Source organism: Nilaparvata lugens, chromosome 3 (assembly GCF_014356525.2).
Source record: "Nilaparvata lugens isolate BPH chromosome 3, ASM1435652v1, whole genome shotgun sequence".
In the NCBI taxonomy this organism is placed as follows: Eukaryota; Metazoa; Arthropoda; class Insecta; order Hemiptera; family Delphacidae; genus Nilaparvata; species Nilaparvata lugens.
Genome location: NC_052506.1, coordinates 14,565,677 through 14,709,855, shown reverse-complemented (window position 1 = coordinate 14,709,855; position 144,179 = coordinate 14,565,677). Strand labels below are relative to the sequence as shown.

General features: G+C 34.0%; 5 protein-coding genes across 12 annotated transcripts; 2 read left to right on the top strand and 3 right to left on the bottom strand.

The window, feature by feature from the left end:
- Nucleotides 1-16,745: 16,745 nt before the first annotated feature.
- LOC111054637 lies at nt 16,746-26,992 on the bottom strand. Of its 2 annotated transcripts, none has more exons than XM_039423012.1 (3): nt 26,733-26,938; nt 24,216-24,486; nt 16,746-17,070 (listed from the first exon to the last, which is right to left on the bottom strand). In XM_039423012.1, the coding sequence occupies exons 1-3, from the start codon at nt 26,850-26,852 to the stop codon at nt 16,799-16,801; spliced, it is 663 nt and encodes a 220-aa protein (XP_039278946.1). In that variant the 5' UTR covers nt 26,853-26,938; the 3' UTR covers nt 16,746-16,798. The 2 variants fall into 2 exon arrangements, with proteins under 2 accessions (XP_039278946.1, XP_022197389.2); XM_022341697.2 differs by lacking the exon at nt 16,746-17,070 and adding an exon at nt 20,627-21,373 and having other exon boundaries at nt 26,733-26,992.
- Nucleotides 26,993-33,753: 6,761 nt separating this feature from the next.
- On the bottom strand, nt 33,754-58,969 carry LOC111054626 (F-box/WD repeat-containing protein 5). 3 transcript variants are annotated; one of them, XM_022341680.2, is made up of 11 exons: nt 58,727-58,963; nt 57,949-58,148; nt 54,472-54,629; nt 52,912-53,089; nt 51,258-51,687; nt 48,640-48,861; nt 47,241-47,386; nt 46,151-46,294; nt 42,533-42,776; nt 38,657-38,869; nt 33,754-36,473 (listed from the first exon to the last, which is right to left on the bottom strand). In XM_022341680.2, exons 1-11 carry the CDS (start codon nt 58,735-58,737, stop codon nt 36,197-36,199), a joined length of 2,223 nt encoding a protein of 740 aa, XP_022197372.2. In that variant the 5' UTR covers nt 58,738-58,963; the 3' UTR covers nt 33,754-36,196. The 3 variants fall into 3 exon arrangements, with proteins under 3 accessions (XP_022197372.2, XP_022197373.2, XP_022197374.2); XM_022341681.2 differs by lacking the exon at nt 48,640-48,861 and having other exon boundaries at nt 58,727-58,969; XM_022341682.2 differs by lacking the exon at nt 48,640-48,861 and having other exon boundaries at nt 51,315-51,687.
- A 232-nt stretch (nt 58,970-59,201) lies between these two features.
- On the top strand, nt 59,202-86,752 carry LOC111054636 (puff-specific protein Bx42). The gene is made up of 12 exons (XM_039423005.1): nt 59,202-59,459; nt 61,163-61,304; nt 62,383-62,550; nt 63,736-63,918; nt 67,321-67,445; nt 69,164-69,233; nt 69,784-69,849; nt 75,560-75,676; nt 79,605-79,746; nt 80,898-81,000; nt 84,372-84,650; nt 85,605-86,752. The coding sequence occupies exons 1-12, from the start codon at nt 59,446-59,448 to the stop codon at nt 85,813-85,815; spliced, it is 1,620 nt and encodes a 539-aa protein (XP_039278939.1). The 5' UTR covers nt 59,202-59,445; the 3' UTR covers nt 85,816-86,752.
- Nucleotides 86,753-87,886: 1,134 nt separating this feature from the next.
- LOC111054634 (ubiquitin carboxyl-terminal hydrolase CYLD-like) lies at nt 87,887-113,912 on the bottom strand. The gene is made up of 14 exons (XM_039423003.1): nt 112,984-113,912; nt 111,028-111,238; nt 109,890-110,047; nt 109,068-109,173; nt 108,035-108,367; nt 105,307-105,512; nt 101,368-101,524; nt 99,761-99,920; nt 98,106-98,302; nt 94,526-94,713; nt 93,816-93,924; nt 92,858-92,973; nt 91,646-91,868; nt 87,887-90,862 (listed from the first exon to the last, which is right to left on the bottom strand). The coding sequence occupies exons 1-14, from the start codon at nt 113,458-113,460 to the stop codon at nt 90,678-90,680; spliced, it is 2,826 nt and encodes a 941-aa protein (XP_039278937.1). The 5' UTR covers nt 113,461-113,912; the 3' UTR covers nt 87,887-90,677.
- LOC111054635 lies at nt 106,567-126,133 on the top strand. 5 transcript variants are annotated; one of them, XM_039423010.1, is made up of 5 exons: nt 107,538-107,597; nt 118,431-118,544; nt 120,698-120,778; nt 122,211-122,297; nt 125,766-126,133. In XM_039423010.1, the coding sequence occupies exons 3-5, from the start codon at nt 120,704-120,706 to the stop codon at nt 126,003-126,005; spliced, it is 402 nt and encodes a 133-aa protein (XP_039278944.1). In that variant the 5' UTR covers nt 107,538-107,597; nt 118,431-118,544; nt 120,698-120,703; the 3' UTR covers nt 126,006-126,133. The 5 variants fall into 5 exon arrangements, with proteins under 5 accessions (XP_039278941.1, XP_039278944.1, XP_039278943.1 ...); XM_039423007.1 differs by lacking the exon at nt 118,431-118,544 and having other exon boundaries at nt 106,567-107,597; XM_039423009.1 differs by lacking the exon at nt 107,538-107,597 and having other exon boundaries at nt 118,156-118,544.
- Nucleotides 126,134-144,179: the final 18,046 nt, after the last annotated feature.

Here is a 144,179-nt window from a genome sequence, read left to right as displayed (position 1 = left end):
TTCTTCTTCTTTCTATCAAAATGGTCTATGGATTTTGAACTGACTCTTATACCGTTTTCATTTTTCTCTTTTTTATTATTGTATTTTTTCCACTGACTAAAATTCGAAAGAAAAAATTTTTTTTCTCTTTCCTTCACTTGATATTTGAAAGTATTATTATTATTGTAAAATTAGTTTGTTTTCATAGTCTTATAATCTTTGTTGTACAGTGTTTTAGTTTTACTTAGAATTGTATTGGAGGGTTAAGTGTAAGAGAGGGCCGGCTGCGCCCTAACTTCGCCCTCCCAGGTTTTTTTTTTTTTTTTAATAAAGGCAGCAAATCAATCAATCAATCAATCATTCCTCTCTCATTTTTTCTCTCCTGCTAAACGAGTGGAGGAGGAGGACAAAGGAGGAGAATGGAGGACAGTTTCTGTCCTCGGAGGGGAGGAGGAGGAGGAGAACAGAGTACAAAGGAGGAGAAAGGAGGACAAAGGAGGACAAAGGAGGAAGGAGAAGGACACAGCAAATCAAAGGTTAGTTAATTATTTGATTGGTGTGTGCTCATAAGAGAGGGAGGTGGAGTGGGGGTCGCTGAAATTGCATCGCCGAAAGCATAGCAAGGTGATTTCTTACCTATATGAAGATTTTCAAAGAATAATTTTAAACTTGAAACAAGAGCTTGTATTATTGAGGTCGCCCTCAGACCTCAATTGTGTCGAGTCTGCAACCGGTACAGAGGTTAGTGTAAAAATTACTAAGCTCCAATGGCGGATGCCCTACATTACTTTAGAAGATCATGTGCGATTGAAATTTTTGAGACTGCTCGATGCCGACACTCCACTGAAATTAAGTTTCCGCCATTGGGAAATTTGTGAATTACCAAATTTGCAAAATTCACTTGTTCATTCTTGGTCAGTACGCACGACATCGAATTTTGATACTCCAAAATATATTATAATTGCATTTCAAACTGATCGAAAGAATAAAATTAAAAAATCAATATCTAATTTTGACAGCTGTAATATTTACAATGTTAAAGTATATTTGAATAGTGAGTATTATCCATACGAAAATCTGCTAGGTAAGAAGGAAGTTTTATACCGGATGTTCCTGGATTTCGCACCCTCGTATTATAATCATTCAATCAATAGCGAACTCGGAACAGAAATCGATTTTAAAACGTTTTGTGAATCAACACCGCTGATTGTTGTAGATTGTTCACACCAACCAAGTCATTTGAAATCATCGACAGATGTTCGTATTGAAATGGAATTTAATAGTGCAGTACCTGCAAATACTTCCGCGTATTGCGTTTTAATTAGCGATCGTGTGATGGAGTACATGCCTCTCACGAGCATGGTGAAAGAAGTTCAGTAATTTGTTGATAGAGTGCATCACTGCATGCAATATTATATATAAGGTGTGTACTGCGCCAAATGTAAGCCATTATCAGTTTTACCTTTGAACAGGAATCATGTCCTATTCTTTGTGTTCTGATATTTTGGACAAGCCACAAACTCGCTCTATTGGTATCCAGTGTGATCTTGATTCTGATATTTTGGACAAAGCTCAAACTCAGTCGTCGGTACTTTACGATATTGAATCAACAAGTTTCTATTATGAACCAAGGAGAAGCAGTACACCAATCCAGAAGTCGGGAGAGGAGGGGGAAGAGGAGGTGGAGGAGCAGAAACGTGAGGAGGAACAGATACGTGAAGAGGAACAGAAAGGAGTGGACGACAAGCGGACGTCTACGAAAATTGCTACGGTTGATCTTCACTGGTTTAAACAAACTTGTAATCGAATTATTGTAAAGGAACTTGCTATTGTCGATGAGAGCAATAATTATGTTGTATTTCATTTCAAATCACCATTTCCAAAGATGGAATTGAGCGCAAAATTGTTTAACGACGTAACATGGCTGGAACGTAACTATCATAAAATAAAATGGAGCGATGGAGATTTGGAATGGAATGAGACAATTATCCGTGAATACCTCGCAGGTTATGAAAAAATTTTTACAAAAGGAACTGAAAAAGCAAAGTTTTTGAGAAGATTGCATTCTAACGTACAATGCATACCGGAGGACTTTCTCAAGCCCGATTTCAGCTTTTTCACCACTTCGTGGTGTTATGATGCGTGTAAGATACATAAGTATAGACCCGATGGAAGGTGTGCTTTGTACAGTGCACAACATTATAATTCTTTGCTGTTTAAAAATATGTATCAAACAAATAATTTCTTGTGCGAGAATACTCGTATGAAAAGTATGAAATTGGCGCCTATGTATACAAATGCGCAGAAAAGAAACTTTGCACGATATGGATTCTTCTACAACGGAAAGGAATTACAGTTTGTTTATTGCTTGCATGCACTGAGATTGCATAAAGCTCGCACGTGTTGTCTGTCTACAATTATTAATGAAGAAAGACCGTTTAATTATTCTATAATAGTGCCAGCCTACACATAGTGTTCTCCATTCGCTTGACAACGATGGATCCTGCAAAGTGGTTAGCTGCTGACCACCAGTTGGAAGTGAGGTTAAAAAACTGCATAGACTGGTATGACGAATGCGAAATTGCAATTCAGAAATCATCTAGTGAAAATTATAGTTTGGCGAAACAATTGAAAGACATTTTTCTAAGCACAGTTAATTTGAACAATATAAGAGACTATTTGTGCTATTACCGTCCATACAATTTGTCTATAGATAAATTGATTAAAATTGAAGATGAAGTTATGATGTATTGTTGTAGTGAAATGTTGTAAACAAATATATAGATATTTCCTCGAACATTTTGGTTTAGTATCAGTGTAGACTTGATTGAGTGAGGACGCGAGATACGCCCCCCTCAGACACAACTGTTACAGCTAAGTGCACATTCCTACCTTATCAAGAGATACGCCCCCTCAGACACAACTGTTATAGCTAAGTGCACATTCCTACCTTATCAATTATAGTTCATAGCAATCAAGGTCATGCAGTGTTTTAGCTTTGCAAAATTCAAAAAATTAACTCGCCTCTTGATGTCAATTCATTCAATGAATTTGATTCTATTGCAAAAAATATTAAATTTTCAACAGGATTCCAAGGCGATGATGTTGATCTAGCGTTAACAAAAACAGAAAATGTACATTTTCCAATTTTATCTGAGATTTTCGAATTATTGGACATACTAGATACAGGTCATCTACATTATTGTAGTGCAAATGATTTCTCAACTATTGTTACAAATTCCGATGAACTTTGGAAATGCTTGTATGACATTGCAGATAAAAAATGTAAAAGATCAACTTAGATCATTGACCTCTCTCTGTTAAGACATCAATAGAGCTGATACCCCAAGTGATATAGGTCTGAGGATATCTATAGCCATTTTTGGAATGCTTGTTCATACTAAATTTACTATAGATATTCTCGGAGAAACACTTAAAAAATAACGCCTGCGGTTTGTACAGCACATAGAAAATTTCAATATAAATTTGTGAAATTTTTCTTAACTGTCGGGTGGAAAGCAAACCAATTGTATTAATTTGCAATCACTTTATAATTTTACAGTATAAAGATGTAACAGATTCACTCAGTAGAAATATGGATTCACTTTAATTTGACAGTAGAGAATTTTTCCCTCAAAGGGACATTATTTTTTCCCTCATCTAGCATTCACTTTAATTTGACAGTATAGCATTAGATGTAGAAATATGGATTCACTTTAATCTGTCAGTATAAAGATGTAACAGATTCACTTTAATTTGACAGTAGAGAATTTTTCCCTCAAAGGGAAATTATACAGATTCACTCAGTATAAAGATGTAGAAATATGGATTCACTTTAATTTGACAGTATAGCATTAGATGTAGAAATATGGATTCACTTTAATTTGACAGTATAGCATTAGATGGATTCACTTTAATTTGACAGTAGAGAATTTTTCCCTCATTTAGCATTCACTTTAATCTGTCAGTATAGCATTAGATGGATTCACTTTAATCTGTCAGTATAGAGAGAGGGAATTTTTCCTCCAAAAAGGGAAATTTTTTTTCCCTCACTGAGAGAGAGAGAGATATATCTCTCTCTTTTCAACCCCCTCATCCTCACTGGGAGAGGGGAGATAAGATAAAGTGAGGGAGAGGGAGAGGGAGAGGGAGAAGGAGAGGGAGAGGGAGAGGGAGAGGGAGAAGGAGAAGGAGAAGGAGAGGGAGAAGGAGAAGGAGAGGGAGAGGGAGAGGGGGAGGGAGAGGGGGAGGGGGAATTTGCGCAAACTCAGGGGGGTGGGGGAGGGGGGGGGGGGGTAATTGCGCAAAAAAACCGGTCCAAACCCACAATTCATAGCTACTCATCTGCCTATTATTATTTTATTGATCTCAAAATATTTGATTCAATGTTTGTATGTGGCCACCTGCCTATAATTATTTTATTGATCCCAAAATATTTGACACAATTGTTTTGGTATGTGGCCATCTGCCTATTATTATCTTATTATTATTAAAATCTTATCTTGTTGATTCATTTAGTCTTTTATTGGCGTACTTACCCCAATTCAAGCTATCAGTATTTTTATGCACAGAATTCAAAGATTTATTTGTAGGTATTTATACCAACTATCATCCACAGTCCACTGCCCTGCCCTTGGATTCTGTCAGATATGTTAAGAAGTATTGCCAAAATATAAAATAAATGTGAGATTATTCAAAAAAGCAATATATCCATAACAATATTATAGTATTGTGAACTACTAAAAAACCTCTCCTCTCAAAGTTGATGAGTTTTTTATCTCCTCTCTTTGTCTGAAATGAAGGGTAAAGCTACACGAGTGAAGTAACTGAAGTGTCCTTCCATTCGAGTTGCGTATCAATTTCGTGGATGAAAGTGAAAGAGAACGTTGCCATGTTGGACGCTGGGGACGACAATATCTAATTGCAGTTAACTAAGAATTTGCATGTAGCGTTAGTTTTTACTGGGAAGAAAATTAATTAAGGTAAGCTAGAGAGACGCAGCTGAAAAGGAGAGGCTGGGAAGACGACGCCGAGCGAACAGCTATCGCGTTATATGAGAGAGAGAGAGGAGATGTGAGGTATGGTCGGGGGTGTGGTGGGGAATTAACTCGGCACGGGCTGGCTGAGAATACAATATGTTGTTTAATGTGCTGAATGAAAATATGCAAACGACATTAATTTGGGAGCGTGGAAAATGTTTTAGTATGCACATAAGGACTCGCCCGAGTCTGCTTTAATAAGAGGTAATTGCATTAAGCAGAACGCTATGCAACTCACGTCATAGTTACAGTTACCCGAATAGAGGCTCACTGTTCTTCTACCCTCTCCCTCTACCCACCAGCATCCTTCCAACCCTAAGCAATTCTACTCAACAACACCTTCTCATCTACCCTCTCACAACACCCGTTGCCTGAACTCCACTGTTTTAACGGCCCATGAGTCGTTTTTACAAGGCAAACCTTTTTTCAGCGTGACTCTACTACAATCTTTAGTACATTATGTTAACTTTCGCTGTGGAAGTGATTAGGCCTACGCTTCAAATTATCGGCAATTGATTAGTTCAGACTTTTCAGATCCAATCCTTGCCTTTCAGTCTTCATACACTGGCAAGCTTCAAGCGTATGATGTATGTTGGTGTAATCCATATTTCCACATAACTTAAAGCTTATTATCCATATGCATTGTCTATTTATCGAGTGTTTTCTTCTGATGAGTGCCCTTATATGGATGAGAATAATTTCTATCATTTCTATATTTCCTATCAAATAGCAACCTACATCGCAAGGACGAGAGGCACCACATGACAAGACAGTATCTCAAGATAAGACAAGATAACATATATTCTATTGATCTATTCTACTGAATCCACATTCTAGTGGTGATATTGTTCTTCGGTATCAGGATCGTTATCTTGAATATCTGTTTATCCATTCATATCCTACATCTCTTGCAATCTTCTCAACTCTCTATCAATCTCCTTATAACAATAAAAGTTCACAGACTCCATTTCAGCTCCAATGTCATGTACTAGGAAAATTGGAATTCATAAACTAACTACAGTAGTATTATATTTGAAGAAAAAATCGTTTTTACATTTCAAATCCAATTTGTAAATCGTCAGATTATCCCAGAAATCTCACTCGTACTCTAGCCAATACTATATGTTCATTCAGGAAAGGGAGATGCTTGAAAATTCAAATACCTTAGCCAAAAATAATTAGCCTCTTAGTTTCACTGATATTATCACGGCCCTTCTTAGCAAAGAAAGCCATGATCTCTGAAATAGCTAATCTATCAATCTATTATATAGCTAATCATGTTATTTATATTTTATATCAATAAGTTTGGGAACAGAATAGTTTTGGGCTATGCTTGTTGTTTTTTCCTGATCATATTCATATGATTTGTGATTGTATCAACAAATGAATGAATGAATCTATGAGGAAAAGGTACATTGTTCAACTTCTATCATGACCACATCAATAAACAAAAAAAAGTAGTAAGGTGTGGGAGGACATGTAAAGAATGAAAGAAAAACTTGTCATTTGAATAGAGTCAAAGCTTGTTTGAAATATCGCAGTGGACATGAGGAGAATGAGTAGAGTAGGTGGTGGGTGGAATGGGTAGACACGACCAGCCTACAGGCATCTGCCTTGCTGTGACCCGCTTGCGTCATGTAAATTTCATTAGTAGCGCCCAGGGGCAGTTTCATCCCTATTCTGCAATTTCCGGAATCTAAGCCGTTCAAATCACAATATACGAGCCGAGCAGCCAGTTGCTGCTGCATCATCAATGCCAACCACTCCCACCCCTTCTCACCAACCTCCCGTCACCTCAGAAACTCACGGCTCCGACGCAAGTCAAATTCAATTACAATCGCAGCAGCACGATTAAAAAGGTAAACCCATCTATCGTTCGTTACAGGATAGAACAGCCTGTCTGTCGAAAATCCTATTCTATTGATAAGAATTTAGCCTTATATGCATGACAGTACAGAGGTAATTCGAAGTAGAGATGAATAATAGGCCTTCTGTCATGATAGTAGCCATATCAAAGTCTGTTGGAAATCAGCATTTCGTACATTTACATTTCGTACAATGATATTTCAGTATCATTGATTGAAGTGTTAATAATTATTGATCATTTTTTACCTGGTTTGTTCCCTGTTGTTATCATAATATTTATTTTATCTGCGAACGCATTTATTATTTTTGAAGGTACCTAGGTGAAGAAATAAGTGACTGTTTACCGAATCATTGTACTGTACTTGAGAAAGGTATCTTGTTGAAATTTTTTTAGAAATATATGATATGAAATAATAAGAGAGGGTAGCATGTATCAAATATTTTTGTAAGAAATATATTTGTAGAACAGTTGAAGAAGTATAGTATTTATGAGAGAACTCAGTTATCTTTCTCCTTGATCATTCAAGTGAATTTCATTATTGTTTTCCTATTACGTATAATAGGATTATGTCACTCATAATATTGTGCGTGAGTCGTAGAATTTTCTAATATCTGGGCATCCATTATTGCTAGTGGAGATAATAAAAGAGTATAGATAGATCATATATACCAGTTTATTGATTCCTATTCACAGAATCCTGAAAAATCATACAATGTTCGATTATTTTATACATATTATACAATATGTTCTAGTACATGCAATCTAGTACAGACAGAAATAGGAAACTGAAAATCAGGTCCGAAGCGATTGCAGTAGCTGAATGATTGGGTTTGATGTCATGTTTGATTCAGAGCCGCGTGTGCCACATTAGAGCAGATTTCGGACCGCAATTAGATTCAATCAGCAGCAGTCAGACTCCATCCAAGGCTGCAGCTGATGCCTTCGAAAGTCGAAGCCGTCTTTTTACAAGTCTCCACGCATGCTGTAGCCGACGATCTTTGCAGAATCGAGAAATCTCTCTGAATCCCACGGGCTGAGACTAGTTGATGAGCGCCTACCCGCCTACCCGTCTTTACTAACACGGCAGTCGGCTTTCCACGCACCATTTTCCCATTTTCTGACCATAGCCAGCTGAATTGCGTCCAATCTGTCGGTTGTCAATTACAGCCCACAGTCAAGTTAGGGTACCCTCCAGGAAGCAGGCGAACGTCTTCGGCAACTCAGCCTTGTCCGAGTTCACTAATTCGATAAAGATAGCTGTTGAAATAGTTGAAAGCACCCCGATAAACGTGAGATGCCAGCTGAGTGAGACGCTGCTTACAATAATATATTTTTACCGCACTGCCGTGATTCCAATACTAGTGCCTGATCGCATGATAATTGAATGACACGTGAAATAGAAGTGTCAATAACTATGAATAATGTACTATTTATTGTTCAAATTTATTATATCACGACTTTGTATTATAAAATATAATTTATTGCATTGGAAAAACAGATAACTAAGTAAAACTATACAACATTAGACTAAGATCTCCTCATCTTCATTCAAGCAAGTCAATCCAGGGATTAAGTGTTTATAATCATCATCTCACTAATGAACTGAACCAGGAAAAAACTATAGCAGCATTATTATTATGCCTCTATTTGAAATTCATCAAAGACTTATATTAGCCCTCAACCCTGACTGAGCCCTCACCTGATTTAAGATTACAGATTAGATCCTCAACAAATTGCTATAGAAAGGCTTCTGAGTAAATTCTATTTCATCAAAGGTCACCAGTCAACTTATTCAGATTAAATCGGACAATAAATTCAGTCGTGATTTCAGGTAGTCACTTCAGGATTATTTCAGCTAATACATTGTGGCATTAATCTCATGATTGTTGGCTATACTTCTCATATAATTCTTGATCAAGGATTCAATGTTGTTCTTAATTTAACAAAGCAAAAAAGTTCTGATTATTTATCCTTCCGGCAGTCGTGCTGTTGTAAAAAGTACAACAATGTCAGTTTTTTGCTGCACAAAACTTTTGAATGGGGTGGTGTCAGTGAATGAGTCACCTATGCATTCCAAAACTTTCTCCCCATCACTCCACTGAGTTGCAGTATCAACCGAGCAAAGGTCCAGTCTTTAGGTGCAATTTAGTCGCGACAGTGCATAAGTAGTGCATATGATAGGGAAAGAGACTGCCAACGAACCAATAACACAGAATTGTTGGCTTTGCTTGGTGTACCTTATTGGGCTACGAAAATGTTCATCGGCGTAAAATAATCCAATGAGATGGAAATATTAATCATACAATTAATTAATTCGTTTTGACAGTAAATAGAGTACATAACACATAAAAAATAGGATGTTGTAAAAATTACAACACGCGACTGCTCGTGTGACTGAGTAGGGCGTGACTTCCGGAAGGTTGAACTGTCAATCTAGGATTGAAGGTGAACATGTTTTATTCAAATTTCAAAACAAATGGGAATTACTGCACTTATTCAAATGCTAATGAATTAATAATTATTATCAAACGAAAATCTAAAAAATATTACAGCATTTAATTTGGATTTCCGTTTAATAATGACTATTTTCAAAACAAACTTACAAGTCTTCAAAAGTAAAAATTCAATTACATCAGAGCAAACTTCATACCAGCAAGTCTTTAATAATGGAAATGGTACATTCTAGAATTATTGTGCTTTTTATCTACAGTATTGTGCTTTCGCATCGCACTATTGATTCAAACTTTGATCCAATATCTAAAACACATAATTTTTAGCGGCGACGATGTTTCGACATGTTGTTGGTCATCTTCAGACTGAGGAAACTGACTCTTGTTTCAAAGATAGAAGATGGAGATAGAAGATAGATGGAGTTAGAAGATGGAGATGACCAACAACAAGTCAAAACGTTGTCAATGGCAGTGACTCACTTCTACAGAGTAAGTTTTTCCATTTAAAAAGTGTTTTTAATTCATGTTTTCAATATTTATTTTCCTATACTTTGTTGAGAAACGGTAGTTTTTAAATTTTTTTTCTAGACAGATCTCGTCAATTGATTCAGTAAATGTCGATTTGATTCATGAAAATGAATGGTTCTAATCAAAACAGTCTTTGGGGCCGCTTAATAGACTCAGACTGATGGCAAATATTACTGATTTTTGTTGATTGGAAGCTGTATTAGACTTTATCAATTTATAAAAAAGCTTATTGGAAATTTCTTCTTCTTTCCAAACATATCCTTGGAATTAGACTTTGAATAATAGTTTTCTAGTGTTATTAAAGTTTTTCAAAAATATCTAAAAATCTATACGGTAGGCCTATATCTGGAAAACCCAGGTCGATATAAAAAAATCACTAGACATTTCTTGTTACAAATTTCATCTAGAATCTATAATCTTCGGCTGTCAAAACTTTTAAGAATACTTTTTCAGAAAAGATTACTCATTCAAGGAACTTTGGGACCAAATAGGAAAAAGAGGTATTTTCGGACCAAGTCTAGGGTCTTTGCCTGCGTGGTGATTAGCAAACAATAGCCGGCCCTTTCGACAGGTTCACACGCTTCTGTCACTGAATGAAAACCATTCATTTTTAGAAATAGTTCTGTGTACAAAGCAGAGAAACAATCTATGTTTATTACAGACATCTTTTGAAGGCCAACAAGTTATCTTTCTCCCAACATTTAATTAGATCTAAGTTTCTTGATCTAATGAAAACTAGGAATTCATATTTCCCTGATTAAGTGGCTGAAATAATAATTTTAACTTTAAAATCTGAATAAAAAAATACGGTATAATATAAAGTATATTGCATAGATATTTATACAGGGTGATTCGTAATTATGGTAAAATAATTTAATACGTGATAGTAGAGGTAAAAATAAGAAAAAAAGTTCTTATAAACATATATCCATAAACGCTTCATTAGCGAGCTATACAGAGTGAAAGATTTCGCCAGGAATTCAGTTCCTCTGGTGAAATACACCGATGCTGAATTGTTTGGGGACTAGTTTTTGAAAAACTTATGCTGGATTCATATGGAAAAATATCTGAAAAACTGAATAAAACTAGTCTGGAAGCTGTAGTGTGAGTAGTTTTTGAGAAAAAAGTTGAAATATGCAAAAAATTCAAGTGGAAAAACATAGACTTCTACGTTTGAAGCCCAATAACTTTCTTTAATGACCAGTAAACAAATAATTTTTCGCAATAAAAATTGTAGAGAATTTAATTATGAAAAGAATGATGTAAGCTGTATAAACTAAATTTGAATCAAAGTTGGATAAAATGTATTCTTATGTAGTACATTACACCACAAAAATTTGCTGTTTTATGAGGAGAGAACTAATAACTCATAAGTTGTAGCTGATTGCAAATAAAATATTCGGTTTTTATGAAAAGTTTTTTTTATATGAAAGTAGCATATCTAAATGACATTAAACTTATACCAAAAGACTAGTAGATTATGCCATTAAGCCTGGGAGGAAGCTCGAACAGAAGTAGATGATCCCCTATGATTCCTGCCCAAATGTTTACTGAAAACTGATGTTGTGGAAGATTGGGATTGATGGCATGAGGATTCTCAGCTGCCCAAATATGTTAGTTGTAGACGTTAACTATAGCTGTTCATGTAAAGTGTGCCTCGTCGGTAAATAAAACGGTTGTTAAAAAGTTTGGGTAAACAAGTTTTACTAAAAACCATCCGCAAATACCAGCACGGGGAATACAGTCTCGTGGCAATAGAGTATGAACTTTCTGGAGGTGGTATGGATGTAATTGTTGCTCTTTTAGTATCCTCCAAATAATAGATTGATTGACATTAAACTGCACTGACAATTTTCTTGTGTTCTTCTCGGGATGTTCATAAATTTCATTAAGAACTTGTTCTTCTAACTCAACAGTCTTAGTAGATCGGGGTCTGCCTGCATAAATGTGCTCTTTGGATATCAAAGAATCTGTCTCAGACAGACGTTAGTACGGGTAAAGTGAGACTTCTGAAGAAAAGCTGCCCCAAAGCTGGAGAAAAGCTGGCTCAAATCTGCCCCAAAGCTGGAGAAAAGCTGGCTCAAATCTGCCCCAAAGCTGATTCTTGGTTCCAACCTTGCCCAATTCAATGTAATCTGAACTAACTTAACCTAGCCATACCCCTAATCTCACAATAAATCTCAAATGAAGATCCTCATTCCCACTTTTTTGGAAAAAAAACTAGATCCAGCTTTTTTCTATTAGTTGAATAACTAAGAAACCGTTAATTTTACAAAAAAAAATTACAAGAATAACTTTTTCCAGTAAATCTAATAACGAATCCATTGACACCCCATTTGTCAAGATTGAACAAAAAATAAGGATCTCATGGGAAAACTAGATCCAGTTTTTTTCAATTTCTTTAATAACTAAGAAACCGTTAATTTTACAAAAAAAATTACAAGAATAACTTTTTCCAGTAAATCTAATAACGAATCCATCGACACCCCATTTGTCAAGATTGAACAAAAAAATAAGGATCTTATGGGAAAAGTAGATCCAGTTTCTTTAATAACTAAGAAACCAAAGATAACTTCTTCCATTGACACCCCATTTGTCAAGATTGAACAGAAAATAAGGATCTCATGGAGAAAGTAGATCCAATTTCTTGAATAACCAAGAATAATTTTTTTCAGTAAATCCATTTGTCAAGGGATCCTAACTCAACTTTTTCTGAAACTGAGCAACAAGCACACAATAATATTTTTATGTTGAGACCCTTTCTTAAGCCAACCTCAGCACTAAACCCCCCCCCCCCCTGTGGGGGGGGCGGCTTGACCCTCTGTCTTTAACCAGCTAAGTTTGAACTACTTGAAAACTCACCTCAGGTTGTATTAAACATCTATTATAAAAATAGATCATGAGTGTTGATAAATTTGTATGATAAAGATAATAATAGTGATATTAATGTTGATATCAAAAATTTGATTCAGAATTTTTTCCATTTTTTACAATGCATACCATTAGCTATACCAAACATCAATCTCAATAATGAAAAAGAGTGGAAGTATATGACTGATCCAAACTTAATCCAACAATTCTCACTTTCTTCTGGAATCTCTTTTAAAGAATGGTATGAAAAAAATGTATTAAATATAGGTCAAAAATCTTAGGTTTAGGTGAGTACACCCAGAAAGAAATTGTAGATGTAGGTGAGTACACCCAGAAAAAAATGTGGGTTTGGTTACCCAGACCAAGAACATTATTCAACTTTAATGAAAAATCTAAGCTCATATAGATGGCACAAATTTGACACTATATCATCACAGTCAGTATTGTGCTTTGAAAGAAGCTGATAAATCAAATAATAATATAAAATGCTTTAAAATTAAATTTGAAGAAAATGGTTGGAGATCTATGGCAAGATCTAATGGTTGGTTCTATGGGAAGACAAGAACAATTCTACAAATTAATGATAAATCAATGGGATGATACTGAAGGTAAAATATTGATACATTTGTAGAGTGTGGGAGATTAATACTTTTGATTTGAATATTGTCTAGTTTTCGTTATTTTATAGAAGATTTTTTCAAATTTATAATACTCTTTTTACTGTTCCACTCAGTGGTGTATATTCAAACGCATTATCATAGAGGATTAAACAGTAGGCACTGGTTTTTTCTGAGAAATTATTTGTTGTTTCCAATGTCAACTTTATGTCTATTGCACCAGATTTCAATAGTTCATTTTGCTTACTACAGTCTATAACAACCAATGGTGCATATTCATCAAATGTTTTATACTCAATTGATGTACTGCTGTTATAAGGATAGTATTCATTTTGGAATTCAGAGAACATGTGATACAATAAATGTTTATTACCAACAATATTTTCATAGGGGAATGATTGAGCATTTAAATAGAGATTAACATTGTTCAGATTACAGAAATCGAAATGTGACCTGTTAGCAGTTATAACATTTTTCCTATTCTTTTGAAATCCAAGAATAATGAATCTAGGTTTCAATATGTTCGAAGTTGTCTTAACTGTCCATTGAAGATTGGTAGTTTCAGGTAATTGTGGAAATTCATGCAATTCCCATGACCTGAATGGAATGGTAATTGGTATATCACTATGTGTTAAACTCAGCAGATCAAGACGAACAGTGTCAGAAGCATGTATGTAGGGTACTTTCCATTGTAGTTTTGTAATATCAATTTTCACCGATTTTGCTGTCTCTGATTCAATACAATTTAAGTCTGATGATGATCTTAATAGAACAATTTCCTGGCGAACATTTAATAGAACTTCTCTATAGTCTTCCATTACACCTAACCACATATCCAAAGGAATGCAAAAGCAGAATTTATCTAAACTTTTCCATCCAGTCAACTTCCATCCTGCATTCTCCATAATTTTTTCATTGAGTTTTGATTGACGTAGTTTTTCATGGTTGTTGTCAATCCTACATTACATGTGTGATCAACTTCAACCCCTCCCAATTCATATCTGATTTCATCAAATAGGTATGCAACTCCATTATTGATAAGTGAAAAGTCCTTGGTTTCAACATCATTCTTATCTTTCACTTTGATTTCGCCTTCAATTATGAGAAAACTTCTACTTGGAAGTGTATAAATATCTTCTTGTTTTAAACTAATTCGAATTTCATCATTGTAATTGAATGTCTGTTGAATATATGGTGTGTGAGTGATATACTCATATTTGGTAATACTCTCATCAAGATGTACACTCTGATCAACAAGTAATATATCCGACTTGACTTCTTTCTTATACATTTTTATTATATATTTTTTCTTCTCAATACAACCTGAGGTGAGTTTTCAAGTAGTTCAGGTTAAAGACAGAGGGACAAGAGGGTTTAGTGCTGAGGTTGGCTTAAGAAAGGGTCTCAACATAAAAATATTATTGTGTGCTTGTTGCTCAGTTTCAGAAAAAGTTGAGTTAGGATCCCTTGACAAATGGATTTACTGAAAAAAATTATTCTTGGTTATTCAAGAAATTGGATCTACTTTCTCCATGAGATCCTTATTTTCTGTTCAATCTTGACAAATGGGGTGTCAATGGAAGAAGTTATCTTTGGTTTCTTAGTTATTAAAGAAACTGGATCTACTTTTCCCATAAGATCCTTATTTTTTTGTTCAATCTTGACAAATGGGGTGTCGATGGATTCGTTATTAGATTTACTGGAAAAAGTTATTCTTGTAATTTTTTTTGTAAAATTAACGGTTTCTTAGTTATTAAAGAAATTGAAAAAAACTGGATCTAGTTTTCCCATGAGATCCTTATTTTTTGTTCAATCTTGACAAATGGGGTGTCAATGGATTCGTTATTAGATTTACTGGAAAAAGTTATTCTTGTAATTTTTTTTGTAAAATTAACGGTTTCTTAGTTATTCAACTAATAAAAAAAAGCTGGATCTAGTTTTTTTCCAAAAAAGTGGGAATGAGGATCTTCATTTGAGATTTATTGTGAGATTAGGGGTATGGCTAGGTTAAGTTAGTTCAGATTACATTGAATTGGGCAAGGTTGGAACCAAGAATCAGCTTTGGGGCAGATTTGAGCCAGCTTTTCTCCAGCTTTGGGGCAGCTTTTCTTCAGAAGTCTCACTTTACCCCTACTGACGTTGATGAATAGTGGCAAAAAACCTTGAACTTGGACATATTCGGTTAGGAAAGTTCTCTTGATACAAACGTCTTGCTTCAGTACTATTACAGTAGTGTCCCATTCCATACATTATGAATAATGTCTAAAATTACCTGCCATTTTTTAAAAAGTTAACACTTAACACAAAAGCAAAGTGAAATGGTTATGAATAGCTGGTTAATAGGTTAAACAAGAAACACAGCGCGGCTACAGTAGGCCTAACATACAGTTTGTTTTTTTGTTCAACAGTGAGCTAAAATATTTCTGAAAATAATTTTCAGCTGATAATTTCTTTTAAATATTTTTTTATATAAAAGAAAATAAATCAGCTGTTTTGGAACAGCTGTTCTTAAAATCAATGTTCTATTTGCAATCAGCTACAACCTATGAGTTATTAGTTCTCTCCTCATAAAACAGCAAATATTTTGTAGTGTAATGTACTACATAAGAATACATTTTATCCAACTTTTATTCAAATTTAGTTTACACAGCTTACATCATTTTTTCAGAATTAAATTATCTACAATTTTCATTGCGAAAAATTATTTGTTTACTGGTCATTAAAGAAAGTTATTGGGCATCAAACGTAGAAGTCTGTGTTTTTCTACTTAGATTTTTTGCATATTTCAACTTTTTTCTTAAAAACTACTCACACTACAGATTCCAGACTAGTTTTATTCAATTTTTCAGATATTTTTCCATATGAATCCAGCATAAGTTTTTCAAAAACTAGTCCCCAAACAATTCAGCATCGGTGTATTTCACCAGAGGAACTGAATTATGGGCGAAATCTTTCACCCTGTATAGCTCGCTAATGAAGCGTCTATGGATATATGTTTATAGGAACTTTTTTTCTTATTTTTACCTCTACTATCACGTATTAAATTATTTTACCATAATTATGAATCATTCTGTATATTATAGTTAAATAGGCTTGCAACTGACTTGCTAATTCTGTGTTCAATGCCTTTGTGTTGGAGAACAATGTCCAATCCGTGGTGTACCAATCGACCGAATCCCAAACAACCGAAACGCTATATTTTCCCAAACAGCCGAAAACATGCCACCGTCCAATCACATGTTGGAGACTCCTGCCAAGACCCATCCTCTCTTATGTTGGAACCCTTTAGTCCCAGAAAGTATTGGTCCCAAAGCTCCTAGTACCGTACCGTACCTAATATAAGTCATCAGTCTGGGTCGTATTATATAGTAAGGGGTGAGTGATAATAAAAGCGAGTTGTAAGAGAAAGATTGTTTATTGACAGAAAGTGGCGGGAAGAACGTAGAGTTAGACAGCGTGTGAAGGCGCATAGGCGCCGTATGCGAGACTGTGTGCGTCGTGTACGTCGTCGGCAATGTGTACGCGTCGGTGAGACTCCTCGTGGTGTGTGAAGTGCTTGAGGGCGGCGAGGCCTGCTAGGACAAGGGCCAGCTTGGCCAGCAGCAAGGCCTTGCCTGCGATCAGCGCTATGCCCTTCAGGGTGAGCGGAATCAGCACTGCCAGAGCGGTCGCCATTGCCACTACGTACAGTGCGTGCTCTTTCTTCTTCTTGCCTCGACCTGAAACAGACATTGATATAACATCGCGCCTCTAATGTCATGGAAAAATCATATCATAAATTTATATTCTATATTATTTTCTTTAATATTTGAAATTGATTAATACTGATGCAGAACTGTTAAATAATGATTTATCTCTTAAGTTTGATTTAATTTTATTGCCATTTTTTGTAAATGTTACCGTAGGCAACAGCCTTGTAACAATTATCAATAAATATATCTTATCTTATCTAATGTCATGGATGAATCATATTATATCATAAACCCCTCTAATGTCATGGATGAATCATATATATTATATCATAAATCCCTCCAATGACATGGTTGAATCATATCATATCACAAATCCCTCTGATGACACGTATACATCTTCTATCATGAATTATTATCAAATGTCATGGGGATAATGAGAGATCATAGGTTCTCAAAGATATTCACTTTCCTGTTTAGGGCTACTAATATGTATAAAAATCAATGTACCTCGTCAACATCTATTTCCCTTTTCACACAGCATAATCTGAGCTTCCAAGTCATTTTCACACTTTTAAATGACTTGAAAGTTCAAAGCAAGTTGTGTGAAAATAAAAATTAATGTTGAAAGGGTACTTTGATTTTTTGTTTCTCAAAAGTATCCTCTATTGGCCACATTCATCATTTGGTTATCACCAAAAAGATTAATGAAATAATTATAAACTGTATTTTATATAGCAGATTGTGGAAAAGTATTAAACACTCGAGAAAATGGCATAATGGCATCACATGTACGGAAAAGTAATATATACCTATTATGGTTATTGATATTTGAACAACTTCTATTAAACGTTCGATTGCCTTTTAGACTTATGATAGTCAATCAAATATTTGATTGATGTGACTGACCAATAACACCATGAAAAATCGTTGATCAAAGATTAGTCCATATATATTTTTGACCCATATATAGTTTCAATTATTATTATCTGACACCAATGAATTGTTTGAAGCATTTTTGACTTCTGTTTCTAGCAATTAAATGACTTTGGAATTCTTCAAAAACGGGGAATTCCCTTTATAAGTAATAGGTAGTATTAAAATATCGACGTTTATAATTCGTACAGATACAGTGTTTATCAGTATCTGCAGAATAATATGTACTTATTTGACTTATAAGTAGTAATCGCTAATAGAAGGTGAAAAATATATATGTATATAATTTTGCTGAATAATTCAATACAAGAATGTAAAAATTAAAAAAAATTTTAGTAGCAATAGAATTCATAAAATATAAGTATATACTTTACCTTTATTATGCTCCAATCCCAAGCTCATTATTCTACTCTATCATTCTTTTATTTCAGCTCATTATCTCGATTTTATAAAATGATAATATTTTCTTGCAAATTTTTACTTATAAATACCATAGAACTACTTCAAAATTGTTTCCTTCATAAGCTGAGTATGCTCAATGATTCATAACTTCTTATAACATATTATTCAATATAGCCTAAATATCTGGGGAAATTATTAGGTATTGGTTTTTCCACTTCTTATGATTCTCATTATCAATTCATTCACTTGGAAGTCAGAATGTATTAAGTGATAGAACGGTAGCCATATAAAATCGTAACCAGAGATCGAACTCTACTCTGTTTAAAATATTATTCAGTATAAAATGGATTAACTTGACATATTGAATTATTGAGGTGAATTTTCAATTTTTTCATATAGTACCGTACTCTTAATGGGCTTCAACAATCGGAATGGATATAGTTGTGGAATCAATTTAAAGTTGAGACAAATTGAATAAACTTAAAGAAATCTCGTACACATTTTGAATTAGAATTCAATAAGCTAGAAAGCTCTAGCTTGTTAGTTATTTTTTTGTTGGTATGTAACTTGCAAAAGTAATTTCAATTAATTCAGAGAGTATTGAGCAATAGAGAATCAAATACCAAAAAATAATTACATTTATTGCCTGAAGAACTCTTCAGATGGAGTATATAAAACGTACACCATAGTGGATTAACTACACTCTAGTTTGAAGATTCATCTCTACACACTATAGAGATTCTCTTTACTTGTCCAACTCTCAAGAAATCTGAACATAGGATATTCTATGAATAAAGGTCTCCTTCATTCATGAAATTTGAAAAAAGAATGATGATATCAATGTACATACGAACAACAATATATTTCCTATATTCTCACTTTTCAGTAATTTATAGAATTTTCACCTATTTTAAGGTTGTGCAAAGGCTAAAAATAAACTTTCTACTCGTGATATTTTTCAAAGTTTTACGATTTGTATATCATCAAGCTATCAAAATGAAAAAGTTTTCTTAGGAAATTTTTTTCCGATCATTACTTTTTGAGATATGAGCGCCCGAAGTTTGAATTTTTGGGACAGAACATTTCAAATTTGGTAAGATATAAATCCATGAGATTCAGATGATGGATTCTTCATGGTATTGTTGATATAGTAAAACAAATTTTTTTTCAAAATATCAACTTTTGAAAAAGTTATTCAATTTACCAAAAATAACTTAACTAAAAGTTATTTTTAATAAATTGAATAACTATCTTAAAAATTGATATTTTCAGAAAATTTTCAATTTAATAGTTCAACAATACTATGAAGAATCTATCCACTAAATCTCATGCCGAATTTGAAATGTTCTGTCCCAAAAATTTAAACTTCAGGCGCTCATATCTCAAAAAGTCATGATCAGAAAAAATTGTTTCCCTGGGAAATCTTTTTCATTTTGATAGCTTGATGATATGCAAATCGAAAAAACTTTGAAAAGCGTAGGCCTACTCTTTCTTCAGTAACAGCTACAACATTCCATTATCGATTACAATCACGTCTATTTTTTCAGTACCTTTCAAATTTAATGAACGTTAGATAGCAATTTTGATCATTTTCATGGGACATTTCTATCCATTCTTTCTTCAGATTATAATCGCATATGAATTTTAAAGTTGATATGCCTCCAGATCAGCCTTGTCAGCCTACTGTGTATCCCTTACAACCCAAGACAATATACTGTAGTGAGATTAACGTTATAAGTCAGGACCTGAATACTGTTTGCAATGGTTTGCTATCCTTGTTTGTCTTCAGACAAAGCAGATAGCTCTATCCTTTCCCAACTCCTCACCGTTGCCTAATAGTTTTCATGTTATGAAAAATTATTGTAATATTTAATCTCACAGGTCATATTGCAAATTATATGCAGAATATTCAATCTCTATGATGAGAATTATCTATGAAAACATAAAAAGATGAAATATATATTTTTGATTGAATAATGTATTTGAGATATAATTGATCATAATATTAACTGATCTTTGTTTATGTACATGACCATATTATTGAGGATAAATAGTAACTTATTAACAAGACTCAATACAAAGTGATTGTACAGTAATCTTTACCAAATTTGGTAATCAATACCAAATAATGTACAGTGATCTGTTACATCAGACAATTACTGGGATGACTTAAGTCACAGCTATCATCTACTAGAGAAGTTGGTGAAAAAACGTGGCAATAATGCCGTTCTATCATTTTATTAACAATTTCAATCATTTTTATTAATGGAGACGACACGGAGAAACCCATTTTGCCTTGAACAGTAATCTTGAACATAATTAAATTTTAGAAAGAAGGAAGAGAATGAGAGAAATACTATTTTTGGGGTACCCCCACGTATACAGTTCACTGACTTCATAACGTGAATCACACTATAGAAGTATCAGGGATGTTTCACAGAGACAAGTAGTGTTTTTAGACGATATTAGTGTCAAAGATATTAGTGACGATATTGGAGACAAAGTTTCATAGGAACAAGTACTTCTATAAATGCCTTTCTCACAGGAACAAGTTCCCACAGAGATAAGCAGTTTTCATAGAGACAAGTATCCACGAAAGGCTACGAAAAAAATGAATTGAAGAAACTATATTGTTCTTGAAATTATTTTGAAGGCAATTTTATTGAATAAATAATAACAGATGGACTAGACACAGAGAATCAGCGGGCATAAGCACTGTAGGCGGAGTTGTGCGCTTGGGCCTCGTCAGCCGCCAGGTAGACCCGCCTGAGGTGGGTGCCGTCCGACAGGACCGCCGTGTCGTGATGGTGCTGCGACTGGTGATAGAAGTGTCGCATTGCGGCCAGACCGGCCAGCATAAGGGCCGTCTTGGCCACCAGCAGCGCTTTGCCTGCGAGCAGAGCTAGGCCTTTCAGCATGAGTGGAACAAGGATGGAGAGTGCGGTCACCACTGCCACCACGTATAGCGCGTACTCTTTCTTCTTCTTGCCTCGTCCTGGTGGAATCCAAAGGGCGCACTCAGTTACTCGTCATCATCTACAAGGCTACTGTCAACCATCGGTGCGCTCCACAGGGCCACTGCATTCCGTGTACCGTACTCATGCTTAGCTACTTTTCAAACAGGTGAAGCAACAACGAAGCTACATTACTATTTCTAGACAATGTGTGGATAGGAGAGTTGTCCAAGACTCCACTACTCATGCTTATCTACTTTTCAAACAGGTGAAGCAACAACGAAGCAGATAACCATTTCCAGACAATGTGTCAACAGGAGAGTTGTCCAAGACTCCACATTCTCTCCAATCAACTTCTACTCATGCTTATCTACTTTTTAAACAGAAGAAGTATCAACAACGAAGCTACATAACCATTTCCAGACAATGTGTGGATAGGAGAGTTGTCCAAGACTCCACATTCTCTCCAATCAACTTCTACTCATGCTTATCTACTTTTTAAACAGAAGAAGTATCAACAACGAAGCTACATAACCATTTCCAGACAATGTATGGATAGGAGAGTTGTCCAAGACTCCACATTCTCTCCAATCAACTTCTACTCATGCTTCAGTCAATGTGTGAACAAGGTTTGTCCGAGACTCCATATTTTCTCCAACTCATGCTCCTTCCTTTTCCGGAAAATGATCTCCTTTGCCTCTCACAAACAGGCTACTACAATTTACAGTCAATGTCTACGGTGAGGCAATACATAATAGTTAAACGTTTCCACTTCCAAGGAGGCTACTATACCATCTACAGTCAATATCTACGGTGAGGCATTATAAAGTTGAAGATGGTTATCCAATTACATTTTGTATTATATATAATATCCACATAGGTACCCCAACAACAAAACTACAGAGATTTTAGTGTAGTAAGGTGAAATAAAAACTATGTTTTATTTATTTGATGTTAGAATATGTATCGTGAATTTACTTATGGTGAATCCATGATATAGTGGCATCACCACTGAATATGATGCCTTAGTGCATTGAAACTTGAGTTTGGCTCAAATAAATCATGTTGTTACAGATGGAATTAAATAGAGAATGCATTTATTCAAATGCTAATTAATATATAATTATTATTAACGAAAATCCTAAATAAATGCTGCAAATTTGCAGCATTTATTTAGGATTTTCGTTAAATAATAATTATATATTATGTTGTACTGACAATATCGTTTTTATTTCACCTTAATATGGAGAAATTCCACAATACTTCTGTTCATATTGTGTAAATTTTAGTGTAGTGTGATTATAGTAAGTGTTATGAAGCGCCAAGGTTTTCTTATATTAGTATTATTGCATCCGGAAACTACTGTGTTAGCTAATGTTCAGTTACCTTAAATGTTATGAATGATTAGTTATTTTTCTATAAGTTACAAGTAGAGCTATTTTTACTAAAAGTGTTAACCCATCACAATGAATTACTACAATGAAAAACAGCTTTTACAAAACAGCTTTAGAATGCAATAAAAAAATCTACTAATTAAGCAATAAATTCTACACTAAACAAAATTCATTATAGAAAATTACAAATCTACTGACAAATCAATTGATTCTATTAACTCAAAATAAACTACAAAATTTTCGAATACAAAAAGACAAATCTACAGATGAAGCAATAAATTCTACAGTGAGATACAAAATGTAATACAAATCTTTACAGATTAATGCAATAACTATAAAGCAAGCGTCAAGCTAAATAATATTTTACATATACGGTATGTGTATAGCCTGATCAGAGTTCTGATAAAGGCTCATGTGAGAAAATACTAGAACAAGCTACAATACACTAAACTACTGTGACTATACAATAATAATATTATATTCATAAAACTAAAAAAAGTTTCAACAGTGAAGCAATCCATATAGGCTAATGTTTAACATGAACTGTTTCATCAATCAATATTCTAAAATAATTTATGGAAATTTCACAAAATAAAATGTTTTTTTTTTTTTTTTTAAATAGTCGGGAATTTAACAATATAAAAGGATTTTTTTAAAGTCGTTGAAGAATTTTGCGATTTTTTAAAAATTCCATTGTTATCAAATGCATTCTTGTACAGAGTTGTCGTATTAATTGACTATAATTCGAAGGATTTGTAAGAAATTGTATATGCATTGTAAGAATAATTTGAGCAGATGACTACGGTACTCCAGCTCTGGGAAATTTCAGATTATCCTTCATCTTTAAAATTGCAAAGCAGGTGAACTTCCATGTCATACACAAATGTTCAGACTGAAATCTATTTTCTGAATGACCAATTAATTAATAACTATTATTCAAAAAAGAAAGCAAGAGACTGATTGCAAGCTGGAGATAATAATCTCAGTTCATATTATGATGCCATTTTTTAATAATGATCCTGACGAGTCACTATAGAAGAGAAATATGCCATTATTCATCCATTATTTGAGAACTATTCCAAAAGCTATATGGAATTTATATTATTCGAATAAGCTCATTACAAATATTTGAATTGGAACATTTTTGAATATTTGGAATTACAAAGTTATCTATTATGAGAAATATGAAATTGAATAATATGATATTAGAATAAATGATAATGTATGGATTAATTTAAAAACTATTTTCCAAATGACTTATTGACGAATTACTGAATTATTGGAATACCAATATTCTATACCAATGTTCTATTGGTGACAATAATGGTCATTGTATTCAATAAAGGTATCATATTTGAACTTGAGTAATTTATCTCCAGCTTGTAACTAATAAACTAATTGTTTTATATTTTCGTATTAAATATCCTAATTAATAACTACAAGGTGTAAAGTTTTTAAAAGGTGGAGATTGGTAATGAGATTGACAAACCTTCTTCGGCTAAACTGATGGAGAGACTGCGTGTGTTGAAGAATCGGTCGAGTTTGCTCCAAATCTGCTGCTCTATGCTGGCGGTGCCGTGCCGCGCGGTCGCCGCTTCCGCTTCCGCGTCAGTGTAGTTGGCATCGTTGGTCCTGGCCAGTGTGAATCCCTCCGCCAGCGGAATCTGCTCTCTAGTCAGCGCGCGGTCCAGGAAGTCCAGCATCTTCTTCTGCAAACAGTAGCCTGGCGATGTCCGCGCCATGCAGTTGTCAAACACCATCTGCACAAAAATGAATATCATAAGATTATCACATTCAGAAATTCTACTCATGAGTTTTAACAAGAGTGATAGAGAAGTATTGATACTAAAATAAAATGATTATTCGAATAATTCGACTTGTAATCGATCTATATGACTCTTTTGCTGTTTATTTTTATTTACCGGTACTTATACAAAGTACGGTAGATACCATAATATTTCAAACAACATTAATCATTTTTTTTTTCTCCAGGGCTACTCTCAAATATAAATAAAAATTAGAAATCCAAGTACCCTTTTAAAATTGTTCAATTATGACATGTCTCGGCTATATAATGACATTATCAAGTGATTGGAAAATGAATAAAAATTATTAATTTGTATTTAAATTATATAATTAACACGACATAAATATGTCGTGATTGAACAATTTTAAAAAGGTACTAGATTTCTAATTTTTATTTATAACCATTTCATTTTTCATTCGTGATAATTACATTGATTCAAAAGATTGGAAAGTGAATTGAAGGGAAAATATCAGTTTTCAACGGAATGAAAATAGAAAATTGAATTCCTTCCATGTTCATATAGAACATAAGCATGTATTTGTTTTATAGATAACTTATTCCGTAATAATGAATGCTGGGAGTAATAGTTTTCACCTGAATGAAAATAGAAAATTCCATGTTTATATAATGTAGAACAAAAGTGTTTGTTTGATAGATAACCTATTCCGTAATAATGAATGACTGGGAGTAAATGTATTATCCTTATCCTCTAAATTATTTTTGGTTTTAACAATGATAATAGTCTATGAATCGACAAAAATAATTATTTCATTTCTTTTCATCATTGTAACCGATTGGCTCCTGGATGAAGTGATCATTTTAGAAAATAAAATTCCTCGTTAAAGAGTAGCCTATACTTTCTTGGTCAAAAACTAGAAGTGATTACTTTACTACAACATGTCTGAGTATTAGAATTGAAATGCTGGAGTATTGTTAAAGCTTATTAGAATGTTAGTGGAGTAGCAGATAATTGTAACAGAAAAGTAATCATTTATAAATATTCCTCAGATCATTCTGCATTTCTTATCAATTTAGAAATTAGACAAAAATTGTGTGTGAGCCACAGATGAGTTTCAAAATAGGCAAAAAAGTTTTAAAGATTGTGAGCATTGAAACAGAAAATTCTATTAGACAAATAATTCTGGAAGACTAAGAAGAGCTGAGTGTTGAATTTTTGTTAGAGGGCTATTATGTGTTATCTTAATTTGGAAGAGAAATAGTGCAAGGAGTATCCTTAGTTTTTCTTTCACATTCAGTGTTTTTTGAAAAAATAAAAATAATGAATGAATTTACAATTATTTGTTATTAAATAAAATTAATTCTGGAGAAAAACATTAATGTTTCCCACATTATAGAAATGAAAAAATCCCCTTGGATTCTCACCGCTAAATATGGAGGATATGGATCAATTTTTGCTTTACTCAAGTTCAGAAACTGTTTGATTTTGATTAGAGCGGGAAATATAGCCGATTATACGACTCAAGTATAGAGTACCTAGTACCGTAATGCCTTTACTATTTTGACCCAAAAAATTTTAATGGGACAGTAGAAGGTTAATTTCAGGACGACAAAATTATTTGAAGCAATAACTGATACTTATAAGAAAAAGATTAGATGTGAAAATGAGGAGACTGAGCAGAAAACGTGAATAAAGTCATTCAAAATGAAAGACTACTACCGGTATGTGAAAACAAAATTAATGAATCAAATCAATGAATCGACCATGATAATTTCTTGCTGTATTGTCAGACCTTGTTAGATAAAATTCAAGATTCAATTTTTTCCTTTCGACTACCTATGATTGCAATTTTAAGAAGAGAATTAATTGTACGATTGAGCTTTTATACTGGGTTTAAACTAGATTACAATGAAACAATTGAAATGGTTGAATTTGAAAGTAAATATTGTTTTCAAATGAATGTCAGGCTCACTATAGGAATGTATTATTGGAAAAATACAATTAAAATTATTGAATTTGGAAGTGAATATTGTTTTTAAACGAATATCAGGCTCATTAATTATGGAAATATATCATGATTTGAAAAATACTTATGCAGCTCAAGTTGTATGGAAACTCTGTTCCACAAAAAACAAAACACTTTTTTTGTATGAAAAAAATTAGACCAACACACTTATTGGATAAAACACACTCATTAGCACAATTTGAAGAACACAGAATAATCCAATAGTTTGAAGCACCTTGATCTCACGAGGCACGAAGGAGTCCTGGCTGGCGGAGGATGAGGAGTCGGTAGTCGCCCAAACAGCGGCAGGAAAGAGGACGAAGGACACAAGGAAGCACGGCTGGAGGATCGTCATCTCGGCGGAGCAAGTGAACAAAAGCTGAGGCGATTGTCGGGTGCACGCCTTTAAATAACTACACCACTTCTTCAGCAAACTATATGGTGCGTGAACTTAGAGCCTGAGCGGACCCACTAGACCCAGAGACCACCTTGCAGATCTTATCAGCCTACGCGTGATGGCTACTAACTTACTCTTCCTCACACACACACGCTCTTAACCTTCTCAACGCATGCGGGTGTGTTCGCTCCAATTAACGCCCAAATAAGTAGGCTGGTCATCGTTCGTTAATCACCTCCACCGGCAGATTTTGCTCGCCGATATCCTACTGCTATGATTTTTTAATTACCCTCGATCTTTAGAAAACAAGCCATGATCAGTATTTGACCATCGATGTTCGCTGTTAACTTGTAGTTATTTGAAGCTGAGTATTTCATTTGCTTCTCAGCCATTCAGAAGTGCCGATCACCCGTGACGATTGCGGAAGGTGAACGTTTGTGAGGTAAGGTAAACAGTATTATTTCATTCAGGTGAATTGTACGATACCCTAGTTCTACAACATAGGCAAAATACAGGAAAGGCAATATCATGAAACAAAAGATTCAGTACGCATTTCTGGAGAATAAAGTAATGTTTTATGCATTGTGATATCACCAATATATTCATATAATATTAATATAGAAGAGAAAATAATTATACTTGTATAATCAATTGATTATAATCATGTTCAATTGGAATTCAATTTAATGACCTGCAATGTTTTCTGCATTTTAATAACATCACCAATTATATTCATATAGTATTAATATAGAAGAGAAAATAATAATATTTGTATAATTAATTTATTATAATCATGATCTATAGGAATTCAATTTAATGATCTGCACAGTAGACGAAAAATTAACCTGAAATTGCATAAATAAATTATTAAGAATAAATTAATAATACATGTTCCCTTTTGTGAAAGTGAAAAACATTTGAAACAGTTTCAATGAATTCAAGATAAGAGGTATCGGTAGTTTTATACGTTCACAGATAGGTAGCCTACATCAAATGGTTTTCAAGACATTATTCAATAATTCCTTGAAAACTGAGAATCAGTTATAAGCTAATACAGTATTTAATTTTGTTATTGAATTTATCTGACATAAACCATCTATATAAACCATCTGTGCATTCACTAGTGCACAGGAATAATAGAAGGTGCAAAGGTAGAAGCTAAGAAACTAGAAACTCGAAAAAACGACGGTACTGTACCGTAGCAATTTGTTAATAGAAAGAGCAACACATCAGAGAACAACTCACGGCACCTACTATTTTTCTGATCCTTAGAAGAAAAAGTCTACATACTTTTAATTTTCTTAGAAAAATGCAGTTACCACAATTGAGCTGAGCAACACTGTAGTATTGCCCTAGGCCTATGCCCTGCTATAAAACATAAGTAAGATTGAATATATGAGGGGCCTAGATGCAAAAGTCACACTCTCCACTTTTCCAAATTTTTGGGAAACCGCAAAAAACTGTTTCATGATGATAAAATAAGGATATTGTTGCAAGTTTTTTTTCAAGCAAAGCTTGAAACCATACCAACTACTCGCACACAGCTTCAATAAGTTGTTGAATTAAATAAAACAGGAATTTAACTTCAAAATACACAAAGTGTGAGTTTTGTAGCAAAATTTGGTTAAATGTGAATTTTGAAGCAAACTTACATGGAGAATGTAAGTTTTGTACCAAAATAGATGGGATACAACTAGAACCAAGAAAAATAAATAGCAAGTGATTTGTGATAACATTCTTACCAGGAGGAATAACCATGAAAAAATAAACAAGAGTATTTTCATACATGTTTAATAAATAGTAAAAAAACTGTCCATAGCAGTAGAAGTTAATAAGCTTGAAATATTATTAGTCATTTCTTTTTGACATCAAACATTGCTGTAATTTATTTCTGGAAAAGGCTCTTAAGGCTCTTCTTCATCCTCATGAAAAAATAACAAGTATTTACATACATTTCAAATACATTATGGAAAAAAAACTGTTCATAGTAGTAGAAATAAGAATGACATTAAAAATAATGATTAATGTATGACATCAAACATTGATGTAATTTATTTCCTGAAACGGCTCACATGTTGGCTCTTCATCTTCATCAACAGCTCCATCAATAGTTTTTCTATAGAAAATCAACTCTTTATTTTGCCTCCACTGATCACCGTAGTGTTTTTCCAACAAATTATTCACATCGTCCTTTTTTGTTTGTTTTAATGAGTTAGATTTTGGAATGATGAGTGGTTCCATATTGAATATCACCATGTTTTTTTGCAGTATTTCACTTCCACTTATCAAGAGATATTTTCTTCTCTCTAGTCATTCCAGTAGAAATCTTGACTTGTTCTTCCATTGAATTCCTTACTACTTGGATATTGAACTAATTCAAAATAATAATATAACAAATTGAGGTGGACGATCAAAACAAATGAATCTAACCAACAAAAGTGCAGACCGAAACAGAGCACTGAGAGCAATGAACTGAGCACACCCATGATGCTTTGCAGCCTTCAGATGCCATGTGATTGGCTTAACTGGAGAGTGTGAGTTTTGCTGCAAAACATCGACTGGTAAATGTGACTTTTGATCCAAATCGTGATTTTCAATACAATTTTTAGGTCTGTAAAAGTGAGTTTTGCTACAAAACAACCAGACAGTCTGATTCCCCTTTAAAATACGAACACAGCCATATAAATAACTCAATTTCTCAAAAAAATGGAGAATGTGACTTTTGCATCTAGGCCCCTCATATGTACTAAAATGCAAAAAAAATATTTGATTTCTAATACGGTACATAATAATTCATTAGTGCTAGTACCGTAAGTATCCATTATATAGTGAAATTCACTTCAAACTGTCAGAATCGGTTGACGAGTGAGAAGCGGTAAATATTAGGAGTTTGAAGTGAATATCAACATCTAGCACAGTAGTAATTCACTAGGTCTACATAAGCTTGAAGAATTGAAAAACATATATCAATCAATATAATTTGATAGAATGTCATCACCACTATTTTAAAAATGAACCAGTTTATTTGTTTTACAGGCTGTGTTTAAGGTTGTGATCATAGTTAAAACTTATCGAATGAAATTTATCGATAAATTTTTAGATAGAAATAGGCAAGAGTTCATTTCACACACACACACACACACACACACACATCTATAGAGCGTTAAGCTTCAAATTTTTTAGCTGATTGTTCAATAATATGTCCGCGTGACATTGATCATTCACTTGTTAAAGAAATTCAGGAGAACGTCTTATGCTGTCTGAATTGGACGATTGAAGCTAAGCATTACTCTTAACGATTTGATGCTCAAGACGGTCGTGTGAAATAAGCCTAAGTTTCGTATTTTTATTCCACAAGTATATTTTATTTTTTATTTCACAAGTAGCCTATATTTTATTTCACAAATTTCCATTGTTTCTTTCCCAATCCATATAGGCTACACATATAGGCCTACCCATGAAAAGTATCAGTGACCATCATCTATAGTGATGAGATTAATTATTATAAACTGTCAGCATATTGTTTGAATGGAAGGCATTGATTTTTTATGGAATGCAGTTCAAAATGAATATTTCACCCATATATTTTCATTCCACTGGGAATGAAAGACCAGTGATTTCTCCTGAGAAGCACGGGAGGAGAGACAAATTACGTTACGTTTTCAATGCAATGAAAACTGCAAATTATTCAATATAAGGCCTGATTTTTTATCCAGTAAAGGCGTTTTTTTAATTTTTTGAAACCATCCCAAAAGTTCATATTGAATAAAAATTGGTAAAATAATATTCTTAAGTTAGCAAAATCTACGTTATCCGCACTGAATGGATTTGTATTTGCATGACTGAAATCTTGTGTGTCAGTTTTTCCAGACAAAAGAATATCCTCAAAACGTTTGTTTGCTCTCTTCTTCAATTGTCTCGAATTTCTTTTCACACTCATTCATATTATTTATGATTATGCTTTCGGGAGCAGCGGCAACATCATTCTCATTCGAGAAAGGGTTGAAGTTCTTCTTCTCGACTGGACAGAATATTCTTAGGGTTGAAATTCAAGAAAAGTGTCACATAATAAAAAGGAAGATTATTTTTTTAGCCAAACATGAACAGTTTGGATAGGAACTTGAAACTTGCTGAACATAAGTAGGAGGGACAGGTAAGTCACCCGCAAAAGCAACTGGTCATCATTTGTTACAATAATGATCAGTACGGTACCTAATTAGCCCATGGTCAAGGATAACAAGCCAGCAATTATACTCGACATGAAGCCTGCTATTAATTACTGTATGAAATTATCGAGATCCATCGCGTACTGTCCTGGCAATAAAATCAGAAGTGAAAGGCCCATTAACATTTTCGGGGGTCCTGGTGTTGGAAAGTAGCCCCATTGATGAATAAGGATAGAATAGGCCGCCGCGTGCCGTACTATAAACAAGAGCCTGCTCCCATTCTGGACCGGAGAGTTGAGCTCCGTTGCGCGTGAAACGAATGCTAACATAATCAGTATCGTCCTCATCAAAGACTTACATCCTCAGCAGGCCTTTCTGCTATATTACCTTCTCTCACTTTTGCCTTCGTCTCTTACTTCCACTTTGTCTCTTAATTTGATACGAAACACTCTTACAAGTGCCATCATAATAATTCTTCGTCCTATCCATTTTCATCAGATATTCACTTTCTTCTATCACTGTTATCTTGATCTGACCGCAAAATAAACTTCTTGGAGACATTTTTGTTTTGAAGGAGATAACATCTTTCGAACGTCCTATCTAGAGCAGCACTAAATTTTATTTTTATCACAGCAAGAAAGTCTTTAAAATGGGAATTCTCCTGAAATGGAGCAAAAATGGTTCTGATCATTTGTACAGTAGGCTACAACTGTTTAATGCAACTGATTGGTCGGTGATATTATTTTTGGATTTTACAAACAAATATTATTATTACTCCAAGATAAGTAGCAACAGCAATATCAAGTACCTAATAATTTTTCTAAGAAATATTTCTGGTAGTGAAGTGATACATTTGAATTAACTATCAATGAGAACGATGATAGTCATAAATTTAATCAACAATATAAAAGTAATAATTGTATAATTGTTAACCGCGATACTGGCCATTGCATTGACAGACTGATATTGATTAGAGTTTCTGCAATCTGAGAATAATTCAAAACTTATTACAGCAAGCAACCAAAGTTGCTTTACCAACTTGTAAGTTGTGTAATTCTGAATGATTAAATAATTTTTTTTCGACTCCTGCTCATGTACAAACGCTTTTTGCTTTTTTGTAGGTAGTGAAGTTTATTGTTTGTTTTAATTATTTCTTGACATCATCATCAGCATTTTCAATATTCAAGTTATAACTAATTTTTCATGATGGAAGTCATCTGTATTTTACATCAAATTTTACTACTGAAAAAAGTTATTTTACTGATGATTTTTATGTTACGAATAATGTGAACAATAAAATTGATTTTATTAAATAAGTTCTATATTATTATAGAATAATATGAAGAATATTATGTTGTTTCTTCTCTTTCAAGTAGCCTACTGTCATTATTTCAAATAATAGGCTGTTGTAGCAAAAATGCAAATTCTTGACAAAAAAGAGAAGTCATTCTATTATTTGAAATAAAAACAACGGTAACTTACTTAAATAAGAAGAAATAATATATTTTCCTATAAATTTCATGAACTTAGAATAAACAAACGTCTATTGAAGGTCTACCGTAAGTAGTAACTGACTTCCAGTAATAATTACTACTTGTCGAGCTCAGGAAATTGGGACTAAACCATCATTATTGCAGGGTCTGGTGAAGGAACTCAATAAATAATTCAATTCAATAATTGGTCTCTAAAACTTCAATATTGAGGTCCAGTTTCACACCTGTTAGACTGAATCTACATAACGGTACATAATAGCTGTAACATTAATTACCACAAGCTACAAACAGAACGAATCTGATCATTTGATTCCTTATGCAGCCAGTGTTAGCTATTATTTACATAAATCATCGGTCCAACTGCTACCGGAAGATAAGCATGCATGCTGCTATTAATTATTTCCGCGAGCTGAGTTGGAGGAATATTATTGTTCACATTACGGCTACAAATCGCCCGATCTAAGTGTTCTATCAATGAAGTTTGCGTGATGATGGTATTGGTGTCTATCGGAAGTCTAATTATAATTAATTAGGTTTTAGTAGTGGTCAGCTCTGTAACCTACATCTGAGGAAATTCAAAATTATTTTTGATGTTTTGTGCTCAGTGCACTAGCGAATTTATGAGGCCGCTATCCGCTCCAATGACTACTTCCACTTAACTGATCCATTTAACTTTTGAAAGTAGACGGTTTTTAAACTTATTCATGATCCTGATTGAATATAGTATAGAGGTTAGTTATCACAAGTCTTAGTAAACCTACTTCAACAATATGTTTGAATGAACATGTCGATGTTCTAAAAAACATACAAAGCATTCTTACAATGTTTGATTCCCCTTGAAATATTGTGAATAGTCCAGGGCTCTTGAAAGAAAGAAATGTACTGATAAATGCGATTTGACAAGCAGTAATAATAATTTTTGACCCATTAACCACGCATAACCTCCAGTAAAAAACAGACTATAGTCACTAAGAGAGAATGGATTGTTTCGGAAGGATTGCCAACAAAGGGATTTATCTGAAACAGTCATGGTTTCAATGTTTCAACTCTTGTGGTAGTAAACACCAATAAAAGGAACGAGCCCTTTCAATAATAACTGATCGATTAATATACATTTTAGCATTTAAAAAACTCCACTTTGTATTTATCTCAAGGAAACCAAATATGAGAGTTCATAAGGACTAAATGAAGAGAGAGAACTTGGAGAAATAAACTGTTATTATTGCACAAAGATGACTAAAACAGTGATGGTATTACAATTCAATTACGATGTGTTCAGACTAATTCTTATGAAGTTTCAAGAAAATAATGTCACACTAATTAGAAATATTACTGAGAAAGAACACTATATTTCTATTCAAGCTGACGAAAATGAATAAACGCTGAATACACTGAGACTTAATTCTTAATACTGCATCAAAAATAATTGATTAAGTCAGTAATGACAATACGGTAAATTACTGATGCAGAGAAGTCATACTTCATTATTAAAAAACTTCTGACAGTTGCTATTTCAACAATATTATCAAGTTTCAGATGTAATTAGAAAAACAAATCAACAATCCAAGTAATCAGAGTAAAACAATGATATTATTCTCATTCATGATTTTGATTGAAAACATTCATATATATATAATTATAATAGTTTTAATATTGTATTGTATTGAATAAATATATAATAAATATAAATATATTGTAGTTAGTTTAAATATATCATTATTTATGAAGTATATACATTATTTATAAGAGCGTCAAATAATTAAAGAACAGCAGAATTTTATAAGTTTAGGCAATCTACTATTAAATAGTAGAATAGTATAATAGTACATAAATTTTATGTACTGGACGTGACAAAGTTTGGACCAAATGTTTCGCATTATTACTTTTTCGCCACACTGCACAGAAAACAGCTGTTTTCCAGTCCCTACGTAGATCTGAAAGACCTTGTTTGCAGACGACTCTCGTCTGACGTAAGAAACAGGTTTCTTTCCGGCTATTATCAATGAAATTTACACATAAGTGAGTATTTTAAATCTTGAAATTCACTCAAGATATGGGGAAAAAGAGTATCCATTAAAAAAGAAATTACACCTGATATTGTTTTGTAATAGATACTGAAAAATATTGTTGTAAAGGATCTGCAAAAGTGAATATCAGTATTATTAGAATATTTTACCAGCTAAAAATGAATTGAGTCGCCACTTGAAGAAGTATTACAAAGAGGAACTTCAAGAATAACCATGAAATTTAACATATTTTATTTGAAGTTAGTTTAGTCAAATTTATTAAATGCTTTAAATTGCTTCGAATTCTTGACTTACTGAAATCATACTTGTTTACAAATAAGAATACGAATTTTCAAAAGAAAAGAAGAAGACAAAAATAGTTAGAAGACACATTTCCACAAATGACAATGAAAATAAATAGAATCTTGAAAGTTTAAACATGAAAAAAATTACTCAAGTTAAAATTTGTCGAATAAGAATATCAATATTTCCATAATTGAAAAACACAGTTTTACTCAATTATATGTGGATGTGCCAAACAAACCGTGTTTTTTCAATTACTTGAGTTCATGAATTCAAGTTTATACAATATTCAAAACAAATTGAAACAGCATAAAACGATTAAAATAGCTAACCTGATTAAAAAATTAGCATGATATTATATATATTTTGTTCAAAGTATTATATTATGATACTCTATGCCTAGAAAATTTATTTCAAAAAGTAAACTAGGGAAAAATTATATAGAAAGCACAAAAGTTTCAAAAAAAAAAAAAAAAAATGAAAAAAAAATAAAAATATTAGGGGCCGTATTTACAAACATTGTTTGTTGCTTGATTGATAACACGACTTAGTTACTCAACAAGTTCTAAAGTCGTGAGTAGCTTTACTTAAGCCTCGCACACACACATCGATTTTTGTTCGTACGATGTTTTGCGGTCCTTATGAATTCTATCAGATTAAACAGAACTTGACAAACATCATCCGTTTGAAATCATCAGATTAATCTAATAGAATTTATAAGTACCGGAAAAAATTGTACGAACAAAAATCGATGTGTCTGTTTTAGCTAGCCTTACAGATGGTTTGGTAACGAGAAAAGGCTGCAGTCAGGGGAATAATATAATACTTCACATTCGCCCTGTTTTTCTCGCAACCTGTTTTGCACTAGCCGACAGGGCATGCAGCCTGACGTCCTCTTCTCTAGCCTACATTTCTCTCGTGACTAAACCATCTATAAGTAACTAAGTCCTACTTTCAACTAAGCAACTTCCACAAATACAGACGTAACACAGTTCCATGAAACCTTATAACACAGTCATATAAATGATTAAATTGATTAACGATCTTTAATGGTAATCTTTCTTAAAATATTTGATAGTCTCTCCTCATGGGTCTAATAGGAAACTATATAAAACCATCACAACATATTAATCACATACTAAATAAATCAAATCAATAATATATAATATAGGGCTGTGTAACAGAGCGTAAAAACAAAATCCATGCTGGTAAGATTGACAAAGTTGGAGCGCCACTGCACACACGAATGTTACAAGTTGGGCCAAAAATTTGATCATATGGCTGTGTAACAAGTTCTTTAAAAACAAATTCGATGGTGGTAAGACTGGACCGTTCTAGCTATTGGGCCTTGCGCTCCGGTTGGCTTTGTTCTGCGCGACACGCACCGCCTTGGGCATATGTTGGCAGTCGGCAATGGGAGCAGGCAGCAGACGGCGCAGACTGGCGTGTGACCGCCACACCTTGATGGTGGAGTCATCCGAGGTGGTCACCAGCATGCCCGAGTCACGTGGATTGAACGCCACCGAGTTGACCACATCCTGGTGGGGGTACTTGGCCAGGCACATGCCGTAATGCCTGTCCCACAGGTAGCCGTTCTTGTCTTCGGCGCCGCTGCAAAACCATCAAATGAATGAATGAATGAATGAATGAATGAACCAACAGTCAAACAAGCAAACAAATAACTAAATAACATTTCAATATCGTTCAAAACTAGCTTCCATTAGCCATATTTTCGCATACCTCGCCAATAATAATCAATGTATTTTCCATTTCATTTATATCTTAGGATAATAAAGGAAGGAATTGATAAAAACAATATAAAACTTGTAGTACCCTTTTTATCAAAATATTTCAAAAACTTTAAAACGTTCTATCGACTAGTTTCAACCTACTTTGGCCATTTTCAAGTTAAAATTAATTTAAAATTGAAGGAATTGATAAAACTTGTAGTACCCTTTTTATTAAAATATTTCAAAAACTTTAAAACGTTCTATCGACTAGTTTCAACCTACTTTGGCCATTTTCATTAAAATTAATTTAAAATTGAAGGAATTGATAAAAACTTGTAGTACCCTTTTTATTAAAATATTTCAAAAACTCTAAAACGTTCTATCAACTAGTTTCAACCTACTTTGGCCATTTTGAAGTTAAAATTAATTTAAAATTGAAGGAATTGATAAAACTTGTAGTACCCTTTTTATTAAAATATTTTAAAAACTTTAAAACATTTTATCGACTAAAATGATAATCCATCAATCGTGTATCTCCTATCTCGAACATGTGTAAGCCAATTCCTTCCTAAAATCACTTTACTTATATGGGCGACTTTATTCAAATTAATGAAAACAATATAAAACTTATAGTAGCCTTTTTATTAAAATATTTTTAAAACTTTAAAACATTTTATCGACTAGTCGAAACTATTCGATAAAATGTTTTAAAGTTTTCAAAATATTTTAATAAAAAGGGCACTGCAAGTTTTATATTGTTTTTATCAATGTTAAATTAATTTTAACTTAGAAATGGCCTAAGTAGGTCGAAACTAGTCGATAAAATGTTTTAAAGTTATTAAAATATTTTAATAAGAAGGTTACTACAAGTTTTATATTGTTTTCATTAATTTGAATAAAGTCGCCCATATAAGTGGAGTGATTTTAAGAAGGAATTGGCTTACACATGTACGAAATAGGAGATACACGATTGACGCATTATCTCTTATGAACTGATTAACTTGCAATTTTTCATAACGATTCTAAATTTAGATGGATATAGGCCTATTTTCATTGCTAATAATCAATTAATTCTAATTAATTAATTGAAACAGATTTATTCAAATTGAGATAAAAAGTTTCGAACCAAACATAGCTTTCTCCAAGTGATTCCGTAGTTTAACTAGTAGCACGCGCGATTTATGAATGAAAGGTTGCTGCTGCAAACTTTTTTCATTGTAGAAAATGTTCAACTCCAATGATGATTATCCACGTATTTTTGTCAAAATAATACAAAAAATATTCCTCCATTTTTTGTGTCCCCTGGACATGAGGGGACTGCATTTTACAACAATAAATTTCCCCCAAAGCAAAGCAGAGTTACCTGCTAGTCTAGAATAAAAACGACTTGATATTGTCAAAACCATTCAATCGTTAAACAGTTTGAGACACAAGTTTGAACTTCGTTTACTGGAGATTGATAATAACATTTTCCTACAGTTACGTTGAAAAGTGGCCATTGCTGCACTGATTACAGAACGCAAAGAATCACTTTTCCGCTCTAGTGCGGGAAAAATTTTTCTGCACTCCAGATTTGCAACATGGCAACGCAAAATACTTAGTAGGTTATATGGAGCAACAGTGCAGCAAAATCAAAATGAAGTTGGTAACAGTGACTGGGCTGCTATAGTGAGCAGAGGTGCAACGAAGCACAACGAGCTAATTATTATTCATTATATATTATAACCAAGGACAACGAGGACTTTAGGATTTTAGGATTAAGGATTAATTATCAATAATAAAATTACACAGAAAAACATTTGATGCATTTCAGGCAATTTTACCCATAATTTACCCACTTTTCATATTCAATGGTAACTGTAGGAAAAACTTAATGTGAAATACGTGCGCAAAGTTCCTCTGCTGCACTCAAGAAACCATTCCGCCCTCGCCTACGGCTCGGGCGTAAACGTTTCTTTCGGTGCAGCAAACTGTCACTTTGCGCACTAGTTGCACAAATAACTATTCTGGAGCCAGTGTAGATTAGAGTGAAGATGAAGAGAAGGATGTGATGTAAGCACATACCTAGCAACATACTCGTCGCAAACGTCTAGGAAAATGAAGAAGCATTCGTTGTTGGGCGTGTAGGCTTTGTGCGAGCGCAGCATTGTGCCGACCTCTTGCAGGGTGACCAGGTCTATCACATGCAGGTCGATTTCTTGTGCGATTGGAGGAGGATCCAGAGGGTTTTTTATTTCGTAGCCTCTTGGCCATGGCCTGCTATTCACGTACAAATACCTGCAACGAACGTGCATCAAGTTTTATTGTTGAAAACAGTGAGTAGAATCGAATTGACCTTTTTACATAATTATTTCACGTTTTTTATTGAAGATAAGTAATATAGCTTTAAACGTAGAGATTCATTAAACGAAAATGACTATCATCATAGCCACCTCCAATACAAGGCCCCGGCCTACGATATTGCAACGTCGCAGCGTAGGCCTATAATCGAATACGGTACATGATTGGTGAAAAAGATTTAAATATATACCAGCTAATCTTTTTCACCAATCATGTACCGTATGTTTACGGTACATTTACCAATGTTTCGGGGCCTTTTATTAGAGGTGGCTATGCTATCATACTATGAATGTTTCAAGTAAATGACGAATTACTATTGAAAAATGTTGAATAGTAATTCAAATTCAAAAGATCAGCTGGTATATTTTTAAATCTTTTTCACCAATCATGTATTAGATTCTAGACCTACACTACTACGTTGCAATATCTTAGGCCGGGGCCTTTTATTAGAGGTGGCTATGCTATCATACTATGAATGTTTCACGTAAATGACAAATTACTATTGAAAAATGATGAATAGTAATTCAAATTCAAATTCTTTTTTCAACAAAACAAGCAAATGGTATACCAACATTTGTTGATTGCCCATATGGACCTCAAGGGTCAACAAATCAATAGTCGATCAGAAACATTTTTACTAAATATTCATCATTTACAATAATAGTATAAGAAGTTTTTTACAGACTTATGGCGGTTTGTCATAGAACTTGAGACCTTCAAGGCGAACGTACACAGCATCAGACAGATGTATGCATGCAGACGTGAGCCCAGACATTTGGAGACAGATAGGCGTCTGTGTACGTTGCAACAAACGAACACATTGGGATATATTTTTTATTGGTCTGTCTGCTACTGTGTGCGTTCGCTTTAAAGATGCAGCTACACAATCCACTAGTCTACGTTACTAAAATGATAAATCCTTCAAAGCTACTATATAGAATCATTATGAAAACTTCACAAAGGGTTCAATTGATGTAAAGAATTCAAAGATTGGTAGAAGAAAACAAATTAGTATGACTGAGGAATCAAGACCCCACATCTACTTAAGTTCACTGATTGCCATTTAATAAATTATGAAGCTTCAGAAATTAAGTTTTCAAAAATCTTTAGTCTTCTAGTTCTTGAAGGCCTCCTCTTAAGGTGCGTACAGACTTTTGCGACACGAACACGCACATTTCGCTTGTAATCAGCTGATTTTATATGTTTATTTGTACGGAGACGGTGAAATACAGATATAATCTTAGCATCAGATAGTGAAAAGTGAAATGCGTGTGTTCATGGCATTCAAGTCTGTACGCACCTTAAGATGGTGAATATATCATTGTTGGAGAGCCTATATATCTACAGATGGAAATTACTGAGAAATTCTGAGAATTCCCGGGCTGACAAATAATTTTCGAATAGTAGCGCTCATCGAATTTCCATCTAGCAGTTTACTCTCTTGTCAACAATATTTGCAGTAACTTAGCAGAAGTCTTCGGGGCGATTTACAGCATTTAATTTGGATTTTCGATTAATAATAATTGTCAATTCCTATATATCTATGTTTGGCGCGGCTGTTTTCAGGTGGATCAGGGGTGGTGTGGGAGGCTGGACCTAGCACAGGGTTCATTGGCCAGTTTTCTTTCTTTTTTCTATTTCTCAAAACAATTCAATATCTATTATCTCTCTTACTTCCTCTTCTTTTACTTCTTCTTCTTCTTCTTCAGCTTTATCTTAATATGCTTCTACTTCTTTTGTAACATTGTATTATTTTTCAGTTTTAAATTTTTAAGTTCTATTTTTAATAAATTCTTTAGGTTTTTTCAGCTGCGCCCTAGCTCCGCCCTCCTAGGAACAAAATAAAGGCAGCGATTCTATTCTATTCTGCCTCTTCAAAGATAATAAATAAATAAATAAATAAATAAATAAATGTTTATTTCCCAAAAAAACTAAAACTACAACATCAATTACACAAAATATTAGATAAATTACAATATTACATACAATAGTTAGTTACAAAAAATTCTTATAATGTGTCCTCTACTTGTTTAGTTTTTTCTGTGTGGAAATTGACCTACTCCACTATGGCGTACCATGTTCTAGAGTAGGTATTGTTGTTTTTTTGTGCGTATTATTAATTAGTTAGTGTTTAGTAAGTCATTAGGTGGTTAGTTGTTGTTTGAAATAATGTTTTCTATGTTCTGTCTTCCTTTGCTCATCAACCAATTGTGTACTATTGTTTTGAACTTTCTAGGATGATTAATCTGTTTAAAGTTTGCAGGAAGTAGATTATATAATTTTGGTGCTAATGATTGAAATGTCTCTGGTATAGTGCCTTCCTTGCAACACTAGTGATGAGAAGATTCCTGTATCTGGTGTTGTGGTTGTGGTTTCTGGTTTGAAATGTTGTTGGGTTCTTGTGTAATCTGCATAGTATCTCCTTGGAGTAAAGCTGTCTTGGATCCATCACGTCAAACTCATTGAATAGCTGGTCTGATGAATAGCGTGGAGGCTTCTGGTTGATGACCCTCATGATCAGCTTCTGTACCCTGAGGAGCGGTTCGATGTGCAAGAAGCTTGCACCTCCCCATCCCACAATCCCATACAGCATGAGGGACTGAGCTAGAGAGAAGTAGATAACTCTTAGACATCCCTTGTCGACCAGTGTCCTCAGAATCCTGAATCTACAGATAGTCTTCCTCAGTCTCCCGCATAATTCATTGAGATGATGATCCCAGCGCAGAAAAGAGTCCATTGTAACTCCCAGGTATTTCTGTGACTGTTTCCTGCAAACTGTATATGAAGTGTTATTCCGTTGAATCTTGATTACTATCTCATCTCCTGTTGGCTGTCCATGTTGAGTCGCCGAAAAGGTCAGAAAGAAGGTTTTCTCGTGGTTCAATGTTAGCAGATTTTCACTCAACCAGCGAGACACCCTCTGAAGTCCAGTCTCGGCTTCTCTCCAGGTCATCTCCCAGGTCGGTTCAGAGAACAGTAGAACAGTATCATCTGCAAAGGTGGTGATTGATCCATTAATTTCCATGTTGCATAATGGGTTTATGTAGAGAAGAAAAAGAATTGGTCCTAGTACTGTTCCTTGTGGCACTCCAAACTTTACAGTCAGCTTGTTGCTTATACATCCATTGACTCTGACACATTGTGTTCGGTTTGATAGGTAGCTCTTGAAAAGATTCCATGCGACTCCTCTTATTCCATAGTTATCAAGCCTTGAAAGAAGAATGTCATGTGACACCGTATCAAAAGCCTTCTTTAAATCTAAGAATACTGCCAATGGTTTCTCTTCAGTGTTTATTTTATCGGCAATCTGAGTGGTCACATAGTGGATAGCATCATTTGTACTGCGACTAGATCTAAAACCATATTGGTTTGGCGATAGAAGATTATTTTTTTCAAGAAAGCTGATCAGTCTTGTTTTGATACTCTTTTCAAAAATTTTTGATAATGTACTTAGTAATGATATGGGTCTGTAGCAATTCATATCTTTCTTATCTCCTGTTTTGAAGATTGGACAAATGACAGCTTCCTTAAGACACTGTGGAAAAACACCTTCCTGGATAATGGATATATCATTGGTGAGGAGCTATGCGTTTATCATACCTGTGATCCGGAGAGAGTCCCATTCCAATGATATGTCCATGAAGGTCGACGATGTGATCAACGGTATCGAACTTGTCCGATACGGATTTAAAGTTGAGCCAATCAGGATCGGGCTCCAGCGACGAGTTCTCCCTTCTCGCTCTCAGCAACTCTTTCTTTCTCCGTCTCTCTTCGATGCGCTCACTCAGGCTTGGTCCCGGATCCAGAACTCGGGGGAAAGTGACTCGCTTTATTCTTTTCAAGCCTGTAAAAAAAACGTTTACTGTAATTGACTCTACTGAAATCCTTAGGAAGTAGATGAAGGAATTCATTTGTTAATAAAATTGATTCCTATCATCTACTTAAAATGATTCAAGAGTTCCTACTAAAATTAGATTCACTTTGAACTGTTAGTATTGGTTTGATGGGAATCATTGATGTTATTTATAGTGCATGCTGTCAGTTTAGAGTGAATGTCACTGAGGGCCGGTTTCCGAGCTCGGGATTTAGCTAAGTTCTGGACTTTAAACAGCTGGAGTCAGAAAACTGGCTTCCCGAAACAGGGCGTAGTCGCAGTCCACGTTTAAATTAAATTTCAATAAACTAGAAAATTGAACACAGAATAAAATAAAGGGAAAATAGTGTAAAGTTTCAGCTATTTTGAATTATTTGGGAATGTTTTATTTCGTCAAGGAAAAACGTTTCCAATTGAGGGGTAGCTGGAATAAATGCCTATAGGTCTATGGGCCTTTCCTCCGGAGAACGCAAAAATGGATTCGCCATGTTATCATCTACAAGTGTACCAAATCTTGGTTTAATATTTCAATTTTTGGAGTTGGCAGCACTTCATTTGTAATTGACCGAGCGAAGTGAGGTCTAAGATTTAAGTCGACGGTTTGGCATTTCTCTTAATGTTTGAATGTTTGAATGTTTAAATGTTTATATGTTTATATGTTGCGCATTTACGGTGAAACGCGGTAATAGATTTTCATGAAATTTGACAGGTATGTTCCTTTTTTTATATTGCGCGTAGACGTATATACAAGGTTTTTGGAAATTTTGCATTTCAAGGATAATATAAAAAGAAAAAGGAGCCTCCTTCATACGTCAATATTAGAGTGAAAATCAGACTATATATTTATAATTATTCATCATAAATCAGCTGTCGAGTTGACTATAAATTGCATGCCATGACGCATGCAATTCAATATCTCAATGTAACTTGGTAAAAAATTAGCAGCTGTGTAGACTATAAATTGCATGCCTCATTGAATGCAATTTTATGCACTATTAAATAGGATGCAAAGAACTTATAACAGCTCGTCTGGGCGCCTAGATGTCTTCTGGTTTTCTCGCGCTAAATTTCGGAAAGCGTTATATGATAATTAAATCTTGTGTAAGCATGATCTGATCAAATAGTTAGTGTATCAGTGTGGATGTTCTTATGGTTTGGGACGTCGTTATAACTGCGCGAGGTCTACTGTTCACAGAACTACTAGTAAAATGCATGCCAGCAGCTGAGGAGAGCAGAGCGCCTTTGAAGGCTGTTTTCTCAAAACAAGGTTTTGGCTTATAGGCCCTCAGCTACCACCTCAATTATAGAAATGAGAAAATAAAGATTATCATACAAAACTACGACTACGCCCCGTTTCGGAAAGCCAATTTTCTGACTCCAGCTGTTTAAAGTCTAGAACTTAGCAAAGTCCTGATCTCGGAAACTGGCCCCTGATAATAATTAAACACCACTAATCACCAAGTAAATATTTGGTTTGTATATTTCTGGGATCAAAATTTGATTCAAAGTGCAGCAACATAACCTACGTTTTAGACATACTTCTATTAAAATTCCGAAAAAGAACAGTTTTGGGCTAGGCCTGTTGGTCCTCTCCTGATCATATATTTGATTTGTGTATTATGAAATGTGAATAAATAAATAAACAAATAGTTTCAAAAAAATACATAAATAAAAATAGATAACCACAAAGAAATGACAACTCATATTTTTTAAATGTATTTTTATGTATGAATTGTACAGAAATCATTTCAAATTGCTTGAAAAATTAACAATCGGGAAAATAAAACTTAATAAGAAGAGAAAAACCTACAATTACATTATTTTTTCCGATGTTTGACCCCATTTCATGTCATAATATAGCTTATTGAAATTAAAATTTGACAAAATAGGGTGAAAAATAGGAGAAATTTATAAAATTATTTGAAATTGAGTTTCATCGTTTGATAGGAAGTGAATTTCAATGATCTGAAGTGAACTCAACTTAATAATTATTGAAATTTCTTAAGAAACCCAATTCCTCAGGTTTTTTCTATTATTCCAACCTACACTGTCAACATTTTTTATATTGTTCTTTGAAAGTCCCCTATGATTCATCAAGACTAACAGCTTATTTGATACACTAAGAGCAGATCTAATTTTGATGGTTGCAATCATAATCATGAACAGATAGAGTCGTAAAAGTTATTCATGTTCAATGGTTCCGAACAACAGGGAAGTGTTTTTGAAGTGTGAAGAGCAGAAACCCTTAGAAAAAGAGAACCAGAAGCATTGAGATTAAAAATGCATCAGAATATTTAATTTCATAATAGTATTTTTGAAATATCCAAGATTTGATGAAATTAGAGTCGATAAAAGTATGTTTGCACAGTATCAAAGTACATATAGTACAGTACAATACATAATACATACATACAATATATACTGTTATGGATGAGGCCTTTAGAGGGGCGGCAGTGGCGAAGGGTTTCTGGAATCTTCCAGTGTGTTCCGGTTTTTTTTTGTCGACCAATAGCAAACGCTTACTAGAACCTTCTAGTAATCAACACGGCGAAGGCAGGGGGCTTCTAGATCATTCCCGGGTGTTCAAGACTCAACGCATGGAGCTGTCATCCAATGGCAAACGCAGTCTAGAAGCTTCTGGCGATATACATGCGCTGCCATTGGTCGACCTTTCTAGATTGTTTTGCTGGCCTTATATTAATGGTGCATCTCAGTTGGCAGTCAGTTGAGAAACTACAGACGAGCGTTCGCTACTTCTTATCATGACAGAGACGTGATAAACTGATAATAGACTTTTTCAGTTAATAAAACAATATAAAACTTGTATTACCCTTTTATAAAAACATTCTTTAAAACTTTAAAACATTTTAATGACAAGTTTCGACCTACTTTGGCCATTTTCAAGTTGAAATTTTTTAATAGAAGGGTACTACAAGTTTTATATTGATTTATCAATTTGAATAAAGTAGCCCATATAAGTGATTTTACTAGCCTACAGTTATTATTCTTAGTGGCAGTTACTTTTATACAGTTATTTATACTAGATAACGTACGCTTGTGATATTTCTGTGTAATTTATAAGGTAGTTTAATTAGTTTATAGTAGTGTCTAGTTTTACTCCCGTGTGTTATAGTGTTATAAGTAATAAAAAGCTAATCAGTATAAATCACCTCAAGTGTTTTATTAGTGTGAAAACTCGTAACAATACATATATAATAAATACAATACTCTGGTACTTTGATGTACCCTAGGACAAAGGATAGTAATGTATTCAAATTGCGCAAGAGTTGGTGACAATATATAATTCCATTATTCAAATAATAATGAGGATTGCGAATACTAACCGATCTGATGGGGCGAATATGTTTTTGATCCAGTGGTAAAGATGAGAAGCTTCTCAGGCTGGCGAGCCAAGTCCTCTTCTATCTCGATGTCAACTGACAGTTCGGACGTCTCAGAGTCACCTCCTTCAATTTCCTCACTCGTACCTGCATTTTACAAAGCTTATTAGTGACATTTCCTAAAATGGACCATAATCAACCATCATTTCAAAGAATTAATTATTATAATAATCTTTATTAACAAAGAAACGAAACATTCTTGCAGACAAAGAAAGGAAAAATACAATTAAAACACTTGGAACATAATATATTGTGAACGTATATGCAGTACAACTTATAATAAAACTTCAATTGCGAGATATAATGCCAATGAGTGCGAGGTACTAGACCTGTATAAGATGGTAATACGATAATAATGAAACTTGTTCTTAACAAAATGGTACAATTGAATCAATAAATGAATATCAATATATCAAAAATATTTTAAACGGATGGAACAATTAACTACTTAACAGGTGGTGATAAACAAAAGAAAATAACTATCTACTAAAGAAAATTGATATAATTATCTGTCTCCAGTCTACTAGAAAACAACAACTATATTGTGAAAGTAATGTTGAATCAGGCTTGGTTTAAATTACACTGAATTTATGATTTATTTATGAGATATGAGATTACAGTATAGGCTTATAAGTTAATATGATCGACACCACACTGTATCAGCTCAGGATTTTTACATGATACGCAGCTGTGACAAACTCAAATGTATTGTATTGTTTTTAAAGGATACAGGCTAAATTCAATTTCATTAAATTTAATAATAACTTGAAATGTAGAAAACTATTAAATCAAGGCTTAGTGGGATGGTTCAAGATATGCATTGAAAAATAAATAATGTATTAGAAAGAGAGTGGAATCATAATAATTTATAGTGTTCTTGAAATAAGAGATCTCAACGTATTTCGATATATAAAACCGTCCTCTCAAAATTACGAGATAATTATAGCATTGGATGAGAGAGCATGAAATAAGAAAAATATTGAAAATTCACTGAGCATGAATATACTATCTTAATGGTAGTTTTAATTTTTACCTTCGCTATCGCTATCACTATGTGATGCTTCCTTTTCCTTTTCGACTTGTCGGTAGTTATTACTATAAAAGATGGAGCTGGTGTAGTCTTGGCCACTCATTATAGCGGCATCAACAAGATTATTGTATTCTTCAACAAATTGACGCCTGCAAAATGAAAAAGATTGGATACAGTACTTTCATACTAATAGAAAATAAATATACTAGACTACTCCTCACCTTCAATGACTAGTTTCTATAGGTTACACAATATTTCAGCAACTTTAGTTTTGATAAATTTCACAGTAGGTATTATAATCATATAAATTAGTGGCTCTCAAATTACATTATAAATAGAAATTAGTTTTGAAAAGGGATTAAACGATAGAAGAATATTTCCTCTTCAAACTGCGAGTTGCTTCGCCTTAAAAAAATAATTGCTTTCTTCAATTTTCTCGTGATTTTATAATGAATATTTACTGTAGTACAACTTCAATTTTTACTGAAGATCAATAGTCTCTCCTCAATGCATATTAATGCAAAATGTTGTATAGTAATGTGATTGATTGGACATGAAATTGAAGACGATTCCATACTTATTTATAATCTTTCAAAAATAGAATCATATTTATTCAGAAGAAAGAGTTATAATTACGATTTAAAAATATGCCATACCTTATTTTGTTAAATCTTTACATCATCATTTACTAATAACGGACTTTATCATAGTCATCTCTATTTCAAGGCCCTGGCCTACGATATTGCAACGTTGCAGCGTAGGCCTAGAATCTATAACATGATTGGTGAAGAAGATTTAAAAAAATACCAGCTGATATTTTTCACCATTCATGTATTAGATTCTAGGCCTACACGGCGACGTTGCAACATCGTATGCCAGGGCCTTGTATTAGAGGTGGCTATGGCTTTAGAGCTTGTTCACATGACAGCGACTTACGCTCGGTTGTCGCGCGGCTCGATTTGCCAGTCTCGTACACATGACAGCGATTCATGAGCGATTTGCCCTCGGTTAAGTCTGAGATTGCAACCGCCGCGATTCGCCGGCGACTACTAAAACCGAGCGATCGCGCGACAACCGAGCGTAAATCGCTGTCATGTGAACAGGCTCTTTATCCGTGTCTTTCATAGAAAGTTGGTTTCATCTTAATTTATGTTTTTCTAAATTTAAATGCCCCTAAGGTCACGAACACTGTTTGGCGGACAGAAACAACTTATTTCTATACAGCAATTCAGAAAAATTAGAAAATATTTTGTAAATTCATAATATTTATGTAAAACTTTGTATAAAACTTGAAAATGTGTATCATTATTGACTTTTGATCAGAATACTGAATAATTATATAACAAAAACCTCGTTGTTATAATTACTGGAAAAATCAATCAAGTTAATATTATAATAGTACCTCCTCCTCATATCTTGCTGTTGTACCGGATGACTATTCACTAGCTTGCAGAAGAGATTATTCTGCCTAAACTTTTTATTATCACCGGGATGCCTATCGACAGGTTTTGGAGATAGGTATGAAAAGAGCTTCGTGAGCTTGGAAATTTTAGGCTTAGGCATATTAACTTGATCCCTTCCAGCCCCGCGAGTAGGCCTACTAACCAGCTGCTTGTCACCGCTTCTAACAAAGAAAGGTTTCATGGTGTTACATTTTATGTACAGTTCAATTAATCTATAACCGCAATTTGCACATCAATCATGCAATTCACTTAAAAAATCACTGCAATTGAATGAATATTCACAATCAAACACAATCAGAGACGATGAATGAAATCAAACAAATCCAAGTTAAACCGATACACTGGACATGAAAAAGCAGCATAAATTCTACAAAAGTTGATGGAACGTTGAAAATGTATGTTGTAAAATCTATTTTCGGTGAATGAATATAGTTTGAAGGATGTTTACGTGTTAAATTCTAGTTAAAAATCTGATTGAGATGATTTGAAAATGGAATTGAACTCTCAAGAATATTATAGAAGGTCTCACGACAGACAACTTTATTTTAAAAATATATATTGAGCAAGAAGCAAAAGAATCTAAGATTAGCCATGAATAACTTGACAGTTATTATTGTAATCGAATCATTTTTTGCTGAGAATGGTGGCCATGAAATACCTAGGCTTCTATATAATGGGAGGGATGAGAGATGAATGGAGCTTCAGTTTCAGGTGGGTGGAGAAGCTGATTTCACTGGAGTGGTTTTAAAGCTAGAGTCAGTTAGTGAAGATGGACTGGTCCTTACATGAGAGAGGAGGGATACAAATTATAGTATTGAATGGAAAATAAGATGTTAAAATAATAAGTTTGAATGTTTCAAATAGTTTCGAAGGGTGTTTGTTTATACAAAGTCATTCTATGTTTCAACCAAATTCTAAAATAATAGTCATTACATTAATTATTCTTTTGAAGCAATGAAAAAAGTTATTGAGCCGGTAATGATTTATGAAGCGTATTGGATCACAAAAAAAATCCAAATCAGCGGATTCTACTCTGAGCAATGCCTGCGTTTCAATGGCTGGAGGAGCTCAAGGCTTCTTTTTCCAGACACGCCAAAAAAACTATTGCACTTTAATTATTCTTTCTATTTGTAAAAATATTTCTTGTATTTGGCAATAAATTCATTATTCATTCAATGGTAAAAAGGATGAAGCATGATCAACAGTTGTTCATATGTGAATAGAACAAAGATTCATGTATGAAGGCTACTATTATAGAACTTCATTTCCAGCTAATTGTTAGTGTATTATCAAAATCCCGTTCTCAAATAGCCACATTTCATACTACATGAATTAATTAATTTATAAGAAATAAGTAGCCTACATAGTACACTCTTTTAAACTTTTCTACATAAACACTACTAGTTTCAACTTTCGTCATTTTCAAAAAAAGACACATGAAAATAGCATGACAACTGAAGCTAGTAAAATTTGTGTAAAAAAGGGTACTATATAGTTATTTGAATATCAATTAAACAAATCAAGAAGGCCTATTAAAATACTTTATTACATGATTTGAGTATGTTCCATTTTTCTACATAAACACAATTGGAATATGTTTCATTCAATCTAATTTATTATTTTATTTGTCAATTTCATGAGCAGCTAGAAAGAGTAATTGTAGCGAATGTAAATGGGCTCTCTAACGATGCAACTACAATATTACGAGGTGATACAGTGAGAAGTGCTTTAAACTGACAACATTGGTTGAATTGGAAACATTGGGTTGATTGAATAAAAACTAGAATATAGTGACTAGGAACTAGTAATTAGTTCTAGCTATACAAATGCTTAAAAAAATAAGATCAAATGCTAAAAATTATAGCAATCTTGATAGAATTCTCATTCAGTAGAAAAAAGCACTAAGAATAATGATGAATCTAAAAAGAATAGACTCTGTAAAACTGGTTTTTTCGCAACTTGACATTCTCACAGTTCACGGGCAATATGCATTTGATGTTATTATGTACGTTAGGAATTACCCTGTAAAAGAACTACGGAATGAGACTCATGTCTACAATACTAGATTTGGGAGGATAACGGAAAGACACAGGTTAGAAAGAAAAAGACGCACTACATGGGAAGGAAATACTTCACAATGCTGCCTTTAGAATTACAGGCAATCAAAAAATTAAGTATAAAACTCAAGGACTTTTTAATATAATTGTGTCTGTACTCCCTCAAGAGTTTACAGATCACACTGTAGGTTTGTGATTGTTGTTCGTCAATTTTTGTTATTTACATAGAAGGTTTAAGACTGTTACTAATTTTCACTACTTCTACTACGTTATGTTAGTTTGTATATTGATGCTGTTCCTGATGTACCTGTACATGTTTATGAATAAAGATTTTTTTCAATTCAATTCAAGATGATACAGCTGACTCAAATCCTGGCATTTGCATGAAAATTACTTGGAAGTAGCTATTTCTAGATTTTATTCAATCAACAATGCATGATGGAGATAGTTGAATGGTTATCTCACTAGAGTTGGTTAGAATGGGTGTGTGCACAGAATACCTTGACTCACACGGCGGCTTATCATCATCATGCATGCTGTGCTTGGAGCTACATGACCTGCGATCGAGGTCTCGGTGCGAGGGCGGGTTGCCTCGCTCGTGGTGGTGGGGCGGAGACGGAGCAGTTGGTTCGGCCGCCTGACACGAGATGGCAGCAGCCGCAGCAGCTGTGTCGTCGGGAATGAGGCAGTTGGCAACCATGATGGCTCGCACAGAGCTGCCATTGGTGTTGTAGAAGCGACACAGCTGTGTCATGATGGGCGTGTGCTCGGAGGCGGTCTCCTGCGACGCCTTGTTCAGCCAGATGCCGCTAGAGCTCACCAGGTGCGCCAGCCAGCGCAGGTCGCCCGATAGCAGCATGCGGTCGCTGTACCAAGTGCCGAAGATGTCGTACGGCTTGTTCTTCACACGGCACTGCAGTTCGAAGCCGTCTGCAAACAGGATTCAAGATTCACTTCATTGACCAACACAACATAGAACAACAGGCATGACTGGCCAAATAGATGCATATTTGTACAAACTGTTGACATTACCAAAGAGCAATTGAAGAATTTGTTGCATTCAGGATTCAAGATTCACTTCATTGACCAACACAATACAGAACTCCTGGCACAGAACAGGCATGATTGGCCAGATAGATGCATATTTGTACAAACTGTTGACATTACCATAGAGCAATTGAAGAATTTGTCGCATACGTATTAATGTTATGGACCTGTTCCATAACTGTATTATTAAACAATGATTCAATTCTAAAATGTTTCATCTCACTTACTGCAGTTTCGTGTTCAGCTTAAAATGTGTTATCCTAGATGGATTGTCTAGTAGAGGGATTCCAAAATTATGTTGTATATTGTATTTAATATTAGTGTATTATGTTTTTTTTTGGAAAATAAATTGAATTGATTGATTGTTGGTTTCAAGACGACTGTGCAGTCATGAGGAGCGTACAGACTCATGCGCCATGAACACGCGTATTTCGCTTTTCACAAGCTGATGCAAAGCTTATTATATCTGTATCTTACTGTTTCTGTCCTGATACAGATATAATAAGATTTGCATCAGCTGATGAAAAGCGAAATGTGCATGTCCGTTGCGATGGAGTCTGTACGCAGCTCTATATTTATGTGAAATAATAAATTCGAATTTGATAATATAATCAGTGTATCTCAATAACTGAATAATCGCTTTAAAGAGTGAAACAGGCATAACCTACATTTGAACTGACGTGTAGAAGAGGGATAGTTTCAGGCATGAGCCTGTAGGGCCGCCTTTCCTCAAGTACATAATTGGCTTCAAATATAATATGATTATCCTTGGTAATTGGTCAGTTGCTGAATTAAAATCGAACAAGTAGTAGTATAAATGTTCAAAATAAAACTGAACTTCCAGGATTATTACCAATTCTTGATGAAACCTATGTCGCTTTTCTAGCCTTGAGTATTCCTTTGTAGCAAAACCACACTGTTCCGTTTCCTCCAAACTATAATTTTGCTAGCTATACCACAGCTTAGAAATAATGAAAAATTCAACAGTTCTTTACTTTAAATTTGAATATTATTGCAGTTTCAAGTAATACTTGAAAAAGCTATTAATTGGAAAATAGTAAAGCTTATGGGGTGTACGTGTAAAACTGTGATTGTTCAGTGACGTACCTTGAAGAGAGAAAACAGCAATTTCTCCCGAAGTGCTATTGGCTGCACCAAAATGAACGCCTGATACCAGCAGAAGAGTATCTGATTGATTGAACTGCGAGAACTGTGTGTATTGCCAGCTGAAAGACTTCATATCACGATGAAACTTCATTTGAACAGGAAATTTCGACTCCCAAACCTGAAATTAATGAAAAAATACGTTAATTTGACAAGCTTAATTCACGCATTTAAAAATACTAAGTTTTTCATCCTGATATTGATTACAATTTATAAGTTTATAGAATGAAATCAAATAATTTTATAGACAATAACGAAAGTATATGTTCAAATGCATGTAGTATGTTATGTACTTTTTCTGAGACCACTCAGGTGGTGAATAAGCTAAGTAACAAACTAATAGAATTAATGAATTATGAATCGCTTGATGATAAAGATTCAACTGAACTCTTACAGCTAGATCCAATTGTTACCAAACTATGACATTTATCTTTCGTTCAATCAATATCTTTCTGATTCTTGCAATTGGGTTGTTATGTTAATCCATGTGTTAGGAAATCAGGTTGAAAAAACTAAGTAGGTGTTTTGATGAAAGTCTTAGGCTACAACTCATAGAAACGCTTGAGGTTTTTTTGGCTTGGGAATAATCATAGGTGGCATTCATGTCAAGAAGACTAGGAGAGCATCGTAAATAAGTGCGGTCCTCAATGATTGACCAAAAGACCTGGCACTTACGCTAGATTTAGTGAATGCACCTCTGGGCTCTTAGCCATTTGGCACACTCGATTAATGTATTCGCCTTGAACTATAGGGTCACTTCATCTATTTCTCATCAGAGTCTGAGTCTATTTTCAGCTTTTGCAAACAGATTTTCAAAATTGAAAAATAGAAACAAAATATATGCATAAATGTAGGTAATGGTTATTAATATATATAATCATCACAAAGATTGCTGGTTGAAGCAGAGCCTCAATGAAATATAAAATGAAGAGAGAATAACCATAAGTAGAGTACCTTGTGAATCGTCTTCTATTAATAACTAGTATTTTTCTTCTATTATCTATTCGCAATACCTTTCAATAAATGGAAATAGGATAGAGGAGCAAGACAACAATATATGGAATGGATTTCATTATTGGATGAGAAATGTTATTATTTAGTATCTTGCAACTTAAGTTAGCCACTTGTTATTCTAGTGTTATAATTCCATTCATTCAAAGAATTTTTCATTTTTATGCACTGCTCCTCATATTTCAATGGCAATAGATTTAAGTAATTCATGATATTCTAGAACAGTAGTATGGTACGGGATATAACACTATATAAATCACGGTTTATTTTCACATTTTGAAATACCATAATATATTTAAACTTCATCATAATTAATTGATGAATTGAGGAAGAAGAAGATCTTGATATACAGAGTAAGGAACGGTAGTTCAAACTTTTTACCGTATTCATATATTAGGTCACACATATTACATTATCAAAAAAAAAAAAAACAAAAAAACATGTAGATAAAACTTTAATAAAATTGATAAAATATGAATGAGTGTTACTGACAATGATGTATCCATCCTTGGAAGTGGTGGCGAACATGGACCCATTGTGAGCAAAACTGACATGCAACACTTGATGACTGTGCGACCTCAGTGTCTCATAATTCACCATTGGTGTTTCATACGTCAGACGCTTGTATTCTCCCAGCCATGATGTTTTATCTGAAAATACATTTAACTAATTAAGTTTCCACTGAAACAATACGCAATACTTGGTATAGACTAAAATAGTTTTCTTCTATATGAAAGTGATAGCTGAGCCGCATAGCCACACAAAACGTTCTATCATCTCAGTTGGTTTTTCATGTTTTACATTTTGAAGAAATCTATCTAGTGGCTGCCGGTCATGGATTGAAACTACTGAATTACTATTATAGCATTGAAATCTGTACTTTTGGAAAAGAATTAGCATTGTTATTGATAAACATGCGTATTCTAAAATCTGTGTGATCAGTCGAAATGAAACACTTGTCAACTCATTGAATCATTAAATAATGGGATAGAAGGGTTTTGTTATCGCCCCCAACACTTGACCCTTATTCTTCAAAGGTATTATTACATCTTAATGGTATTAGACAATAGACAATTGCAAAAATCAGCACATCTTGGATGTTTTGGCTTGTGCTCTGGAGCATTTGATTAAATATAATGCCAATATGGTCTTGTGTGGTGACTTCAACATTAATTTTCAGAAAAGATGCTCAAATGTGATCGACCTGGAAAATTGTCTTTTATCGTTTGGTCTACAAGCATGTTACAGTGATACAACCAGACCGGGTAATAGAGATAAGGGTAGTTGCATTGATAATATTTTCACCAATGTGAAATCAAATTCGTTCTCTTGTGATGTAGTGAAAACGTGGGTCTCTGATCATTGGGCTCTTCATCTTGTATTGCAACAATTTGATTCCGTAAAGACCAAGGGAAAACAATCTCGGATAAAGGTTAAACGGTCTGTGCGTAGTATGAAGGAAGAGAACATTATTGAGTATAAAAATCTTCTGCGTCACACTGACTGGTATCGAATTTACTTTGATCAATCTATAGAGTCCAAAGTGAATTGTTTTCTCAATACTGTTGAGTCTGTGGTGAACGAAGCCTTTCCTCTCAGAAGTGTCACAGTTAAGCCCACTTACCTAAAAAGAATAAAATTTATAGTCCAGAACTTAGCTACATAAAGGAGCTGTGCGACTGCCTCTATGATACATACTTGAGCACTGGTATACTTTCTGTTAAAGAATTGTTTAAGAAATATAAGAAAAGGTTCAGAACATTACTCAGGGAAACTAGACGAGAAAAAAATGACGAATTTATCATATCATCTAGCAATAAGGGCAAAGCAATATGGACTATCATAAAGAATGAATGTGGCAGTAAACGACGGTTTGAGGGTACTGTTGGTGATTTAAGTTCAAACCAGTTTAACAGATTTTTTATTGACAAGATTGATGAAATTGTAAATAGTGTAGCTAAAAAGGTGTGTAAACAGAGCTCAACAGAATATCTAAACAGTTGTAACTCCAGACCTTCTTGTAAATTCAGTTTCAGACTAGTCAGTAAGATTGAGGTCGAGAATGTCATAAGAAACATGAAATCCAGCAAATGTGCTGATATCTATGGTATGAACACATTAATTTTCAAATTAGGATTAGATTATCTAAGTGAAGTGTTAACCCACATTATAAATAGATGTATATTAAACTCTGTGTTTCCTGATGCATTGAAGTTGGTAAAGGTAGTTCCAATATTCAGGAAAGGTAGCAAATCTGATTGCAATAATTTCAGACCTATCTCTTTGGTTCCAATTATATCTAAAGTTTTTGAAAAGTTGTTAAATATTCAGATGGTTCAGCATTTTGAGGTGAATAATCTGTTCAGTGACAGTCAGTATGGCTATAGGTTGGGAATGGGAACTGTGAAAGCGACGATCTCCCTATATGATCAGCTATTGGAATCATTGGAAAATAAAAATCAGACTGATGTAAGACTATTCGACCTTTCGAGAGCTTTCGACACAGTTTGTCATGAAGTTCTTCTGAAAAAATAGAATTTTATGGTTTTGAAGAATCTGCTAGCAAGCTTATTCAGTCTTAACTGAGAGATAGGTTTCAGAAAGTGGTTTTTAATGGTGTTGAGTCTAATTACTTGCCGGTTCGTTATGGGGTACCTCAAGGTTCTATATTGGGCCCAATTTTGTTCATTATATATGTGAATGACATGCCTAGTGCAATTGGACCCTCAGCCAAAGGATATTTGTTTGCTGATGACCTGGCAGTTTGTGTAAGTACAAAATCTACCTTGGCAATCAATAGAATCAGGTCCTTAGAGAATATTACACTGATGATCGAGGATTGGTGTAACGCGAATTTACTGTGTTTAAACTTAGATAAAATTAAGAGTCTAATGTGTCTTATGGCAACAATGATGATTTGAATGGTCTGAGAATGGTTAATTTTCTTGGCTTTAATGTTGACTCTAGGCTGAATTGGAAAGACCATATTGATAAAGTGACGGGTAAGCTGTGTAAGGGATTGTTTATGTTAAGAAAATTGAGAACAGGAGTAAGTCTATCAGTGTTGCGAATAGTATATTTTTCTCATATAAACAGTTATTTATCTTATGGAACAATATTGTGGGCTTCCCAAAAATATAGTATTAGATTATTTAGACTGCAGAAAAAAGCTGTGAGAATAATATGTGGTCTTCCTTCAAGAGGACACTGTATGGATAGCTTCAAATTGATTGAAATTATGACACTTCCTGCTGTGTTTGTTTATCAATGTCTCAATCATGTTAAGGTGAATTATAACTCCTATGTTCAGCAGGGTATGTGTCACAACTATAATACTAGAGGTAGGAATAAACTAGTCTTGAGGTTTTGCCACTATGCAAATACTCAGAAAACTTTCTATTACGTTTCTCTGAAACTTTTCAATGCCTTGCCTGAGAATATAAAAAAATTACCATTCAAATTATTCACCAATAGAGTTAAACGATTTCTGTTGAGGAATCCAATTTATGAAATAGAAGAGTTCTATGACGTAGTTGACAATATGCTTGATTAGAAACTAGGTACTCTCATGGGTGAACTAGTCATATGATTATGTGTTATGAGTGTGTTTTACTTATATTGTTATGAAAATAAGTATATTTTTATGTTTATAATTTATTGTAATGACTTCCTGCTTGTAATAATTATGATTCAATCTACCATTGACATTTTGTAATGCAATTGATGTTCTCAATTAGCTGCTGCAATAAAGTATTTTGACTTTGACATCATATTTCACTAGTCTTATGTTTCACAAACCACAGGTTTACTATAAAAAGGGGAAGGACGCGAACGCCTTTTCTAAAGTTATTTCAATCGTTCTCAAACTAACAGGTGTTATGCTTGTGAAATGAGACCGTCTAGTACATTAATTTAAAGACTAAGAACAATTAACAATTGAATTATTAACCTATGAAACTTTAAACCTACTTGGCATAATTCCGATGTTGCGATCAATCTTGAAATCCTTGTAGAAGAGAGCCTTCCACAGCATTTCATCCATCGATAATCTATTCCATCTTCGGCAAACTTTTCCAGCTTTCAAGAGTTCGGTCGCATCTAAATACTGAAATACGTCCAGTAAGATGATATCTGGAGCGTAATTCCAGAGTTTGTCAGCTTCTGAATTGCTGAAAATAAAATTATTAACATTTTTCATGGTGTTTTTAAACAAATTGATTTTTTTCTTCATTTTCTGTGCTACAACTAACGGAAATAAGTAGTGAGATTAATGGAGGTTGAAGATCTCGTCAACATAACAGACATTTATCAAGCTTGAAAATGAAAAGGAAACATTGAAAACAAATGTCATAATTAAATCGATAAATTTAATTTAGTTCTTTCATGATAGGACATAGGTTGTACGCCTATTTATCATCTTGAATAAATCTTCATTTTTGATTTATTAGATTGACGCTTATCTAGCATGTATCTATACAATAAAACATTTATCTAATTGGATATTATCTTTAGAATTTGGAATATTTTATTTTAAAAAATCTTCTACAAAATTTAGCCCTAGTTAGGTCCAAGTTGCATGGAAATCTTGAGACTATAAATTAACGTATGTAATAAATTAATTCAAATAAAGAATTTAATGAATCAGAACAAAGTAAATCGTTGACAAATTTTGGAGGTGAAACAACTTCTTAATTGTAAGACAATTACTAGTATTCAAGAAATTTTTAATCAGAAATGACAAACTTACCTTGAATCCATTGTGACAAAAACGATGAAAATTTGAGAATAATGAAAAATGTGCTTGGATTCACCACATTTATTTTATTCTAATGGAAATATACTTTGTATGTCACCTTTAGCATTAGAGAAAATTTACACTTGAATGTTGCATTCTGAGAATGCAACACAAATAAAAATTGCAATATAGACAAACCTCAATACAAGAACAATACAAAATGTTTACTATTTTGCAAATTGCAATGTTTCGTTCAAACAGCTGATGATATTTCAAAACCTACTTGATAATTATTGACGTAAAACAGCTGCGTTTAAAAACTGCTCATGCATTCTGCACTTCAGGCTAGATATTTTACATTTTTTAAAAATAATTTGAAATTATTATTCATTTCACATGAAGTTTTATTAATATTTTGAAATTTTCTCATGAACTTGGAATAAATTTAAGATGCTTCAATGCCTTCAAAATCAAACGATGATGTGACGTGACGAAATGGACCAATCACCAATCAGAAAAGCAGAAGCTTTAGAAGAAGGCAGCATTCTACATAGAACTAATTTTCGTTTATTTATGGTGTAAAATGTTCAATATATTCTTATTAATCAAAAATTTATATTGAATTTGTATAGTAGGGTTTATAGAATAAAGTTTTCAAAGTCTATTTCACACACTGCTTTAATAATATGTTAATTTAAACGTTATATTACTCGTGTACAAAACCTTACAAAATGTCCCTCTCCAGGTAATGATTGACATTTATTAGTTATTTAATTATTAATAAATTCCATTTTTCACTATTATTTCTTAGTATTATTTAAGAATATATTCTAATCCACTGCTCTTAGTTTCACATTTCAACATCCTATCCGTTCCGTTTAGCAACAATAACTTTGTATGGTACCTAACCTTATTTTAGGAACTAGTAACCTCAACTCAGTTAATTGCCTTAAATTTGAACATTACATTTTAATCATCAAATTTATCATGATTCTTAACTATAAAATGATGAATTTAATTTAAATAAATCTTGCTATCACTAATAGCATTCAATGGCACATGAACAAGTTTTTTTCACAATTAGCTGAAGCTCTTTATCTAAAGGTTGCAAACGTACAGTACCGTAGCCATCCATAATATTGTTGATTTTCAGTGCGTCAATAGTGTAGCTGTTTTGAAATGTATTTATTTATTTCTTCAGAATTACATAACTTTCAAAAAATTAAGTTAGCACAGGCTTTTAAGCCAAAAACAGTTCTAATTCTAATTTATACAAGTCTAAATTTAGCTAGGTTATGTGTCACTTTCACATTTTCAAATTACACTACACACTCAAATTTACAATCCAAACCAAACATTTTACAATTTAGAAATATTTCTAAAATGTATAAAACCAATTACAAACAATTGGAAAAGTTGAAACTTTGATGAAACTGTAAAATTTTGAGACCAAAAATTTACAGACTTTTGTGCTACCGGGCCCAAATTTGTAATAAAATTAATTTTTAATTTGAATCAATTTCATTACATAACATTATTGTCTGGAATTATTCCCATTTGTTTGTTAACTTGTCAAATTGGTCTTTTAATATAAATATACTGTAATAACAATCAATACATATTAAGTCAAAGGTTTAGACTTATTCATTCAAAATAAAATAAATTTCACCTGGAAAAAAAAGAACCAGAGATGGGTGAAACTCCAGGCACAAATTTGGATTAAGAGGCCGAGTCAAGGGTAGCCAGGCGCCCTAGAGGCTACTTGGTGACCCCTTCCTCGTCGGAACTACCTTCAAAGAAGGCCAGGAGTGGAACTCACGTAGTCCACAAGTACCAATCAATCTGAAGAGACTGCCAAGCATATAATACGGGATTGCGATAAGCAACCAGGTGATGAATGGGATGTTATCATAGCAAAATACTCCTGGTTCTTGTAAAGGACACGGGTATTGATTTGTCTGACTAACATACTACTTGGGAACACAATAAGCTTCGGTTGACGTGTGGGGTTCTTTGAACCTATGAATCCTTGAATCCATCACTTCAATAATAATAATAATAGCCTAATACACCGTATGCGGTATTATATATAAGATATATTTATTAACAATATGTACTTTACACACTCCTAAATAACGTGTTTTTATACCAAGAGCTTATTGTAGAGCATAATCCTGGTTGAAATTCTATTAGAAAAAACTGTTCGATTAAGCAGACAAAAAATAGCAGATTAATGTTAACTACCTATGTTTTTAATCTATAAGTTACGGGTACCAGCTTTCAAGGGTTTCAAGTGTTTCAACTTTCAAGTGGTTAAAACATCTCTTTTTGTATATAAAATTATTAATTGAATATTTGTATATGGATTATTCATTCACTCTTAAAATACTTCAATCGTAGGATTTTGTACAAATGAATAAATGATTGAATTTATTACTTTGTTATCAGCTTATTGCCAGCGCCAACGCAACCGGTTTGGGACAGAGATGAGGAGCGAAGTAAAACCGCGCCATCGACAGCGCTGGTTGTGGCGAGTCCCACTGCCCCGCCCTACGGCCAAAGACGAGGATGGGTTCCACGATCAATGCAGGTTAGTTTACTCTCAGATAATATCACTTGCAAAGCCCATCAATCTCAATTAATAAATTCATCTCATTAAATAGCATTTCTTTAAAAGAAAGATCTATGCAGGGTAGTTAAAACTAAGATAATAATATCAATTAGCTCTTCCATAGCCCTTGCAATAGCAATAAAGTAATTCATCCCATCAACTTGAAAAACTTGGCCTTTAATGATAGATTTATGAAGGTTATTTCAAACTCAGATAATAATCTGTAGCAGTTTTTCCATAGCCCAGCAATTCTGAGTAATTCATTGTATTAACTCAAATAACAATTCTACAAGATCGTTACACAGTTATCAAATTATCCAATTTCAATTAAGAAATTTGATTCTAGTAACTTATGTTGATTGATAATTTTCTAAACATTCACGTGTTCTAACCACAACTTCACAGTTGTTAAAGTGTTTCACATTTTTTCTAAACGTTCCACATGAATTTATTCAAGTATTGATAGCCGCTTTATTCCCATTGTTGATTTTCATCTTATCTTATTAGTTGATAGATTTTTATAAGGGTATGACCATATTAGATTCATATGCAAAATATATTTTCAAGTGCACGAGTGATTGTGATCATGCAATGACTAATGAGAAACAAAATCTAGTAAGAGCAATGAGAACACGCACACTGAAAGCGTGCACTTACTGGTGCGTTTATTGTGAGCAACTACAGACAAGTCACAACTCAATGGCTCTTTCCAGATTTTGTTTCTCGGCTCATGATCTGACCTGCACTTGCACAAACACGCATCCAATGTGAGCATACCCTGAGCTATCTATGTCCTAGAATAAACTAACATTAGTTTATTTACTGTCTGAGATCTTTTTATATTACACTTGTGTGTCAATGTTCCCTACTTTTTCATATCGATGTTCAGTTATAATGTAACTCTCGTTCAGACTGAGAACTTGTCACCCCATTCTAATCAACATTTCCTACTGGTCTTCTGGAGGAATTTCTAGAGGAACCTTGACATTAATAAAACACTTTATGAACGTAATGGAATCTTTTCCACTCAATATATCGTTTAATGTTTGTGTTTCAGGATTTCGGAGACGGTGGAGCGTTCCCCGAGATTCATATCGCCCAGTATCCGCTGAATATGGGAAAGGAGGGCAAAGAAAGTTCTTCAAATGCCCTAGCGGTGCAATTAGATGCCCAAGGAAAAGTTAAATATGATATTCTCGCTCGTCAAGGACATTCCAAAGACAAGGTAAAGACAAAGACACGTATTTTTCCCATTTATTGCATATAACCATTTCCAAACCAAAAAACTATCCTGTTTGGGCCCAAAGCGTCATGCATCAGGCCCTTGAAACCATTCACAAAACTCTTCGGCTGCTCTTCGGATCATTGTTAACAATCATAGATTTAAGAAACCAAATTTCTTTCAAGTTTCAAGGAAGTGAGATTCTTATAAATAAGAATCAGTCATATTTATTAGAATAATATAAATAAGAATCAGTCATATTTATTAGAATAATATAAATAATATTAATATTAATTTTTATTATTAATTTTAATATTCACATGTTGAAATTTGTCAATAAATTTGATTTTGAAAAAATATAAAAGTGTGAAATTGAAAATATTTCATCTAATGATGTGGTTTCTTTTCCTCCGTCACGATTCCACTTGAATGTGAGTGAAAAACTTAGTTCTGAAGATGAAATTTCCTAAAGGTTTCATATGATCTAAGCTTCTTATCCAAAATATAATTATATTTTATACAGTTTACTTCATGTACTTTCAATGATTTAGTGGGCAATATCATTTTTCTAATTACATGGAGAATTTTCTGAAATTCAGCCGGTTGCTCCCAAATTCGCTTTGAGAAATACTCGTGGTTAACATTTCAAGTAATTTCTTCAATTAAATCATATTTATAACAAATTTGTTATAAATAATATTAATATTAATTTTTATTATTAATTTTAATATTCACATGTTGAAATTTGTCAATAAATTTGATTTTGAAAAAATATAAAAGTGTGAAATTGAAAATATTTCATCTAATGATGTGGTTTCTTTTCCTCCGTCACGATTCCACTTGAATGTGAGTGAAAAACTTAGTTCTGAAGATGAAATTTCCTAAAGGTTTCATATGATCTAAGCTTCTTATCCAAAATATAATTATATTTTATACAGTTTACTTCATGTACTTTCAATGATTTAGTGGGCAATATCATTTTTCTAATTACATGGAGAATTTTCTGAAATTCAGCCGGTTGCTCCCAAATTCGCTTTGAGAAATACTCGTGGTTAACATTTCAAGTAATTTCTTCAATTAAATCATATTTATAACAAATTTGTATTGATGGCTCTTACCTATGAATCAAAACATTCTCGGTTGTTAACACTATAATTGCTTCTGATCAGATTTCTATCCATTTTTCAGATTATATACAGTAAACTGACGGATCTTCTTCCAGCTGAAGTGACAGCTGAAGATGACCCATCATTGGAGCGTCCTGACTCTGAGTCATTGCAGGAGACTACAGAAAAAACTAGATTGGCTCTCGAACGTCTCACAAGTAGCAAAATCGCTGCAGCTATGCCTGTCCGATGTGCTGATAAAGTGGTCAGTATTATTGTTTCAAATAGCCTACTTTTATTTTTATTTCATGAGTTACTAAATTAGGATTTTGATCTATAACGGTATCAATAAATTGAAAGATTATTGTGTTGCCAGATTGTACCCCTGCAATTATCTCAGCATAAATTACTTTTATATTGAATGTCAATCATCTGTGCAACTGAAATATCACTCTACTCTTACTGTAGTCACTTGAATTGCCATTTTGCTTTTTATCATGCATCTTCCATGCAACTGAATTAATATGTCAGCAGATTTCCTTTTGTTAGCTGGGAACGCACTGTTATTGTGCTGTGTACCAAGCATTTGTAAAACATTATTCAATTTTTTTAGTTAGCGTCTGAAAGACATTTCATTTGCTGATGTGTGAAAATGAGTAGGCTAGCTTTATTTATTTCATTGACTGTCACAAATCATATAATATAATTGAGAGAAGACAACAAGCATAGCCCAAACCTGTCTTCTCCCAAATTTTTACAAATGAAAGTTTCAAAAAGAATGAGGTTATAATTTCACTTTTCACTTCGAAAAGTCCAATTTCCACTCCAAAACTAATGACTAAATTAAAAAAAATTAGTTTTGATATTTGAAAACTAATTAAAAATAAAAATATTTTACTCAAATCTCTTCAAATTGGAAATTTTTAAGTAATTTTGCAAAATTTTGAGCCAGAAAAGAAACACAACTTCACTATTAGCACATCAAAAACAACAAACGACTACCTACTCTTATTCTTAAGTCATTTTATAGTGTCATTTCATCTAATGATGTGGTTTCTTTTCCTCCGTCACAATTCTATCAGAATGTGAGTGACAAACTGAGTTATAAAGATGAAGTTCATAATGAAAGTCTTGAATGATGGAATTTTTCACGATTCTAATTAAATAAGAATGAGGAATTTGATTGAAGTTATCATGATATGGCTTTGTTTTTTGTTAAACTAGTCAGTATTATTGTTTCAAATAGCCTACTTTTATTTTTATTTCATGAGTTACTAAATTAGGATTTTGATCTATAACGGTATCAATAAATTGAAAGATTATTGTGTTGCCAGATTGTACCCCTGCAATTATCTCAGCATAAATTACTTTTATATTGAATATCAATCATCTGTGCAACTGAAATATCACTCTACTCTTACTGTAGTCACTTGAATTGCCATTTTGCTTTTTATCATGCATCTTCCATGCAACTGAATTAATATGTCAGCAGATTTCCTTTTGTTAGCTGGGAACGCACTGTTATTGTGCTGTGTACCAAGCATTTGTAAAACATTATTCAATTTTTTTAGTTAGCGTCTGAAAGACATTTCATTTGCTGATGTGTGAAAATGAGTAGGCTAGCTTTATTTATTTCATTGACTGTCACAAATCATATAATATAATTGAGAGAAGACAACAAGCATAGCCCAAACCTGTCTTCTCCCAAATTTTTACAAATGAAAGTTTCAAAAAGAATGAGGTTATAATTTCACTTTTCACTTCGAAAAGTCCAATTTCCACTCCAAAACTAATGACTAAATTAAAAAAAATTAGTTTTGATATTTGAAAACTAATTAAAAATAAAAATATTTTACTCAAATCTCTTCAAATTGGAAATTTTTAAGTAATTTTGCAAAATTTTGAGCCAGAAAAGAAACACAACTTCACTATTAGCACATCAAAAACAACAAACGACTACCTACTCTTATTCTTAAGTCATTTTATAGTGTCATTTCATCTAATGATGTGGTTTCTTTTCCTCCGTCACAATTCTATCAGAATGTGAGTGACAAACTGAGTTATAAAGATGAAGTTCATAATGAAAGTCTTGAATGATGGAATTTTTCACGATTCTAATTAAATAAGAATGAGGAATTTGATTGAAGTTATCATGATATGGCTTTGTTTTTTGTTAAACTAGTAACAGTAATGTTACGTGTAATCTCGACTTCCGATATTATGTTTAGGTTTCTAGTTTAACTGAAGAGGCTAACTATATTATATTATATTATATGTTCTGTTGATTATGTTATTCCCTGTTGAGCGTTGAAACGTCTCATCATCATAGAGTCATGGTATTTACTCACTTAGCTACGCTACGCTAGAAATACGTTTTCAGAAGACGTAGCAGTTCTATCTCCCAATGTTAAATCCAAGCTACGTATCTATCCTGTTCACTACATCGTAGTTTAACGCTCAATATTAGGAGAGAGGACTGCTACATCTTCCGAAAACTTCTTATTTCTAGCATAGCATAACTAAGTATGTAAATACCTATGAGTGGAGGGTTAGATGTATTATCTACCCTTGAAAACACTTATTTTCTGTGTAAAATATATTTTTTAATCCTATTCAAATTCTGAGAACTGAGGTTTGCTCAGTTCATATGCTGTAAAGTTTCCAATTACTGTCATTGTTTTACTTCAAATATTTGCTTGATAATTTCATCTAATGATGTGGTTTCTTTTCCTCCGTCACGATTCTATCTGAATAAGAGTGATAAACTTAATTCTGAAGATGAAATTTATGAACTTGAAACATCTTACTTACTGTTCTTCTTCAAGCTTCATACTATAAAGTTTATAGAGAAGCATGTGTTTGTTATTTTTAGTTTCTGTGTTTGCTATACTAGTGTCAAGTAATAAGTACTATTTGTATTATGTTTTTACTAATATTTTTAGTAGATCCAAGAATGCCTCATTCTCTTTCCGTATCAGTTATAATTATTCATTCACGTCATATCATGAAGTAAATAAAACAAATTTTGGACGGTTTCAATGATATTTTTATATTTCATCTGATGATGTGGTTTCTTTTCCTCCGTCACGATTCTCTAAGAATAAGAGTGATTAATATCTATCTGAAGATGAAATATACAAGAATATGTCCTTATTAGAATCTTTTAGCACTATGCTTTCATGAATATAAGTTTTATGGTCTATTAGGTTAGCACAAACAATACAAAGATTGGAAAAGAAAAAACAGGCTATTGCCCAAAACTTCTTAAATTTCCTAATTTAGTTTCAAATTGTCCAAATATTATACATAGATTATGTCCATTTTAATTTCTACACCAAATCACAATCTGAAAATATAAATTAGAATAAAACAAACAATTTTAAATTTGGATAGATTGATAATATTTGGTTTAATAACATTTATGTGACTTCTCAACAGTTTAATAATATTTACGTAATCCTCAACTTTGAAATAACTGGCATAAATTGATGTCAATGTTCTAGGCCTACTTGAATTGAACTGCTTTAGAATAGGATATAATAAAGTTTTACTGCATTGATCTCACATGGATAGATAATTACGGTTGTTTTCTATGTTGATTGGGTTGTTCGTGCTATTGATATAATCAACATTGAATGCTGTTGAAAATAGTTTGATTGTGTTGCAGGCTCCAGCTCAGTACATTCGTTATACGCCGTCCCAGCAAGGATCGGCATTCAACTCTGGTGCAAAGCAAAGAGTCATACGAATGGTAGAGGCTCAAAAGGATCCTATAGAACCACCCAAGTTCAAGTATGTATCAAGGCGTTGTATTGTCTTTATTAAATGTCGAATGTACTCGACATTATTTACTGGGTTATTGATCATTCTGCATTGTCATTGCAATTTAAGACTCACAGTTGAGCTCTTATTAATGAAGACATTATTATTATTATTATTATTATCATCTTATTATTGTGTTCATTATCTTTATTTATCTCTTATAAAGCGGAAGGTTTGACTTTCTATTACTGTAAACAATAAATGTAATGATATTGTTCCCATTATTCACGTGAATTTATCTTTTATAGAGCGAAAGGTTAGATTTTTTATAAGTGTAAGCAACAAATATTATTGTATTTTGGTATTCGTGCTGTTCGATTTCTTTGCTTTTTTTGCTTCCAGGCAGGATGAGTTTCAATTTTTTTCCATTAATCTATTTTTGTTATCTGAATTAGCATCATCTTCTTTCACTTAATATTGATCCTATTATACACGTAAATAAGATGAGTCAACCAATGTTGTTCATTATTTCTTTAATACTAGTATTGCCATTTTCTACATTACTGTTTTCAATTAAACTGTTTTACTAATGACACAACAATTCTAGTTGAGTGCTCAAAAGGGGATATTCAAATTAAGACTCAAACAGCAATTTCAGACTTTAATCACTGGCTCAATGAGAATCATCTTGAACTAAATACCAACAAAACAAAAATTCTTCAATTTACAGCATCCCGTCGAACTCTAAACAACAATATACCTACCGTAGACCTATCAGGCTACAATCAGTTAAATGTGACGAGGTCTCTCGGGGTCGAGCTGCAGGATGACTTGAAATGGGGTGATCAGGTGCAGCGTCTCTTGCATGGGATATCTGCTATTCTGTTCTCGCTGAGGTGTGTGAGGGGAGCAGTAGGGTATAATTCCCTGCTTGCGATCTATCGTGGCTATCTCATGTCTATCATTCGTTACAGTTTGATATTCTGGCGTGGCTGTGACACACACCTTGGGCTGATTTTCAGGAGGCAGAAAAGGGCTCTGAGAATAATCTTTAACCTTAGTGCCCGAACATCCTGTAGGCCTTATTTTGTGAGAGAGATAGAGTATATTAACTTTGCCAGCCATGTACATTCTGGAGATCATCACGTACGTTAGTAAAAATTGGAGGGCATTCTCATCCGTTGATCAGTCCTATAATACGAGGAGTGGTGGCTCGATCCTCGGTTACCCGGCACATAGACTAACCCTTCTGGAGAAAGGCCCACACTATTGCGCAATAAAAATTATAAATAGACTCCTCCATATAAAAATTTTCCAACTTTTCCAAGATGACTGGAAGGATTAGGGAAGTTCTGTTAAGAAGAGCGCCATACACTGTGAATGAATGTGTGGATGTCTTGAGGAAAGAAAATTACATATCATATAATCATTACAAAATAAAAACTTCTTTTAAATGAACTGAAATTAATCGATTACTTCCACGGGGTGCTCCTAGAGGCAGTGTTTTTTCTTTAACGTCTCCTTGCACTATTGTATTTTCTGTGTTTATCATAGATTGTGACGATTGAATGTTGCAAAGCTTGTCTTTTATAAATAAAATTTGATTGATTAAGTTGAATTTTGACACATTAGTGTTATAAGAGTTGTTTTAAGGGTACAGATATGGAAAGTAGTTCCTAGATTGCACTAGATTCTTCACTACTTTGTCTATCTCCTACATTGCAGTAATCTCAACTTCTTTGTTCCAGAATCAATAAGAAAATACCTCGAGGTCCACCATCTCCACCGGCTCCCGTCATGCATTCACCCACCAGAAAAGTAATATTCCTTATTTATAGTATTAGTTTCCTTATAGTTTCATTAACGACTTCTCACTAACTTTATATTGTATGATTCGACAATTTATAGTTGACGCATTATTACATGCTTAATCATCCGATAAAGGTTAGGATCTGAATTAAGAATTTATTAGTCAATCTGCATAATACTTTTTCAACTGAAAGTTTTTCATATTGGTTAGAATTGCTACCTAAACTTTCATAATCTTATAGTAGTATTATTTACATAGTAAGTATTCAATACTCGAACACTCGATAACCATTATTTGATGCGTTTCTTTCAAATTTTCGTGGTGAATCTGTAAGATGGTATTTTTATGAGTCCATGTTGATTTTTCCAATTTTTAAAGTTATGAGTACTTCTTTTTTATATTGAATAAAATCATTTACAAATCTCAGTCTGGATGAACATACATTACCGTTGAATTAAGTAGGACTAAGGTCTAAAATTTTTATTTGAACGTGTTATATAGCTTATAATTTGAAAGTATGTTTCAAGAGAATGAATAAATATGATATCTTTATTACAGGTGACTGTGAAGGAACAAAAAGAATGGAAAATTCCTCCTTGCATATCCAACTGGAAGAACGCCAAAGTAAGTTTCGTTTGCCTTTCTATCCTACTATTAAATAATTAATAGACAAGTATGCTGGAATAGAATGGCTAAATTGATGCAAGGTTTATTTATTAATGAAAACATGTTAGTTTGAATATAGATTCTGTTTTTTTACCAGATACTTCCATGCAATAAAAGGAACTATATCAAATACACTCCTTTACATCACCCTTGCCATGCTCACTTATTCTTCAAGTCATATTTAATATTGTGATTTCATCTAATGATGTGGTTTCTTTTCCTCCGTCACGATTCTTTATGAATGAGAGTGACAAACTGAATTCTGAAGATGAAATTTATTTATTTCCACTTGTTACAGCTTACATTAATTCATTTTTTCAAACTTGATTTTATGCAGTATGTGCTTTGTAAGTCTTTGTATATTTTTGTATAGTCTATCTAGTAATAATAATGTAATTATTATTAAATGAAAATCCCAATTAAATGCTGTAAATCACCCCGAAGACTTCTGCTACTGCAAATATTTACAACAGGGTAAACAGCTAGATGGAAATTTGATGAGCGCTACTTAACAAAATTCATTTGTCAGCCCGGGAATCGAACCCAGTACCTCCTAATTGCCGGTCAGGAATGCTTACCGTTATCCAAATTGACAATCTCTGGATAGCAGCGCACAGCTGGAGGTACTGGGTTCGATTCCCGGGCTGACAAATAATTTTTGTTTAGTAGCGCTCATCGAATTTCCATCTAGCTGGTTACCCTGTTGTCAATATTTGCAGTAGCAGAAGTCTTCGGGGTGATTTACAGCCCGAGGTTAATTGGGATTTTTGTTTAATGATAATTATTCATTAATTAGCATTTGAACAATTGCGATTTCCAATTTATTTCCATCTGTAATAATAATTTCTCTGGTTGTGGGTATCACGTGTGTGATGCCTCAATTTTTTCTTCCATTGGTAATTTTTCTATTCACGGCATTTCACGAGGAAATGTTGCTATTATTTTCTCAAATCATGTCCGTTCTTCAATTATGTTTCTGTAGTATTTCATCTGATGATGTGGTTTCTTTTCCTCCGTCACGATTCTTCCTGAATGAGAGTGATACATATGTAACTGAAGATGAAATTAATTACAAACATTTACATAGACCAATTAATAAAAAAATGAATTCACATGTACATTGCTTCATCTCATCTAATGATGTGGTTTCTTTTCCTCCGGCACAATTCTATATGAATGTGAATGACAAACTGAGTTCTGAAGATGGAATGAATGAATGAATTTTATTTGCCTAAAACAAAATACAAATAAGCTTTACAAAAAATAAATATAAGTATATGCTACTGCACTTTAACCAAGAATATATCAAAACTCATAAATGCCCACTCCCCCGAAATTTTATGAATGATGTATATAGGAATTCATATTTACATAATTCCAATTCGTATTAGTATTTTGGTGTTCGATGTCATCTTATGATGTGGTTTCTTTTCCTCCGTCACGATTCTGTTTGAATGAGAGTGATACAAATGTAACTGAAGATGGAATTAATTACAACATTTACATAATTCAATTATTTAAAAAATCAATTAGCATGTATATTGCTCCATTCCATCTAATGATGTAGTTCCTTTTCCTCCGTCATAATTCTAACTGAACGTGAGTGACATACTGAGTACTGAAGATGAAATGTATCAAAACTTAAAAATGCTTATTTAGTTCCCAGAAATTCTGAATGTATTTTGGTTTTCATATGTGTATTTGTTGTTCGATCATCTAATGATGTGGTTTCTTTTCCTCCGTCACGATTCTGCTTGAATGAGAGTGAAAAACATTTGTTCTGAAGATGAAATGTAAATAATCATAACGTGGAAATTTACCTAACCGAATTCCTGCATTGATATTAGTATTAGAACTAGCAGGTAACCTGTGATCCGCAAGGGACTAATAATTGAAAACTTGACAAACTGAAAACTTGAGCTACTGAAATCTTTAAGAATTGAAAATAGGCCTATAACCATCCTTGGTAAATAAAGAATATATATGCAAAATTTCAAGTTAATCAGTTCAAACGTGATGATGCGTTAAGCGGCCCATAGACGAACAACTTGGTTGGCAACCTAGTTGCTAACTTGCTGTGTTGGAGTAGATGTAGGTCTGTGGGCAGGTTGGCGGTTGTAGCAACCGGTTGATCCAACGGTTGGTGTGAGATCAAATAGTTTTGGTTTTCTGTGGGTGGAGCTTTATTTTGGCAACCATGTTGGAGCATCTGTGGGGAAGTTGACAACACAGTTCACAACCTCAGTATTTGAATAGTGTCGTAGTACTCATGAGCGTACTATAATATAATTAAAACCATTTCTTAGGCCTCATTTCACAATAAACGAAAACTAGGTTTGAACTAGGAACTAGGAATCCAACTAGGTTGGGTTATTGAGAGGCAGTTTTTTGGCAACAGTAGGATGATTTCAAAATGGTTCTGTAATATAATTCTTTAATGGTTTAGAATCTACTGTTGCTCAAATCCAGGTTATTTCATGAAATCAGGCCTTTTCACTTATCCCAGTAATAGTAAACCAGGGAGCAGAATCTCAAAACACAATACAATTTGTTTGTATACTGAGTAACAATTAATAAGTCTTGACTAAAATAAAATGACGAGAACTTTTTATTGAGCTTATACAATCTGTTGGAGGAATTTTTTATTCGAAGTAGGCTATCTATTTCTTCAACTTCTCAAGTAAAGGCGGTTAATCTTTCTTGTTCTTCTATTGAATGTTATAAATAATAATATTATTATTATTATTATTGAATGTTGTTCTCCTATAAAAACATTAACATTTTGTGTAAACAGTAAATCTGTAATGTAACACTCTTTCATAAACCTTTTCTTGAGCCTGTTATAAAGCATAGAACTGTTAAAGAAATGAAATATATGCTCTAAACTTTAATGTTAGATTATACATAAGCCTTCTTTATTTATAACCAGGTTATATTATATAAAAGCCTTATTTATTCACAACCAGTTTCGTCACCTAGTTAGTATAGTTCAATAAAAGATAATAGATCGCTCATTTTCTGTAAATGTCGAGTGTAAACGCTACAGCAGCAGAGCTGATCGGGAAATGGAGTTGGCAAAAGCAGGTTGACCGTCTGTGGGAAACAGAGGCCAACCAAGTTGGCAACTAGGTTGCCAACAAAGTTGTTCGTCTATGGGCCGGCCGCTTTACTCGTGAATTTCCTATCCCGTACGTGTATAAGTCAGTTATTTCCTTTAATATATCATATATTATAAAACTTGTATTTATTCCAATTATTATTATATTCCAGAAGTGGGTTAACTTCAATTTCTAATAATTCTTCAATCTATGTATTTATCTGTTTCATTTCATCTAATGATGTGGTTTCTTTTCCTCCGTCACGATTCTGCTTGAATGAGAGTGAAAAACATTTGTTCTGAAGATGAAATGTAAATAATCATAACGTGGACATTTACCTAACCGAATTCCTGCATTGATATTAGTATTAGAATTAGCAGGTAACCTGTGATCCGCAAGGGACTAATAATTGAAAACTTGACAAACTGAAAACTTGAGCTACTGAAATCTTTAAAAATTGAAAATAGGCCTATAACCATCCTTGGTAAATAAAGAATATATATGCAAAATTTCAAGTTAATCAGTCCAGTAGTTCAAACGTGAAGATGCGTTAAGCGGCCCATAGACGAACAACTTGGTTGGCAACCTAGTTGCCAACTTGCTGTGTTGGAGTAGATGTAGGTCTGTGGGCAGGTTGGCGGTTGTAGCAACCGGTTGCTCCTACGGTTGGTGTGAGATCAAATAGTTTTGATTTTCTGTGGGCGGAGCTTTATGTTGGCAACCATGTTGGAGCATCTGTGGGGAAGTTGACAACACAGTTCACAACCTCAGTATTTGAATAGTGTCGTAGTACTCATGAGCGTACTTTAATATAATTAAAACCATGTTTAGGCCTCATTTCACAATAAACGAAAACTAGGTTTGAACTAGGAACTAGGAACCCAACAAGGTTGGGTTATTAAGAGGCAGTTTTTTGGCAACAGTAGGATGATTTCAAAATGGTTCTGTAATATAATTCTGTAATGGTTTAGAATCTACTGTTGCTCAAATCCAGGTTATTTCATGAAATCAGGCCTTTTCACTTATCCCAGTAATAGTAAACCAGGGAGCAGAATCTCAAAACACAATACAATTTGTTTGTATGCTGAGTAACAATTATTAAGTCTTGACTAAAATAAAATGACGTGAACTTTTTATTGAGCTTATACAATCTGTTGGAGGAATTTTTTATTTAAAGTAGGCTATCTATTTCTTCAACTTCTCAAGTAAAGGCGGTTAATCGTTCTTGTTCTTCTATTGAATGTTGTTCTCCTATAAAAACATTAACATTTTGTGTAAACAGTAAATCTGTAATGTAACACTCTTTCATAAGCCTTTTCTTGAGCCTGTTATAAAGCATAGACCTGTTAAAGAAATGGAATATATGCTCTAAACTTAAATGTTAGATTATACATAAGACTTCTTTATAACCAGGTTATATTTTATAAAAGCCTTATTTATTCACAACCAGTTTCGTCACCTAGTTAGTATAGTTCAATAAAAGATAATAGATCGCTCATTTTCTGTAAATGTCGAGTGTAAACGCTACAGCAGCAGAGCTGATCGGGAAATGAAGTTGGCAAAAGCAGGTTGACCGTCTGTGGGAAACAGAGGCCAACCAAGTTGGCAACTAGGTTGCCAACCAAGTTGTTCGTCTATGGACCGCTTTACTCGTGAATTTCCTATCCCGTACGTGTATAAGTCAGTTATTTCCTTTATTATATCATATATTATAAAACTTGTATTTATTCTAATTATTATTATATTCCAGCAGTGGGTTAACTTCAATTTCTAATAATTCTTCAATCTATGTATTTATCTGTTTCATTTCATCTAATGATGTGGTTTCTTTTCCTCCGTCACGATTCTGCTTGAATGAGAGTGAAAATTTTTATTCTGAAGATGAAATGTAGAATTTATTTTTGAAAGAAACATTTATAGCTTTATATTTTCAATTCAAGGACAAGGCCTTATTTAAAAAAAAAAATATTGATAATCTTTTGCTTGTGTATGGTTAGTGAGACGATCAAACACCTATCTATGCTCTAGGCGGGATTAATACCCACGACCAGGCGTAGCGGTAGCAAACTGAAGCTACGACACTCCAGTGACCACTTTGCTAGACTGACTAATAATATCAATTATGAAGCAATAAAAATATCTTACAAATAGGATGAACCGTTCGATCACTCTTCATGAGGCACAATTTTTGCAACACTAATATAATGATATACTTCTCAATTTAATGAAAATTTTTATGTAGACTTCTTACTTTAACGAAATCCTGAATTTATATTAGAATTTTAAAACATGTATTCATTTATTTCATTTCATCTAATGATGTGGTTTCTTTTCCTCCGTCACGATTCTGCTAGAATGAGAGTGACAAATTTTATTCTGAAGATGAAACTTATAGAAAATATCAAGTGTATATTAGTAATTTGTCACTTGAATTTATTTGTCCAAATGGTGAATTTCTTTTTTCATATATTCTTCCAATACCTCCAGGTTTGTCTCTTTGTTTGTCAATTTTCAAAATTGATCAATAAGCTATGTATTTATTTCTAAAATCAGTTGTACTTTTGCGACAGGGTTACACCATACCTCTAGATAAGAGGTTAGCAGCCGATGGTCGAGGTCTGCAACAGGTTCACATCAACGAGAACTTCGCCAAACTAGCTGAGGCATTGTACATTGCTGACAGAAAGGTAACTTAACAACATTTCCAATTATAAAAATCTGGTGTGGTACCTACACTCACACAACTTTCCTTGCTCATTGATCTTTAAGCCTCATTCTTAAACGAGGATAATTTAGGGGAATAACATTATGCCAATTGGCGGCTAAATAATAAAATTGAAACTACGATTATACTATTGTTATTGTGTTAGTACATTTTCCTTTGTTTGAATTATGAATTTGAGGATTTTTTGAAAGTTGTCAAAACAGCTGTTCTACAAATAAAATATCGACATGTGTTCTTTTGAATAAACTGCTCTACCTACCTACCTCACGCACGAGAAGGAGGTTACAAAGTAAATTTCTCAGGGATGGGATGGGCCCCCTGTTAGTTTCTCAGGGAGGAGAATCATTCCAGTTAATAGAGCTGATATATAACTATACAGGGTATGAATTTAAAAAAAAATTGGTCAAGTCATTTTCGAGAAAATCGTGAAAGAAATTTAACAATATTCATTCTCAAGAATATTACGGAGCTCCTTCAATTTTCTCAGAAATGAGACTCATGTCAGTTGATAGGGCTTATAAATATATATCTAGGTATACATTTGAAGAAAATCGTTAGAGCCGTTTTCGAGAAAACCGTGGAAAACATGGTTTTTAGCCATTATCCGACATTTTGAATTGAATTTTATTGAATTCCTTATTGTTGGATCCTCATGGTATAAGGACTTTAAGTTTAAAATTTCAATCGGTTAATTAGGAATGGAGTTATCGTGTTCACACACACACACACACACACACACACACACACACACACACACACACACACAGAGACCAACACCCAAAAATCATGTTTTTGGACTAAGGGGACCTTGAAACGTATAGAAAACATGAAATTAGGGTACCTTAAATTTTTTTGGAAAGCAATACTTTCCTTACCTATGGTAATAGGGCAAGAAAGGTAATAATCAGTGCTTTCAGTGCTTAATAATCAGTTCAATTAATTTGTGAAATTGAAGGTTTTGGTACGGAGTATGTATAAGATATTTAATTTGGCTACATGTTTATTCTCTCTCTTGATTTTGATATTTTATTTGGCTACATGTTTATAGTCTCTCTTGATTTAATACACATTATTTATTGAATTTTTGAATATTGTTATTTAGACTTTTCACGACAACTTTGTTTTTACAATATCCGTCAAACAAATATATTAAATATAAAAATCTAGTCAAATTCTCATTTTATAATTCCAATCTTATTTTAAATTGATTCTTCTTCTTCCTCCTTGCTTTTTTCCCATTATTTGGGGTCGGCTCTCCTCGATCTAAGTCTCCAGTTGGAACGATCCTGGGTAATCTGATTTGTCAGGTCCAACTGCTTCATATTTTCATGAACTAAACCTAGCCATGTGAGACGGGGTCTGCCTCTGCCCCTCGGCTGTGTCTCCATATCAAGTACTTTCCTTGTCATATGATTGGGTAAACGTCTATTTACATGTCCATACCAGCGTAATCTTCCTTCCATTATCTTCTCATAGACCGGTGCCACCCGGAAACTGCCCCGAACATGCGTTTTTCGAATATGGTCCAGTCTAGTCACGCCCCCTGCCCATCTCAGCATTTTCATTTCAACAGAATGGAGTTTCTCTTCCTGCTGTTTTTTCAGGGGCCAACACTCACTACCATATAGCATTGCTGGTCGCACTGCAGCTTTATACACTTTTCCCTTGATGGGCACAGGCATTCTTTCGTCGCAAAGTACCCCCGTTAGCTCTCTCCATTTTATCCATCCAGTGTTTATACGGCTTGAGATGTCAGCATCTATGCTTCCATCAGGGCTGATTATGGAGCCTAAATATTCGCATTGACTAACTACTGGGAGTGGAGTACCTTGCAAGGGTATGTGCGCCTGCGCCTTATCATCATTGTCTCCAAAGCTGCAGTGCATATAGACCGTCTTCTCTCTGCTAATTCTTAGGCCAGCTGCTTCCAGGCTGGCACGCCACAAATCAAGAGACTGTTGCAATTCTTCTAGCGTTTTTCTCATGAGAACAATGTCATCCGCATACAGAATGTCCCAAGGTGCTGGATGCTGAATTTCTTTAGTGAGGTAGTCCATGACAAGATTGAAGAGGAGTGGGCTCAGGGCTGAACCTTGATGAACCCGAACCTCCACACTAAACTCCTTACCAATTCCAGCCGGGCTCCTGACCTTTGTTTTAGCTCCATGGTACATATCTTTTACCACATGTACGTAGTACTCTGGGACTCCTTGTGCTCTCATTGCTTGCCAGATTATGTAACTCCAAGCAGGCGTCTGTTTATCATTCTTTCCCAAATTTTAAATGTATGAGAGATGAGTTTAACTGCTCTGAAGTTTTTACATAAACGAACGTCTCCTTTGTTCTTATAGAATGGTACAATGTTCTTCTCCATTCGACTGGGATTCCTTCACTGAGCACCGGCAATAAATTTCACCCCTGTATCATTCAGCTTCTTCCACACTTCCACTGGTATCTCATCTGGTCCCACAGCTTTATTTGTGGCCATTTCATGGAGGGCCACTCTTACCTCCTCCTCTGAAATGGACGGAATTGGTCCCACTGTCGGCAGTTCAGATTGCAGTGTCTCAATTGGAAATTCTTCATTAAGGAGATGACAATAATATTCTTTCCACCTTTTTCTTATGTACTCATCTTTGGTGAGAAGCTGACCTTCCTCATTCTTTATAAATTTGACCGTTTTGATGTCTTGACAGTTGTTGTGCCTTTGCTTGGCTGTCTTGAATATTAATTTTGAATCTTTGGTGCTCTCAATCTTTGTGTAAAAATCTTGCTCTGAAGCGGCCTTTGCCTGCTTTTGCAGCCCTTTTTGCAGCTTTATTGGCCAGTTTATATACTCGAGCTTACATTTTTCTCTATCTTCTTGTGTCTTGCTGCCTTTCCACCTTCTAAAAAGAAGCTTTTTCTCTTTTAGAATATTATCAATCTCTGGCTTCCACCATCTGGTATCCTTGCCACTCTGTACAGCTCCTTTAGAAACTCCTAGACACTTTCTTGCTTTATCAAGACAGAATTCTTGTACTTCGCTCCATATGGCATTGACTTCTTCATACTTCGTCTTTGATTGAATGTAGTGGTCCATTTTTAGAGAAAAATCCCTACCCTCATCACTATTGAGCTTCTGCCAGCGTATCTTTGGAGCCCTGACCTTTTTGGCCTTGAATTGGCGTGGCATGATACATTCTGCCACTAGGATTCGGTGCTGGGAAGTGAGAGGCTCTCCTGGTATGACTGCAGTCTCTACATGTTTTCAACTTTTCCCTATTGGTCATTATGAAGTCAATCTGCGATGCCACATTTCCACTTCTGTAAGTACCTAATAAGTTGCTCCTGCTGTTTTGTGAAAAAAGTATTTAACGCTAGATTGTGTGTTGATGCAATCTCAAGTATTTTCTCGCCTTCTGTATTAACATTTCCATAGCCGTAATTACCATGTATCCTGTTATAGACTGTTGTGGTCTGCCCTACATGTCCATTCAGGTCTCCGCAGACATAGGTATTTTCAGTGGAAGGTATGGTACATAATAGATCTTCTATCTCTTCCCAGAATGTGTCTTTCTCAGTCTTTGTACAACCTGCTTGTGGTGCATAAGCACTTATGACATTCATGCAGCATTGATTGTCCAAAGCAAATTTGATAGACATCAATCTTTCACGTACTCTTCTCACTTCCACCTCCCTTTCCTGGAGATAGATCCGTATCCACGACAATCCCAACTCCATTCTGTGCTCTAGTACCATGATATATCAGTTTGTAGCCACAGCCAATGTTCCGTGATTTAGACCCCTTCCACTTTGTCTATTGAATACAACAAATATTAATGCTTCTACGTTATTATTTTAAATTGATTGTTTACCAAAATTTGTCATTAGACTTTTACATTTTTCAGGCTCGAGAAGCTGTAGAAATGAGAGCGCAACTTGAAAAGAAATTGGCACAGAAGGAGAAGGAGAAGAAGGAGGAACACTTGCGGCAGTTGGCTCAAAAGGCCAGAGAAGAACGAGCTGGAATTCGCACTGCGACTATGGCTGGTAAGTGTGCTATTCACTCAAACCTCATCATTATTATCATTTTCTAGGCTATCTGGGGCTAAATTCGAGTTGGTTTCTAATATCATTTCTTTCTTGAATCATGAATGTATCACTATAGTGAGGTCCACGTTATAATGGTAGTGTTTGATTAGCAATGGTATTGGTGGTATCCTTGTCTTTCATTCAACAAAGGAGATAGCGCTATCTCATTGTCGCTTTGCTCTGTTGCCAGATCGTCTTTTAACAATGTAGAATTGATAATTAATTAACAAAATATTTCATCTTTATTATGAAAATTCATTATGAAATGATTGAAAAATAAAATTTCATCAATAAACCTGTATCAGCTACCGTCTATAGAAGGCATTGACAAGACAGAGGATCGGCAACGTTGTCCTTTCTCCTATCTTCCTCCACTGCCATTATAGCGTGGACCTCACTGTAGTTAATATTATCAACAGCTTCCACATGTAGTATCCTCTTAACAATTCAATGATAACATTGATTTGATTGCAATCTCATTACGCTTTTATTATTATTTGAGATACTCTGCCCAGAGCAATATATTGAAACACTTGAGTTAATTACTTTGTGCAGAGTTATTCTTGAGTTCAAACTGCTGTATGATTCAATTGTTTAAAAAAATAGTTTCCGTTCAAGTACATTTTCAAATTGAAGTTCTAAGAGGATTAGACGCGAAAGCGGCTCATTTTCAAGCAAAGTATCTCAAATTAATACATTAAAAAAAATGTATTCAGGAATGTGTATGTTTCTCTATTGTTATTCTAATACAATGTGAACCCAAGAAGAATCTTTTCAGCTTTTGTCGTTATATATTTGAACCGATAAAAATGTCAAGATTCATGTCAATTCATGATTCAAAATCAATCACGTTTTTGGGTTCAATAGTCATAAAATTTATTTATTCAATCATTCAGAATTACACAACTTACAGAAAGTACCACAGGCTTATAAGCCCAAAACGGTTCCAATTCTAATTTATACAACAGTCCAAATGTAGCTAGGTAAAAATTCAATGTTTTCCAAAGAAGCATTTGTTTTAGAAATGTGTATTCCTCTTTCCTCATGCATTTTTGACAGCTGATACTATCAATTTTCTATGTGTAATTCACTCTATTTGAATATTTTAGCAGACAAAGACGAGGAAGCTCGGGAGAGAGACCAGATGAGATACGAGAGACACAAAGACCGAGCGAGAGAGCGCAATCTGTCAAGAGCTGCTCCCGACAAAAGGTAGCCTACATTTTTGACAAACTTGTGTCATGTTTCAATTTTTTATATCAATCTTAAAAGATTGGTTGACTTAAATTATCATGAAGTTATTCCAATTCCTAAAAGAAAGAGTTATATTTAAGATAATTATATTAGAATATAATAAGATAAAATAGGATTTAAGAGATAAAATATAATCAGGAAATAAAAAATAAATCCAAGTACTCATGTTACTATTTTTTAAGCAAAAATGTTTAAGAAGGGTACTTAGATTTTATATTTTTTTATTTATTATTGATAAATAAGAGTAAACCTAACGAAAAAGTTTTATATAATTATTATGAATGCTATTGTGAAACGTATGTTATGTTTCTTTATAAATAAAAAGTATCAACTCATTATTTCTTATGTATTCATAACAAATCTTGTTTTCAATAATTTATCAGTTGACCGACTCAGATATGTGAGCAATCTAGTAAACAAGCACTAAACACACACTACAACTACACTGGACTACATCATATCAAATTCCTTTCACAACTAATGCAGAATACATTGCAATTAAACAATTTCACAAAACACAAAAATGTGAGTTTCCATCATGGATGAATGTAAAGAATTTTGTGTAATCGTGTGTCATTTGTTAAAGAATCAACAACAATTTCTCACTGTAATTCAAATCAGCAATTAGTGTGAATCTATTCAATAATATTCATCTTATGGTATTAGATTTTATTTAGATTTGATTTTAGATTAGATTTTATCTAGTTGTAACGCACAAAGTATAATCATGATTTAGGACGAAACTAGAAATAGGAAATATTACGAAATTTATTTATTCAAAAGAATGTACAGGGTTGGGCAGGGAGGTATGGATGATTTGAAATAACAATTACACACTCATTTTTAAACAAAACTCAAAATTTATTTCTTTAGTGTGTAAGCTACCTACCTACCTACCTTGGATGTTGCCATTATAAAAATTTAAGAGGAAATAATTAAAACATTGATCCTTTTGACGAAAAATAACATCTGTTTAATGCTGTTCGTTTTCGTCCATACACTCATTTCACACATGTTATGTTTATGTTTTGAAGTGACGGATTCAAATATCCAAAGGTTCAAAGAACCTCACACGTCAACCGAAGCTTATTGTGTGTCCCAAAAGTATGTTAGTTAGGCAAACCAACTCCCGTGTTCTTTACAAGGTCCAGGAGTTTCTTCCCCTATACCAACATCCCATTCCTCACCTGGTTGCTTGCAGCCAAACAGAGCCCTTCTTTTAGCTCCAAGACTTCTGCAATCCAGTATGATATGCTTAGCAGTCTCTTCAGACTGATTACAAAGCCTACACATCTGGCTTTCATTTCTGAGTCCAATTGTGTGGAGATGTTTCCTGAAGTGGCCATGTCCAGTTATCAGGGCAATCACCTGCTTGACCTGACCTCTTCCCAGACTCACCAGCCACCTGGTGAAGCGAGGGCTTGCGTCTGCCAGCAGTCTTTTGCCCATTTCACACATACTGAGAAATTGTGTGAGAAAAGCAAGTGTAAACAAACCTTGAACCCTTGAAGCCCTGAGTGAAACAATAACACAAGAAATTCGAGCGGTACCACGTGCAATGCTTCATAGAAGTATGGACAACTTCTACAGGACTGTATGAACGAAAACATAATCAATGTTTTAATTTTTTCCTCTTTAATTTTTATAATGGCAACATCCAAGGTACACACTAAAAAATAAATTTTGAGTTTCGTTTAAAAATGAGTGTGTAACTGTTATTTCAAATCATCCATACCTCCCTGCCCAACCCTGTACATTATTTGAATAAATAAATCTCCTAATATTTCCTATTTCTAGTTTCGTCCTAAATAATGATTTAGGACGAAACTAGAAATAGGAAATATTACGAAATTTATTTATTCAAAAGAATGTACAGGGTTGGGCAGGGAGGTATGGATGATTTGAAATAACAATTACACACTCATTTTTAAACAAAACTCAAAATTTATTTCTTTAGTGTGTAAGCTACCTACCTACCTTGGATGTTGCCATTATAAAAATTGAAGAGGAAATAATTAAAACATTGATCCTTTTGACGAAAAATAACATCTGTTAAATGCTGTTCGTTTTCGTCCATACACTCATTTCACACATGTTTATGTTTATGTTTTGAAGGGACGGATTCAAAGATCCAAAGGTTCAAAGAACCTCACACGTCAACCGAAGCTTATTGTGTGTCCCAAAAGTATGTTAGTTAGGCAAACCAACTCCCGTGTCCTTTACGAGATCCAGGAGTTTCTTCCCTATACCAACATCCCATTCCTCACCTGGTTGCTTACAGCCAAACAGAGCCCTTCTTCTAGCTCCAAGACTTCTGCAATCCAGTATGATATGCTTAGCAGTCTCTTCACACTGATTACAAAGCCTACACATCTGGCTTTCATTTCTGAGTCCAATTGTGTGGAGATGTTTCCTGAAGTGGCCATGTCCAGTTATCAGGGCAATCACCTGCTTGACCTGACCTCTTCCCAGACTCACCAGCCACCTGGTGAAGCGAGGGCTTGCGTCTGCCAGCAGTCTTTTGCCCATTTCACACATACTGAGAAATTGTGTGAGAAAGCAAGTGTAAACAAACCTTGAACCCTTGAAGCCCTGAGTGAAACAATAACACAAGAAATTCGAGCGGTACCACGTGCAATGCTTCATAGAAGTATGGACAACTTCTACAGGACTGTATGAACGAAAACGGACAGCATTTAACAGATGTTATATTTTGTAACATAATCAATGTTTTAATTTTTTCCTCTTTAATTTTCATAATGGCAACATCCAAGGTACACACTAAAAAAATAAATTTTGAGTTTCGTTTAAAAATGAGTGTGTAACTGTTATTTCAAATCATCCATACCTCCCTGCCCAGCCCTGTACATTATTTTGAATAAATAAATCTCCTAATATTTCCTATTTCTAGTTTCGTCCTAAATCATGATTATACTTTGTGCGTTACAACTAGATAAAATCACATTTCCTAAAACCTAATACCATAAGATTAATATTATTTAATAGATTCACACTAATTACTGAATATATTTGAATTACAGTGAGAAATTGTTGATGACAATAATTGTTGATTGTTTAATAAATAACACATGATTACACAGACTATTTACATTTATACATGACGGAAAACTCACATTTTTGTGTTTTGTGAAATTGTTAAATTGAAATGTTTTCTGCATTAGTTGTGGATAGTATAGGGTTATTGTACTGAAAATGCAGGATTTGTTCATTGAGTTGTATTGTGTTGTAGGTCAAAACTGCAATTTTTATGATATGATAGATTTGCTGATTGAGTTGTATTGAAAAGACTGTATTGTGTTGTGTTTTAGGTCGAAACTGCAGAAGGAGCGTGAGCGCGACATCAGCGAGCAGATAGCGCTGGGCATGCCGGCCAAGAGCCAGGTGGGAGGTGAGGCGCAGTTCGACCAGCGCCTGTTCAACAGCAGCAAGGGCATGGACTCGGGCTTCGGCGACGAGGAGGCCTACAACGTCTACGACAAGCCATGGCGTGACGGCGCCTCCCTCGGCCAGCACCTGTACCGCCCCAACAAGAATGTAGACAAGGACGTGTACGGCGACGACCTCGACAAACTCATCAAGACTAACAGGTCAGAAGTTGGTGGTTCTCTTGACCCAACTCTCCTACATTTAACAAATACCTGTTTTTGCTGGATGATGGAGTTGATGTTGCTCTGTACGCTCTTCAAGACAATTTATTCTCGATCATCCGACATACAATATTTGGATGATGTTCTCTTCTATATATTCTCTTCTATTGATGTAGATGAGTTGTGATTTCTTTGTACAACTTGTAACTGTATTTCTATAATTTGCAATATTGTTGTGATGTACACTTCTTTTCATAATTTCTTATTATGTACTGTATCAATTGGAGGAATAATTGAATTTATTATTTATTATTATTTGATTGATGGCATTTGAACAAATTATTTCATGACTATTATAAACGATCAAAAAATTTTTATCATTGTTGAACAATTCAAACCAATGAAATTCAGTAAACTATTTCATCTTCGCCTATGAAGATCCATAAGAGAACTTTTATCAGCAAATATGAAAATTATTTAAAATGTATGAGTTCAGGGCTACTTTCTTGTATTTATAAAATAGAATAAATATAGTACCCCTTAAAATTAATAAAATAATAAAACAAGAATACAGATTGTAACGTAACTACTAGTTTCGGTGATCAAACCATCGTCAGGTTATACAAATAAATTTCCAATAAATGTTTATTATTTTATTAATTTCAAAGGGTAGTATAATAATTCTATTTTATAAATGAAAATTATTATTCAATAACAAGTGTAGTGACACAAACTCATTTTGCCGAACTCGAAAACACACCTCTGCTTTCTACTGCTATACTTTCATCCACTTTATCTTTGGGATTTAATCTTCATTTAATCACGGTAGAGTTTAGTATACGTACTCACAACCGGGAGTCAAACTTGTAATGGATTTTCAATTACAATGTTCAGTAAGGTGTTGGCTGCAAAATGATCAGTTGACTAATGTGTGTTTGTTTTGTGGTTGGCCAGGTTTGTGCCTGACAAGGAGTTCAGCGGCACCGACCGGTCAGCGGCGGCCACGAGCCGAACGGGTCCCGTACAGTTCGAGAAGGACGAGGAGGATCCGTTCGGTCTCGACCAGTTCTTGACGCAGGCCAAGCGCGCCTCCAAGCGACCCAAGGATGACCGCGACCGCAAGGGCGCCGACGACAAGCGCCGCAAGAAGGACTACGATGTCTGATTCAATCACAACTACCATGAACCAGTCTCAGTGAAGTGTTGTTGATCACAGTACAATTTCAAACAATACCTCAGTTTCCGTAGATTGGCCATCAAACGGAAATTAATCTCGCTCTTCTCATCGCGGCTATAGATGGTTCAGTCAAGAGAAAAAGGTAGAAATTTGGAGGAATCGTTAAATGTTGCAGTTGAACTCTTGCAGGGATATTTTATAATAATATAATAATAATAATATATAAAGGAATGAATCGGCTTATACATGCACGGGATAGAAAATACACGAATGATGTATCACCTTGTCTGAACTACTGAACTGCTTTACCATTAATTTTTCGAACGAAAAGATATCAATGATGGAAGAATTATTAGAAATTGCAGTTCTGGAATATAATAATTAATTTGATTTCTAGTAGGCACCAGTAGTGGCAAAACGCCATCACTCAGGACATTAGCAGCGTTCGAACCCTGTCTCACAGGGATAATAGATGGTATTTTAGCAGCCGCCACTAATATCCAGGTCCAGTGAACTCCAATGTTGTGTGTGCAGGGTGCTAAGCACAGTGCAGTCTATCTGACGATATCTTCACTAGCTGACCTTTTTCTCGCAACTGAACCTTCTATAAATGTGCACTTCCAATCCACTAGGAGCGTGAAGAAGCAAATGTGTACCTTGGCAGTAATGTCAAAACCGTATGAATGTTAATATCCTAAAAGTACATTAGTATAGAATTCAGTTTTATGGGATTATTCCATAACACCAGACTTTTATAGAATTCAATCTCGATTGAAATGGAAGAAATGTTTAATTCGTAACACAAACTATCTTGAAGTGGTATTTAATTTTAAATTATATTTTTATTCAATGTAGTACTGCAAATAAGACGTGAAAATCACTTTCTGTATTGTTTTTTGTCATAAAACATTTCATTCAACTCTAAGGTGATTTTTATTACAATTTCTACTACCTCAGAATATTTTTAAAATGTGTTTGCTAACATTTTAATCCTATGTGTTTGCCATATTTTAATCCTGCAACTACAGTGAGATTCACCTTGGCAAGGTTTTTTAACTATGAAATAGAAGAGTTAGAGCTATGAATAGTTCTAACTAGTTGGAATCTAACTATTAACATTCTTTGCAAATAACGCCAACGTATCCCATTGAACTAATACTGACAAAAGTGAATGTCACTATCATCAGATGAATAATTTGGAGCCCCCTAGAGGAGCACTTCTTGTACTAATGTTCCAACTCTACAGAATTTTCGTTCTCCAATTTTTTGGGACGATGTATAGTCACATTATTTATGAGTCCAACCATAGCCACCTCTAATACAAGGCCCCAACCTACGATATTGCAACGTCGCAGCGTAGGCCTAGAATCTAATACATGATTGGTGAAAAAAAACAGCTGGTATTTTTTTAAATCTTTTTCGCCAATCATGTATTAGATTCTAGGCCTACACTGCGACGTTGCAATATCGTAGGCCGGGGCCTTGTATTAGAGGTGGCTATGGTCCAACATAATGTAGTTTAGTGCTATAATTTCATATTAAACTGAACTTTAAAAAAGTTGTATTTTACCAAACTATTCGCTGTACAATCTTGAATTGCGTAGCTCCAAAATACAGTGTGAAAAATTCCAAACGACACACATCCATGAATTCCTCCAAAAATGCATTTCAAGCCCCATTTCATAGCATTTATCGTGAAGAGATAGAATTCTTTTAAATGTATCATCAAAATTATTGATCTAGGAATTCTGCATTCAACAAGATGAAGATGTGTCAGTATCAAAACACATTGACTTTATTTTTGTATAATTTTGTTTTTCGACAATTTTTTTGCTGTAATTTCTCAAGAGTCTTCTGAATCCGACGATTTTAGTCTACTGCGACAAAGAAATATTCCCCTTTACATGTAAAGATTCAATTGAAGCAATCCAAGTTTTAAATTTTAGACTCTTTTGGATTGAATTACGGCCACGACTGGCTTTGCAGCTCCTTATTGGTATTTGAGTTCAAGGGAAAAATAAAGATTAAAACCAGTAAGATGTTTGTAAAAAATAAATTCTTATTTAAAAAGATAATTTTTTTACATAGCAATGTTAAGTGATTCTTCTATACAATATGGAAAATAATTGCAATCTTACAACTAAATTAAGCCAATGTTTGTGACAATAATGTCATTATCATCCAATTTTATAGGGTAATAAAAACGGTTTATCACAAAACAATTCACCATCAAATGACATTACTAAATAATTATTCTACAAGGAATTACAATAAGTCATTAACATTATAAATACTCTGTTAGGAATCGACACTTTTAGTGTGTTTAGTTATAATAGGTTTATTTTATAAATGTTATTTGGTTCTATGCAGTACATCGAAGTTGGTGAAATAATTATTGGTATGAGTTGACAACCGTACCTAACAACTAAGATTCTCACAAATAGGTTTTAATCATATAGGTAAGATACAACAATAAAAATATATTTCTTTCCGAAATTAGAATCATTTGAACATTGAAAACAGAATATATATCAACTGTATATTCAATAATATTGGTTTTCAAAAATGGTTTACCTCTACAAAACGTCAATGCCTATTCTATTTGTTTTCATTAATGCAACTCTTCACGCTTATTAGTTGCTATCGTTTTCTCTTGATAACAGCCACATTCAATTAGCTTCGAAAAATATTAACTATATTTTAGTTTCAATAGTAAATAATGACGTGCTCAAAGATATTATTTATGATTCCGAGGATGAATACTGATAAATTATAATCTGCAATCTCTAAATTTCCATAACATAGTATTAATAAAACACTGGTGGACATCATTATTGTCTACACGTTTCCTACTGAAAAACAGGTATTCCAGAACTAGATTTAATTACCCTGTTAATATTTCCGGAAACAAAAAAGAATGTACAGAATTAGCCAGAAATAGTCCACCAGATGAAAAGCAGATACATTATCAGATAAATTATTTTTATTTGTAAAATGTACAATATTCAACTTTCATGGTAACTTTCATTGGTGTTATCCTGAAACTTCTTGCTCTCACTGATATTTATTTCTCCCTTTCAATCATATTTTCATTTATCGAGTATTCAACTAGTCCTACCTTTATCAATTACTTCATTCTATGTATCGTTCAAAAATATCGGAAAAACCATTCCTCTTCTATTTCTATAAGTATCTACAAGTCAAAAGAAAGCAAACATATTGTTAAATGGTAGCGAATTCATTCAATACATTTTCAAGAAAGTAATAGAATAATAACAATATTGGCAATATACACAATAAATATTGACAATATACAATAATTATTGATATTGGAATATTGTAACAGATTGATGGGTATGAAAACATACAGACATTATACAATAATATTTGCTTTTTGGGATGTATTTGATTGTTTATTCATTTTTTGAATATAAAGAATAAATAATTATCCATAAAGCTTACAAAGTGGAAGACGCAGAGAAAATTATTCATTTACGGGTCTAGAGAAATGTTATGGTTGCCCACAAGCTTGTCGTTTTTTGAGAAATTGCAACTCTCTTTGTCTCTATATTTTGGAGGTCTTCGATGTTTCTGATTTGTTTTCCTATAAATGAAAGTTGATTAATATTGAACTACCTATTGAAAACATACCATACGTTGAAAATCCAATCCAACACACGTCAAACATTTCATTCCTTATTGAAATGAATTTTCAAATACACCATGAGCTAAAATTCTGGATTTTTCTGGTTGCAATATTTCGATCTAGTTGATATAATATTATCTAACAAATCTAAATAAAACCATATTATGCAGTATTTCATCAAATTTCACAATATACTTTGAAAACTTCACAAAAAAGTAAAACTTTCCAAGACATGAAACAGTGACGTGACTATGCAAGAACTCAGAACCTGTACAAAAGGAATTCAAAGTAGGTGGCAGACTTTCATGACCTCCTTGCTGTGTTAAAATGTAGATATCGGCCAACATTCAATCATTCAGAATTTAAAAAAATTCAGAAAAGTATAACAGGCTTAAGCCTAAAGCGGTTCCAATTCTAATTTATACAACTGTCCAAATGTAGCTAAGTTATGCGTCACTTTCACAACCATGGAGCACTAAGAGAAACTTTAACTTTATATTGAGGCCCCAAAGAACTGGAATAAGTTCCAGAGGTAATCACCATATTTACAGGGATTAACATCAAGGAGTACAATCAACCGCTTTTCAATAAAATTTCACAATGAATCAAAAGATGTTCATTGTTTTTGAGTTTATAAGGAACATGTGTAGTTCCTCTGGAATATGATCGCAAAGCCCATCATCTTCAGCTTTCAAGCTTATTTTCCTACAAAAAATTTGGTGCTTTCTGACATCTAAATAGAATAGAATTACTCTCGGATCCTATCAACAAATAAACGACCTACTAAAACATCAATGCGACTACAGAACTACGAAACGATACCAGTGAGAACATACAGTCAGAAATTGTGTGAACAAAATAATGATACACATATTTATAATGATGATACTGTACATGATTTAAGTTTAGACACAGTAAATTACACACTTTATTCGATCACTTGAAGCATGAACATCGTTGTCAGAAATGTGCTCAACTACTTGAAGATAACTTCACTTCAATGGAAGCAATAATATGTATATATAAGTAGTGATTATAAACAGTGAGATTCATTTTAAACTGTCAGCACTGCATGATACTTGAACTGAACTGAACCATGTGACAGTTGAACTGAATGCTTACAGTTGAAAGTGAATGTCACTGTAGAAACAATGCCTTAAATGTTAGATGGTGTTAAAGCCAGTAGTAATCTAGACGAATGTGTTTATCTGTACATCATAACTTCGGAGCTCTGGTACATGCACATGTAGGCATCGCACAGCAACCGCTTCTCATGTTCCGGCAGCTGCCTGTCGTCCTTGACGCTGTGGTGGGCGCCCTTCTCCGACAGCCAGTACGGCAGATTCGGACAGGCCACCATCTCCGGTATATTGTAGCCGTTCTGTTCACCTGTCAACCCAAGTCCAGTCAGCAAGAGATATCCATACTCATTTAGTGATACACAAATCATAGGGTCTCTTCACACTTAGCTACGCTACGCTGAAATACGTCCTATCTCCCAATGTTAAAACCAAGCTACGAATCTGTCCCGTTCACATTCGTAACTTGGATTTAACGTTGAGAGATAAGACGTATTTCTGGTGTAGAAATAATAAGACATGTATTTGGTGTAGATAAGACAAGTATTATGTTGAATCAAAGCTACGAATCTGTCCCGTTCACATTCATAGCTTGGATTTAACGCTGAGAGATAAGAATAAGACGTATTTCAGCGTAGCGTAGCTAAGTGTGAAGAGACCCATTACAAATTATTGGGAAAGGCACAACCCAAAACTGTTCTTTCCCAAATTTTGATAACTAAGGCTACCTTTCCATGTCATCAATACTTAGTACAATTTTAAGTGCAAAAAACACATGGACCAAAATTTTTGAATTGAGAAGGTGAAAAACCGAATCAAATGAAGTAATATTCAAGGGCTTAAATTCTCAAAAACCAAATTAATCAATAGTAATCAATCAACAACAGAGTTGATTGAAAGGGGGGATATAATCAACATCGGAATCGATTTTTGTTGGCATACTCTCAGCGACTGTTTTGTGTTGCTCAACTAGACCGTTTCTTGCATTCTTAGAGGAAGGGCTTCAACAACATTAAACCATTGAGAGAAGAGAGAGCAGAGTCTAGGGACTGAAAACCGCTGGAGTGCGGACTTAAATGCAAAGGTGACTCACCTTTTCTATCAGCCATTGAGTCGAAAAAGCACCAGGGAGCTTCAGGGCCCGGTCCACACTTGACGAAAGCCACATAGTGCGACGTTTCGATGCAGACGACTGCGAACAATTCCATGTAGAGACGAGGAATTGTGCCGAGCAGGTCTGGAGACAGATTGTCGAATTCAGGCGGAACAGCTAGAGGTCGCCATCGGTGATTTGTCCTGTCATGGTGGCTGTGAGCCTGCATTAACACCACCATCAATATTATCATTTCAATTTTCAGAGACATTCAATTATTTATGAATATAGTTATTCAACTTAAATTGGCTGAATGCTAAAAGCATGTTTGTTTCCAAAACATAAAACATCATTCTAAAGCATACAAAATATAAATATATTCCATTTTAGGAATTATTTGCTTCAAGTAATAAATTACTCTTTGGAGGTAATATAAATAAGTAATTAATGAAGAGCTTGTTTTTTAATATCTCATTCATGAAAACAAATAAGCAGTAATTGCAGTATTTTTTATCGTTTGCTTCGTGATATAATTTATATTATTTCATTCATTAAGCGACTTATCGTATGTACAGTAAGTATATAACTATATGGTTATATAGTTACTGTAATCGTATGTTCTTTGTTACTCATATTCAGAGTATCCCACGAAAGGTGTAACGGCCGAAGACCATAGATTCTGCATGGAATTTGTAACAAAAAATGACTGATCGATTTTTCGATATTTTGAAATAGGCCTACTTACCGTCATTGGTACGTCAATAACAAGAAAGCTATCAGTCAAAATCTAATATGGTTGGAAAAAGGAAGGAATTGTAAATGAGATCTTAATTTGTTACTAGATTTTCTCGATGTTTACGAGCGATGAAAGTTTTAAAAGTACATTCGTCGAGTTCTAAGTCAAATTTCAAACTTTTTACTCGATTTTTTACCAGAGTATTAAAGAATTTTCAATAATGGAACAACTTCGCCATTTTATAAGCTTTTGAATGAGTATGAACTTGCAAGGAAAATTTCAATACCAAAGTAATGAAAATTGCAAATATACAAGGTGAGCACAGCTGGGACACTCTTCCTGTTATACACTGTTTATTATTTTATACAATATAACATATTGGCTTACTGTTTTTCTTTTTACATTATGTATACGGTATTTCATTGTAATCATTAGAGTGAATAATGAATTTTCCATTTTGAATTATTATAGTTTACCTTATCAAGACAACGCTCACAAAATGAAATGCTTTGTAAGCCTTCATCGCACTGATTGTAGCATTGCTTGCATTCGAATCGTGCCAACTCACCACATACTGTGCACTGTCGTGGAGCTGAAAAAGTGAACGTGAATCATTATGAGAAATTACTTTGATAATACCAGTAATAGATACAGTAGAACTCCAATTATCCGAACTCCGACTATCCGAATCGCCGATTATCCGAATCACTTTCAGAAAAAAATTTGTCCAAAAAAAGTCTAAGTGTGCTATTATTCCCCCCCCCCCCCCGCGGAGCCAAATGTACATTTTATTTATAATTAAAGCATGTGAAAATATCATGTTTCTTTTATTTAATTCAATAAAAACATAGTGCAATATCAAAACTTAGCTTTTTTCTCTCCAATGGCAATTTTTTTAAAAACTCAAGATTATCCGAATATTTGATTATCTGAATGGGTCCCGGTCCCCATTAATTCGGATAATTGGATTTCTACTGCATTACATATTAAAATTGAATGTTCATAATAGAAGTCTATGCAACGATTGTAAGTGTATTATAATATAAAGGTGCTTACACATATACGCGCCGCGAACATGAGCAATTCACTTTTAATCAGCTGACTATATCTGTATTCTTACAGAAACGGTAAGATATAGATATAAAAAGCTTGGCATCAGCTGATTGAAAGTGAATTGCTCATGTTCGCGGCGCGTAAATCTGTTCGCACCTTATGACTTACAAATTGAGTGTTAGATGTGATTTAAGATTTGTATTGGATCATCATATTTTTCTATTTTCACATTCTATGATTTTTGAAAATTAAAAAAGTCGAATTCTGTGCAAGTTGAAAGTTTGTAAATTGTTTTTCAGGTACAATATGAACAAACCCCTATTATAATAGTATGAAACAAAATGTTCAAATGGAGAAAGAATAATAGTTTTGGTAACTCACAGTTCTCGATAATATCTGTGACGTCCAAAAGCAATGATGGAAGTATCCTTGGATACATTTTGAAAGACTTGCCAAATCTGGGCATCTGAATGATCAAACAAGGGGGTACCTGCAACATATTCATCAACATTAGAATCAGAAAATCGTTTATTCTTACAGTTAGTATAACATTGATGTGTTTAAGTTTAAAAAGGAAAATCCCAATCAAGTCGAGGGAAAATATTATCACATAATTTTATATGTGAGACTTCTACAATGTTCATTTGAACACAAAATTGGGGTGAAAAAACAAATATACTTGATAAACAAACTATAACTATTCGCGTGGATAACTTGGAATTTTAATTACATTACGAAAAAAAAATTCTTCATTCTAATATTTAATTGAAACTACATCAAAAATATGAGCTGATAAGATCTGAGGAAAAAAATAGTCTACATAACATTCAAAAACAGGAAATATTTGAATAATAGTTTTCCTTTGATAAAAAAATAGTCTACATATCATTCAAAAACAGGAAATATTTGAATAATAGTTTTCCTTTGATAAAAACAAAAAATAAAAGAAACAATAATATTGAAATAGTAGTACCAAATAGAATTGGATGAAAACAAGTGCAAGCCAAATGCACGAAATATTGTTTCATGCAATATATTATGGTAACAATCTATCAGCTTTATTATGGTAACAAGACATCTTCATAACTTACCTGCTTCAGCTTAATATCACTTGAGAGGAAGCTCTGTTCGAATAGCTGCTGCACAGTTGGGAATGTCAATTTTTCATCTTTCTCCACAAACAATTGATAATGATTAGCTTCCTGTCCAGTATTGAACTGCAAGAAGGGCTCAGCTCTTAGGATTTGTGTTACTAGGGATGTCAGGAATTCTTCCGGGTCTGGAAAACACAACATAAGTTAATATAAGATCTATATTAGAGCTTGTTCACATGACAGCGATTTACGCTCGGTTATCGCTCGATTGGCAAATCGCTCGGTTCGCCAGCCTCGTACACATGAGCGGTTTGCGCTCGGTTATGATAGATAATTACTAGGTACAACATCTATGTACTCAATCTTTATCACTATATTACTCTTTAACATATATTACTGCTCTGATCGAAACCGCTCGGTTGACTGAAGACATGTGTACGCTCTCATGCCTGCTCTAGTATATCGAGCCGCCCGGCAACCGAGCGACGACCGAGCGGTTGGACTGGAAACTACAACCGCCGCGATTCGCCGGTGACTACTAAAACCGAGCGATGCATGTGTACGGCACCATGTGTTTCCCTATACCTGGCAACCGCTCGGTTGGTCAATCGCGCGACAACCGAGCGTAAATCGCTGTCATGTGAACAGGCTCTTATCAACATAAACAGGTTTTTTTGTCATAGTCATTCAATTTCAGCTGTTTTACATCCATGAAATCAAGCCGGTAATCAGCAGATTGTAGAACAAATGAACATATGATTCTCATTACAGTATACTATATTGTAATAAAATCATATGTTTTCTTTACAGTCGAGTATGTTTCCTAGTTCAGAATTTGGAACAACAAAACTGCCGCCTTTTAGCGCTCCAGGTGGATGTTTTGTCAACTACAATCAAGAAATTCCTGATTTGAAACTTGTAAACTAGGTTATGTAAATATAGAATGCAAGTAATGTCAGCCAGCACAAGCAGTTAATGTTTTCTGTAGAAAACTTCATTCTTTTCTTTAGAACTTCAATGGCAAAGTCAATAAAGCATCCATATTAGTAAAAAATAATAAAAAACATTTTTTTAATATACTTCAAGTGGCAAAGTTTCGCCAATATTGGCAACTTATTCAATTCAATCGCTGCATCTTGTTTGATAGTTTTCCTAGCTTTACCTTTTCAAAATAATATTATTGAGAAATCAACTTGGTTATGATGTGATGTATTCTGCCTCTGATATAAGAACAGCTTTCACATTAACTAATCATTCTTCCTTCAATTCAATTTCAATTCAATTCAATTTATTTCCACATGAAATTACAAATTTGTAAATATAGTTAAGTTACAATAAAGCAATAAATATAAAGATAAATTACACTTTACTATTTTATTTAAACTTGTAACATTATTGAAAAGTGGAATCCCCCAAGAAGACTATACATCTGTGAATGGGGGAGAGTTCCTATGAGCAAGAATATAACAAAAAGTAAATTAAGTTTGAAATAGTTATAAGCAAAATAATATACATTCATAATACTAAGTTAACCTAACTTATATGCTAGTATGATAGAGTGCAATCTACAGACTATTGCACTTCCCTACCACTGTTTTTGTGACTATTTGTGAAGAGTGCTTAAATGGAAAGAAAGAGCTAAAAAAAAAAAAGAGCAAGAGGACTCGAGACTGTGACAATTTATTTATTAAATTGTAGAGATTTAAGAAGCATAGGAATGAAGTAAGCCCTCGGTTCCAGCCCAACCTATGCCAATCAACCATTTAAACAGCTTCCTTTTATACACCACATCGCTGCAGCTCTCAGCCTCCCTGATATCATTGGGCAAATTTCTATAGACGATTTGTGCTAGATAGTGAGGAGACCTAAGTTCTATTCCGTGATATAATTGAGGTGTTGAATATCCATGGTTATTTCTGTGTCGAGTTTGATAGTTATGTTGAATATTGCTGAGTAGTTCTATTTTGTGTTTCCTGATATATGTGAGAAGTATTTTAATATACAGTTGTCTTAAATTGAGCACAGGGAAGTCCGAGAACAACAGCGACGTGGGATATCTGGGTTCTTTTTTAAGAATTTTTTATAATGGTGCGCTGGGTAACCGAGAGAGGCTCCAGGCTAGCAGATGACACCCCTCCCCAGACAATGATACCATACTGTAACACTGACTGTGCATAAGCATGGTATACTCTTTTACTTAATCTGGTATCAAGTACTTGGCTCAACTGAGATAGACCATACAGCATCCGTCGTAGCCTTTGCTTGACACACTGCATATGTGGTGCCCAACTCAGCTGATGGTCAAAATGACCCCCAGATATTTATATTGATCCACTCGGTCAATTACCCCGCAAGCACATGATAAAGATCCAACATCCCCACATGAGTGCATTTTCACCTGTCTCAGCCTGGGTCTGGTTGGTTTCTTGTAACAACTGGCAAGTACTTGGTTTTGTCAAGATTCACAGTGAGGTTATTATGGTCAAACCAGTTTTTTATTTTGGAAAGATCTTTAGTGGCATTTTCATAAACTTCTTCCCATTCCCTACCTGTAGAAATAACCACTGTATCGTCAGCAAATAGGAATATCCTGCTTGTAGTATTGAGCCGGGAAATATTATTAATATATATCAAGAACAGTACTGGACCCAGCGTACTACCTTGAATGACGCCATAGTCTACACCATTCCTATCACTGCTTCACCATCAATCTGAACAAATTGTTGGCGTTCACAAAAATAACTTTTGAACCACTGGAGAGAAGTGTCCCTAACTCCAATAGCTTCAAGTTTATTAAGAAGCTTGTCTCTATCTACTGAATCAAACGCCTTAGCCAGGTCCAGGAATGTCATGATAACTTTATTTTAATTTTAACTGACTCTATTATGTATTTGTTACCTGAAATAATGCATCATTGGTGTTTTTATCTTTTTGGAAGCCGTATTGGTTATGTGCTAGAATGTTATTTTCTTTCAAATATTCCATTAACTGTATCTTAATGCATTTTTCAATGATCTTTGACAGAGTAGATAACAGAGAAATGGGTCTATAGTTTGTAGGTTCGTTTTTGGGTCCTGATTTGTGGATTGGAATGATCTTCGCTATTTTTAGGTATTCTGGGAACTGTCCTGTCTGAATGCTAAGATTCACTATGTGGTGTATTGGGTTTATTAGTGTATGAAGGCTGTCTTTAATTATCCGTGTTGGAATACAGTCATACCCGGGAGCACTCCTGCCTTTGAGGCTATTAATTACATTTGATAATTCCTCTTCCCCTTACCCTACCTAATTCAACTATTGATTGACCTCAATCAATCTCTGCCTAGAGATTATACAAGAGTATTACACTTCAAGAATAAATCCATTTATTTCGGTCTGTAGTCTATAAAATGTAAGATTAGCTTATTAACTAATTTCATAGGTGGGTACTCAAAACCTCGAAGTTTGGATGATTGACGTCTAATATTTTTCAACGATTAAGCTACAAAGAGTGTCTACAACAAAGAAATTGAATAATTATTCAAGTGAAGAACTTTGTAATGGAATTATTTTCTCATTTCGTGTGATAAAGCCTTACCTTTCTCTTCACTGGTGAGACCAGACACAGAACTCAGTTCTTCCAGGAGGGTCCTCAATTTCATAACTCGATCCGCTCTAACAAACAGCTTCTCTCTGAGTGGGTTGACAATCTCTTCTCTAAGAACCTTCTGTACCTCTTCGTAGCGCCGTATATCGTTGTTAGTAGCCGGCCGGAACAGTAGCGAGTCGAATACACTGCAAATTAAACATTTATTGTTTCAAAGATAAGAATATAATTGATCGATAAATTAATTGACCGAGCGAAGTGAGGTCTAAGATTCAAGTCGACGGTTTGGCATTATTCTTAATGTTTAAATGTTTATATGTTGCGCATTTACGGCGAAACGCGGTAATAGATTTTCATGAAATTTGACAGGTATGTTCCTTTTTTAATTGCGCGTCGATGTATATACGAGGTTTTTGAAAATTTTGCATTTCAAGGATAATATAAAAGGAAAAAGGAGCCTCCATCATACGCCAATATTAGAGTAAAAATCAGACTATAGAATTATTCATCATAAATCAGCTGACAAGTGATTACACAGATGTGTGGAGAAGCCAGTCTATTGCTGCATTTCCATAAGGTCTATAGTTTCAATCAGGTACTTGTGGATGAGAATACTGCGTGAGGTCTACTGTTCACAGAGCTACTAGTATGAAACTAGACAAATCATTCAAATAATTATTTTAATTAATATTCTTTGATAAATAAATCTTAATACTGACAGTTGAAAAGAGCAGTTCGGTCCCCAAAAAGCTAAGGATATTTATATAACTATATATTTAATTTATTATTTTCTTATTTATTCTTAATTAGTACAAATTTCTTACGTAATTGAAATGATTTAACTTAACAATCGAATAAAGCTCAACTTAAAACTCGTAATTGAAATTATTTGGCGAGAAAAGGACGAACCCTGATCTATTCCTCTCATAAATTGGATAAAAATGGCATACAGCGAAATAAGAATAATTATTTCGATATCACATCAAAAATATTCAAATCAAGTTACTTGAGCAAAAGTTATACTGATATTTTTTTGCAATATTCTTAGGAATAATAATATTGATATAATAATATTATGGGATATATTCTGCCTCTGATATAGGAAGCAGATTTCACATAAACTAATAATTATTTCTTATCCTACCTAATTCAACTATTGATTGACTTCAATCAATCTATGCCTATCACAAGTTTATTACACTTCAAAAATAAATACATTTATTTCGGTGTCTAGATTGTTTATTCCAAGCCTTTTTGAAATATCACATTAACTCTATATTGGAGAGAAAGTAGTAAAAAAGGGGAATTGATATGTGTTTTTGTTGTTGGGGAGTTCCTTGTGGAAATATCCTACCTGACCTGAATATAATTCAATGGGCCTTGTCATACTCATACTTCAGCCGGGACCGACAATTTAACGTACCCATCCGATAACACGGGAGTGACTTGATGAAAATTTTCGGTTATAACTGGGTTTGAACCCAGGATAACTAGGCTGCTACGCAAGCCTTAAACCACGGATCATTCTAGGTCGTGATGTGTGTTGAATCACATTATTCTTATCGTACAATTAAATATGAATAATTGAATAATTTTCGATTTCATAGTTACAATGATAAAAGTAAATGGTTTTGTGATGTAATTACCTGGTAAATGTGAACATACTGAAGAGGGTCGCATCCAGATAGCAGGAGTTATGATGACCTTGAATGCCTTTATTCTTTCCACAAATCGACGCGACATCTTTATCCACGGTTATGGGCTGCCGTATACCAGGCACTACCGGGCAATCGATCATACCAAACTCTGAATAAAACAAACAAACGATGGTTAATTTCCTTCAATAGATTCGCAAACGCATTTTCGATGTTCTTCAGAACGGAAGAGGACTGATTGAAAGTGACTGTTTCTTTAATCTAAAAAGTAAAGTTGAGTTTGGAAAAATTTAAGTTTCTGTAATCTAAAAAGTACATAAATCTAAAAAAGGTTACAAAATGTATACACTAGAGTACTGTAAGGAGGTGCCTTCACCAATTATGTTTTATTCTATATGTTTAGACAACTATATGTTTTATGTAAGGAGGCGGTGACACTTCCACTAAATATGTAAAGGAGAATGAAAAAACTATATGTAATATGTTTTGGTGGTTATGAGATAAAACAAAAGGTGAACAATCTACTATATAATTTAATGAATCTTTAACATATATTTACATTTGAACAAATGAAGTTTACTTTATTATAAGAAAACAATATTAAAATGAAATTAATGGGGAAGCTACTTGCTTGCTGCTGAATGAAAAATTGAAACAAAAAAAAAACTCATAAAGAATAAAACCTACCTTTTGAAGATGGCTTCCCCTTTGGCATTCACTAGTTGAAACGCGACGTTAATTATTAGTTAATAATAAAAATAGCTGATCTTGTGAAATGGGTTCAGATCCCGTCTTATTGAATAATACAATTCTCTTTAAACTGCCCGAACTGCGACAGGAAAACTGTATTATAAAACAAGAGCAAAATCTATCCCCTTCACCAGAACAGCCGGACTTTACTGTCAGTCCTAACGAACGAGCTCTGCCCCAAAAGCTAAATTTTGGGTATTAATATAAACTCAGTCAATGCCAAACATGAAAGCCATCTCAAGTACATATTTCTATCTGTCGCACAAGCGCACGTTTGTTATTAAAACAGAGAGAAGCTAACGTTAATATTGACAACAAATAAAATAAACAATATTTCTGTCAATGACAAAGATTGTTCAAAGACAAAATACTGTTCATTGAACTTTTAATTTAAAAACTCTAAAATCCTGATCAATATGAGATAAATATATGATTCATATATATGTCCCATATGACCAGGTGACAGTACCTAGAGATTCTTTCAAATTTTAAACTATTTACTTTAACTGAACTCAACCACTATTTTGTTAATATATTCACATACTGAGGTAACTCATAATTCAATAGATCCAAATGATCGAATCAGTTCATTTTAGTTCATTTCTATACAGGCACTGATTTAATCAAATTCCGGTTACTGAAAAGTCTTCCTGTATTAACCCCCGTATTACAACTTTCAATAGCCTCATTATGCAACGGGTTCAAAACATCATTTTGGAAATGATGAATGCTTCTCAACAAAATATGTTGAAATTAAAAATAAATTGTTGTGGAATTTAAAGAGAAAATATAAGTGATAACATGTTTGTAGAAGAATTAGTTCAATGATTAAGGGTCAATTAACTTACCTTTCTTCTTTATTTCCTCAATATTCGGACGGCAGTCCTGAAACCTCGAATCCTTTTTGCAATGCTCCAACAAGCTGAAGTGGGAGCGATTAGGATTGCATGTGAAGTATCTTGTGCCATCGTAAGTTCCATTACCAAAATTGGGGTCTTCATTTTCCTATCAAACAAATGTTTCAGAATAAATTAAATCATGAAAAAACGTCAAAAACAAATTACAAAAAAAAAGATTAAATATTTGAATACAGTACAACAAATCTTCCATCTAAAAATTTGAAAATTGAGAACTGGAAATGAGCATGGATTACATTTTACTCAGAACTACTCTATTCAAGTATTCTTGATTCGCGATATCATCTTTTCTCAAACTGAGAAAATCGAAAGATTTCAGAAAAGGCGTAAACATACAAAAAGAATCGTGGAATAAATTTGGATTGAAAGGCTGATAATATTCGTAATGAAGATACAATTACGTAGTAGTAGGACATCAGATAGACAATAATATCATAAGCATCATTGTTTTGAGTTGGTCTTTAGTCAACGTATTCTTGAAATTAGAGTTGAATTTTAATCCATCTATTACTTTCCTGCACAGAAGAAAGAGCCTGGGAAAGAACCTATGTCCTTTACTTGGTACTTCCAGGTTACTTGAAGGTAGGATGGCAGTGAATTGAAAAAACTTAGTAATAAAACTCGGGTCTCAAGGGGGCGCAGAACTGAAACGCTTTAAAGCTCTTGGCATGATGATTATCAATGTAAAAGATTAATCTTTGACTGGCGCTCCATCGTTATGGAATAATAAATATATATAAATGAATGTCTGTTCGTGTGTTTGTTTGTTTGTTCCCTATAGACTCGAAAACTACTTGACAGAACGCATGACCTCACTGTGAATCTTGGCAAAACCAAGTACTTGCCAGTTGTTACAAGAAACCAACCAGACCCAGGGCTGAGACAGGTGAAAATGCACTCATGTGGGGATGTTGGATCTTTATCATGTGCTTGCGGGGTAATTGACCGAGTGGATCAATATAAATATCTGGGGGTCATTTTTGACCATCAGCTGAGTTGGGCACCACATATGCAGTGTGTCAAGCAAAGGCTACGACGGATGCTGTATGGTCTATCTCAGTTGAGCCAAGTACTTGATACCAGATTAAGTAAAAGAGTATACCATGCTATGCACAGTCAGTGTTACAGTATGGTATCATTGTCTGGGGAGGGGTGTCATCTGCTAGCCTGGAGCCTCTCTCGGTTACCCAGCGCACCATTATAAAAAAAATTCTTAAAAAAGAACCAGATATCCCACGTCGCTGTTGTTCTCGGACTTCCCTGTGCTCAATTTAAGACAACTGTATATTAAAACACTTCTCACATATATCAGGAAACACAAAATAGAACTACTCAGCAATATTCAACATAACTATCAAACTCGACACAGAAATAACCATGGATATTCAACACCTCAATTATATCACGGAATAGAACTTAGGTCTCCTCACTATCTAGCACAAATCGTCTATAGAAATTTGCCAATGATATCAGGGAGGCTGAGAGCTGCAGCGATGTGGTGTATAAAAGGAAGCTGTTTAAATGGTTGATTGGCATAGGTTGGGCTGGAACCGAGGGCTTACTTCATTCCTATGCTTCTTAAATCTCTACAATTTAATAAATAAATTGTCACAGTCTTGAGTCCTCTTGCTCTTTTTTTTTAGCTCTTTCTTTCCATTTAAGCACTCTTCACAAATGGTCACAAATACAGTGGTAGGAAGTGCAATAGTCTGTAGATTGCACTTATCATACTAGCATATATGTTAGGTTAACTTAGTATATGAATGTATATTATTTTGCTTATAACTATTTCAAACTTAATTTACTTTTTGTTATATTCTTGCTCATAGGAACTCTCCCATTCACAGATGTATAGTCTTCTTGGGGGATTCACTTTTCAATAATGTTGCAAGTTTAAATAAAATAGTAAAGTAATTTATCTTTATATTTATTGCTTTATTGTAACTTAACTATATTTACAAATTTGTAATTTCATGTGGAAATAAATTGAATTGAATTGAATTGAATGAAACTTTGGGAATATGTTGTGTGAATATTGGGGATGGTTTCTGACCATAAATTTTTATAAGGGGGTAACAATAATTATTTATTAATCCATTTCACAGACCTATGTTTTTGAAATTTTCGGCAGAACGGTAGTTTGGAGTTAAAGTTAGTGTAGCTGATTGGTACAGGCTGTAGATAATCGTTCCTTAGAAGACCTATACAAATAATTATCACTCCCCTATCATTGAGAAACTGGAAAATTTTGTAAAAAAATATTCATCCCATGAAAGAGAGTTGTTCATATTGCATTCATTAATTACTGAAGAATGGCAGACTAAATTTTTTTTTTAATTTAGCTTAGCTTATATTCATCCTAAAATGGAAGATGGAAAGAATATGGAATTCTGTGTAATTCATCGTACATCACATATTTCATGGACCATCTATTGACAATCAACAACTATGAAAACATTTAGGCTAATTCATCTTTGAAACACTGATTTAACCTATCTATCATTTTTTTTTAATTCAACACTTTACTGATAGATATTACTACCAATTGATTGAGAAGAATATGTTTTCGGAATAATAAATGCTGCATGACTAGGCACATAGGAACTCCGTATTGAGATGTAAATGAAAATATTGATTGTCAGATCAATACCTTAAAAAATCAATACATTAAATCCAAACTTTGCCTTTTTAGCGGTAAGAAGTTCGCCGGGTAAGCTAGTTATTTATAAACCAGTGTTTTGAACGATTGGCCGGGCAGATAAAATAATTTTGATTTTTGAAATTCTACGGGCCATATGCACCATTCTCACTCGGAATGTAAAACATGAATGCGACAAATTAAATGTGACCATAATTTTCTTGATTTGTAACCTAAATTAGCGTTAATAGTAATGTATATTTTGCACCTAGGACGGAAAATGTGTGTTGACCGGCTCGAGATCGCAATTTTCAAGTTTGAAACGAAGTCAAGATTGAAGCGTTCGAGAGCCGGCAAAACATTTTTGACGAGTTGCGAACGCTATTTTTCGCCACACCACAAAAACAAACTAAAAAACTTGATGAAATGAAAACTTGACAAACCGAAAATTTGGCATAATGAGAATATAGTGCAATGAAAACTAGAGGAACTGAAAATTTGACAAAATTAAAAATTAAGGCATTGAAAACATGACAAACAGAAAACCCGTCGAATTGAAAAGTTGACAAAATTATAGCTTGACTTCATGAAAATTTTCGAACTGAAAATTTATCAAAATTGAACTTCAAAACTTGACTAACTGAAATTTGCCTGATCTAACACCATCAGCTTTTATTCAAGTTCATTTTCTTTTCCGCCCTAGAACCGAAAGTGAACATTTTCGGCCCTAGGGCTAGAGAAAACATGAGCCTTCTCTGATCTCGTCGGAAACTGATCTCTTCCCTCCTCTTCCGATGCGGTCCGAAAACAGCTCATGTTTCAGTGTAGCGAAAAAGAAGATTATTATTATTTATTATTTATTCATAGTTTTTACAAAGAAGCACTGTTTGGGAGTAAAAAACTAAGGAAACTCCTTGTACTATTTATTTAGATTAATTGCCGGCCGGGTTAGTCTAGTGGTGAAGAGCGTTATTACAAACTTCGGTCTGCAAGCACTACCTGGTTCGTGGGTTCGAGTCCCGCCGATAGCATGGACGTTTGAACATCTCATCGATTCACCACGCACAAGCAGAAAGCTCATATGGGCAGCATTCACAATAAGAAAAGATGCATATGGACCTCGGAAAAACACCACGTGGACCTCATGACTTATTGTAGGAGAATACTATTATTAAGTCATTTGATTTCAAAATTATTATACTATTTTTGAAGTGGAGTATACCATGACTTACCATTTCAATGCCAGCAACTTTATAGGGCCTACCAGATTTGTGGTCAGTGAATTCGCCGAGCCACCTGATAACGCCATAGTGTGGTTCATCATCTATCTCCACCTCAACTAAAGAGTCCTCACACAGTTCTGAGTCTGACTCGGTCTCTGAAACACCACGTTCTGGATTGTCATAGTAATTGCAATCACTACTACTCAAACGACCATCTGAAAAGACAACACTGTCATTTAGGCATACAACATAATGAAAATAAACTAACAATTTTCTGAATACATCTCTCATTTATTACATCATTATGAATGAAAACCTTCCAAACATAATTAAACGTACTGAATATATATTTGACTAAAAATAATAACTATTGAGATTCACTGAGTGGCTAGAGCTGATCTCGAATTCTTCTATCAGAACACATTTTATTGAATTTATCGAAAATATCGACGGAAACAATTCGACAGTTTCTTATGTTTTTACATGGTAATTGCAATTAATGTTGTAACACTTTGCAAAAACTTGTTTTTCTTCTAACAAGAAAAGCTTTGAAGTTGGATTGGAAAATCTTTGATCCAATTATTTTTAAAAAATTCAATTTTCTTATATATTTTACACTATGGGGCAATAATTTTTTCTAGACAATATTTTTAAACAATACGGCAAACCCCATTTCAAAAATAATAATCAACAATTGGAAGAATTTGAAATTTGCAGCATTAAATAAAATAGTAACGCAATAGTAAAAATAACATGAGGGAACATAACTTAATGACGAATATTTCTGATTGAATAAAATTGATTTATACAAGTACAGTACTTACAAATTAGTTAATTTATTCCTAGTTGAAACAACTTCAATGAATTTTATTTCTAATTTGACAAAAATTATTGACCAATAACAGTAACTATGAATTTCAAACAAATCCTGGACATTTGTCTTTTCTGGCAAGCGAACAAAAATAATGGTAATGACATAGAGACATCGTCATAACACTCTAGAGACACTCATCACTCTTGCAAACGCGAAAATAATAAACTCATTTCAAAAAAACTCAGAAGATGAATGAAAAATATGAAGCTTTCAGACCTACACACCATCAAAATCGCATTGTGCATCCCTAGCTCTGCACAGCTCTTCATGTTCCAAAACAACCAGCGGAATCAGGGCAGATGCCATAATGAAGAGTTATTGCGAACTTTAATTTTATCTTACACCAGAAGCAGACACTATTCCAACTCAATCATTGGGTCGTTGTGAGAGGAACCAGTCAAAATTACCTATTCACAACGTTATGTAATTGTAAACGACACATACATTAAAACTGAAAGATTCGATTGAAATTACTGCAAAAATAGCGAACACTTTTCAAAATATAAAAATCAACAAGGAACCGGAAAGTTAACATGTGCTTTAAACATTCGAATTCTTTTACGGATAAAGAAGAGAAACTGCTAGAAAGATGGACTGTTGCGCGCAGAAGCTGAAATTATTTTTGAGTCTCGCGTCTATTAATAAACTCAAGTCAAAGAGCAGAGAAAGCGAGAAAATAGTCTTAATCATCATGCAGCGGAGTACGAGACAAATGTTGTTCTAATAATGGCAATTTCAAGTGTCTAGTTGTAGAGGAGTACCAAGGCTATCGCGTTTGATCTGTCTGTGCTGAAACGCGGGAAAATGAAAATCGCGGCAAAACAAGCCCCTAATTTATACATCATATTCGCTGGTTGCAAGTTGAACTTTCCTATACTGTAGGTTTGTTTTCTATGTATATCTGTGATGTACTGAATCAACTGCGTCAGATTACAATTACAATTGGTTTGAATACATGAAATTAATAGGATGCGGTTATTAATCCGATTATAGATTAAATATAAGACTAGAAATAGCCTCCTCAATAATTAAATTGAAGTTTCTAAAATGTTGATCTTGAAAAGGCTTCATCTGGAAACATGTCTTGTGAAGAAATGTGTCTTATGAGAAATGAAATCATTCATTAACTCTTATGAAAACTAATTCATATTGCAAAATGAAACCCAATAAGCAAGTTCCTGGAATTCAAAATTAATACATTAGAAGTGAAAATTATTACAAAATAAGTCAGTACTATGTCATCAGACAGAATAGGTTGTACAATAACTTATCGCAAATAAATTTATAAAATTGGAATGAAATATTTTTAAATTGAGTGCTAAATTACGTCACTACTACTCCCGGCAACCCCGAACTCTAAATATGTGGTGTATCTATAAAAGTAATAAGCATTAGTAAGATGAGCTGTTATTGGAAAGTCTTCAAGGTGAGTGAATGGTTGCTACTTTTTTTTCTTTCTCCATTTATTCATGAATTTAAAATTAATTAAAGTGATATTCATTCCTACTTGCAAACGTGGAGTAGTGCATGCTTCCAGCAAGTAGTATTTTTTATTCCAATTCACAATTTTTTTTCTAATAAAACATAACTTACCAGTATTTATTTTATTAATTATTTTTTTATCTTACTGAGCTGTGTATTTTTGTTTTTCTTATTGATTCTGATTGTAAATATTGTGAGTTTGAATAAATAAAATTTGAATCAGGTAATATAGCCTACATCGCCTATTCAAGGTTGGAATTATTATAGGCCTACATAAGTATGCTCTTATCAATAAGAAAAAACAATCCACAGAAAGCAAAATGGCTTGGACCTTATTCAAAACTCAATGGAAATAGAGAAGTATAAATTATAAGACTATACCTTCAACATGATTAGTGGGATAATCAAACGGCGAAAGTTTTCCTGACGAATTAATAATTTTCTGCGACTTAATATTTGATGGAACTGGGAATTTGTTGATTTCTCTGTAGTCACAGCGAATGATTTTGCACAAGTCTTTGCCGGTCAAGCCGTTCAAGCAGACATCGTTGACCGCCTTCGATGTGGAAGCTTTCTCTGAGTTGAAATTATTATGTTGAAACGAGTCGGAGCAGCGAAATTTGTTACAAGGCATATCGCGACAAGTGCAGTTCTGCGAGTAATAGCCCGAAGAGCTTCCTTCACTCTTAGTTCGTTGTTTCGTCCTCCTCAAGCCTGCAAAAATCACCAATCGATTATTGTCAATCATTTTCCACTTATATTGGAGGGTTCTGCTAAGTCCATACTTAGCAAGTGCATAAAGTTTGGGCTAATGAATAAATGTTTCTCAAGTGAGTTAATAACTGGTGAGTAACGATTACAGAACAGTGAAATGACAATGTAGTTACAGCAAATAAATGATAAACGAAATGGGAATCGAAACCATTATTGGTACAGCGAGTCATCCATTTCTGTGCAAAAATTATGAATAACATTTTTCTAAAAATGTTCGAACATTATGATAACAGACACAAGTTGCGGAAAATGTTAATGTAAAAAAGAGTCAAGGAAAATTAAAGTAAAATCGAGAAAGAATGGAATGAAAGCGGATGGAAAACTGGTTAATTCATAAGAAAAACAAGAATAGGTACTAAAGTTAAGAACCGAAACAATTGAATAATCCTGCCATGAAATAGCTCAATAGAATAAGTGGATGCTGACTTTCAATATTTTTAAACCACAGTATTATAGTAATCTGATTCTACGTGACAACAAAAAAAATAACAATAATACTAAATTTTCAATTTACCTGAATTATCATAGAAGTCGTTAGGAATAAGTGGATGCTGACTTTCGATATTTTTCAACCACAGTATTATAGAAATCAGATTCTACGTGACAACAAAAAAAAAATACTGCAACATTTTCAATTCACCTGAATTATCATAGAAGTCGTCAGCTTTCACCAGCTCCAATGCAGGAATTCTCTTCCTCCTATTTGCCCGATCACTAATTGGATTGCTATAGTCTTTGTTACTATCCTAGAAAAAAAGACATTCAAAACATTATAACCAAGTTTGAGTTTCAAAAAAAACAATTATGTAAAACATCATGGTTATCGAATTATTTTATAGTTTTAAATAAATTTAGAAAATAATAATAGTTGAGCAAATATAAAATGATATTAATAATATAAGTTGTCCATAATTTGTTTAATATAGAAAGATAGTTCAGTAGTGAAATTTTCTAGCTATGGCTACGTTATTTGTTCACAGAAGAAGTAAGATGACATTGAATATATAATTAATATTTCAAATATCATAGTTTAATTTAATGAATTTCATTAAGTATAGTTTATTCTCATAACGACAAACATGCTTTTGAAATGGTTAATATATTTCTCAAATCTAAGATCAAACTCCAAGCTTGAAAAACTCCTGATATTTAGCTCAGTTCTATTATTACTGTCTATTTAATGCCATCATGTGACCTGTGCCAGTAAATTATTATTTTGTCAAAAGGGCAAACAATTAAATGGAAGATAAAAACAATACCAAATATTTTATCTGACAATATTATCTATATGACAATAGGTTTCAGTCATATTGTGAGAATCGTCTGTCGAGAAATGATACCATTTTATAATACTTTTACCATTAAAAATTTTATTTTAATAAGTTTTATAATAATTCAATACGTATACTATAATCTACTTGAGGATTCCAAAATGTTAGGAGTAAGTGACACATCTACTCACAAGTTCAACTTCCACTATTGGAACACTGAAGTCATTGCACTCGAATGATTTGACAACTCCCTCGATATTGGCGTCATCTGTCACCCACACCACACGGTCTCCTGCCTTCAATGGTGGATCAGATGGTCGCATATTTGATCCATCAAACCCACGTCCATCTAGACGAGGAAATTAGAGATTGGTAAGATTATATAGGCTAAATAAAGTTGATTGGACAACACCATTTGATGAAATAATTATAAAGGACGGATGGATAGATTAACTTATATAGAACAAGATATAATTTAAACTATAACTTTATTTATAGAGTTGATGATTTATAAAAAAAAGTCTACTATGGTAAACATCATATTGCACGGTGAACAACTGTATTCAGATCATTTATGAAATTTAATATGAGTAAGCTTGTAGATGAGCGTTTCCTTCAAGAAATTATAGTGGTTATTATAGAATTTCAATTCTTTTGGATATTAGTTTTATCAGTAATACTGTTGCCAGATCTCGTTGGGAGCACATCGCTTCTATCTTTTGATAGGTTATTATGAGTGAGTGGAAATAAATTATTCCTTAAAAACCCCGGTTGGTTAATTAAACTTGTTCCTCAACTGAAGATTTATTAATTTATTTGAATAAAAAAAAAAATCATTAAAATGATTGGGGAAGAACAAATAGGCACAACCCAAAACTGTTCCTTCCCCGAATTTAGGTTAATATACTATTACAAAAAGTATGTGATGTTTTCATTCATTTGTGAATTTGGGTCCAATTTTCAGTGCATACACTTGAAAACAAAAAAATTTAAATTTATATAGTTTAAAACTAAATCAAATAACAAAATTACACTCACTAGACACTTTAAAACTGTAAATCATGAGCTACTTAAAAAAATTTTACTCAAAAATTTATCCTTGTTTGTGAAATGATCAAATTTCTGTTCTAGCAGTTGTAATGAACATGACTGCGGTAACTCGGTCCCTATTTCCACATACTTTACTTACGGTACTTGAAAGAGGAACAAAGATAATAAAAATAAAAGTCAAAAATATGCACGCATAATATTGCAAAGAACATGAAAGTTCTCGACAGATTAAAAAAAAAAACATACAGTTTAGGAGAGTTGAAACCAGAAGAATCTTACCATTTTTAGGAATGTCAATCTGATTATTATTTAATGATAAATTCTCGAATTTATCTGTCAACTGCATCACAGAGTTGGTGGGCATTTTAAATGAGGTCAGACGTAATTTATTCACAGACACAAATTTTCCTCGTCCTGGAGGGCATGTGAAATATTTATGCCCTGCGTAGGAACCATCATTCTTTTCTGAATAATCAAAATAATCGGAGTCCTGAAAAATATAGAAGCCCATTGTATCAAAATAGTCAGAATTCTGAAAAATTCAAAGACCCATTTTACATCACAAAATAGCTTTTCAAGAGAGAGTAGTAAATAGGATTGTTAAGGGTGAGTTATAGAGTTAGTATACAAGGCAGAAAGAGCAAGTCAGTAAGATGGTACAAGTTTTCCATAGTTACCTCAAGAATTATAAGTATAACGCATGACAAAATTTGTCTGTATTACTATTGAAAAATATGAACGGAATAGAAATTTATTGTCTCGGAAGTTATTCGGAACGTGAAGCCTAATGCTCGTATTTCATTATCGATGAATGTATATTTGATTTTGCCCCTATATAATCTTTTAGAGGGCCCTCAGGAGGAGCTTGTGAGTCGGCAATCTACTTCCTGAATAAAGAGGCAATACACTGTTTTTTGACATCTATGAGTGACCTCCCATCTTGATCTTAGTTTTTGTTATTGATCAAGTTTCACATTTTGACGCAATCTATCCAGCAAGTGCTGGTCATGGATGGAGATTACTGAATTGAGACAACATTGATGACTATATAATGGCAGCAATTGGGTTCAATGCTTTTCGATAATCATCAAGAACAGTCGCATACCAACTGTTGGAGTCCCTAGTCTAGTAACCGCCATAAGAAATAATGCCTTGCTCAGACACACGTGTCTATATTGACAAGGTGACGCAGCCTGGTGTCCTTTGAGTCTCAGGGTAATCGCATAGTGAAAAGGTAAAGGTAGATGAACATCCATGTAGCACAAGAACACAAATACATTTTTTTTGTTATGGTCGCCCGCAGTGTGAGGAGGCCCCCCTGGGGGATGCACCATGATGCCCATAACACAATATGATGTATAAAGTGTTACTTATAGGCTAGATATAAAAGTGTTACATTGAGGTAAATCTATCTCTACCTCCTCACTATGCGGTTATCCTTATTCATTATGCTGATTATTCAAGTAACGATTTCAGTCAGTATCAAGATACATCCTGTACGTTGAAGAAGGGGCCCAATGCTGTTGGATGCATTATGTACAATAATTTTGTAAAAGTGTATACTTTATCTAAAAAAGTCTATACTTATAAAACAATGTTTTTTTGTAATAGCCTACTAGATAAGGCTATAGCTATAAGTTTTTTCTGATGTGCTTATCTCCATATAAAAAGTAGCCTTTTTTGAAAGTTACACTTTTCTATCAAGTTATTTTACTTTAAAATTCAATCGGATTTAATTTTATTTTACTGAATTATTCCCACATTTTAAGTATGCACTTGTGCTTGGATAATTTTGTAAAATTATGGCATTTATAGAAAATAAAATAATAGTTAATTATGTTAATAGGTTTATGCTTTGCTCGACTGTTCCAGTATAATAGTTAAAAGAGGAAGATAGCGCCTTATCTGACTGAGCTCTCGCAGTCCGCAGATGAGGAAATATTTGGAATGCCTTTTAAAAGAAAAGGAGTCAAGAGCTATTTTATATTATGACATTACCAAGATGATATTAACTAAATATAAAGCAGTCTGCATTTCCGTGTTTTATTACTGTAAAGATATATAGCCTAAAAATCTTTCAAAAGTCTATAATGATTAAGCCTGAGCTTTCAAGTCCTATAATCTATGCTAATTACTAAAAGTTTTTTTGAAAAATAAAGATTTATAATAAACAATAAAACATTTGAATGGGCAGAAGAGTGAAACTCATATTGATAAAATGAAAATAAATCATACCAAAATCTCTATTCCGTAGAATGTGCCAAGTCCTTTTCTTGTAATTGGTCCTTTATATTTCACAACAGCTTCACAAGAATTCACAAAGTTTTCACTATCTGAAAAGAATACGCGACTGCCTATTGTGATTTTTGTGAGCTCGTCACACAATTCTTTATCTTTCAGAATGCAAACTTTGGTAGTAGGTTTAGGGATAGCTTGGAGAAGCGGCCATAGATCTTTATTAACGCGACAAAGTAATGTAATCGGACATATCCATACATCATCTTCATTAAAACCACTGCTTTCTTCTTCACAAGACACAACTTTACATTCAACATGTGTATCGTCAACAAATCCATGAACGTAAACAAGTGATCCCAAAATTAATGTCTTTTGTTGTTTTTTCCCATCTTCTACCTTCTTCGTCGCTGGTACATTCTTCGACACTATGTAGAAATCGTTTAAATATTTGCCTTTTCTTCTATTGGAATTCATTATGGAATCGAATGTTTTATGATAAATACGGAGCACAGCATAAAATCTTATAAAGCATGGAGTTCATTACAATGAAATAAAGGTGCGACATACAACACGATTTCCAAGCATTAATAACTAGAACCATTGTCTAGATTATGATCTAAATAATATACATTCAATTATGCATTTTCAGCATGCAGAATAGAAAGAAAGTAGTAAATACGTACTAAACTAAAGAAACTATTCTCAAAAATATTTTGTGACAGCAATCAAATCTATAATCAAAACGTAGAACTGATGTAAAACTGAGTCATACTTTCTTATGACTAATACTTAAATCTTGTCACAATTCATAATCACACCACTAATTAAGCACTTAATTCGCGATTATTTTCTATTTACATCAAGAATTTTATTTAATATTCAGGACTACCTGTCTCCTGGTTTGCTGTCAGTGTCATTTTCTGTTTCTGCTGCTAAGCGAGCAATGCCACATGGATCAAGTCGTCTTCTTCACACATACAAATAGTGGCACTGGCTTCACAAAAGAAACTTTGCTATAAAAATTACTCTAAATTGTCAAGATTCACTTAAAAATAATTCAAATAGACAGTCAAGATTTAATCTTTTTATATCACACATCATTTCCATCCCACAACACAAGTCAATCATTTTGGAAAGCGATTGATCGATTCTACGTCGTTGTATTCGACAGAAATGAATATTCTCGAAATCATATTTACATACAAATACACTGACTCAATAATTATGTGATCTCACTCTTGTAGTATTTATTTACATAAAAATTGCATAGTTGCCTGTAAAGTTGGTATACAGGCGAAAGTTTTACGTGACAACGACTTTGAGTGGTAAAATAATTTTAATGTGAATATTCATTCCTATAGTAGGAAGAAGGATGAAATAATAGTAACAATTTAAAACATTTATTTATACAAAGAATTATATTTAAAACATTAATTTATACAAAGAATCTCGCACTGAATTTCATATTAACAAAATTTTATTTTTACCTTCACACATCCTCAACAAAATCACTCTGTCTCTCTCGCTCTTAGGCGGGCTAACTGTGCTCGATTCAATTTTTTACATAACAATTCGCGCTCATTTTTTCAAGTTGAACAAATTATTATTGGCTGAGAAACAATTTATACTACTTTTGTGATTGAAAACTACCACAACATTGTGATTACTACAACATAACCTATTCACTTATACCTATTATACTTACACTTATACCTATTCACTTATACTTATTCACATAACCTATTCACTAAGTATAAGTAGTGGCGCAGTCGCAGGAGATTGCTCCGTTTCACTCTCTCTCCAGGTGAATGTCTTCGGGCTGCTGTTGCGTTGCTCGCCACTGCTCCTATTTGTGCTCTTTCCAGACGACCGTGAACCGAAACGAACGCTCTCATTGTGAGCGCATAACGTGGGAACGTAACGCAGTTTCTTGAAGTGTCACCCGGCAAACCAATTTATAAGATGTTGTCACGTCAAAAAAAGCATTAGAGTCATACCGGAAATGCCATTTTCATTATTATTGTAAGAAAATTTAATTCTTGACTTATTGAGCCATCATTTCTTGTCAAAGTGACTGTTATCCCTACTATTAATTAGAAAATTATTTTGCATTTACTACCTGAAAGATAGGGAAAAATATTGTTTGACACATCATCACATCTGAAATAGCAAACCGTTAGGCTCAACTCACACTTACGCGACTCAGGTCGAGAAGCGACTCGACTCCAGTCGAGAGCTTTTGTGTTTTCAAATGGTGCCAGTCGCAGAGACTAGAATCGACTGGTCTGAGTGTCACTATTTGGAAACACAATCATGCTCTCGACTAGAGTTGAGTCTCCTCACGTACTGAGTCGCGTAAGTGTGAGTTGAGCCTCAGTCAACCGATCAACTAAAATTCACATTCTTTGAATGGTTCAAAGAGATGAGTCCAGTATGGAGTGCGGTTGGGGCTGTATGGGGGATGATAGTGGGTTTCTTCCTCCCCCCTCCTCTAACAAAGATTTTAAAACTCTGGTATTGTCATAAAGGAAACTCAGGCATTCAGTCAAGAACCCGTTTTGTAATTATTGTTCTAGTCATTAATTTGTGAACATTCAAACAGTTTTTGGCTCATTATTACTCTTTTTACATTATTTTATGGATTATTCTACCTTTCTCAGTTCTCACCAGCACAACTTGAAATATAATAATGGCGCAAAGTTCTTCTACAGTGCAATTCTTGAGTTGAATGAGTGCATCAATGTGGAATAGATGGATTTGTGATTAGCCTATGTTTACAAAATAATACGAGTGATCAGCTATTCAGATGTATTGGTAAGTTTACCAACATTATGATCTGGAAGCTTCATTAATGGATCAATTAAGCCGTTTTTGAGAAGAATTAATTTGTCCTGTTTCTTATTGAATTGCCCTCGTATTTATTAAAACAATCGATTGTCGGCCAGAAACACGGCGCCAATATTGATGGAATATTGAATTGTGCTCAAAATGCACATTGGCAATGCATGGATGAATGTTGAAAAAGTATCAGTTTGCAGCATTTATTTTGAAGCTTTTTTTATTGGTGGAGTGAGGAAGGTAGTTTCAATCTTGAGATAGTTGCATCTGATAAATTTAATTCAATGGTGGTGCACTCTGGTGACGAATGGAGCGGAATGCTTCGACCCATTCAAATACATGCAACTATCAATCCAATTCGATTCAACTATATCAAGTTTGAAGCTACCTTCGCCTCGGCACAATGTTTGCAATCTAATCCATAATGGCGATTCAAACGAGAATGATAAAACTCCCTTAAATCCCTCTCAGATGGCACTCTCGGACTCACACCATGGTGTAGTATAGAATGAGCATACATGAATATGTATGCTTCTTTTATTCTGAAAGTCAATCAGACTATCCTTCATGCGTTCTTGCTTTTCTGAAAGACGAAGAGAGAATACCATCTCACGACTACCTTGAATAAACTTCATTTTTTTCAAAATCCTTCGTATATCTAGCTCCAAAGCTATTCAACATTATGCTTAGTGATGACAGGAGGAAAACCTCCCATGAAAATTTCACAAAAATTATAAAACCTTGGTCGTTTCAACAACATTTAGACATTGAATGAAAAGATTGAGAAGTTGTCAAAAAAAAAAAACATTTAGACAGTTTACTTCAAGTGTTTAACAAACGTCTGATTGTACGTATGGTACACACTAAATTTTATTGTTAGACTATCTCTTCATGGATATTTTTAGTGCATTATAAGGTTTCTAATTTGTATCGTGAACTTTTTTATCCTTTCGCGATGGCTATGCATATAATCACTGTAATTTATTTTATTGAGCGGTTTGCACTTCTTTATTATTATAAGATTTATACTTGAAAGAAATCTAAACTGGCAGCATCGATACAAAATTGCTGCTATACTATAATTAATTCTGAAACAATGAATGTATTTAACTGTTGTACGGTATTATTCAAAGCCAGAATAAAGTTCATTTTCAGTTATGGTAGGTAGTTGGACTTACATTACATTCAATCTTTATAAATAGGGTGAGCTCTTGCAAAACTTTAAAATAGTATCCACTGAGGCCATAATATTTCGTCAATTCACATGAAAGTAGATTGGTAGTTTTCCCGTGATGTTGAATAGGTAGCGTTTACATGTAATGTGGTTTATTCCAAAACACAGGTTAGTGTTTCTATATGAGCAGGTTGTCAAAGCCGATAGTGAAATTTTGAACAATTATTATGTTAATTGGGTCAAAAATGGACAAAGTGGAAACGGATTGTTATGTCTGGTTATGCCTTTGACAGAACTTAGTGCTAGACGAACAGTGTATCGCGAGATCGGTTATATGTGTGCCGTGAAACAAACAATTTAAATACTTTTGATTAATAATCAAGAAGGTTTTTTAACGTTTGTCTCAACAACATAGAGACCTAAACATTTTTATATGATAGCCTATTAATAATGGAGCTCACAAAATTGAGCTGTGTGTTGCTTACACAAAACTGCACCATCGAATTTTTGAGACGAGATAGGTACACACGCATTGAATGATCTTGATTAATAGCATTTTCTTAGAATTAGTAAGAAATCTTCCTTCATGCTCATTAGTGGCAAGGCGTACACCATGTTTATTGCCCAAAATTATGAAATATTAATCGGTGCCACGAACCAAGAAAGGGTGAGATCTTAGTATGCATAAATTGGAATAGGAAATAGTTTTCCTAATACGATCAAAAACCTGCATTTTGCATTTCCAAAAAATTTACAATAATTATTTGTAGATAATGATCGAATTATAGTTTTCCCGCCAAAACGAAAATTCATTTACTCAAGCCAAACTAGCTAAGCTCTATCGTGAGTAGTAGAGTTTATAGAATAGTGCAACTTTACCGGTATATGTGCACAAAACAGACAAGTAGTTCTATCATTTTACGTTGTTTTATGAACATAATGCTGTTTTAGTGTGAACACATAATATTAGGGTGAACTGTTCACCAAGACAATTCAATTCAATTCAATTTATTTCCATCAAAAAAATACATCAATAAAACATTTACAACTTCTGAAGTTTGATATGATATTCCTGGGGGGCTGAAAAATTAATTTTTCATAATGTGTTTGAAGCTCAACAGTCACAGCCAAGAGCAGGATCAAAGACCGGCCATGACCAGCTTATTCCAGGGACTTGGTTTTGATACAATGGATTTCCATGCATCGTTCTTCTGCAGCCTACTGTCAATGCTATAATCAAACAACGGATGTACCCGAAATTGTAATTGTGGAATTTTATTGCACGCACCAGTGTTTTTGCTTATCACGTGTGTGCCAATAAAAAAACATAAACGGAGGCTACTCCAACAATTAGGTGGGAGAATAAATAGTAGGTCACTTGGGTTCTTTCTTCATTAACGATTATGAAATAATGCGTGAGATGTTGTTTTAGTCAAGAAACTCGGTTACTGCCGCAGATAAGCTCCAACTTGAAGGGACTTGATCCTGAGAGGAGGCGTTCAGGCAGTGAAAGCCGGTCGACAACCACCAACTTAATTTGCAACAGGTTTGTAGGAAGATTCAACACAATTCTGATATTAAATCACGTTATCAATCACCCTCTCAATGTCTGAACAATAAGATAACTGTGTGATCAACGTTACGTTTGGTATCATCAGCATCCATTATCCCCTGAACACAACTTTTGCAGGGAGATTGAGTTTGATCGAATCGTTTAGTGTTACGAAACATGTCCATTTTCATTCATGAGTGGCCGAGATGAGAGTGGGTTATGAATGTTGCAAAACTTATCAGTGCCAGTTTATTTGCTTCTCTCACTCTGCTCTCAAGTGGTGCACTTCGCTCAAGTGTTTGTTGTGGTGTCCACCCGCTACGAAGGTAGTACGATCATTGCTATTGTTTTATAATTTATTATCGTTAATTATTAATCCACACTTTTTCATCAGTACCTATTTTACGAAAGTGAAATAATTCAATGCTTGATATCTTGTTACAATGTTTATTGAAAGCCGAAAGCAGATAGCACACTTTTTGTCATTGCTGTGGTGAATCTTCATTATCATGATATGTTTATTTTTTACATTTAATGGAGTTGTATAATCTTTTAAGGACGTCCACTCAATTCTTTGTATTATATCGATTAACACAATCTTAGATTCTCAACTCACTTATGCCTGTCTCCACATTATCAATTCAATTGAACTGCGAAGCTTTCCACTCCTCTTAAAATAAATTTACTAGCAACAAACAATAAGGTTTACGTTCCTTTCCTCTATCTACTTATTATAGGGAGTTTCCCTTAGGGATCTAGTTGAATGTTTAATAGGCTTTCCTTCATCACAAATATTCTTAAAATTCATATTAGCCTACTTATCAGAGTTTCAATTCTTGAAATGCATAATGTAAGTTGTAAGCCTTACATAATTCTGGTTACGGAAGTATAACCTATTGCTGGGAGTTCATGCATATGTCTATTTTTATTTCAAGTACAAACTTGTATTCTACACTTAGTAGGTACAGCTTAGAATATTTTTCAATCGGAGAAAGTAGTGTGCTGGTGGTTAATTTTTGAAGTGAATAACAGTAGGGTACATTAATTATTTTAACCATGGTGCCAAGTAGTTGCACCATTTGACCTAGCATCTTGTTTAGCTATCACAAAGGTTTATTATCATAAACCTGAGTTTCATTCCTAGATTGATGGAATTCCTTTTAGGTGTTCGTTGATGGTACATTTTGTTTATAAGACAACGTCTTCACTCTTTATGAATCCCGGGGGGAGGGTAGTTCGAGTCAAGTGGACAGGTTGTCAACATACAGAATAATATCAACTTACCATTTTATTCATACATCTATAGAATTATCTAACATGAGGTATACTATATAGTTTGGACTCCTGATCTATGAAAGTGCTAATGCACCTTTATAATAATATACCAATTTGAACGTCTGGTCTATAGAGAAGTGCTAACTACTGCTTCCTAATAGAAGTAGTGTGAAATGATAATTTAATAAGATGTATGAACATGGAGCGATATGGAATAATAATAAAAAAACGTGAAATAAATTAATATTGATGGAAAAATTCTTCTATAGTGAGCTCCACGTTATAATGGAGTGGAGAAAGATAGGAGAACAACGTTGCCGATCCTCTGTCTTTGTTAATGCCTTCTATGAAGTGTAACTGATATCGGTTTATTGATTTACTATTAACTGTTCATTCTCGTTTAAAATAATCAATAATATTTTATGAAGCAAGAAATTATATTTTTCAATGTTCTCATGATGATTTTTCATAATCAAGATTGAATATTTTGTTAATTAATCATATTTCTACATTGTTAAAAACCAATCTGGCAATAGAGCAAAGTGGAAAAGAGATACGCTATCCGCTTTGTTTAATAGTAGACAAGGAAAGCAATACGATTGCTAATTAAACACTGCCATTATAACGTGGACATCACTGTAGTTGTACAGTAGTCAATATTTGTGTAATCAATAGTAGTCAATATTTGCAGTAGCAGTCTACGGTGTGATTTACAGCATTAAACTTTGGATTCATAATGTGGTCTTATTCGTAGCTTTGGTTTAATAAATATTATTCATGGTGGATATTGGATCATCAGGAATAATCATAAGGAAGAGATCCATACCAGGGTTTTGAGTTGCTTAATAATTGCATTCTGTTTCATTTTTCAGAGGAATATGATTATCCCCAATGTTTGTGCTATCCTCTTTCTACTAGCCGTTTTCTCACAGGCTTCGCATTCGACTGAAATGGTAAGTTAGAGTAACCATAATTCAATTTTATCTTGGTACTCCATAATTTATTCTGACTAGTGTAAATGTTGTTTATCGTATATGTTATATTGTCATTTCAGTAATGTTAAAACCCCTATTTTTCAATAGCTAAACAACTTCATAGACTCAATTTTTCGGAACAGTTAAAATACTGTTCAGTTGGAAATATCAAGTCTAAAGTACCGGTATGAAAGTTTCCGGAAGAAAGAATAAGGAGAAGAGGAAGAAGAAGGAATTGACATGGATGGGGAAGACGGAAAGGAGTAGGGAGAGAAAAAACCTTAAGAAAAGAAAAGTAGAGCTATTAGACTATTAGCTGTTACATGTTGTCTAAAATAATTGATAATTTCTTTCGTCATTAAATTTACTATATCTATGTCTTGAACTCTATGCAATGAAAAAAACTATTTCCTCAAGTGAAAAGTCGAAGTATTGAATCCACTATGGCCTAGAATTGTGAATCGGACACCAAAAACTGTGGTAGATTAAGCGCACTTGAGCATCAAAAGGAGTATGTTTTCAAGATTCTATGTGAAAAAAATGTTTATTTCAGTGAGAAAGCTTGAAAAATTGTTTGAAAATTAGAAAATTTTAGAGAACAATGTTTTAAGTGATTTTCAACAAGTCATCATGATTTTACTACCCGTTAAATAGGAAAAGAGTGAGTATTGGTATCCTATGAGATGGAATATCTCAAATATCTTGAACACATTATTTCTGGCTTAGGGCAACACATTTCCTATTTCGGGCTACACACACATCGATTTTTGTTCGTAGTACGATATTATGCCGTCCTTATAAATTCTATTGGATTAAACAGATGATTTTAATCAGATTATGTTTGTCAAATTCCGGTTAATCTCATAGAATTCATAAGGACGACAAAATATCGTACGAACAAAAATCGATGTCTGTGTGTGCAGGGCTTTACTGCTTGGATGAAGAAATATTCCGAAATCTGAGCATTGTATTGATTAAGCTTAATTTCCGAGAGAGAGAATTATAAAATCATGTTTTTAAGAATATAGTATTATTTATTATTACTTAAGTTGATTGCATTATCAAATCACGGCAATCCCTCAATACTCACACCCGTATAACTGATCGCATGCATGCAACGCGTGTTGCCTATCCTTGAAAATAAGGGGCTTATCGATTCCGAATAGCAATGATCTAGTTTGCCTTCAGATAAAAGTTTATTGTCATTCGTATTATGTCTGTAGAATCTAGAAATTAATATCACTATCATGTGATAGAAAACCCCCACAGAAGACCTATTTCGTCAAGTTTCTTTGAATTCTGAACATGTAATAATTTTATTGAAGTTGGTATGCTGTAGCTTCGTTTGAATACTAATTGTAAAATGAAAATTGATGAGATAATTCGTTAATAATTAAATTTTGTGTTGCAGACGGAAGAAAAGCATCCAAGTAGAATGAAACGACAATCTTATACCAACAATGACGTGGGAAATGCGTTCATTGACAGCGTATTCAATGTAAGTATTGCTAAGATTTAAAATTTGAAATTTCTGAAAGTTCTCTGCTTGATGAAAAGTGTCGTGCATGCTCTGATGATCAATAGGCTATTTTATTGTTACTCTTCTATTTCCTAAATAAATTCTATGAATCATGTGATTTTCCGATGGTTTGGAGCCTACCAAAAACTTTCCAGGTACAGTAAATTGATCAAACATTATCATTACTACACAAGAACAAGCATTATAAGAATTTGAATACTTGCTGAAAGCAAAAATTCACACCTTTGAAATCAGGTTAAACTATTGCCAAAATATTTCTTAGAAAGCAATTTGACCTATAGGGAGGTATATTTCAAGTTTCATTGAAATCCACACGTAGTAGTTCTCCAGAAATTATGATCGATGATTCGTTAGTTCGGGCCGAAGCACACACGAGGTGTTTTTCCAGACGAGTCGGCATGGCATTACAAGAAGCTCTCCGATTGGCTGATTCTTGATAGGAGATCTTCCTGTCCTGTCGTGCCATACCAACTTATCTGAAAAATCGCCTCGTGTGTTTTTGCCCTAGAGGTCTCAGTTCAGAATCCAAATCCAGGATATGCATTCTGTCCTCTGTTTCTTATAGAATGATACCGTATCATTACTTCATTTGGTTCGTATCATAACCGACGGCAACGCTATATTCAACGTTCAACTACATTAAGCTTACTGTCTTAATGAAAGCTATTACTCGGAAATCCGTCAGTTCATTTTTACGACAATATTTTATCTAATTTGTGAAGTCGTTTATGAACCTTTAAACTTTTTTGGTATGTACATAAACTTTCAGTTGGAAAACCAATTCAATCAGCATTAAACACGCTACTTGAAACCAATTTTCACGTGCTAGAAGCAGAGTCATTATGCCTCTCGCTAGAACTTTATAGAGTAAGCTATCGGGTATTATATCCTCTTTGCTAGAAGTAATGTGAAAAGTTTGATCCATATATGGCAGATCTTATTACTGAGATTCGCGAAACTGTTTTTCTTAGAGAATTATTGACCGAACTTAGTGAGGTCTATGTTTCAACTCGATTTGCTTTTGTCTGTCCATATGTAAAGCGATTACGGCCAAACGTGTTGATAGAATTCGATGATATTTGGCAGAAATATTCCTTTTTCAACTGCGCGTCGATATATATACAAGGTTTTTTGAAATGTTGCATTTCAAGGATAATATGAAAATGAAAAGAAGATGAATTCCTCCATACTCTGATATCACTATCTATATATATAAAAGCGAAATGGCACTCACTCACTGACTGACTGACTCACTCACTCACTCACTCACTCACTCACTCACTCACTCGCATAACTAAAAATCTACCGGACCAAAAACGTTCAAATTTGGTAGGTATGTTCAGTTGGCCCTTTAGAGGCGCACTAAGAAATCTTTTGGAAATATTTTAACCCTAAGGGTTGTTTTTAAGGGTTTAAAGTTCGTCTTTTAGCATGTATATTCTTCTTCTCCCAATCTCTTAATAATAATATTATAATTGAAATTTCCATATCATATGTTACTATAGAACTATAATCTAGATAGAGTACCTCTTCGAAACAGTTGTTAACTGGCAACTAAATTAATAAGTTTGTCAGGTTGGCATTAAGTTGAGTTGACTTTGTCCATACCATATGTTAATATAGACTAGAACTTTATTCTATGGAGAGTACCTTTTCGAAACAGTTGTTAAATGGTAACTAAATTAATAATTTTGTTAGATTGGCACCAAGTTGAAGATTTAAATGCATTTATCGCGGAAAAATTGATTGGGCACTGCTACTTCAATCCTGGGAATATTATATTACTAGCCGTCAGGCTCGCTTCGCTCGCCATATCCGTTTGGCCAGACGTTTAGTCTGGACCCCCGACTGGATTGTCCTAACATATGATAAAAATGCCCAAATGAAAAATGCAGGCGAGCGAAGCGAGCCTGCTGATCTCATTCTTGGACGATCCAGTCGGGGGTCCAGGGGGCGGAGCCCCCTGGCTAGACGGATATGGCGAGCGAAGCGAGCCTGACGGCTAGTATTATATATATAGTCTACTTTGAAGATAGGATCAATCAGATTATAGAATTATTCATAATCAATCAGCTGACAAGTGATTATTCATTGCATGCATTACACTGATGTCTGGCCGTGTCCATTTCTTTAAGGTAGGGTTTCAATACTTTTTATGATGCGTGCCCATCAGTATCAACATTCTCACATTTGAAAAACAAATTTAATAGGTTACTGAAAATGAAATGGAAAAATGATTAAATGAACTGAATAATGCCGAAAAAAATTCTTGGTTGAAAAAAATTTTTTTTTAAATAGTTGAGAAATATTTTTATTAGATGGAAAGATTTATCACGAAACTGGATAAATCATCATGTTAAGGGATACAAATTCAAACTTGAACTGAGTTTAATAAAATAAGTGAGTTTTTGGTCTTGGAGAGAACAAATAACATCTTTAAGAGTAAATTTATGATTCAACTGTGAATTGTGATTCAACTGAATCAACTAGAACAGGTGACATCTGATACTTGTGGATGAGAAAACTGCGTGAGGTCTACTGTTCACAGAACTACTAGTTAAAGTTTTAGACATCCATCAATATTCAAAGTATACCTAAGATATAAAGTAGACATCGGAGCAATATTTCAATGATCCATAATTCAATCAATGTTGATCATGGTTGACGACATTCGCATGGATTACCAATAATGATATATACTTATTTTCTTCCTGGATTTTAGCGGCTTTCAGGAAATGTAGAGATGGCACGTTCCCTTTTAAAATACTATTTCCCACTACAGTTACAGTGGCAGACCAATCATTCCATCCATCTATTGATATTTCATCCCAGTACAAATACTTTAATGATATATTCAGGCAAGGTGAGACCTTCCCGCAAGGGACTCGCCAACATCAAAAAACCATACCAATTTACTTACTTTATCATGAAGAGTATGAAATCCCAACACATATCTATATCTACTAATGTAAACTTATTAAGTTATAAATAATAAACCTTGAAAAAAGAATAAAAAATTAGTCCACTATGGTCGAATTCAAACTCCTTCTTACTTGGAGGGATATGCGGAGCAGAGAAAAGTAGTGATACAGCGGCGGCGATGTTACCGTGTTGAAGCATAGTCTTTAGTCTTCAGTCTTTAGTGAGTGTTCAAGACCTCATGATAAGCATACCTATTTTTCTGAACGCACTGCTTCTACTGAGCTTGATCGTCAAATTGGTGAACGCGCTTCTTACTATGACTGTATTCATCACTGTAATTGGCTGATCTGGTTCTCCATTTCCACCCATTTCTCTGCTCCGCATATCCCTTAAAACAAGTTAGATGTTGTTTTAATTCTGCTATAATTATCTCAATTGATCAATAAACCTATACTATGAAAATGCTAGCCTGTTGAGAAAAGATTGATGCTTGGAACATTGCAGATTCCGATTTCGACGTTGAATGCGGTCGGTCAGTTGATCAAGAACTCGCGACCGGTCGTTCAGGAGGTGCGACGCCGAGCAGAGCAGCAATACAGCCAGTACCAGGAGAACCGACGCAGGACGTCGACAACCGTCCAATACATCGACCTGCGTCGCACGACGCCACGACCACGACGCAGAACAGCCGCCGAACTGGCCGCTATTCGGCCCGCTTATGATGGCTCCGCCTACCGAATATAGACCCACTCTCTCACATTAATCTATTGTAAATAAGTTTATTAAGGCTGTGCAAAGGCTAAAAATAAGCATGCTACTCGTGATATTTTTCAAAGTTCTCCAATCTGTATATCATCAAGCTATCAAAATGAAAAAGTTTTCTCAGGAAAACATTTTTTTTTTCGATCATTACTTTTTGCGATATGAGCGCCTGAAGTTTTAATTTTTGGGACAGAAAATTTGAAATTCGGTAAGATATAATCCATGAGATCTCTTGGATGGATTCTTCATGGTATTATTGATCTAGTAAAACAAAAATTTTCTGAAAGTATCAATTTTTGAAAAAGTTATTCAATTTACCAAAAATAACTCAACTAAAAGTTATTTTTGATTATTTGTAGTAAATTGAATAACTATCTTTATAATTGATATTTTCAGAAAATTTTTGTTTTACTAGATCAACAATATAATGAAGAATCTATCCTCTAAATCTCATGGATTTATCTCTTACAGAATTTGAAATGTTCTGTCCCGAAAATTTAATCTTTAGGCGCTCATATCTCAAAAAGTAATGATTGAAAAAAATGTTTTTCTGAGAAAACTTTTTCATTTTGATAGCTTGATGATAAACAAATCGAAAAACTTTGAAAAATATCACGAGTAGAAAGTTATTTTCTGCCTTTGCACAGCCTTAATTTAAAGAGACATTTTGCTGGCAGGGTATACCCAACGACAATGTTGATAAAAGTATTTACAAAACACTGCCTGATGATGTTTTACATGAATCCTTGGAGATCATTACCACAATATATCAATTTATTTAAGTCAAGACTTCTCCTGCTGGCAAGGAAAATCCATGGATAATAGTGAGGTCTACGTTATAATGGCTGTGGAGAAAGATAGGAGAACAACGTTGCTGATTCTCTGCCTTGCTGTCTGATAAATGTTAACTGAAACCGGTATATCTGATGTAATATCAACTGTTCATTCTCGTTTGACATAATCAATTATATTTTATTCGTCAAGAAAATATTCTCTTCAATGATAGAATAATGAATCTTCAAAGCTAAGATCAAATATTTTGTTAATTAATAATATTTATACATTGTTAATAACGATCTCGCAACGTTGCAGAGCTAGAAAAGGATAGCTCTGCTTTGACGAATGATAGACAAGAATAGCAATATCAATGTTAAACACTGCGTAGACCTCACTACATATCTGTGTGGTTTTGATAAAATTATTTACTAAAACACTGCCTTAAATTTATTCATGTTACTCAATACTATAACATAGGATTCACGTTGTAGTCGGTGTAAATGATAGGAAAAGTTTTGAGAAAGTACAAAGTGCGCCACAGAAACTTACTTATTTGAAAGGTCAATAAAAACAAAAGTACTTCAGATATTGTTTTAATCTTTTTTTTAATGGGAATACAATATTTCAATTTTTTTCCCATGCAGACTTGAAAATGAGATCAGACCAATGGCGACCCCCATTGCGCATACACTGATGAGGTCGATTTTTGAAATTTCGTTGCTGTATATCAATCGGTATATTGGAAATGGCGTCGCGAATGTTGTTCTTGAGGTGTGCTATGGTCCTTGGTCGATCAACATAAACCAGAGATTTCAAATAACCCCATAAAAAATCGCATTGACGGATCGCATGTGGAAATGAGCCTTGTCACTAAAAAAATGACCGCGTCTTCAGGCAGATTGTCAATCAGCATATCACATGCATTTTGACGGGCAACAAAATCGCGTTCAGTCAATTCTTGAACAACATCGAATTTATTTATAGGGATGAAGTTGAAGATCTTCATGGAAAATCGTCTAACAGTGGAATCAGAAATTGCCATAGCAGCACAGCTGCGTGTTTGCGAGCCGAACGCCTTGGAGAACAATCAACTGACTGCCTCACTCTTTCGATATTTTCTGGAGTTCTGATGGTTCGTTGAAGTCCATTTCTGGGTTTAGCGACACTTCCACACTCCTGAAATGAGTTATCCCACGGCAGAATCGAATTATAGCCAGGAACGAGCCTGTGGGGAGAAATTTCAAATCGAGTGCGGAAGGTGATCGACCATTAGAAAAGGAGCTCTCAACTGCGAAAGCCCACTGCTCTCTAGACCAGAGCATGATGGCTAATTTACTTGAGGGAGGATAAATTTGAGAACTTCCCCCTCCAGATGCACCCCCTCCTACCCCTCTACACGACCACTTCAACGTACAGGATTTTTTTTCAAATAAGTAAGTTTTTCTGGCGCACCTTGTATTTACTGGAGAACTGCCTTGAGATAATATTGATGTTAATCAATACTATAAAGTGAGATTCAAGTTGTAAGGTCAGAGGAAATGATAGGAACCGTTTTGAGAAAATTATTTACTAAAACACTATTCCCGTTGTAAAGTCAGTGGAAATTTTTGGAAACATTTTGAGAGAAGTATTTACTAAAGCACTGCCTGTTTTACAGGAATCATTGAAGATCCTAGATGAACGTTTCCTAGCGCCACCGTGTTGGCAATGTAAACTGGGGGCCATCAGTAGGTTTTTGTGAGAAATATTCACTAAAAGTATTTACTAGACCTCTCCATGTATATGGAGGATAGGATATACAATAGAAGAAGAAAAGGAAGGCCAAGGAATAGATGGACAGATGATGTAGAGCAGGATTTGAGAACACTTGGAGTTCGCAACTGGAAAAGACAGGCAGTGGATCGGGAGAGATGGAGAGGCTTTGTGGGGGAGGCCAAGGGTTTTAGCGACCCTGGGTTTTAGTTGTAGCGACCTGTAGAGCTCCTCAGCTCTACAGGTAAGTAAGTATTCACTAAAACACTGCGTGTTCCACCTGAATCCTAGATCAACGCCCTATCCTGAAAAAGTTCTTCAGGGAAGAGTGCTGAGAATATGATTAAGTATGAGTATATTTGGGATGAAAGTGAATGTGTTATGAAATATCGGTAGGCATAATTGGATAGGTAAAACTAATTAGAAACACTCATGATAAATAGTTTGCGAATGACACAGTACGCTTTTAATGGTCTTAAGTAGACTACATTTTATTCCCCAATGAAATTTATCACCAAACAATTGGTTGTTTGCAACTGCAACTTTCTGAAGCCTCTACTTCAACCATCTCCGAATTGTAGGAGTAATGTCAGAAGCAAACACTCAGAGCAATCAGAAGCAAACACTTATTGACACTGAAGAATCTTATCAAAAATACTTTATTGATCATGATAATGATTTTCTTTTGAATCATAAATTAACACAGGTTTTCTCATATTATACTAGTTGTAGCTCTTTCCAATGATTCTCTATATTCTCTTAGGTATTGTCAAAAATAGTTACCATTTATTCATTGGATTATATTACATAGCATTATATTAGTGATTCATAATCAAAATTTCATATTTTGTATTGATTATTCTCCACAAACTAGTAAGGTACCGTATTCTGTATTTAAACATTTAATTTTTTTATTCTGTATCCATTATGAACTAGTAAGTTACCGTATTCTGTATAAAATATATGAATGATGAGAATTGTAGAGCTAAAATATGATTGTGGATTGAAATATTAATAGAATATAGCTTATTGTAAAAATACGGCGATTGTTTTTATATCATTCAATCAAAACGGTTGAACATTAGAATTCGAAAGATAATCTTGAATCCATGTTGCAAACATTGCAGTGTTAGCCCTTATCGTAGATAATATTTTGTTGGGGCTGAATGTGAATTTGTATATGTATTGTGCTGAGTTTTATAGAATGTTTGTATGATTGAGTATTTCGAATTTGTCGAAGATTTAATGCTGTGAGAGGATATTCATTACAGAGAATAATAATGTTTTTCAATAAACATATTACAATAACTTTCCCATTTGCCTTAATTAAATTTTATGGATTCAAATATCACATGAGAGAATATTGTTCCTACGCAAAAATATAAGCAACTATCCAGTTGGAAGTATGGAACATAAAAAACGGCTCAAATTATTGTGTTTTGACTCTAATGAATTCGTTGAAACTTCAAGGAAGAGATATGTGGAATATTAGAATGAATACAGTCGTAGATATTTAGCGATTCATGATGATATTGTTTATATTGACTAGGATCTTCGAGATAGAGTGACGTGATTGGTGTCTAAATTGATAGAATGATAAATGTCATAGAAGTGCAGCATGCGGAATGAAAGTAGTACTGCAAATGTTTGTTATCATCTGTTGAATTTATAAGTTTATCTGGCGTTTGAGCTATTCTGAAATAAATTTATTTATTTATTTACAATGCAAATAACACTAATGTAATAACATTGAATTGTGTTGGAGGTTTGGAGCATTTTATTGAAGGATGAAAAAGTTATGAGCATTATTAGTTATGTAGTACATGGATGAGTGACTGGTTAGTAGCTAGATTGTCTACTGACTGACTGACATACTACAGCCTCATCAACCGGCTTTGGAATCTGGCTGAAGAGTAGTTTAGATTATTGAGGAAAATCTAGTAACCAATAAATGATGGTTTTTTTAATAGTATGTTTTGAGGTCAGATCTTATTGATCATCTTCATCTTATACTCTACATTCATAATCAGGTTCTGAAACACGTAAATCTTTATTGCGTGTATTAATAGGTTTTTAACATGATTTTTGTGAGAAAGGTAATAGCATTGAGAACATACGAACCATTTTTAACGATTTCATTCTGAAACTACTAATAAGAATTTAAGTATTCAATAGGGTTGGTGAAACTAATTAATAGGATGATTTTTTGAAGCTGACCATTTCTACAGAATCATTACACCTCCTCCTTTATCCATTAGCGATCTTGTTGTTCGCTTCTGAGTATACCTTGTTTCAAAAAAGCCTGGACAAATCTGATTATGAGTAGTTTGATGTGTTAACCACAAGTATCATGAGGAAGTTAACACTCTCAGTGAAAACGCGCAGAATTGAAAAATTATGTGAATTGCCCAAAAGGTTTCTGGAAAAGGTAAAAAGATGATGGTATTGTCAACCAAAGTCTGCTGCTCAGATCGTGGACCGAACTACAGTTAATTATTACTATTTTTGCAGTCACTGAACTGTTTTTGTTATGTTAGAAGTTATTGATAGACTACATACTACTTAGACAGAGTAACGCCCTCTTCTAGTATCCATGGTACCTACTTTTCAATGATATTGAAACAAATATGCAGTTACATGGAAAAATATATTTTCGTAGTTTCAGAATTGAAAGTAATAGGTGAGGCTTCATGACAATTTCAATAAAATAGTTTCTTCCTCGAATTGGAAACTCTATTTGAACATTATAAGTTATAAAAAATTTCCCCTTGTCTTGGAGAGAGCATCATCGTTTCCTTGATAGACAACAAACTACGTAGACTAATTGTTATAAATAGAGCTACACACCTCCAGTATTGAAGCTATTACTTGAAGCATTGACTATTGAAAGTATCAAAGAATTTAAAGTCCATATTGAAGGAAATATGCAAATACCTGGAAAATATATTGTGATTTCAGGATTAAAGCTAAAAGGTGAATGTGCATGACATTCCCAATGAAAAGTTATCTTCCTCAAATTGGATACCGTACTCTATTTGAACATACATTTTTAAAATTTCCCTTGTCTTTAAAAAAACCATCGTTCTGATAGTTAAAGAAATATGCAATCACCTGGAAAAAATATATTTTCAATTTTAGAATTGGAGTTAAAAGGTGAAGCTTCATGACATTTCCAACAAAATTTTCTCTTCCTCTGATTGGATACCGTACTCTATCTGAGAATAAATTTCTGAAATTTCCCCTTGTCTTGAAAAGAGAACCATCGTTCGCTTTAACGAATCATCGTTAGGACCATCGCTTCATAGAAACATCGTTCTATTCCTTCAGGCTCCCATCCGCCATTGAGGTGGAGTAGGCTATTGTATATCACCAGCCCCACAGTAAGGCTTCCGTGATTTCCCCCCTAAATTATCCTCTGTATACACTTTTGTTCAAATACAGTGGTGCTCATTCCATGATAACATTCCAGATCTTAATAGAACATCATTCCTAAACAATAATTCGAGTGATTGCTTAAAATCACTACTCCTAGTCAAAAAGTTCGCTTCCTATTTGTGCTATCTTTTCTAATCAAGTCCCTACTCCTATTCAAATATAATTCCACTTGCTATCTGCATTACCTTTTTATCAAAACCCTTTATACTCCTAGTCAACAATTCCACTTCCAATCTGCATTACATTATCGAACTTTATACCCCTAGTCAACTATTTCACTTCCTATCTTCATTACCTTTCTATCAAACCCCTACATACTCCTAGTCAACAATTATTTCACTTCTTATCTCCATTACCTTTTTATCAAACCCCTACATACTCCTAGTCAACAATTCCACCTCTAATCTGCATTACCTTTTTATCAGAAACCAAAAATCCTAGTCAATAATATCCCACTTCCTATCTGCATTACCACCTGTAAAAAATCTACCAGTATAGTGTCCGCTTCGTGTGATGAATCAGCAGTTGGTGTTTGGAAATCTGATCATAAGATAGCCTCACTTCTAAGAAGCGAATTGCATAAGACGAAAATCCAGTCAGTCTGAACGCCTGCTCTGCTCTGCACTGCACAGTACTGGGATTACCGCGACAGTAAACAACCAATGCAGCCCACCGTTGCGTTTGCGGCGAGCAGAAAAGAGAAAGCATTGCCGAATGACGTCAATAGGAGAAAGCTGTTTTCATCACATCGTCCAATGTATTTTCACGAAAAAATACACAAAGAATACCTTGGCAAGGTGAACGAACTCTATGCTGTATTCACAACTATTCAGTTCAATCTATAGAACATGGACTTCAATAATGGTGCTTGAGAGTGCTCCTATCCAAGATCGATGTGGGTTGGAGTTAAAATTCATTCGAGATAAGAAGTTCTCATCTCGAAATTTACAACGAGCTGAGAGATTTGCATTCTTGATTTAAACTAAGCTGAAAATAAATGATTCATCACAATTATGTGTTACAATTGAACTTTATGCTTATTCATTGATCACATTGTCACCAAAGAGTATAGAATGTTACATTCTGATTGTAGCATTAGTTCAATCATGATACTATTATTCAATCAACTAATTTATAAAAAAGTATATTATGTTTTATTTTGATGATTGAAATCAATCAATCATAATGCGTTCTGATGTACTACCAACTCGAATTTATCTATTATTATTAATATCCATTCATCAATAATGTTGACCTATATAATTCACAATTGAAGAGTTATAATAATATAAGAGTTAGTTATAATTCTTACTTTATACTAGTTTTCTCTTTCAATTATTTATTATATTTCATAATGTTTTTTTCCTTGTTAATTTTTTCGTTTATCTGATCACACTACTGGGAACGTGATCGGTGAAATTTCCAAAATACTATTTAATTTCTAATTATATGTTATGTAATTTGAGGAGGAAATAAATTTATCTATTCATTCTATTCATCTATTCATATTATTATGTTGAGGAACAATGAGAGCAAATAACTTTTGAATCAAGATAGATTTAAGGATAAAGCTGAACGATACTTTTTAGTTATGAGCTAAAAATCATATTATGAGAGATATCTTAATTTACGTAAAATCATTTATCGAGAAATATTCGAACTGAGAAAGAAACAGTTGATTCTCAAAGCTCCACATACTCTGTTAATGTTCATACCATTATTTTCATCAAATGTCAGATTGAAGAAATCAAAAATATCAGTTTGATCGGTTGAAAAACATAGAATTGAATAATTAAAGCCCTAATTGAAAGTTGACGGCTGGTTTTATGCAATTGCCTCCGTTATCATCACTTCTAAGTTTTTGCAATGAAATGGAACTACATTTGAGAGATTGAAAGAGCGATTCTATTTAGCACGCCAACTCGGCTGACCTTCAAAAGCTTATGCTTTTCTCCATGCGGAGAGCAAGGTCATCTCTTCAAATGTCTCCTTTGTCTCTTGTGGTTTAAAACGTTTCCTCATCTTTCAAACCTTTTCAACGCATTACATAAGTACTAAGTCTGGATCTCCTCAATATTATACTTCGGTTGTCCAGTGAAACCATATTATAAGATTATTTTAGTGTACATTTTTTACATTAATTACTGCATTAAATTAAACAATTATTGAATGTCAGTAGAACTTTGGCTCATGTGACAGGAAAAACACCTTTCAGCATATTATTCTTTTTGACTTAGGTACAATACTCCTCATTATTGAAATTGTGAATAGTTTTTATTTCGAATATCAAAGCCTGGCCTCAACAAAAAAAAGAAACGCCTTGAAACAAAACTCAAAAAGTATATTTTCACAATATTTACACATTTTACAAATCCACCTTTATGACTGAGCTCAAAACCGAGCAAAAACTATGCGCACTGAAACCTACTGATACTGAAATAATCTGTACCTGGACTACCTTTCTATCCATAAAATAGAAAAGTGCTATGGAAGAATCCATTTGAGAATATAAGAGTTTGGAAGAACATTTTAATGTTGATCAAAGATAATATTTTTTTAGTGTAATATAGTCAACTGTTGATTTACGTCAACAGGAATATTGAGCATGCTAATTCTAATAAACAAATCCAATAGAATCAGTGAGCCACCTCCTACTCTCATCAAAAACCTAATCTCATTCGAATGGACTAGTACTGGAATGTGAATTTATTATCTGGGCGTGTGAATAACAACCGAAGGTCTCGTTCAAACGAGATGTAAAATAATACGATTTATCCTGTCTTTGTAGTCTAGGCTTGGAGATTCAAAAAAAACTATTGAGGGTAGTATAATTTAAGAAGCTTTTCATTGCTGGATATGAGAAAAGTTTATGATTTATATCAATCATCATCAGGATAGGACTTTTTTAGAAATAATAAAGAATAAGAATAGAAAATTCAGAATGTGATTTTCAATTGGCATCAAGATGTTCAAACTCTGAATCACAACTGATTATTTTCAATATTAAACTAAACCGAAGAGTAAAACCAGTACGGTACTATTTTGAGTCTTATTAGGCAAATATTGGGTAAAATACGTTTAGAAATGAAAAGAAAAAATCTTTATTGGGCGGAGTTAGGATTTTCAAGTCCTCTCTAGCACTCAACCTCGAAATTAAACAGAAACCACTGTTTTAGGATTTCAGGATTTCTCAAAGTAAGACAAAAATTATGGCATTCACTGGCAAGTATCCCACACGATCAAAGATAGTTATTGATAACAAAGTATTAGAGCAAGTGTCACAATACTGCTATCATGGTTGTGATATCAGTTTCTAAGATGATTTAGATGTTGAAAGGAAAATCGGAAAATTCCAATCGATATGTGATAACATCAGCAGAACTTTAGGGAAGAAAGCGAGGAAAGAAACTATAATGAAGTTCTACAGAGTGATGGCTGCCCCTGTTCTCCTGTATGGAAGTGAATCATGGATCACCACGAAATCACAGGAGAGCAGGCTGCAGGCAGCAGAAATGAGATTCCTACGCAGAACGAAGGGCTGTGACAGACGAGACCACATAAGAAATGAAGAAATAAGAAGAGAATTGGGTGCCTTCAACATGAATGAAAAAGTTGTATGTCATCGAAACGAGTGGAGGGAACATATTATAAGAATGCCAACGGAAAGAATTCCTTTAAAAAATTTAAATTACCATCCGATAGGAAAAAGAGACATTGGTAGACCTCGGAAAAGATGGCAATAGAGGAAATCAAATAAGAATATAGGAAAAGTTGATAAAGAAATTCAAAATTAATAACATTTTATATTTGTATAAGCTATAAATTTTAGATATAATATATTCCTCCAAAACATTTAAATTTTTTGTAGAATGCTGTTGTGAGTCGGAACAGGCAAAAGCCTAATCCATGAAGGCAAGAAGAAGAAGAAGACCACTGTTTTAAAACAGATCAAGAAATAACTGTCTTCTTCGGATATTTTAACCACTCAATTTTGAAATACCAGTTCAGAAAATAATACGTGGCATTAGGAACATTATAAATGACTTGAAAAACTTATTAATAGAAAATTAATGTAATCTTGAGCTCTTCGACAACCATTGTGTCAGTAATTACCTTCTTCTTCCCATGATTGTTTAAGTGAAAAGAGAACTTATCAGTGAACTTATCATCCAAGTTGTGGGAAAAAACTTAAGCTTCAATGCTTAATTTTAGACAAAATAAAAGATTATCCAAACAACCCATTCTTTGCGAGTTTTCAAAAGACGCCTTGCTCGCAATGATTCACATGAAATCTAACTAACACGTACGTGACTCAGGTCGAGAAGAGACTCGACTCTAGTCGAGAGTATGTGTTTTCAAATATAGTGACTTCGCAGAGACTAGAATCGACTGGTCTGAGTGTCACCACTTGAAAACACTCATGCTCTCGACCTGAGTCGTGTAAGTATGAGTTGAGCCTTAAACGCTAATTCTACTAACAAAAAATTACCAGTCAACCCTCAGACAATTGCATTGAATTTTTCACTCTCCAAACATTCAACTCTCATGAATATGATTAGAAACATCAAATTTAACCTTCATACTTGCTCAAAATATTTTTGTCAACTATTCTACTCGTTTTGAAATCGTAGTAGATATTCGACTATCAAAAATGTAGCACAATAATATTGTATAAGTTAGCCAACAACACTTGTACTGTAGATAGATAAAAAATAAATTCGTATGGCTTTTGTTGGTGGGGAGTTCCCTTTCGGGAATGTTCCACCGCCTGAATATAGATAAAAGATATATATGTATTGATATATTTTATCTTGTGTAGATAGATGAATGTCTTTTATTTACACTTTACAATATGAGCCCCCAATAATATCAGGCAATAAGAGCCCTCTTTTCCACTTAATCCAAAAAGTATGTACAACTTGTAAAGGATGGAAATTCCTCTCTTCACATGTGTGCTTGACATATTACTCACACGTTTATGTATCATCAGAATCCATTTTAGTTTGAATTGTGTTTTTCTCTAGGAGTAATTGGAGAACCATCAATTGAATACTCCACTGTGAACTTGTGGACCTTGGAGTGACTATGACTCAGTCTCTTAGCCCACGGGATCACATATAAGTGTGATCACTGCAAAGGCTAGATATCTCCTTGGCTTTATATTATTTAGGTCCACCAGGGATTTTACATCTCCCGAGAGTCTCTTGGTTTTGTTTAGGGCTTTTGTTCTTCCAGTGTTGGAATATGGCTCTATCATCTGGTCACCATACCATCTGTATCAGATTAACCTGCTGCAGAATGTGCAGAGACGTTTCGTGAGGATGCTAGGCTGCAGGATGAGTTTTAACTCCTTTGAAGTTCCTGTGCAGGAGATTGAGGGACATTTTCATCTCCTCCCTTTGGTTCTAAAGAGGAAACACAACGAACTGGTCCTTCTTTTCAAGACTGTCAATGGATTTTTGGACTGACCTGAACTTCTGGCAAGCATTGACATCTGTGTTCCAAGAGGAACGCGCTCAAGGTCTATTTTACGCAGACGCTCTCACACAACAGTGAGGATTTTGGTAGAGAGTTAGTGGGGAGGATATTTTTAATATTCTTTCCGAAGAATGGACATTGATATGTCCAAAGCTCCGCCAATTTATGTAGATGCATAACAATATAATTATCTATAGTTATTATATTACAAATAACTTGATATTTATCTCGGGCCACTCCCGTGTTTCGGATGGACACGTTAAGCCGTCGGTCCCGGCTGCCTAAAAATCAGTCGTTAGGTCATGTCAGAGGCCCTGAAATTGATCGGTTGCGACCTGAAAACTCTGACACCAGACCTGATCCAGCCAGGTCACTCGATATTATTATTATTATATTACAATTACTTTTTCATATCATATACAGTTCAATAATTATTTTCTTAGTCTATATTATGTAAATTCATCTATAATTTTGCTGTATTGTAAGCTATTGTTTATAAGTGTATAAGCCAGAATATATTGTAATCTACATAAATAAAGTACTCAATCAATCAATCAATCAAACAGCCTATGCCTACAATAATGGGCTTTCTAGAATACTTCGCTCTGGTTGTGAGGATGCTGCAGCTAACGTTGATTTCTTTGGGGTGTCCCTGGGCTCTTTCAGGAGAACTATGAGAAGATCCCTGCATGTTTGATTTTGGTGTTCCCTTTCTTGAATATGCCCTTTGTGGCAAACTTCCATGGGCCTTTTCACTTTTTCACTTCGATATAATATCGTATGTTAACTATGATTTATTTTGTGTTCTCATTGTTTCATTCAAATTATCCACATAGATGTTTTTCTATTATTGTATATTATTTATCTATATATTTTTTGCTCGTATATCTTTTTCTATGCTATTATTCTGCATTTTTCTAATATTGTATGTTATTTATAAATATTTTTTGCTGGTATCTGTTCTTCTATGTTATTTTTTATGTAAAATTGGTGTTGTGCCGTTGGAAGTTGAATAAATAAATAAACTTCAAAACTCCACTAAGACCATAGTGAAGTAGGATTTTGTGCGGCCATTCTCCATTACGATTTTTAATCCGTATCCAATAGCTTTTTGTATTGTTATGAAAGGCTATATTGTGGCTATAAAACACATTGAACTGTCGGAGCCACTCTTATATTGGAACAATAATTCGAGATAGTAGTTTTACCATTATCAATCTATCAATATCATGATTTCCTCAATTTACTAGAGATTAGTAATAGTGTAACTACTGAGAGTAGTATCACTGTTAGAGTGAGAAAAATTATTATCATAATTTTGCAAATTTCATGAATTGTTAAATATGTTACAGTATTAGAGTTTTATTTCATGACTGATATTTTCTATTATTCTGCTACTTATCTGTGACGATTTTCAACTGTATTACATTGCTTTGCTATACTTTTGTTGAAATAAAATATTATTATTATTATAATTGTTTTGATGTAGCAGTGGTTTTGACAATTAAAAGTCGGGTTCATTCAATATGATAGCCATTTTTAAGGGTTGTGATACAGCAGATGATAGGTGTCATCACTCAAGTAATTTCCTATGACTCACACAGCTCAACAAATGATTAGAATTGGAGCTGAGAAGTGATGTCCTTGGTCGAGTGATAGCAACACGTACTGAAACACAGTGCATTGTTTTCGGCCCCTCCACTTCAATGATGGATGCTGCGAGGGATTTTCAGTGCCTTCGTGATCTGTATCAGTGAACATAATTAGCAGACGACAAAATCGTGTCGATCAGCGGAAAAACCACCAACATTAACTCCATCAGTCTGCACGGCTATAACTGATCATAATTAACTGCTCAGTCGCATGGATTTGTAGGATTTGATCCAGGTGGCTCCACCCACTTCTCAATGTCCCGTACTATTCTTGACTGATAGGACAAGTAAGTACAACAGTACAACATCAAGTCACTGAAATATTGTTACGATTGATGTTTAAAATACAGTTGGTTTTGTCAAGTTGTTCATAAACACCAAACGTGCAAAGAAATTTGAAATTGACCACTCATAATATTTCTAAATTATTTGACGTTACCAATTACGGTTGGTTTTGTCAAGTTGTTAATAACGACCAAACGTGCCAGGAAATTCAAAGTTGATCACTCATAATATTTCTAAATGACGTTACCAAAACTTTGATCATGATTCTGAGTTTAATGATACCATATTGTTATTGAATCAGCTAATGTAGTACAGTAGTTTCAGACATGGAAATTTATCGTGATTCATCAGACTGTATTGGTATGTTTAGATTAAAATTTTGAATGTTATCATCACTTAAATAGACTGATATTCAAACGTAGCTGAAATTTTTATATCAACGAAAATTATGCAGGAAAGAATATTTTTATTTCACCTGATAAGACTAAACTTTTTCAGCTCAAAGAGAGGGCTCTTGAAGTTGGTCAATTTGAAAATTTCAAGCAACCAGTCAATCAAGCCTGACCAATTGGATTTCAACCAATTGAATCGAGCCTGAAAATCCCTAATGACTAATCGATAATGTTTAAATGGGAAATGCAGACAAGCGAAGCGAGCCAAGTCAATCTCATTTCTAGCTATATAATTCCGCAGAGGGTTCGGGGGGCAAATCCTATCGGCTAGACCAGGGCTCTCAACCTACGGCCCGCGGGCCACGTCCGGCCCGCGGATGGATTTTGTCCGGCCCGCCAAGAGTTATTGCAACAGATTTTTTTAAATATATATTTACACGAAGAAGGTAACCTACTTCCATTTTACAGTTCTCTCCCAGAAAAAGACTTTAAAAACATAAAAAACCATGCTGAAGCTATGTTTTCTCTTTTTGGATCTCCCTACAAGTCTAAGCAGACATTTTCAAAAATGAAGTTTGTTAAATCCAAATACAAATCTTCCTTATCAGAAGAACATTTGAAATAAATTTAAATGATTGGAACCACAAAGTTTGATCCTAAATGGGCGAACATTTTGAGTGGAAAACAAAAGTAATATTCTCACTAAAAATAAGTATTCTCTTTTAGCTTGGTAACTTTTAGTAAATTCGTGTATTGTCAAGTTGTCTTATTACTATTGAACAAAAGTTATCATATTTTGTTTAACTTGCTAAACTCATGTATTCTCAAGTTTTCTTATGACCTTTTCACACTCAATGAATTCGACTTTGTATTGAAATGAAATGAATAATTGATTTGTTCCCTCCTGTGTTTTAATTAAACCTACTTCAAACTCCTCATATTATTTTAATGGAAATATAATAATTTTACACCCCTCAAATCCCCCGTCGTTTGTGGCCCAAAAGTCAAATTCCACGTACATCCTTTTTATTGGCCCTCTAAGCCTCCCTAGAATTAACAATGTGGCCCTTGGATGGAATAGGTTGGAGACCCCTGGGCTAGACGAAGCGAAGGAAGGCGAGCGAAGCGAGCCTGCCGGATTGTGCATTAAATAAACAAAGCCTTCGCGTGATCCGTGCCATTACCTACGGTTTCTAACAAGAGTAGAAATGAATAAAATTGGAATTGAAAATGGAAATTCATTTATTTTAGAATAAGTATACAGCTACCGTACATTCTGTATTCATCCGATGCAGTTCACTAGATGTTAGAATCACGTATTATGAACAAAACAGTAAACTTTCTTCGACAAAGAGAATCGAATGGCTTCAAATTCGAATTAAGTTATTGGCCACTACACACAGTCACCAAGAGTAGCCTATGTAGTATTTTATTAGCAGATTAAATTGTTATTCTAGTTCTTGTTCACAGCATTGAGGTTATCTGATTGTTACTTCATTTCATTTTATTTTCGGCAACAAAGTAATATTTTTAAATTGCATTATTACATTGGCTCGTATTGAAAACCATGAGGCAATGGACCACAACAATGAGAGAGCTAATTATATTAACAAAAAACAAATTCTCATGTTAAAATAACTTTTAAATGATTTATATTATATTCTCCGATTGTTTCTCAAATAACTTTAATAACGCTACTTTTAGAATCACGAAGTCATATTTATTGGAGACTATTATTATATTATTTCCAATATGAATACTTGTGCTCGACTTTAGACGATTTTCAAGGTTAATGTAGGTGTTGCCTGCTGGTAAATCTGTGAATAGATCACGCTCCGCGAGTGAGGTTTGTTATTGGTTGAGAGAGTGGGTGAACATGTAATAAATAATAAGAGCGTAAAACCCAGTTTTAATTATCTCTTTAAAGCAAGCAACAACACACACATAGCCTAACGTCGACACAACATGCCAATATCCAATAGCTTCATAATTATTATGCACAGTTTAATGTTATTGTTTTTCCCTCTTGGTGTGGTAAAAATCCCCGCCGCAAAGTAGAATTTCCCTTTCCAAGACCCCACCGCTGGAATGCCGTCGCCCGGTTTCTAGGTCGTCGAGAGTCCTCCGGACAGTCTTCAGTTGGTGGCCGTTGAGAGAGGAGCTCCTGAGCCTGACGAACAAGAGAGAGAGAGCTAGTGAGTGAGAGAGAGAAGAGAGAGCAACGCGACTATAAGTTTTCCTCTACTACCGTCACCATGGTCCTGGGTGCCAGTTTGGCCGATCCTTGTGAAAATGTGAGTGTTTATCTTTTTCAGCTGACTTGGATTAACTACAGTTTTGTGTGAATTATAAGGTTTAACAATTTCTCTGAGGTAGGCAACCTGCAATATTCTTGGAGGGGTTCTCCCCAAAGAAAATGTGATAGAAGTTTATGATAATCTTCACACTATGTCCAAACTTCTGAAAACTCTCAATTTTCAAAACTGAAAACTCAAATGTTTCCTCTCATTCAATCGGTTGACAGACATCAAATCTATATTGTAATCTATATTCTAATGTATATTGGACACAACTATTTTTGGTTGCGTATGTATCAGTTGCTGCACATTAATATTCCCGGGACCTTACGACAAGGGAAGGAGAAGGTGTTTATTCGAATGAAATTACTATTTTGTAAAATTCAATTTGAACCGAAAGTGCAAAGCATCTGTCATTCCACGTAGGATTGTCCAACTAGTCACAAACAAGGCAATTAAGCTGATCCAATCTGTGACAACATGGCAATGCACTTAACATTCTTTGTTTCTTGTTATATTTTCTGCATTTAATAAATTCTCAGTTGAAAATATTCAAAATATCTCCATATACTCCGTTTTTCTGTTACGCAATGTTTTGCAATATTTTGCTGTATGAACCCTCTTTTTAACAAAGTGCTAAGACTGTTCTTAAATCTGAGTAGCTCCACTTTGTCCTTGAACTTTCATGGTAAAAACCCTACAGTTTTATCAAGTTATATCGTTATGTATATTTAGTTAATGAATTTGTACGGAGCTCTCGCACTTTACGTATTTCCATTCCCAACCTCATTAAATTATAATAAAATTATACTATCCCTAACCATCATAAATTAAATTTTCAAAACATTGTGTTTGATTTTATTCATATTTTCATAGCATAAGCATGAGAATGCTAATAAACCATATTTGTGGACGGTTTCTCTATGGTGTGATGTAATTCAATTGCACTTCTCTCATATTTATTTAAGATATACCTAATTATTACGTAGTGAACTTATAAGCTGTAAACATAATAAAAAACCACCATGACATTATCATGATCCCTGATTCATACAATAACATAATTACGTAACATACGAGTATGAAACTCAATCCATGAAACAATACTACGCTTTTACCTTTGACCTTGAAACTAAATTTTACAATATCTTGGAAAATCAATTGTAGAGTAGACTGAATTGAAAGGAACAAATATTTCTTAGATTATTTTAGAATTATGGAAGATTAATAATATTATCTATTTAAAGATTGATAGAATTGATACTTCGTATCCATTATCTTCATAGTTCATTATTTTTAAAGGAGCATTGTGATATTATTTATTTATTATCATCTGTTACCACAATTCATTGTTTGTTCGAAATATGTTAAAAGATTGAACGTACATTGCACTGCGAACTATCGTGTAGTACCCTTGCAAATTGCTGATTATTGTCAACTATAAATACTTATTATTCAATAATACTTCTTATTGTATAATAATAATATTATAATAATCTTTTAGCACATTGCCTATCGCAATTTAATCTCAATTCTATCAAATATATAATTTTTTAATTACAAGGTGATTGTCCCGAATGAATATCACAATGCTATTCCAACTTCATATTCATCAACGATAGGAAGTACTCAATTGGATAACATCCCCGACAGATTTCTTCCTTTTTCTCATTGATTTCTGTTTCTTTAGAAGTAAATATTCAGATTTTTGTACTTTTATGATATGGAGGACAATAATGACCTGTATAATTCACAAAGAAGAATGAAAGAAGGGAGGTTTTATTTAGAGAATTGCGTGTTTTTGTCGGTGGCACGAAGAGGCTGGAATTTCGGAATCATTAATCGCCCTTCGTGCGTCATCCATGCACATGGTGAGAGAAACAATCATAATTCTGTCTGCCATGACATATTCAGGTCTCTGAGAACGCAGATGCCGCGGATCAAGTTGACAAGCACTGAAGCACACGCACGTGTAGGCCGCTTCTCGCCTACAAAACTCATGAAAAAACACCTCAGTAGGATTGTAGTATGACGTCAAATGGTGGCACTCTCTCACCCTGAAACCATATTCAGTGTTTGTTTTTCGAT

Bases quoted from the DNA above. Each gene is read 5' to 3' on its own strand.
- LOC111054637 (XM_022341697.2), bottom strand. From the start codon at position 26,852: ATGACGATCCTCCAGCCGTGCTTCCTTGTGTCCTTCGTCCTCTTTCCT. The intron at 24,487-26,732 runs GTGCTTCAAACT...ATTTTTGTGCAG, and splicing joins TCGTGCCTCGTGAGATCAAG to ATGGTGTTTGACAACTGCAT. The intron at 21,374-24,215 runs GTTTGTCAATCT...GGATTCCACCAG, and splicing joins CATCAGTTTAGCCGAAGAAG to GACGAGGCAAGAAGAAGAAA.
- LOC111054626 (XM_022341680.2), bottom strand. The intron at 51,688-52,911 runs GTACGTCACTGA...TCCTGTTTGCAG, and splicing joins TGCTGTTTTCTCTCTTCAAG to ACGGCTTCGAACTGCAGTGC. The intron at 47,387-48,639 runs GTACTATTATAA...TTCATTTTGCAG, and splicing joins CAGCAAGATATGAGGAGGAG to GCGTCAATTTGTTGAAGAAT.
- LOC111054636 (XM_039423005.1), top strand. The intron at 79,747-80,897 runs GTAAGTGTGCTA...TGAATATTTTAG, and splicing joins TCGCACTGCGACTATGGCTG to CAGACAAAGACGAGGAAGCT. The intron at 84,651-85,604 runs GTCAGAAGTTGG...GTGGTTGGCCAG, and splicing joins AAACTCATCAAGACTAACAG to GTTTGTGCCTGACAAGGAGT.
- LOC111054634 (XM_039423003.1), bottom strand. From the start codon at position 113,460: ATGAATTCCAATAGAAGAAAAGGCAAATATTTAAACGATTTCTACATA. The intron at 101,525-105,306 runs GTAAGTCATGGT...TTTGTTTGATAG, and splicing joins AAGTTGCTGGCATTGAAATG to GAAAATGAAGACCCCAATTT. The intron at 93,925-94,525 runs GTAAGTTATGAA...AATATGTTGCAG, and splicing joins GTGATATTAAGCTGAAGCAG to GTACCCCCTTGTTTGATCAT.
- LOC111054635 (XM_039423006.1), top strand. From the start codon at position 118,757: ATGAGAGTGGGTTATGAATGTTGCAAAACTTATCAGTGCCAGTTTATT. The intron at 120,779-122,210 runs GTAAGTTAGAGT...TTTGTGTTGCAG, and splicing joins CTTCGCATTCGACTGAAATG to ACGGAAGAAAAGCATCCAAG. The intron at 122,298-125,765 runs GTAAGTATTGCT...GGAACATTGCAG, and splicing joins TCATTGACAGCGTATTCAAT to ATTCCGATTTCGACGTTGAA.